The sequence below is a fragment of the Corvus cornix genome, chromosome 1A, assembly GCF_000738735.6.
Source record: "Corvus cornix cornix isolate S_Up_H32 chromosome 1A, ASM73873v5, whole genome shotgun sequence".
Taxonomy (NCBI): domain Eukaryota; kingdom Metazoa; phylum Chordata; class Aves; order Passeriformes; family Corvidae; genus Corvus; species Corvus cornix.
In genome coordinates, this window is record NC_047057.1 from 56947226 (window position 1) to 57091404 (window position 144179).

Sequence of the window (144179 nt, forward strand, 5' to 3'; positions counted from 1 at the left end):
GGTGCAAAATCACTTTCCAATTTCTCAAAGAAATAACTCAAGAACTTTGCAGTCTAAATAAAGAGCATTTCAAATGCTCTTTAAATGCATCTATAAACTTCTTTCTTCATGGACCTTATGCTAAATACACGTAAAATCCATGTGGGAATAAATGAGAATTTAAGAGCACTAAGTAGAAGCCATAGCATATAACTACCTCAAATGAAGTAAGAGTATTATACGTGTATTTTCTCTTGCTGTCAGACAAGATGGGAACTCACCTAGCTCAATTTCACCCTGGAGTTCACAGCCTTATTTTATCTGATTACAGTACCTGCTCAAGGATCATAAAATAATTTGTTGGGGAAAAAAACCCAATCCCCTTACACATGTTGCTGGTGCACGATATCAATAACAAGAACATTTCCAGCTCTCCATGCTGACCCCTCAGAGGCTGCTCTCCAGATTCCCTGCCATACCCAAAGTCATCAGTGTGCAAATCACACCCTGTCCTGCTATGGTCCACCATAGCCTTATGTCTCAACATGGCAGGAGGCAATTGCTAACCTCTAAATTTTATTTCTGCAGTTAGTTAAAGGGAGTCTGTTTTAGAGCTGGTACAACTAGCATGGGCTCAAATATGGCATTGATGTGGAGGTGGATAAAGCAAGACAACAGTGAGAGTGTTTTCATTGACATATGGACATTTCCATATGTCCTTTTCCCAGGATAAGACTATCTTTCAGATGCTCAGAGATTTGGGGATGACCATTGCCATGCTGTAGAAGCAGCAAATATAAAGATAAGGCCATAATTATATATATAAACTGTAGTGCACTGCTCCATGGAAACTGTCAGTAGGTTTCCAAGGCAGCCAAATCAAGAAAAAAACAAGGTTTTAACAGAGTGAAGTACAAAGAACAGCAGCTAACAGCTTGATGCACTAGGAGGTAAATTCTGGGAAGTGCTTAAGCCCCATTGGAAGTCAATGGCAGTTGTACTCTTAAATCACTGAGGACTTTCTGAAAAGCCCAGCCAGAAGCACTGGGCCTTGATGTGTGTGTCTGATTATTCATTGTCCAGCACAGGTCTCCTGTAGCTGCACTTTCATTCTACCCTGTGCTCCGCTCTCCAGCTGCTTCCCTGTCTTCTCTCTCCACAGATGCTGTGCTTCAGGGGACTGTTATTCCTCCTCATCCTCCTCTTCCTCTCCCCAGCCTTCATATCCATCTCCCCAGCTTTATATCCACCAAACAGCCCAACAACTGTATGGCCTTTCTAACAGCTGGGAGTGCGATGCCAAAGCAGTGCCTGCCCTAAGGGCCAATCACCAAAGAAGGTTTGGGCTGGCAGGGAACAGCAGCTTTGATCCACTCCTATCTCACAGATATTTCTGCATATCAGCCTGAGTTGGCAGCAAGAGGAGGGAGAGCCATGCTGATAAGCTCAGCTAATGTGGTGCCTAACAAGGGCTCTGAGGAAGTCAAGATGCAGAACTCTTTTTTTTCCTGAAAGAAACAATTCAAGTTTGGTAGCTGGTCCTACCAAACTGAACTGACCTTGAGCACTGCATTGCTTTCCAAGCTTTCAGCCTTTCCATTTACATTAGTAGAAAAGAAAACACTCCAGTGTGCCAGGGTACATGACATCTCAGTAGAAGCCGCAAGCAGCCTGAAGGCGCTGGTATTTTTTGGCAAAACAATTGGAAAATGCCAAAGCAATAAGAAGTCTTCTTGAAAAAAGTACAAACCAAGATATAAGTTTAATATGCAGTTAAATCATCTTTGTAACATAAACATGCCCTAGGTGAGATTTATAAGATTATTATACTCTAAAGCAGAAAACAACCCCCAAAATACAACAGTTATTTCATTCATACATGTGGAAGCCTATAAACTATGCAATAGCAATTCTCTTCAAGCCACTTTTTAAGACTTTGGCAATGAAATACAAAAAATAATGCTAAGACAATACATAATCAATTATATGAAGTCTTTTTTACCCACTTTCTGTGTCTGGAAATTTCCAGGCAGTGAAATCTCCTCAGAGATCAAAACGTGATGAGTCCCTTTTGGCAGTTGCCAAAGAAAAGTACAGACCCAACATATTAACTGAAAGTCTTTTGAGCATGGATAGGAAAATTTCCCCTTCCACCTGGAACAGAACTGGAGTTTGGTTTTCAGTGCATTTGCCACTCTAGGTGTAGTCTGAAAACAATGGATATAACCATTTTAAAACTAAATGCTCCCAATAACTATTAAGGAAATAAACATGTCATGTGTTCCTTTAATTTAAAGTATAACTAAGATTTAGAACTAGTGATTTATGTAGTTGATTTATAGTGAAGTCTTCCAGCTATGAAGAGACTTTTTTTTACTGAGAAAGATAAATATATATTTATGTTCTGTGCTTCAGCTGAAAATTGATCTCTCTCTTCACAAAGTTCGTGTGAAGAGAGAATCCTCCTTCAGGACACTGACCCAGTGAAATCCCCAAGAGAGGCTTTAACTACAGAGACACCATGCAGATTATCTTTCTGTTCTCAGATACGAAGTTCTAAGAATTTAATTAAAATTAATGCAGAAAGTAGCTAAAATTAAGAGGCTTGACTGGGTATCAGTGAGGAACAGTGGCTTCTCTTGTTGCTTTTAGTAGTGAGATTTGCCCTTAACTCTTATTTCAAAAGGATTCAGCCTATTTCCACAGCAGTATTTTCTGAAGCTTTTCTGGGGGAGGGGCTATGCTTCACACACTTATTTCACTGTTACTGAGAGGTTTCTGAGGCAAGTTTTTAGAAAAAAGTCAACAGATACTATTTGGATTTTTATTAATGTTAAAATAATAATGAAACAAGCAGCATCATAAAAACTTGTAGTTAAATCCCATATCTCTAACCCAGGATGATTGTGGCAATGGCTTGTACATCTTTGCAACCTGCTGCACTTTCAGGTCAAGATGATCTGACAAACACATCCACAGTACCAGTGTGTGGAATTCAGCATGCCTGAAAACTCCCTGCACTCTACAGGATCAATGAAACAATCATTTATGTCATAAACTCAGATCATTCCTATCTTTCACAAGGCAGAAATTTTCAGAAGCTGTGTATCCACCACAGCTTTTGTTGCATGGGTGTCAGATTTTCTGGGGACAGAAGGAGGAGGGAAGGGCAGAGACATGGAGGAAGGTGAATCCCCCGTGAGGAAATAGTGGAGCTCCTTGGGACATGCCAAGGGCTGCTGATCCCAGATAGCGGGCAGCAAAGTCCACAGTATTGGAAACCAACAGAATCCTATCCCCCATTTTAGATACGCAACATTGCCCTCCTGTACCTGTCTGAATGAAAAAGTGTTACCAGACCAAGGGCAGGAAAGCATCCAGACAGCAATGAATGGGAAAAATGGCACTGAGACTACAAGGATGATTTTTCTCCAAAGATGTTGAATGAGATCTCTGTTTATATGATGATTGACCACTGGGCTCCAAGGAAGAAAGGCTTGGACCACCGGAAAGACCAGGCTATGGGTCACCATCCCAGGGGGCCATCCAAGTGAGGCAAAGGAGGTGCAGTCCTGAGGGAGTGGGCCAAAGGAGCCTGGTAAAATATGGGCTCCTTTATCACTTCTAAGTCACTCTGGAACAGGCTGTACTTTTCATACCTCTATGTTTCTTTAGGGACTTGACTAATGACATCCTAAAGGTCTTAACACGTGAATAATCCCCAGTCTGGCTTTCTGTGAAGGTCATACTCCCTGTTTTCACACGTTACCCTTGAAGTCTGATAAACTGCAGTGATCAAGTAAAAGTTATTTATGAATCTACTTATTATTTAAAGTTGTAACTCCCACCAGGCTTTAGCTCACTTTTTATTTTCAATTCCTTGACCATCTTCAGACATTATCTTTGAGATGTGATGAATTTGCCTGGCAAAGAAAATAGTTTTGTCTAAATTTTTAATACAGTTATTCTGACCTTTTTCTTCAAGCACAGATAAGGCACTTAGAGTTATCTCTTCTGTCATACATTATCATCTTTTCAGAGAAGTAGTTTTGAGAAGCTGTGATAGATGTTTTAGTTTGCATTTTCTTTAATCTATTGAGTATGAGGTGAGGGAATTAGGCCCACTGTAAATGTATACTGAACTATGTAGAAGCTTCATACAGAAAACAAAAATTTGAAAATAGAAGACTATCAGCCATTATAAAAGAGTCACAAAAGCCAGAAAAAATTGTTGATTTCCAATGTCTCATTAATTTCAGCTCCCTGGCACCTTAGGATAATTTTCAATGGAAATTACAGCTTTTAAAGTGGATTTCTTTTCTATTAATTTTAAAAGAAATAACTAGGGAGGATTTTTAGATTTGTTGAGAACATAATCCACTCCTTTTTCTTCTCAAACTATTTCAACCATTTATCATCTGACTTTTCTCCATGTGCATTGAATTAATTATTTTTTTCACTGCTTTCAGTACATCTGAAAGTCCTGCATCATATTTGTTCTCCTTCATTAAATTCCTCCAAGTGTTGTTGGTTCCTCACTCCTTTCACTCTCACTGTGATCAAAGAAATATCTACATTTGAAACAATATATACACAATATATATTGAATATATATTGACTACAATATACACCACAATAAAATCTCTGATTTTTTTTCCCAACACACAACATTTTCATGTGTTGCTCTCCCTCTTTGGAAACATCCAAAGCAGACTGAGTGCACGCAAGAGAGCAGAAATAGGAATAATATATCCATAAGAAAGCAAAGGGAATCCAGGGAGGCAATCACTTAAATTTACCTTGGTTGTGGTGGCAAAGAAAAAACTACATTTGAAATATACACTGAATAAAGAGGCAAACCCTGTTTACTTGGTATAATACAAAATCATGTTGTGTCACTATATTAGGAGTAGGTTGGAGCAGGACTCTGTTCCTGTGGCACTTGTGGGTCCCCCAGGATATCTTTGCTTCTGCCTGCCAGCCTGATCTGACCCTGCTTATTCCCTGGCCCTTCCCCACTGGCAGTGTGCCTGCAAGCAGGATGCTCTGAAAAATTAATTACCTGCTGAAAGAATCAGCTTTGGAAACATGACAGATATAATTCACTTGGAAAACAGGTGGACTGCTACAGCAGGGTTCAGGTCCTTGCTCAGGCAGGGAAGGATCTCAGTTTCATTGCCTACCATCATCATTATGAGGTGGATACCAGGTACTCTGGCTAAGGAGTGTATTGGAAATCTAAAAATAAAAAGTATTTATTTTTTGTAAATTTAAATGGGCAACAGAATATATTTTGTAATTTTGGAGGTATTTGATCTATCAGTGTACAAAGTCTATGACAACCAGATAAATATGCTGGGCGGTGCAACATAAAAATAGATGCTTAAACATATGAATGGATGGATTTTTCCAAAGATTGCATACATTATAATAAAATCAAATATTTCAGCTGTTTAATTTAAAGTTGGATCATTTACATTCTCAGAGGAATAATTAATTTGGAAAATACCCAAATATTCCACCATCAAATGAAGGCTAATATTTTTTCCATAATTGTCATAATGACAGCTGACTTGAAGTATTTTACTTATTTCCCTATATATAACTTTAAGCTGTGGAAGAAATACACTGCATGTAATGTGTCTTGGTTTATAAAATAATTACACCATATTGGAATCAGGACTGAATCTGCTGCAACAGCTTGCAAAGCCTCATTTGGTGTGCAGGGTCTTCTTTGGCTCCTAAAACCTCACCACATTCTTGGGATAAATCCCCGTGGTTTCCAATGCACCACCTAACTCAAGGGCTATATTGCATCATGACTGAAGCATTATTCTCAGGTGGACAGAATCTGATGGACCCATTACAGCACCAGACTTCTCCCAACACAGCTCATGACCTTTTTCTCAGAAGTTGCCACCTCAAATGTGCTGTATATATGGAGGGACATGGGGAGAGTAAAAAGTTACGAAACAGACACAACAAGCTGCAACGTCCATGTGCTGCAGCAGAAGCAGAAAGCTCATATCTTGCAGAGTGCAACTTCCTGCCAGATGAGCCCACTCACAGTAGGGCCCAGATAATCTGACACCTGAAGAGACCCCTTACTTAAGGTCTTTCAAGTTACCAGATGAGCCACAAGAACTGAAGGCTCAGCACAGAAGGACCCAGTTCATGGAAACCTTCATGGGCTTCCTGAGAGGAACACAATTTCCCTCATGGAATCACAGTGCTGACTGCATGGTTGACAACTACTGTGACCCAGGACGCCCTCAGCACACATAAATGTAGCTACTAATATTGGTAATTTCCACTATTATTACAGAATATTCTGTTCCATATTTGTCACCCATGGCACCTAGTAAGAGTCTGAGACAAGTGGTTGGGCAGGATGGGCAGTTACAATTTACTGTGGGGCACTAAGGGGAAGTTCCAGCCTCTTGAGAGAACTTGATATAAATTGTCTTAGTATTTCAAAAATGCCTTCAAACCTCCTCAGCAACAGACTCATCCAAAATTCCCGTTTGCTACTGATTATTGCAGCCTGCTGGCTGGAAAAAGCTATAGACCCTCAATTACCATATTGTAAAAGGAAAAGGAAGAAACCCAAGAACAGGCATCACTGTCACGAGCAGCTGCTACTTTGCATGAATATTTCCTCCTCTATGTGATGAATAATAAAAATAATGAAAAAATGTGACTCATAAGGGTAAGTCAAAAATGTGTGACATGGCATGTCTGTAATGGCCGTGCTGGCCCAGGAAAGACTGGTCTTCTGGCTTGTACTTGCATTGAAACCAAACACACCCCAGTCCTAGAAATTCTGGACTTGAAACAAATTAATATATCCAAATATTAAGACATGTTAAAATATATACATATTTTTTTTACTTTGGAGAGAAATGGCTAGAGGGAAAAAATCTTACTGAGTGACTGAAGGAAGACAGCCAAAGGTTGTACTGAAAAGCAATGTCATAGTCATGTAATGTTTTGCTGAAATTTCAGTTCTGACTTCATTTATTGCTTTTCTAAAATGAGAGTAGGAAAATACTTTTGTTTGCTATGTTGATTATCAACTTTTCCATATCTTCTGATTCTGTTCATTGAAACATTTTGCTCCTCTCCATCACTTTTCCCTATCTTGTACAGATCTATCCTTACCTTACCCCCAGCCTGAGCTTAGGAAGGAAAGAAATATTTTTCCTAAGTATAAGTAATCCTGGCAAAAGTAGGTAAGGTGACTAGCATACCATAAAATAAGTTTATTGTGCTTAGTAAAATGACCATCCTCCACTCATATTCTTATTTCCATTCCTGCAATGTGTTACCTTGAGCACAGACCAATTGAATTTCAGAGTATTTTGGTTCTGAAGCTCATGGGACAATTTGTTCTGAATTTTTACAGACTGACTCAGCATACAGCTCAGCAGAGTAAGGACAAAAACTTGTGGTGTTGAATTCATTCAACAAGTTAATTAGGTGAAAAAGAGGGATGCTGACTGTTATTCCAGCAGCCTAGAGATAACTATTACGTTTTAAAAAAGCTACCTGCTGTGGTCAATGGTACTGCATTTACCAGCAGAAATTTGGTCTACCCAAGAAATATTCTAGCACATTTTAGTTCAGTCACCTATTTCAAATCTGCATTAGTGCCACTTGCTGAACACTGAATCCCTGCTGCTCCCACCATAGACAGAGGAGGTAAATACAGGCCACAAGTTAAACAAGAAAGGACATAATTTATATTGGCCCAAGGACAGCTACAGTGGCCATGAAATTAGGGAAAGTGCTCTGTTCATATGCAATGCATAAAAACATTTCCTATTTTCCGTGGACACTTGAGGGAGTCAAAGATTTTCATATGGACTTCATATAGACTTTTGTTGTTTGAATAGCAAAGATTTTTTAAAAATTACTTTTACTTTTCAGTTCATTCCCTCAAGGTTCAGCTGCATCATTGCTGGGACTGCTATCCACTGTGTTAATGAGAATTTCTATTAGCATTGGACAGCAGTGCTCAGCAGTGCTGTCTGTCTGCCATTGGCATTGTTCTTGCTTGGATACCCACTGCCTGGAACTTACACCTGTCTGATCTCACTAGTTCAACACAGCAGCCACCCAGTTTGGGCTAAAACTTTAATGCATTCAGCTTAGAGCATCTCCAGGGCAGGGCTTGTCTCATTACTTGTTAATTGAGTCTCCTTTGCCGTAATATACGACCTAACAGCAACAGCAAATCTCAAACCTCAGCTTGGTTAATGAATACAGAGTAAACTAAATTGCTTTTTTGTGTTTAATCACCATCAGGAAGTTTTTGGTCCTGTGATATGAAGGCAGCTTCCCTGTTGACTTAACTCCCGGTTGGTTGTGAGGTACCTCACCCTTTTACTTAACCTTGCTAATTATGAAAGCCCTAATGTGCCTCTTTTTCCCCCCTGCAGAGTAGAAGTTCCTTTGAACTTGAGCATACTGTTGCAGGAAACAAGTTCTTTTATGGTACCTCTACTCTTTCCCCTGACATCTCATGTTGGAATCACATCTGGAGGTCAAGATGAAGAAAGTCTTAGAGGAGACTCAATTAGCTAGTGCCAAATGGTTTCTCATGATACCAAAGCCTCCACTCTCAATTAGTAATTTAAAGAACCTGCTTTTCACTCTGTCCAAAGTTATAACTCTAAAACCAGTTGACTTTAATGATATTCCTGCAGCTTTGTTAGCAAGTTGTAAGATTTCTGTTTATTTTTGTTCTGGAAGTTTTGAAAACAGGAAAAAATTTTGTATGATATACTCAAATAGAAGTATAATCTATATTTTTTGCTGTGATTTGAAACATTCAGAATGACAGACCACTCTGTCCACCTTTAAACAGGTTGTGTTCTACTTTGTGCTACTCTTCCTCCTCCCTCCTTGAATCTCATACATGGATGAGGAAGAATTTACTAAATTAACATTTCATAGGCTGGGGTAAATGCTAGCTTGGGTTTTAGGAGAGATTGATAAAGAGGATAGATTTAAAAATCTTCTCGGTATAAATAGAGAATATTTTTAGTTTCAGAGCATACACCAGGGGGATTAATTTCATCTTGTGCTACTATATTTTCAGCAAAAATTTAGTATTGTGGTGCATCAGGTGCTGACATTAAATTTACAGAATCTATATTCAGCCAGTGAAAGCCATCTCGAGCTGATAAATATTTACAACCACTTACTCAAAAACTAAGTACAAGAAGTTATATTGTCTTCAACTTTAATTTCAAAGATTTGATCTGGATAAGAACACTCCCTGTGTGTACTTCTCCTTACAAAAGTACATGCAGTATTACATGCAAAAACCCCGAAATGAATTATAGGAAAAATGAGTATTTTTACTCAGTCTGGCAGCTATCTGTGGTGATAAGAGGAGTGAAAAGAGCTTCCTCCTTCCCTGGGAACCTCACCTGGGATGTAGCTCCTGGTCAGTGATGGTCCATGACCAAGTGGCTACCCTTCGTCAGGAAGCTCATCTACTCAGTTTAGCAGAATGCAGGGCAAGGAGCCTAATTCAGTAGCCTTTGTACAGAGGTGTGAAGTTGAGGCAAAAAGACACACTGATACTTTCCACCTTACCCAGAGTAAAAGGTAGATGCAGGTAAATGATGTTATTCCTTTTCTTGTTCGGGCAATGACTCCCTGTGAGTGGTGACATGTTGGCCATTTACAAAACAAAGAGCAATAATGTGTTTCCCTAGTTTGACCATACTCCTTTTCCCAACAGCAATTCAAGTGCCATCTGCCAGCTTCTGTTGCCACAAAGTTGTACAAGTCCAAGATACAGGACTAGGGGAAAGAAAACAGAAACTAGAACGCCACCTCCTACCTCCATGTCTGCTCAGCCTGAACTGTCAGCAGTGGACTTTACAAAGGAAAGAGCTAGCTCAATAAGAGATTAAAAGGTTAAACGATCAGCTTAAATAAAGAGAATGAAACAATCTTTTTTTTTTGTTAATTGAAAAAGCATTGAGTTTCAAGTGTTGCAACTCACTTACAGAAACTCTAGTATTTTAAATGAAATAAGTGAAAATTTAGCAAGCACACTTGTCCTTGGCTTTTTTCCAAGACATCTTAGCTGTTGCAGTGAATTTAAAATGTGAAATGAATCACAAATATGAGAATAGATCTTTCATAAGTTATTATTTTCTTCTTTAAATAATGAACAAAACTCCAACTTATCCTGGGAAAATGTTCCATTTTTTCATACAACTTTTAGGAGCCAGCTGTGTCTCCCAGCACAAAAGCCTCCAGCTTTCCAGGTTCAAGTACTCAGCTTTAATTTAGAAATATCTGGACCATGAATGTTCTAGGTGTAAAGGAACAAAATAGGAAGGCTCGAGAAAATGAGGCACTTGAACAAGCTACCTTCATTTGCAGGCTTGTCTGGGATATTCTCCGCATTAGGCACTGACTGTTGCTGTTTTTGCATGGATACAAAAAATATGTGTTTGGAAAAGTAGACTACATGCATTTGGATCTTTCATTGATGAGGTGATCAATTAATGAAGTATGAAGAGCAATTATTTAGTTTCTTCATTAATTTTTTCACTCCATGTTTTTCAAAGGATGAAGTGAGCACCACAGTGATCAAGAAACCTTTTCCACTACGGTAAACTCAAGCAACAATTGCTGTGCAAAATCAAAAGTTAAATCAGAAGAGGATAAAAACCACAAGGATAAAAAAAGAGATTCTATATGTACTGCCAGACAAATGCTCTCCAAATGAGATAACACAGCATTAAAAATACTTAGTTTTTAGTATGCCCAGGGTTCAGGCTATGTGCATTGTCCAGCATGAAAGTTTATTGAAAACAAATCTTGTTTAAGTCATGGAAATGCTCTGAAACTTCTCTGTGAAGGGATAATAAAAATTGCGCGTATATTGTACCCTAGGGGCAGTTTCAAACTTCATCCCCAGCTTTTGTTGTAGAAAATGTCCTTCCTGCTTTACTAAACTAATTTCAACAAGCCCAAAAGGTATTTAGATATGAGGTCATGAGGGCTGGGAGCCTCAGTAGAGAAAATGATAGATCATGAGGTTGATTTTAAATCAATTGAAAAAACCCAAAACCAAAGCTTACCAACCAACAACAAAAAAAAAAAAGGACATGTTCTTTAGAGCATCTTCAGAAATTAAATTTTACAATGTGAAAAATATGTAATTTTTTGTTGAACTAAGAAAAGCTTAATTCCAAGATAATTTGTGCTCTACAATCTCATTTGTGTCCTTGTTATTATATTTATTAAAGCAGACTGCATCCCATTTTTATATATATACACACAAAACACTAAACACTAATAGGAATTTAACTGATTACAGTAATATTCCTACTCTCTTGTATCTTGGCAAAACTATTTTTCTCTTTCATTGCCTCAGCGTCTCTTCACAGTTGCTGCAGTAACAAAGTAATTTTCTGATAAATTCATCAGGAAAAGTGCACTACAGAGAACATGTACAACTCTAAACCTGTCAGACCATCACAATTGTAAGGCAGTTATTCTCCTGGGGAAAAAAGGAAAATTACATCATGTAATTGCTCAGAGTGAAAGATAAGTTATCATAATTTTGTGCTACCAAACCCAACCTTTTAGACGTGCTCAGCTTGGGGAGATGCTCCCGTATGGACAATATCGATCATCTCAAGCAATATCAACCACAGTGTCAACTAGGCTGACAAATTAAGATTTCTGGAGCACTTGAACCACTAAAGATTATGGATGAAGGAAAAGTTTTACAATAATGTTCATCTTCCAAGTTGTAGTGAACATTTTGCTGGGCAAAATTAAATACCACAATTTCCTTAACTCAATTATTTCAGGGATACTCAAAATCTATAGTGTAATTGAAAGTGTAATCACTGTAGTTAAGCTTGATTTATCCTGTCAAACATGAAATCTATAAAACATGAAATTTATAGCAAATCCTGGATAATGGGAATAAGAAAGTGCATTTTAAACATTTTATATGAACCTTCCTTTACTTGTTTAAGGAAATACAGAACATGTTGAAGAATTCTGCAAATACTGATTTCTAGACTGCCTTTCATTGCATCCTCTTCTTCCCCCAATACCATGAGAGGTTCCTAAAATGTCTTTTGGAGTAAATATAGAATAAGTAGTTTTGATTTTCTAAACAAAGAAATACCCACAGGATCTCATATTTTCTGTAAAAAACCAGCATTATCCCTTATTTTGGCATTACATTCTACACAGCTTAGCTGTGTATAAATCTGATCTTTGTGATTTTTTTTACATTTGACTGTTTGGTTTACAATTTTTAATTATGATCCAAGACTTTTAAAACAAATTATTTGTTTAGGATCTCCTGTTCTTAAATAAAAAAGGCCTTCTGTATAGTTCAAGACAAGAACTATTTCTCTCAACAGAGAAATCTATTGATGTACTGAAAGTAGATAATTGCACTGAATATTTTATCTGCCAAAGAAAGAAGGTGGCATAAGATATGAGTTTTTCACAATACTAAAGGGGCACTGATTTCATAACATGAAAAAAAAAAGAGAGAAATTGAGATAGCTGTAGTCAGGTCAGAAGTCCTCTCCCAAGTGTACAAGGATCTTTCTGGCAGTCGTTTGCATGAGACTGAAAGTTTATAATGAATCTGCCTGTGTGGAAGATTGGCACCACATCTGATCTGATGAACCAGCTTTTGACAGTCTTTAACACAGTGTGATGGAAAGTGCCTTAAATTAGGAAAAGCCGTGAGGTGCCTCATAGATTTACTCAACACAAATAGAATTTTCCAGTCAGAGGGGAAAAAAATGGTTGTCCCAAATGTTTATTCTGATTTGATAATTTCACAAGGTCTTCTATCCATATTTCATACTGGTTTTGTGTTTATCCCCAAAGGCATATTTTTTCCATACAAACTGAGACAGAAGGCTTGTCAACAGTGCATGTCTTAGTGGAAAAGCATATATTAAAAATTTTGACATGACTTCCTTTACGTCAGTGTCACATTAGTTCTAGATTTCTTCTCTCTGTGTATTGGTTTGTATAGATTCAACAAAATATTAGTTGGAGGAACAAAGACACTTCGGTATTAAATTGTGATTTAATACCAAGTCCTTGCCTCACAAAGATTACTACTACATTTTAACTTCCTCATTTAAAAAGTTGTCAAATAATCACAACTAAAATTGTTGCATATTCCTGAATTCCCATCTGTATGGTCAATTTCCATAATTTACTTCAGTTTGTTTTAGAAAATACTGTGCTGCAGTGTTAGGCTTTAGATGGAAATCGTATCAAAGTGCTGTTCACTAGTCAATGACCATCTGGAATTTCCAGTACATTGAGAACTGGTGGGGCTTCTGTCTTGCATCAATTGCATCTTCAGGATTTGGATTCTGGCAAAGATTTTGCTTTCTCTTTGGGAGATGTTCAATGCAGTAGAAGTGTAGATGCATCATGTCCATCTATATGGACATGCTTTCATGGACAAACAACATGAAATACCAGTGTGGCAATTGGTCTTCATTCCAAGGATATATTGACACTAGGCAGCTAACTCAATGATGCAAACCTTTCTAACAATCATCCTCAAATAATAGATGCAGGCATTCATACCAGGAATAGGTCTGGGGTTATGCATGCAGTATCTTGTGGTTGACATGTGTTAGCTTCAGTAGGACCTCATCACTTCACATTAGCTGCTCTTCGTTAGAAACAACATTCCTGGAAGACGATAAAGGGGAATGAGTCATGGAATAGTAATTTCAAGATATATACACCTGTCAGTGTTTGAGGAAGGTTTTGGATGCAAGTATGAATATTTGACTTGCAATTCAGATTTGGACTGATTCATTAACAACTTCTGCATATTCTGATGTACTATTTTGACACTTGTGCTGAGCTCTTCACTCACTCACCTCTTCCATCAGTGTCTATGAGACACAATGTTCCAAATGTATCTTATAAATAAAGTATCATCTAAGTGCTGTTCCAATTTGCAAGTCATTAAATGCTTTTCGAGCTCTTCAACTTAGAGGCATCAGCTTCTCACCTGCGGGAGAGTTTAGTGGGAGATGAGCTACCAGCTGTGTCCTGCTCATCTGATTTGAGGAAAGGAAAAGGAGGAATGTAATCAAGAAATGCTCTTGTCACTCCTGCCTGCTCCAGTAGGCTGACTTACTCCAGCCTTGGAGAGGATTAGCCCTTTTGCAAGCCACATCTTATCAACCTCTAAAATTAGGAGACTGAGTGGGAATCTTGAGTTTTAGCAGAAAGTCTCTAGACATCATGTTTGTGGAGTAAAGCTCAAAACTGTGAAGCAAAAACCTCCTAAAAGCTCACAGACCAAAGGCAGCTTACCTCAATAAATAGCTTTTCACTGCCTGAGATTAGCAATACGTGTTAGAAACTAGTGATAAAAGATACTGGCTGTGTTATTAGGGAGCACTCCTCTATGAGAAACATTTTTATTTCAGTCAGTCGTGCTTCTGCTCATATCTCTCAGTTTCTGTTAATGTCATTTTGAGAAACACCATTTTTAGAGAGACTGTTTCTGTGGCTGATAACTGTGTGTGGCAAATATCAGATCCTGACCCATATTTAGGTCAGTTTTGGAAATACCACTGGTCTGTAAGGGCTACTGCACTCCAGTGATGAACAAAATGACTTCTCTCTTATTAAAGGAATAATTATCCAAATATGTCAAGGAAGAGGCTGGGTGATAAAAACTTTTCGGAATTCTCCTACAAGCTACAAGACTATGATTCTGAGATATGCTCTAACTTTCTGTTATTAAAGGTAGGATTCATTTGAGTGTTGCTTTTCAGATAACAGTGACATGCTCAGTGAAAACCTATATTTAAAGTAAAAGGAATGTAAGAGAAATGCAAGCATCCTTTTCCAATACCCGTAAGTTCTGATCATACTTGTGCCAGCATAAACACAACTTCAAATATCAACCACAGGCTCTGTTGCTTCTCTGTTACAGACTCAGTAGAAACTACAGCAAATGGTCCCAGAAAATACCTCTGGGTAGCATATGAATTTTTGCTTAATCTTGAACAGAACCTTGGCTTATTTTGTATTATAAACTGCCATAAACTGCACTCAGTTTAGCTAAACTGAAAGTACAATTTGCCATCCAAATTTCGAAAAAGGGATATTAAGGTTAAGAAAGTTAATGAAGTTAGAAATTTGGCAAAATAGAAATACCTGTGCAATGTAATCAATGTTGTTGAGCATTCATGTTTTGAGCTGCTTCATATCCCCCATTAAGAGTGACTGTAGAGAAATGTTAGCACATCTGTATAGATGGATACTGAGTGACATCACTAAAAGTTAATAATGCCTAGGTGTATTTCCACCATTAAGTTCTGATCCATCAGCTATGCTTCAGCTTGACTCCTTCCACCACATAAGGAATTGAGTATTTAATTAGTATTTAGTTTTGATCATCTGTGATAACTTTACTCAAGATGGAATCACTCTATATCTAAAACAGTGTCCTGGAAATCCCAAGAAATAGGAAAAACAGTGTCATGTCAAGCCTTTCCACGACAAGCAGAAGTATTGGGATGAACATCTGAAGGAACAGAGAAAGGAAAATATGAACAGTACATGGTTATGTCAGCACTCCTAACAGTTCAGAACAGATTGAGAAGAAACAAAGGAGAAATTACTGTAGCACATCTTGCAACCTATTTTGCTCTCTGTGCATGTTCATGCAGAGCATTTGTTCACTGTGGTAGAGATCTAGATGATACATCTTCAGAATGACAAACTATTCCACTGTTATTCTGTAAAAAAGTGATGCTTCCTTCACTTCCTTTCTCTTCTCTCTTCTTGGATGTCTTTAGAAGTAAAAGTGTTCCAAAGCAGAGTCTGGAACATTCAGGTTTCTGCAGGAAGTTTGTTTAAAAATATTGCAATATGTTTTTCAGTGCTTGAATATTGACAAGCTCAGGTTTCTAACATATAGCTATTTCTGCACAACTTCTTTTGTGATTGAGAAGTCCCATATACTTTAAAAAATGAACACGTGTAGCACATCACAGTATGATTTGCAGTAACCTCAAATAAAGAGTGGGATGTACACATTGCAGCTACAGAGTGGGAGTAATGAGGAGGGAAAAGAAAAATAATTGTGTTTGTAGCCTCTTCTTTTCCTTGTATTTATTATTATCACAGTTTTATGTTTTGCACTGATTTAATGCAAGTTCCTTGTCCCTCTGCAACCAAATTCAGGCTATTTAATGTTTATTAAATAGACCATATCAAAGAAATACACAGATTCTGCAGTACTTTAGTATCTTTTATCAAATCTCTTAATTCTGACTATCAGGATGAATAGTCCCGGGTCCAGGACTGTTTTTTTAAAGTCTTGTCTTCTACCCTCTATTCTTGGTGATTGTGGGAGATTGAGGACGTGAGACATGCAGAGAATTAATTCTATTCACCTTGTCCTGTGAGCTAAGGAAAAATGTCTTGATCCTTTTTAATCCTTGAAAATGACATTTCCATAAAAGCCAATTCATACAAATCCCAGTAACCGAGTTTACTAATTACAGCCATAGGATATTCACACTTTCAAGAACGTAACTGAAAACCAGGAGAATGTCTGTTTGTTTTTTGTTTAAACAAACTAAACAACCCCCTCTCAGCCTCAGTTGTCTCTAAGGTTTCAGAGAATCAGAGCAGAAAACCAGCAGCACACCAAGTTTTGTTTCCTAGGTGGCTAATTTTCATTCAGCTTGAGAAGTAGCCTGGATATGGAATACAGGTATTTTAGTCAATAAAATACTGACAAGAATCTCAAGAGAAAGCTGAGAAAGAATTACTCCCTATTGCCAAGCAATAAAATCAAATGTGTGTTGTGCTCTTTTTTTGAAGTTGCAAGTGGTATCTCAAAAGATAACATCCTGTCTCTCAAAGAAAGACGTTTCCTTCATGTTTCCAGAATTTGCTCATATCTTCTCTCTTCAAATTAAATTGCTGTCTTTGAACATCCAACGCAAGAGATTGAATGTTGTGCTACTAGAAGACTATGCCTTTAAGTCTTCTAAAGCTACACTAGAATGTCAAAACAACATTTATGAAAAATATGTACAAGTTTTATTTTTGATTGTAGTTAACTTTTGGCCTTCTGATGCTTAAAAGAAATCTAGCAGAAAACACAGAAACCACTATAATATAAAAAACCTGCCAATGAGCCTAATTTCTCCTTCCAGCCCTTCTCCTTCACTCAGGAAAACAAGTAGAAAGTGAAACTTTTGTATGTACTTCCCTGAGCATGCTCTGTTGCTGGTTTGATTCACCTGTTTCAGCATTCTCAGGCTGGGGTGATCAGGCCACTTGTTGAGGTCTGGCAGGAGCCATTTTGGTTTTGAAAGCCATAATGCACACTTATTATGAAAACCATAATTCATCCAAAAAATATGACCGGAGGCATTTAACATTACATTTTTTGTTCAGATGTTTCAATCACATGTCCCAGACATCTTTAGTTACTGTGCTTCTGGTAGCATCACGGAGCAGTTTTAGAGCAGGAGAACTGGGTGATTTTTGGATGACACTAAACCAGGAAATCTGCCTCAAGTTTGCAATTTTCTGCAAACTTCTACTCAGTGCCTGGGAACAGACTGGAGCTAATCTGAAGTAATACCCCTAAGCCCATACAGCATGGGACACTGTGTTTTCAGCTTCAGATTTTCTCCTAATGCACCCTGCTGGCTGTTAACACACACTTGGTCATTGTGGGGCTCTTGCTCAGTTGCCATGTTGCTCCCACAGAAATCTGGAATCACATCATAATTTCTCGCTGGGCACCCAACAGCTCTCTTTCAGCTCAGCAGGTGGTTGTGGCACCACCTGTTTTCCTTGGCAAACTGAGCTACAGTGCACAGAGAACAGTGATAGTCAGGAAAGTTCAGGATATATGACTTGTGAAGAAAGACTGAAAAAGTGTGCTGCTGAGCCTAGAGCAAAGGAAAGTAAACCAGGGAAACTGTGACAGTCTTAAATACCTGAAAAGAAGACTGCTGAGAATATCTAATACAGAGAAAAACTTTTACTCTGTGTCCATTTTGAATTCGACAAAAAGAATCTCCCAATTTCTGGAAGGAGAGATTTAGGATAAACATTAGAATGACTTTATAATTTTAAGAATAGGGAAGCTTTGGAGAAAGTTGTTTGAAGAAATCATGAAATCCTACCCCAAAGTCTTTTAAAAGTAGGTCAGACAGATATCTGACAGGTATGGTTAGTCACATTGTGGGGAAAGGTGCTGGGCAAGAAAACCTTTGAAGCTGCTGTCATCCTCTCTGACAAATCAGAAAGACTTCATTTTATAAGAGTGAGTAACTTGGTACCCACTGAGCTTTCTGAGGTCATGGAGAAGTAGAAAATGGATATTGAATGGATAAGGTGTGGCCATAAGTGTGATAAATCTTTAGGAGCTCTTCACTTAGGATGAAGTCAGTGGGAGGCTTACTGGTTAATGAGAGCAAGAAGGGCTCTTTGGTTCAGTATGAATATATTTGTGTGTATGGTCAAAACTTGATGAAACTGGCAAGTCCCAAAAGCAGTGATTGAAAAAGGAGAGGTACAAGTGATACCCTTCACAGGTAACTCTGGGGAACTGAGAAGCTAAAGGCAACATTCCTGACAGCCCAGTGGAAGACATGGCAGGGGCAGAACGTGGGCTTGGTTTGGTGTGTTCATTCTGCCAGATTATGCAGAATTTCCACTTCATGGCATTAATTTTTTACTCATGCTTTCCTGTTATATAACTGCACTTTGTGCATCCGAGACCCAAAGTTGATAACTCTTAAACAATCTCCACATGAACATTGCTGGGTATTTATTTATTTATGCTGTTGCTGGTCTCCTGTAGAGGCACAAACTACTTTAGTACATACAGAAGAGAATATTCCAAGTAGGAGGTGGTGGAAGCAGAAAAAGAGGCTGCATTTATGAATGAATTAAGCACTCTAAATTATTTACTGCAATATATTACCTGAATTCCTCTATCGTGCTATTCATGACTATCTGTAATTCTTATCTTGTCTGTGACAGAGGTCTCAATCTTCAAACATGAACTTCTGCAGCTCAAGAAGAAAGCAAAGCCTGAAAACAGCATCTAAGGACAAGCAATTTTCATGGATTGGGGGCAGAAGGCATAACTGCATAATTGATGAGTAACTGGAACTCAGAAAATGATGGATGTCTCAGTGACTCAACAAAAAACCAGAAGGGCGTTATACTGACTACTATTAGAAGAGTGAAACCTTCCCTAAAATTACATTTTGCAGGGATGTGGATAGATTCTTTTTTTTAAAAAAATCTGAAACAGAATGTTTGGATGTATTTCAGATGTTCAGTTCTTTTTTATATAACATTGTTTAACTGTAGTATACTGTTTTAAAGTGAAGAAATGTTTAATTGCCTTAATGTCAGAATGACAAAAATGAAATTGAAATTATACACTATTTTCATACAATTTCACTGACATTATTCAGGAGTAAATAATTTCTGATCTATTTTAAAAATGATCCAAACCGTCATATCTAATTGCACATCATTTATCATTGCCTAAAATGCCTAGTCATCTGCTTATTTCTTTCCTAATCCACCGAATCTTTAATGTTATATTCTAATATTTATTGCTGCTTATTTATTTTATGTCTCAGAGCAGCAGGGTAATATGGCCAAAGTCAGATTGTCTCTAGTCCTTCCAGAAGTCATTATATCATTCTGTGTAGAAGACATTACACACAGCTTTAGCATACCTAAATACTGCTCACCCAAAGATGATCACAGCAAGAGAAAACAAGATAAAAATGTGGGATTTTCTCAGAGTGTGAATATAGAAAGAACTAAAAAGGAGATAAAAGAAAGTAAAACAGTCTGAAGGAGCTTTGAAAATATCCCAGGTAGCCAGTCATGGAAGAAGCACAGAGCTGGACACATTTTCATGACAAATCTTCACCCATAGTCCTTGGATATCAAGCCAATACGTAATCTTGATTGTTCCTCAAAGGATCTATAAGTACTAATACAGAATAGCATTTCTTTATGGGAGTTTTCCCTGGCTTCCAGTAGATCTCAGTGAACTTTGGGGTGCTGGCTACTAGTGAAGACAGAATTCAATTCAACTGCTTGCGTATAAGAAAGTTCTCACTTCCAGATCAAGCAAAACAAAAATTATACATATTTATTCCAGAAATAATTGAATAATAGACTCCAAAAATACATGCCATTTAGGAAACATAGGGAAATTGCAAATATTATAGAAATTGTAGCTATTACAGAGTTATATTAAAGCTGTTGAAATTGTTAATACTTATCAAGAGACAATGGAAGAATACATAGTCACATTAAAGGAAAAACTAATGTCTGTAGTAAAATTGCTCATCTGTACGTGTATATGAAATGCAAACACAAAGATGATAAAAAGCCTTTAAAATATTTTATTTTTAGGCAAGAAGGAAGGCAAAATAGAACATTTTTTTTCTGCAGATATTAGAATAATCTCCAAAATAAAGCAGTGAAATGTTCTAGTTCTGCCTGTGTAACTCTAGCTGGTGACTTGAAAAGATGTATTTAGAGTTACTCAGGAATTTGTCCTGATGCACTGAGGACAATTGTCTTAGCAGGGTTATAAGATGGGACCAGGCAGCTAGGACAAAAAATCTTGTGCCAGAGCTCTCCTCTGCTACTAATTAGCTCTCTTACTATCAACAAGACACTCCTGACATGACAAATCCATAACCATCAGAAAATTCTCTACTTTTTCAGTTGTACATACACATACACATGTGTAAATAAAATGATATAAATTTGCATATATGGAGACAGATCTGTACTTATGTATAATTCATGCAGCTGTGGAGAGACCTCATCCATCATATGCAGAGCTTAACAAAACACAGGATGCAGTATCAGAGGCAAGCAGCTGGCATTGATCCCACTGAAGAGGTTATCAGAGAAAAGCAAATATATTTTCCTGCGGTGCCAGGGCAGGGTAAGACTCTCACATGCTGTTTCTCATTGACTGCATCTAACAGACCTCATTTATAGACTTGGGACTTCTCTTGACTGGATTACTGAAGTGAAGTAACATGAATATAAAAATGTCCTGCTGAGAGAAGAAAAGATGTATATCAAAGGCTGGTCTCTAAAAAAATGTCTGATTAGTGCTAAAGAAATCAATTTGACTCAAGGAAACTTCATAAAAGCCTATTGACTCTGCAGAAAAGAAGTGTGTTATTCCATGGGGAAGTAAATGAAAGAAGAAAGTATCTATCCAGACAGCTTCTACAAGATTTTCATTCCCTAAAGGGTCCTTCTGTGTGTAAATTAAACCACTCTACTTGAAAGTGGTTGACTCAAAGAGAGAGTTCTTTGTTTAAAAAAGTGACTTGCTATTATGCACATACCTTTGGGTTCTGTGTTTGAAAGGTTTATTTTATATAAGATGCATATAATATTTATTTCATATATTACACAAATAGTCAAGGAACCTACTGCAATATTGCTGTCTGACTTAAAGAAAAAAAATTAGGGATCTCTTGAAGAAAGTTTGAAACTTTAAATGGGAAACAACAGAAAAGAACTGACAAATCTTGAAAGAACATCAAAATGCCATACATAATAAACAAAAAAATGGATAGAATTTGTATATATAAATACTTTATAAATGCCTAAACACTTGGACACAGATTTTTTTTTTTTGTGTGTGTGTGTGATTTTGTATTTTATCATTTTTTGCTTCTATCTTAGAAAAGCTGCTGGTTTGTTCAAGGGGAAATATAGATACTTCATGGCATCATATATCCACTATTCCTTGATTTTCAGGTTTTTTGGAAAACATAGGCAATCAAGAACAGCTTTATTGCTGGCAGTAAGTTTTTCTTGGCCTTACCCTGCATAGTATCACTGACTTCAGCTGTGTTTGCATATTTGTTCTGCCAGAGAATCTGGTCAAATAATTGCCAAATGCAGGTCTAAGAAAGCAAGGTTAGTATCCACATTTGCACAGTCCAGATCTAGAAATCACTGCCTAATAAAATTTAGACTTTGGTGTTGAGGTCCCTATTTTTCAAAATTTCTTCCCCGTTGCGAGGAAAGCAAAAGAGCAACTCAGGACGTGTTTACCATAAACTTTATCAACTATTTAAGAAAATGACTGTTTCTCATAAAATCTCTACCACACAGCAATCAAAATTTGAAAAAAAAAGTAGAACAGATACCAAAGCAATGGAAGAATGTTTCAGTCTGGCAAGTCAAATTGTAACAGCCATGTCTCCGTGTTTTGAAGGTTGAAACTTTGGGTTCTCGTGTGTTAAACTCCAGCTTCTGTCACTCTTTTTTTCAGTGTTTAGTCTTGTTTAGTCTTTATGCAAGCTTTTTGGTTTAGTGATTGATAGCCTAATGAAATAATGTAAAGCATCCTGGAACTATAATTTTTATATATATTCCTTTGAGGTTCAAATTCTCCTTAGGCTTTGCAGAGAAAGCTGAAAACATTCTGGGATGAGTCTGGGGCCTTCTTTTGTCTTTCTCCAAAGATGAGATAAATTTTTATTTTTTACACTTATGTGAGATGGGAAATTGACTTTAAAGACATAAATAAAGGATTAAGGTAAGAAAGGTAAGTCTGTTGGCTTAAATCTTCTGTGTAAAGATGTCCACCTCCAGTGGAAGCCTTTTAGCGCCTGCACCCTGGAACTAAGTAACTGAGAGGATACTTAGAGATACCAGTAGCTAAGAGGACTTAGAGGTGACTGTAAAAAGACAGAAAATTAATGGAGTCCATGTCTGGTAGTTCCCAGACTGGCAAAGTGGATGTTTGTGTGACCATAATGATTAGCACTCTCAAGATGTTAATAAATAAAACAACATTGATAAATATTTTTTCCTTAGATTTTCTGCCCTTCCCTCTCAGTCACTTGTCAGTTTCCAGTCTGGTCAGAGGATTATGTAAAATTCATGTCAATTAAAGCTATTTTTGTCTGAAATCAAACATTATTTATAATGCACCCAAACTGCTAATCATGCAGTTAATTTTCAGATCAGTTGTTTAGTAAATGAATTGTTTGCCCTCTAGCAAAGACATTTTCTGCAGAAGCTGTCAAATGAAAACATTTTAGCTAAGATACATAGTATGTGGTCTTCAACTTTGTGAATTAGATTCTGCCATGACTTCTGGCCAAATGTTCACTGTAGTCAGTGGATTTGAGTTGGCTATGGAACGTAGCTCAGTTTCATGACATTGTTTATAAGTGAAAATGAAAAGCCCAACCCCAAACTCCAGGATTATTTGTAGTCTCACAACAATCTAACAGTAAAACTGACAACACAGAAACCAGAAGAAACTGAAGTCATAAAACTGGTGCTGAGTTTTTATTGTTGCATTGCCATTACCATTTCATTTGAAAGCAAAATAGTAATAAACAGAAAATAAAGGAATTGACAGCAAACCAGCAGGGAAGGATGTTAAAATGTTCCTCATCAATCTGCTAGAGGGGCAAGACTGGACTGGAACTGCTACAATTCAAAATTTTATTAAAAAATTATTACTGGAATTTTTCTCTAGAGAAGAGGAGATGTAGAAACAACTTACTTATGACAGATGTAGAACAACACTGACTTCAAATTATAATTTTAGGGAGGGTCCTCTTGAGGGTCGTCCACTGTCCATGATAAACCTGACTTGCTCATAAGCAAGTCCCCTCTTCCCTGTCAAATTTTGTTTTGGAAAGTTAGCCATGCTGTTCATTAAACCACTCAGGTTGCTGCTGAACTTGGGACAGTGTTGTAGAGTCCCACGAGTGGAGAGGACTCTTCTGTGTCATGAGGTCTGGCAGGGAGATAAATGCTGAGGAGAGGTAGAAAGGACCTCCTTTGACCAAAGAATTTGGTTAATCTGATTTGGGCACTTCTTTCACATCATGAAAGCCTTCCTATACTACATAGTTGCATTTTACCTATCCATTCTTCTAGGCTCTTTATTTTCCCCCTAATCTCAGTGTTGATTCATATAATTTTTCCTTACAGCTTTCTTGATCTCTTCATTCCTCATTTATTATCATAATTTTTCCTCTCAGTCAAGTCTATACCATGTTTTCGTGGTACACAAAAGAGACTCAGGTATAGGTTGACCTTTTATTTATAAGGATAGGAACAAATCTATGGAAAAGTCAAACACCTCTTCCACTTGAAGGAGGATCAGGAAACATATGGTAGGACAGTTTCTGCATGCTATGCTAAGTGTTTACAGTGGAGATAGGAAAGACAGACAGGATCTCAGTGCTAACACACTCCCTTTGTACCATTTAGAGACAGCAAGGGCCCAGATTTGCCTGCTAACCAGAACTGCTTTAATTAAACAGAAGTTTATCACAGATAAAACGTTGTAGCTCCTTGCCACTCAGTCTCCATCTTCCAAATACACACCAGGGAGTCAGACACTCAAGAACAGGCCAGAGTTTGAGAGGAAAACATGCCTTATCTGCCCCAGTGCTTCTGGCTGCTTTAACATCACTGTGGAGCAAACAAAGATGAGCAGAATTGACTCCCAGAATTTTACACTTGAGCAGCACTTGGATGCAATGAAGGACTTTTTTTGACACATATGGCAATGCATTGGTCCCAAATTCACACAGTGCTGGCTTAGCTCACCACTGACTCACTGGTGCAGTGACTGGCTTTTTCTGAGACATTAGCCTTCATGTAAACACAAAACTTCAGTTCTGCACCGATCAGCCCTCTGCAGAACTTTAGAAGTTATATTCATGCAAGTTTATTTCTTACCTTTTCCAGTGAATTATAGTCAAGCCAACTATTTGGCTGTGAACAGTCAATTAGCTGGAGCTTATTCTTTCTTTTTCTGTATCTGACAATCACCTTTTTGAAAGTACAAAATGGGAAACTTGCCAGGATGACACTGTAATAAATGAAAGTGCCAAATGTGCCTCTAATGAATTACACCTCTGACGCTGAATGCATGGGACTCACACTTCAAGTTTTCTTGGAACAAGTTAACAATGGCAGAAGTAGAAATAACAACCTTCTCTTATTCTGATTGACAACTGTTCATTTACAGGACAAAATACATCAGGGCAATCACACTACAATACCTTTTCTCTCTTTATTCCTTGTTTTTGTGCCTATTAACCCAGCATTTTATTTTTGGAATTCGGGAGCATGAGACAGACACGCAGAAATCTGAAGTCTAATTAATTTCAAGTGAACAAGGAACACATCCTATAATATTTTGGAGGCTTTTTGAATCTTTTCTTTCTCCTTTTTAGCTCTTCTACCATTTTACATTAAAATAAAGATTCCAGGTGAAACAGGAAGGTTTTAAAATGTGGGCTCCTGGGCTGGGCACAGGTTTCATTTACTGAGTTTTTGCTGCGCGTCTGTGTGGTCGTAACTACCCTGAACTACTGCAGTGGCCTCACTGGCCACTGCTCATGTGGTTTGTAAGGCATGGCAGCTGAATTTGTGACAAAAAAGCAGTGACAAAAGCCATCTTCCACCATTCTTCCCCTCTCCCCCTTGAACCTTAGCATTATGTAGTGCCTTCACTTTTGTGGAGTTTTTCTGGCTATGCTAGACTGCTAGAGCACTGTTAAGCTGTTGGCTACCTGAAGGCAACTCCATGTGCCCAAGGCAAGATGTGCACTATCAACCTATCAGCATGCAGGGTGTGTGGAAGTCACACAAACTTCAAAGAAACACTTCAGAAGACATCTACAGGCTGGTACAGAGGATCTGAGCAACATCAGAGGGGAGTCTGGCTGCAGAGGTGCTACTATTATTAAGAAACAAAGTGCAAAGGTCCTTCCTATCTCAGCATAGAAGCAGAATGAAATGAAGAAAATGATGGAATTTAAAGTAGTACTTTTCTTATGGATAAATATTAAGGCCTTTCTTGGTATGCATGAACAAGACAGAGATGATGTCGGGTCTATGCTAACATTACATCTAAGATAGCTGTCCTTCAAAGCTATTTCAACACCCAGCATACTCCAGATATCTGGTATCTCATGTCCCTGTTGACCTTATTGGCAACAGATTCTCGGTTGGAATTTCAAAGGAATACAGATCCAATTATCTTTTCATCCCTCACCACCATTTTTTTCCAGCAGGAAAGCATGACAGATTGTCTTGTCCACCTGGAGTAGGTCACGGGACATCAGCACACAGACAGAGTTGAGATGGAGGCTGTTGGGTTAGACAAAGAGTAAAAATCTTTTTGGATATTTTCTACAATGGAGAGTGTTTTCATGTGGACAAGGGGTACCCCTGGGGGTAGATAAAGTGGATAAAAAATTTGGCCTTGGTAGTTTTCTAAAGCAGAAACCTTAAGTAAAGATTGAGCTCTGAGAACTCCGTATTTTTACCTGGAGAAGCAAGGGAGATAGGGAGGAGAGGAAAAACTGTTTTTCAAAGCACAACTAATTTTAGAATCATGGAAGTGCATTGTTTGGAGACAAAAATCTTACCCTGAGCATCTAAAATGATAAACACTAGATATTTCTAGCTAGTTTAGACACAGGAATCTATATTTTATAGTACTTATAAAAAGTAGGAACTTTTAGGATGACTGTCCCCTGCCGCTGTTTGACATTTGTCCATGTCCTTCCCTGATGCACCTTGCTGCTCCAGCCTTTGGGATGTTTCTTGGTGACACTTGAGCAGTCAGCCATTCACTTCACCTTCATCCCTACTCACTTGCAAAGTAGTTCTTCAGTTCTCTGAAAGGCCTTCACACAGGTGGACGCAACCTGATGTAGGCAGATCAAGCACTCCCTCTGTTGTGTAAACATTCCCTTTTATGTCAATGGCCTTTGTAAACTCCATAGCATGGACATACCAAAAATGCTTCCAGAAACTGGGCTTATTCTAAATGATTTCTCATTTCTTTATTTCTCTTGAAGACTGTGTTACTCAACTATATTTATACTTATTTAGTCCACATCCATGGCTATATAAGCTGTAAAGGTTTTTCCATTTTTTTGGGGTTTTTTTTGGCTTGTTTGGTTGGTTTTTTTTACCTACTTAGCAATTGCAAGCACACTGCAAGAAGACAGACCAAGGCATGAAAGATGAGGAAAGAAAAGATGTTTGCTCTGATCCAACTGACAGTTGTGCAATTAAACTGCCAGGAAAGAAAACCAACGTGCTTTACTTGTCTAAAGAATGGTTTCAAGCCAAGCACATTTTGTACTGCACATTCAAGGAAGTAATTAGCATATCTGGCATTGTAATAGCCCAGCTGATGGGCAACAAGATATTAGTCACTGCAAATAGCTGCAGTTTGTGACTAAAGTAAATTACACGGATGCTTGTTTGACACCGTTTATTTGATGAGAAAAAGCACACAAATGCATCCAAATAAATTAGGATGCAAAATTACATTCCTGACTTCCTTTTGAGAACAGGCTTAAATTTATTGAAATGAATTTTACACACTTGCCTCACATTGGCTTGTGGGTTTTTTAGGAATAAATGGGCCAGAGACAGTGGGCAATCAGAGATCCTCTAGCCTGTGAATTAACATATTGGCTCTAAGAGCAGCAGAAGTGGGAATTGTCCTATCTGACTCCATGATTTGCAGTAATGATATGGAAAAATCTAGTAACATCCCATATAATTTTCTTTGTGCAGGACTCTATGTTCCTCAGGTGAGTCAAGAAACAATTGTTTCAAGAAACAATTCAAACAATGTCTGAATCAGGTAATCCTGAAAATGCAGGTATAATACAAGACCGAGTGCAGAGTAATGGTGAGGAAGGAAATTGTTGCAAGGAACTAAACTTGGGTCCAAAATGTCAGAGTCGGATGGGAAGCAAGTCAGCCTCTGTACTCACACTGGACAGCCTAAGATCAAGGACAGCCACACTATTTCTTCTGATAGAAGCAAAACAAAACAACAAAAGCCAAACGGTAGAAAAGAAATTTAGTCTTCTTTCCAGGTGTTGCCTCCCATAAAATTTCCACTGAGGGGAGTTATTTGAGTCTTCAAAAAGTCTCTGTGTCCCTGCACACTTGAGGATATCACATGCTCAGCAGACACAATACGAATGGCAGATCTGATACAAGAAGTATGTGTCAGCTCACATGTGACAGCAAGTTTAGAATTAAATTATCCATAACCACTCACTAGAGGAGTCTTTGCAAAAGTAAGGTCACAACTGCACAGCAGATCTCTGTGCATTGGGGATCCTAACAAAAGCCCTTTGCTAAACCAGACTGCTGGTACAGAGGCCTTGTCATTGCTCCATGGCTGTAAAACCAGCACACCACCTTTTACAAGATGCTAATCTTAGATAAAGCTCTCCATGCACTAAGTGACAGAAAAGACCAATCAAACAATCCGACATATGGAAAGGCAGGGAATATTTTTTTCACCTAGAAAAACATCTGATTTTAGGTACACGGTGAAATGTCAGCTGTGATTATCAAGATTACTACTGTAGGCAGGTATCCATAGGCGAATTGTGGAAAAGAGATAAAGCAGCATATCACCTGCATCTATTATTGATTACATGAGAAACTCTGGGTATATAAGGGGCTCTGAAGAAGGCATCCAAGAGGGATATGTTTACTTCTCTTGAATGCCTCAAAAGGCATCAAATCAGTTTGTTTGTCAGAGGACTCATTTTCATTTTATTGACCAAATCAAATTGAACTTCAATAGTGTTAGATATAGTGTTATTGGAGGAGTCATCTATTGGGAATCTCTCTGTATAGCCCTTGCTGGCACAAATGTTATCATCTTTGGTGGAGAAACACAGACACAGAACTGCAGACTTGCAGGTGGAATTGCAGTTTATATGTAAGGAGGAACCACAGGGGAAATTTAATACTCTTCAGGGGAAAAATTCTCTTCAGAAAGGATTGCATTCTCTTTTACTTCTCAAGAACTTTTTTCCTTCTGCTGCTTTTATTTTGACTCTTTTTTGGCTCTTGGCTGCAGTTTATGCTTTTATAAATTGGCAGTGGGAATACTGCATGCTTCCAAATTCTCACTACTGCAAATGTTCTCATTGTACATTCAAGAATTAATCCTGCATCTGGAATACAGTTATACTCCTATTCCTAGCCCAGGTAGCCACTGTAAACTGAATTATTCAGCTTTTTATTAGTGACATATACAAAAGTAAGATTATGACCTGATCTGAATGTTAGGAAATGCACAGCTATATATAGTGCTTGTGTCTGAGGTCTCCTGAAAGAAGTGATTCAACCTGCTTTCCCTGCTGCCTTGTTCCAGGCCCTCTCTGCAACATCCTCTCTGGGTTGACAAAAGATCTTTTTTACTGCAGAGAAGAGTGGACATTTGGAACATGTATAAATGTCTAATACAAGAGCGAGGCAGGCTCAAGGAGTATTTTGCTTTCCCTATTTATATATATATATTTTGAGCCTTTAGAATTACTTTAAAACATTTTAAAGTAAGAAAGGAGTAAATCTCTTTTATTTTTTTTGTGGTTTAGATGTCATGTTACCAAAACGTGTGTTACGTATGGCTAGTATTAATTTGTGCTGCTTTAAGGTTTTTGGGTTTGTTGTGGGCTTATTTTGAGGTTGCTTTTTTTCTGGTTGGGGTGCCTAAGAAGAGGATCTTATAATTTGTAATTTACACTACTTCTCCACATAGTTTTGGTGCAACTTACCAGGTGAAATTGGTCAGTGCTTTTTGAGTTGTTGGAGGTATCACCAGATATACTACCTAGCAACTAGTTCTATACCATGTGCTGTCCACAGGATCGTATGTTTTAGATAGTTTGAATCAATTTTTTTTCAGGACGCATATACGGTGAGAAAATTTAGCAAAAGGCAAGATATTGTAAGAAGAAAGGCAGTGAGGAAAAAATATTAATTACTTATGGTGATAATTTGATTTTACAAAAAAATTCTCACAAAAAGAAGGAGTGATTTCTTCATCCTAATTACAGCATGACACAAATTACCTTTACCTACATATGCTTGTTCAGGAGACTGCAGTGCAGGAGGAAATGTACCAGAAAGACATTGTAGTGTTTCAAAGGAAGATGCAGCAAAGGAAAAGGGAAAATCTTCCATTAGCTGTGACAAAAAGGGAAGATAGGAAATTTAATTTTAAAATAAATAGGTGTGCAGCAGGTTGAGGTACATGAAGCTGATGCAGCTGAGGGAGGCAGAGGGGGACTGAGGAGGTTTGAAGGCTACCACTATAAGAAATAATTTCACATTCTCAGGGATGAGCAGAACAGGAACTATTTGTCCATGCAGATGGGTAGGACAGGGAATGAATACATAAACGTTGGGTCTGCTCATACTCTCTACAGCTCAGGGATCTTAACAGTGCCATTCATAAAGAAGGAGCTATCCTGCAAATTCTTGTCCGTCTTCACTCCACTAATCCACCCAGGAAATCCTTAGCTTTGGTTGTCAAATGACTTCAAAAGTGAAGGAAACTACAGACTTTTCACAAGTGTAAGTGCCATGCTCCCAGTTCCAATACTCCCAAGTTCACAGGACTATCTAAAACCCTATGTGGTGCTTACTTATGGGTGGTTTATGTCAACATTTACATGTATCTGAATTTGTAGCCTTCCACATGTGCTTCAGTTGCACTTTTCAAATGTTCGAATTTCAAATTCAGTTACATATATTTCAATTTTTTTTAACTTAACTCCTAGTACCTTCTTGTGGGGGCAAAGGCTGAAGTTTTGAGAAACAAAAACTCCCAAATCCCTCAGAACAAATACTGTAGGATTCCTAAGGAACCTGAGATACCTGGCAACTCCCTGGTCAAAAGGACCACATCTGTGTTTGCATTTGTTCCTTATACAGACAAAAGCCCTTTACCAAGATTAAAACCAAGGCTGAAGTAATCTTGAAAGGCAAAAATTAAATCTGTCAATTTGAAAACCCTTTACAGATTGTATACAGCAGCCAGTGTGCCAGTGTTCCTCAGAAACAAGAACTGATCAGCATTACCTTGGCCTTAATTTTCAGAGAGGGCAAAGGGATTGTTCCAAAAACAGGACTGTGAACTGCAATGAATCCACCTGAATATTCAGAAACTCTGCTTTGGATGCAGGGAGTAAGAACCCTCTTTTTCCTGGGAAAAATACACCTTTCTATGCAGAGACATGCTCTATCCATCTATATATCTCATTTGTTCCTCTGGAATGCATAGTTATATTTGAATTGAAACTTGCAATTTGAATGTATGTTCCAAAGTAAGATTCTTTATTGATGCATTAAATCTAAATAATACAAAGTGACACTGAACACTCAGAGTGATTTGTCTGACTGCTGTCACCAAGCATTGCTTCTGAAGATAGATGATAAAACTCATTGAGTTTTTCTGCTTCCTAGGTAAACAGCTGAAGGAAATGTGTCTGTGCTCCTCTAATCTTGCCCTAGGGCATTTGGATTAATATTGACATCACCAAGCCCTGTGCCAGTGGACCAAAAGAAGAATAGCACATTCTGGTGACTAATTCAATACCAACAGGAGCAAGCAGCATGAATTCAACACAGAAAAACATTTTAAGTGGATCTCTCATGAGCCTAGGGCTGAAGTCAGCCCTTGGGAAGTGTCATCACTCAGCAGACAATCACCCGGAACTTTGAAAGCTTTTGAAGACATGGAACAATATATTCTTACCCTTTAGCATCTCACCTTGCACAAGGAGTTTAAAGATAGCTCCATTTTTTAATTCAACTTCTTTGGACAAAGCAGTTATTTAGATATATCTGGCAAATCTGCAGCGTTGAGCACACTGGGTTGTATAAACAAAACCAAGCCACACCAGACCTGGTACACTTACAGAATCAAAACCACATGACTTTCACTAGAATTTAGTGTGTTCCATTTCCTTCCCTTTCCTATTTTTTGTCAACTCACCAATCTAGTTAGGTTGGAAGTGTTTAACAAGAGCAGCTACTGATGGGCAAGGCAGAGAGTCACCCTTGCAATGAAAATTGTGTTGGTAGGAAACAAGCTGTGCTGGTGGGACTCTGCTTTTGCAGGGAGCAGAGGAGCTGGGTGCAGCCAGTTGCTTTGAGGACAGGACATGCTCTTCCTTACACAGTGGAGAAAGATAGAGCAGCATCCCACATTATCTCCTACAACTGCTCTACGTCATGTCTGTAGTCATTAAGAGGAGAATGGGGTGGTTTTTGTGTCAAATTCTTCCTCTTCATGAAGGTGGGGAAGTAGAGAAGGTAGGAAAAGGGCTAAGCTTGGCTTTTTCAAAGTATCATTTCAAATGGAAATGACCTGGATTGAAGAGATAACTTGTTCTCAGAAGAGTCACATGTGCTTTCCTTCCTGAAGCAAAAAAGAGACCCCATCAAGACAGAGAAATGTCACAGATTGCACTGCCCCAGGCTGATCCTGGATTTTGCAAATTCTCTGGGAAGAGAAGTGAGGCTCAATCCAGTCACCTAAAAATCATCCATGAAGGGTAAAGGACAGGAGCTGATTGGTGCAAGGGGGTTTTGGGTGACATGCCTGCAAGGGAACAATACAATTGTTCCTTTCAATCCCACAGCTTGCTGAGGTAGGGTCTCCAGCTGGAACAAAATAGACACTTATATTCATCGGAAAATGGGAAAGAATCTAGATGTGAGTGTCCTAGGCACATATATGGCTCTTGAGCTGGAGAAAAAAAAATAGACTCTTTAAAAGATTTTAATTTCTTAGTATGCTGACTCAGTTATTCATACAGCACACACTTTTAAAACATTACTTGCAGATGTTCAATTAGTTTTCTCAAAGCTCTGCTTGGTATCATTTTACTTGAGTATGCAGCCTGCATTTGTCTGCATAATAGAACTTAAATATCCAAATTCAATAAGAATTCAATGTAAATATTTAAATCTAATTATTACTAGCCGGCAAGCACACAGATAAATATTACCAGACTACAATGTCAGTCAAAATTACACATAATTCAGTGCACTTGCAAAACAATCAGAGTTTATATGAGCTTGTGAGTGCTTTATGCAATTAAATGGATAACAAAATTAGCTTGCATTACCATGCTGCAGGCAGTTATCACAATCCTCTAGCTAAGACCCCATGTGGTGCCATGGCTGGGCAGTGTCTGACAGCTTTCCTTCTCTCATTTGAAAGAATTAGAAACGAAGCTCTACTGCTGTTCAGATAAATGGTTCTATATGCCTGACTGACATTTGTTTTTCTGCTGGAGATATTTATGTAAAATCACTTTAAAATCAGGCCAAGGGAACAATGGGAGCAGCTGAAAGCAACCAAACATTGTGTAGTTTGACAATATATTTTGTTTTCTTTTTCTTATCTACCCTGGATTTCTTCCTTCTGTCTCACCTCAAAAGCTGCTTCTCTGAAACCCCCTGAATAGTGGTTGAATTTATGGTTATGCTGATCTCATTAAGAGCCTTTGTGCCACAGCTAGAGCATGTGACTCAGTTTCTGCTGCCAGTGAAAATACTTGTGAGACAACGAGAATGATCCCTTGTGTTATTGCAGAGGATGGTCGTTTTGAATACAAAAGTGATTTCATGGAGCTTGGGAAGAAGATAAGCAAATGTTTCCTCTGATGCTTGCCACTATTGCACACTTGTGTGATGGGTTCAATTCCCAGCCTTTAACCTTAGTGGATTGATTTTATCGGGTTTCAGGAATAAAGGACTGATCAACACTTTTAGGAATGAAATTTTATACATAAAAAAGATACATACATTTCCAGCAACATCTACTTTCAGTTTTTAGCCAGTAGACACGACTTCTAACCAAAGTATTGCTTCAACTTTTTCCTGTGAAGAGCTGATTGATTCCCTATCCTAGTGTGCTGCCTGGAGGTGGTGCTCTCCAGCCAGGTGTTTCCCATGCCCACCTTAGCAGTTAGAAAATCTGGCATTGTCTAAACCTCAGCACATTTAAGCCAGAGGCACAAGCTACAGAAGCAAAGGAAGGAATTGCTTGGTGCTGTCCCTCTGGATGCCTTCCAGGTTTGCAAGGTTGGCTGCTGTGCTGGTCAGGGCCTTGGCCTTAAGAACCTGGGCACAGGTACTTCTTTGTTTGGCTGTAGTTTGTGAATGATGAGGAAGGTGCTGGGTGACTAGGACGGTTATCCAGCTTGCTTCAGACTTGGTATCACAGGGATTTTGGGTAGGATGTTTCCTTAACAAAAACTATTTAATGATTATATGATTCAGGGGTGTCCAAAACCAATAGTTACGACTTGAATTTAACTAGGTGGATTTGACAAATGCATCCTAAAGAACAAGGTTAAAGGCAAGAGAAACTTATTAGGCAGGTTCTTTGTAGGCTTAATGGGCTCAGACCTCGGAAATGAAGGGATGAAAAGTCAAGAATTCCCAAATAGAAATTCTAAGTTAAATAAAATCTGAGTGTAAGTGAGCCATACTTCCATTCTGTTAGTTTCATCTATAATTAAGTACAAAACTATTATTATATTTCAATATTTTTGGGGATTTTTTTTTTTGGTACTACTAACAAAATTAATATTCAATGAGTGAAACACTATAAATTCTGCATAAAACATGTTTGCACAGTCCCACTATTATTAAGATTTTACAAATAATTTATTTTTATATAACATCACATATAGCACTTAATATGTAAAGTCTCAGATATTGACTTGGTTCCTGAATCTCAGTGAGCACATCATAACAGCCAACCTCACAGAAAGTCTTCTGCAGTCACTCCAAAGAAAATTTTGATCCTCAAATGCGCTGGGTTTGAAATTATGTTGGGACATGTAACAAACTCTCATCAGTCTCACTCTTTGGAGGAAGGCAATTGTGTTCACCATTTTTCTTGAGAGACAGCACTAGAGCAAAGAGAATATATACTGAAAAGCTATGAAAGAAATTAAAATGGGAAACTGTGGCTGGTCACCTTAACTGGAAAAGCACTACTCTATTGGATGTATAACACACACAAAAAGAGAATTGCTGTTTTTTGAAGATGTGTAAGGTGAAGGCTGAGGACATAAAATATATTCTGGAGAAGGCAAAAAAAGCACCTGAGTGTGAGTGAGCATGCTCATCACGTCAGCAGAAGAGCTTAGGCTGTGATTGCTGCATTTTAAAATTCCAAAGGGGAGAGTAATAGATCAACTTAAGCACAGTGGGCACGTTAAGAAAAATCAATGCATGTGCAAATCAGAGCACTTGCATTGCTCCCAAAATGCCACTTTTCAGAATGTGACGAGTGATAAAGATTTCTGTCTTTATTCTGCCATAGACTTAAAGCTTTTAAAATAATGTTTTGTGTTACTGTAACCAGCATTGTGATCAACTGAGCTGCATCCAAGCAGCACAGAGAAGGGAGTTCATTCAGGACCTTTTGTTCTGAAAATACCTGTGTCTGTCTTTCGAGTTGAAAAACAGGTTCTGTTATCTACAGCAGAAGCAGCAGGAGGGCTTTTATTCAACTTTCAGAATGATATAGTAAACAATATTGTGAGAAAATCATATTTCTGTCTCCTTATCTGAACCAATGTGTTTTAGCAGGATAAGAGGTTACTATATATATTTTATAAATCATTTGCTACCTCCTTATGCATCACAGCTTTTCCTTTGGGAGACTCCCACATATTCCATGCCAAGTACAAATCCATGTAGAGGAGTGGGAGTTTTGTGGTCTAGAAGATGGGAGATCTGGATTCACTTCTGATCCCTGATTTTCTCTGCATCCCTTTTAAAGGTGTGGTAGTAATGTGCAGTGACTGAAAGATAGTGCTTTTCTCTGAGTGCAAGCATACTCAATGACTTGCAAAATTTTATCATGTATGTTTTTTTCTGGGCTTCGTTTGCCTTTCTTTCTTCTCCTCTTTTCCTGACAAATCTTCTACCTTCTGGTTCTTGCACCATTTTAAGATGCACATCCTCCAGCTTCTCTGCAGGCTAGGAAATTTGATTATTGTAAGGAATGAAGATATATTCGGGAGTGACTGAAGCAGAAGGATTAGGACTTCATGCAGAAATTATATTTCACAGACTGCAGTGAAATCTTAGAGATGGTTGTGTTGCTTCTATGCAAATTGCAGACAAGTTTTCAAAATAAACTACAATATTCATAACCCTGAGAACCCATCACTCTAATGAAAATTAGCATTTTATATGTGAAAGAGAGAATATTAAGATTAAAGGCAGTGGCAAACTGGAATGATATTACCCTTGCTAGAGAAGGACAAGCAGTTTTTCAAAGGAAACAGAATCTTTCAATCAGAGATGTGAACCAAGTCCCTGAATTGAAGCAGAGAACTGAATTGCATTTGATATCTTAAACCTGACTTAGGATAGGTTAATTTTCAGCCAGCAGAGATCAGAAACAGGATGGGAACCTCAAATATATATATCTAATTTCACTTCAGGAGAATTACATAACTCTGCCAAAGGGCAACTGCTTGTATGCTTTTTCTTACCTCAGGGTTTGTAGTATGGAACTTAAGCATCAGGTAGAATGGAAATAGATCACATCCAGATGATACTGAGCACTTACAGCCTCATTTTCCTCTTTAAACAGTCCTTGTAAGTGTCAGCAAAGATCTGACGTGCTTGAACCTGCCTAGCGTGGATCATTGTTGCTTCAGAAGTTGTTGTCATTAACACCAATTCAGTTTAAACATAAGTCCTATTCAAATCTGGATATTTTTTCCATTTAATGGTGTTAAAGTTCTTGTCTGTTTATCTACATGATTGTGCAACTAGAAGAAAGGAAGATGGAAATTAAGCTTGTGTCTCTTTAGTGAAATACTTCAATATTCTTAAATACTGTAATAATATTAAATTGAATAGTTAATCCATTATTTAAAACATGGTCTAATGACTTTGGAGATTACGGTAAACAATATCATAGCAGGAAATGGAAGATAATGTGAAAAGAATTGCACAAAGTAATAATGGAACTGCTTGATTTAATTGTTTTCACTCAAAGGCACTCTGTCTTGAACCTTGCAAATCTGGTGGCAAAAATATCCTTTGCTTCTTCATAGTATAGAATTTTAAAGTAACAGTTTCATGAGAAGAAAACACCTTGGATATAAACAGGGCTGCTAAACTGGAGGCCATTGTAATCCACTGATCTTTATTTACTTTGGAAAGTTTGGTTTTGTAAGAATGACAGAAAAAGGTGAGTAATTTTAATCACTTTATTTCTTGTTCAAAATACATATGAAACAATTAGAATAAAATTATTTCAAATGAATTATTTTATTTTTCTTGTCTTTTTTAAATATAAAATTATCACAAACTGTACACTTCATAACATCTTTTGAGGTTTCATTGTTACATATTTTTTTCAGAACTGACAAATAGATTCACACTTTCTAGAGGATACATTGTAAAAATACTGAAATGTGTTACAGCTCTCAAAGGCTAGTGCAAAAAAAACCCCATTTACTATCAGTAGTACAATTTATGTTGTCAAGTTTCACAAATGGCCATTTAGCGCATACAAAAAGCCAGTAACACAAGTTCCAAAAGTTTTGTTTTCTTGTCTCTATAACGCAGAAGCCAAGGATATTGACTTGAACAATGTCTAGGTATCAAATCACAGACTTCATTTAAAAAGTCACATCATGAACACTGAATAAAGGGTACTAGAACAGTCAGGTATTTAATATTAGATCTTGGTCAGCCAACACCACATAGCAAGAAGAGACAAAATCTTAGAAGAACTTGCAGTTCTTTGTAAGCTACATAGACTTGGCAACACTTCTGATCTAATCATAAAGATTATTTTAAAGGTAGGGAGTTCTGTTAGAGTTTGGCCAGTTTGGGCCTAATCCAGAACCCTCATTGTCAGAGCAAAGATGCTTATCCTGACAGTGTGCTGGGTGCTTTCTTTTAAGATTTCAAGATACTAAATATTTAAATATGAGTAGGTTTTTTTAGCTGTCAATATTTCTTATGGCCAGGAACTCCATTTTAACTTCCTACCTTTTGAAGCATACACTCTGGAGAATGCCTTCCCCACAACAAGCATACACTAGGAAAACATGATGTTCTGTGGCTAATTTCTGTTCTCCTCCCCCTGCTTCAGTTTTCATGAGCATTGCACTGAAGCCAGTCAGCTTGAATGCAGCATGGACTACAAGCTTGTGGAAAGGAAGGAGAAGCTTTTGGGACTCCCCTTGTGGTGGCTGGAGGAGCATCTGGCCGGCTCAGAGGAATCAGTGCTGCAGTCCTGCTGCCTGAGGTGGTGGGGACTGGGCAGAGCTGGGCAAGGAAGAGATGCCGTCTGGCTTTGCCTGCTCCCATCCCAGCCATCAGGGCTATACTGGCATGGAGGGAACTGAGATTAACAGGTCAAAATTTAAAAAATATTTCACATGGTTTGCTGAACAAACACCCTTGTGATGTCCCTCAGAAAGTGGAGAAAGCACAAGTCAGAAGTGCCTCTCCAAATCAGGACGCCAGCAGTGCCTACTTCTAGGATAGAAAGCTAGCCATATCCCATCCTTAGACACGTGCATTTAAGTCCAACATATCCTACAAAAACCTAAACAGAGAAGAATAGAAAGAATTTAGACCTACACTTGGAAGAAAGAGAAACAAGGAGCAATACTAAATATATATATATACTTTTTTGTTCTATTGAGAAACAGTTTTCTATTTATTTAACAAAATTAAATTTTGTTCAATATATTCTCCATAGAAATATAGACTGAGAAGAAGTGCTTTATATCTGATGTGCAACAGGACTATCTAAAAGTTCCATATGAAAGGTTTAGTCTATACACACACCCTCTGAGCTTCAAAAAAAAATGGCATTTTGTGGAAAACTGCAGGCCACCGTTAAAAAGGAAAAATCTGTAAAAATACATCACCTCCATGTCTGACTACATAGACCAGACATTTTTATTTACCAAGTCAGGCAGCTGAGGCTCATCTTTCCTACTAGTGTTAGTAAAATCAGCATTTGCAATAATAGCTCATACCCTAGAGATGCACTGAAGTCTTCTAATATAGTCTGAGTTGTCAGAAAGTGACAAAAATTCATGGTGCATGTAAAAGAAATCATTCTGCTTGCCTTGGGCCTGGGTTCATTTCACGAGAGGCTATGAGACATCATCACGCCCAACCTGATGCGGAGTGAACTGAAATCAAGAGCAGTGGTCCTGCTGGATCTCAGCACTGGGCTGTGCTTTGAGAGGAAAGGCCATATTAAAAAGACCTACAGAATGATTTTGCTGGATACATTTAATGGTCTATTGTCATGATATTAAGAAAATATTTTCATTTTAATTAATACAAGAACAATAGGCATATAAAGTAGCAAGTGATTAGCTTGAAAAGAAAGCTTCTTTTGAAAGCGTGCTAGAATTCTTGTATATTTGAAATAAGGTGATGAATAGATTTTTTTAGCAATGCAAAATATATAAATAAATGTGTATTGTTAATACTACACCTTAAGAGGCTGAACTGAATCACTTTTATTGTGCTATATTGTTTCAATAACTATTAAATCTACATTAGATACATTTACCATTTTGTGTTTTTCTTGAGATAGCCCAAAAAGGGAGGTGGAATATTCTAATTCTAGTCAGAAAAAGTCACATAAAAAAGCAAAATGCCTTTTGACAGCACCTTTATATTTTGCTGCCACAGATATTTTTTGCTGAAAGGCTTTTTTACTTTTTTTTTTTGCATCAATATTAGTTCCAGTGCATGAGTATATTGGTACTTTAGTACCACTTTTTGCCCCACTAGAGATGAAATTATAAAATATGGTCTTAAGAAAAAGTCAATTTTTAACAACAGTATGTGAAAAAAGGCAAAAAAACTCTAAAAGCCATGTTGGTATAATTTGAATGAAATCTCTTTTCTCAGCACAGATTTCTCAGCCCTCTTTGGGTAGGACTGCTCTTCAACTTCATAGACTGCCCTGTGCCTGGAGGGCAGGCAGAATCAGAGCCAGGATTTTAGGGGCTAATCCTCAGAGCTTCTCTGAAACCTGGCTATGACCTACAATTGTTTGTCTGCTACTGGCAAGAAGCTAAAGTGCAATAGTGCCAGGCTCCCTTTCTGAGGAACACAGAAAAGGTCCAGCTGTGCAGATTTCAGTTGCTGGCTAAAATAAAGCTATACTTTCTCATTAGTGATTTTGATTCCCTAGCCCAAAGTTACCTTTGGGGACTAAGAACTGAAAAGGTCGTAGGTTTAAATAAATGAATCAGGTTCTTGTGCTAAAATTAAGATCATTAAACACTTATAATACATAAAGCTTGAAAGGAATAAATGTAAGGGTGTGAAGTTCTCTTTGGAGAACTCCTTTTCAATTTTCTGTGGTAGCCAAATCTCCATTTACATGAAGAAGAAAGGTACACCCATCCACACACCTATTTGACAAAAATAATAACAGCTGGCAATTCTCTGTCTTGTTCAGCTATGCAGTTATTTCCCTCATAACTATTATTACACAATTAAGCCTCAGAAAACCACGGTGAGGGAAGTAATGGTCCTCTATTGATCACTCTGATTTTTAATAAGAGGCAGCCACTCCCAGGGTGAAACATTCACAGTACACCCCCTCCTATGGGACAATTTAGGACAAAGGAATAAGAATTCATTATTCAGCCAAACCTCCATGAATATGAAGAACAGGAGGAGAAGGGATTTGGCTGGAACCTCAGGACTCTATTCATACACAAAGACCTGTGGTATATGCAGTGAGAAATACACCATAACTATGACTTCAGATTTTTGAGTCATCAGAGAATTAGTGCCTGCAGCAAACTAATGACTTGTCCACCATTGTGAGGTGTTAGCTGAGGCTTGACTTGAATAGAAAACCAGTACCTTGTGTACCACACCAGCATTTCCAGAGGTGCTTCCTATTGGTGATTCAAGCACTCTTTGTCAGAAGCTTTGATAATGTGAAGAGGTGATATTATATAAAAATGCTTTTTCAACTATTAGAAATTTTCCAACCTATGTCAGGTGCAAATAAGTAGGAGGCCATTACAGCATCTAGAGAGGAATGTGTCGGAGTACGTGCAGGAAATGCCCTTTTTTTGCCTCAGCTGTGCTGCGAGAAAAAGATAGGGGGGAAGGACATGCCATGAGCAACTACCAGTGTCCTTTGCACTGTGAATCCACTGAGAGCAAGATCTGTGGGAGGTGAGAGTTTTTTTTCTTTTAAGAACAGACTCAGGTTCTAAAATTGGCTCCCACTACCCTCGTGAGCTTGCAAATGGCCCCACAAGATATGAGGTAGGAGAGTCACATCAAAAATCCCTGTCTATTTGGAAGTATTTGTTACACATATATTTTTCTCTATTGAAAAGACTATTCAACCCCCTTTTATACTCTCCACTTTTCCTCTTAACAGTTTTGTTTTGTTTTTTAATTTTTTTTCTTTCTAGAGGGCTCTTTTCATACTCTATAGGCTTTCCTCCTGTTCTCTTGTCTCCTGTTCATGGCTCAGATGTCACAAGAGATTTTAAACGTCTTCTTGTTCAGTCCTTTTCACTTCTGATCCTATTATCAGTCTCAACTCATAGCACATCAAAAAAAGCAACTCGACCCTTTTTGCTCTCTCCTCTTGCAGACTGTTTTTATGGGAATGTATCTGCTTCACAAAAACATCCAACAGCCTGCAATTTCTTCTGAAATTAACCTAGAAAGTGTCCCAAAAAAGCAGATTCTTTTTTGTCAGTGCTAATTTAAGTGCCTAAAATTCTTGTCTGTGATGTTGACAAGCATTTGTTGGAACATTTCTGATATTTGAAATTACACAAGGCCAGACAACTGGGAATTCTATACCTGCAGGAAAATATTACTTTTTTAATCAGAAGCACAGTATTTTCTTTTTAACCTAAGAGGTCTGAGGATATCAGGTCTTAAATCTATACCATTATTCTACACAGAAAAGCAACTTGAAGCATGTTCTAGAGCTTTATTTATTGTACAGAAAGTTTTTATTCCCTGCTCTTTTTAAAATTTTATTTTCCTCATGGGTAGATGCATGGATAGATTTACTTTACTTCAGCAGTTTGAATTTTTAAGGTATGAAAATATTCCAAAATGTTTAAAAGCCGTCCCTCAAAAACATATATATGCTTGTGTTTTGAGGGAGAAGAAAATTGAATAAAAGGTATGTTGCTGCCATGAAAACATGTTTCTGGCACTCTTGTCTAATCAATGACTTTGTGAGCCCTGAAGTTGTGATGAAATAGCTGTGGCCTCATCCTTTCCTTGGTCTGTCTTCAGTTCTCTTTTTGTGTCAGGCTTCCCAACTTCATCTCTCCAGGGGAGAGGCAGGATATCACATTTCTTTAATTTTTGCTGGGTGTTGGGACACTGTGTCTGTTGTAACTGTGCCAACCCAGGCAGTCTGAATGGATTTGCAACTTTTCTTTTAGGGAGTCTGTGAATACACCACTTCATTAAAAATAGAATGGTATTTAAATATTTAATCTTAAATATGCAAACTTAAATATTTCAAATAAATGGAATTGAAAATAACAGTCTATATGCATATTTGTGCTGCCCCAGGCTTTTTCATCCATTAATGGGAGAGCAACCAAGCCTATTTTCCCTCTGAACTACAGTACCAGCTTGCATCCCCAGCCTGCTCAAACTTAAATCTTGTCTGCTCTGAGTCAGAGCTCTTGATCTTTCCTGTGCCTTTTTTCCTATGCCTGTTTGATTTCACCATTTTAGATGAGATGCATTTTTCAGACTGGCTATAGCATCAGTAGAGTCTCCCAGGCCACCAAGATGGACATTAACATTTTATAAAACTCACTTGCTGCTGAGAGACACTCCCCTGCCAGACATTTTCTGCCCATTTTTTCCCTTAAGTAGACTTACAGAACTCACCTAATTCAAGACCAATAGTCAACTCAACATATTGTATTCATAAATTATTACAGAGCAGCTCCACTTTCATCACAGCAGCTCTGTGACTTCCTGCAGATCCAACTTCCAGAACACACTGCCTTGATTTATATTTCAGGGAGTCATCATTTCTTTTCCACAGGAGGGAGCTTTGGTATTCTGGCAACCTGTATAACCTGTATTTATATGTATCAGTTATATTTTGACAATGTTGACACTGAGGATCTTCAGTAGCATTGACGTGGATCAGCAACACAGGCTTAGCCACAGAGTGCTGTAAGAAATGTCCTCCCTTGGATCAGCAGGGCACAAACACTTGTCCTTAGTACCAACAAAGTGAATAGTCCCCATGGTGGCACAGTACCAAATTGATTTTTCCTGTCCTGCAAATTTAACATGCTTTGTGCCCTTCCAGATGACTGAGTCCCATGTAACACGAGTCATGGTCTACACTTGGCTGGAAAAAAATTCACATGGCAATACCAGAGGCATTCTCCTCTCTGAGCCTGTAAAGAGGTTTCCCAGCAACAGCAACATTGTAGAGGTACTATCAGATAAAACATAAAATTACAGCCCTGAGCACCTGCTATCATCAAGCATCCCTTACCACTCAGCACAAGATTGAAGGTGTTAGTTCCATTCTCCTGACCAGATTCCCCTGTGAAATTTAAATCCCACCTGCAGCTTCACTTTCTCTTAGATTTCTAGCTCTTGGTTTCCTGTGCACTGTTAAAAAACTGCCAGTTTCCAGGGTTAAGGAAAAGGGAAAGCGTGCAGGAGATATTATTCACCTGGATGAGTAAACAAAAGACACTTTTTGAAGTTAAGGTTTTATTTGCCTTGGAAAAGGCAAATGGCTGTGATCAGCACCTCAATTAACTCCTATGCCTAATGCTTATGCTTTTTCAGGAATGTGCTCCTTTTGTGCTGTTTTACAGCAGAGAAAAAAAGGACAAGTGATAAAACTACTGAAATTATTATCAGTTTCAGGAGGAAGGTTTCCATTTCAGAGCACTTGCAGTTGCAGTGAACAACTTTGTGTCTACTGCCACAATTTCCTTGGTCTTTCCTAATTCTGTGGTCATCTCTGTGCCATGATTTAGCTGTTTTCAGAGAGCTCAGTTTAGACTGGCAAGCCTCAGAAGCTAAATGAAAGTGAATCTTGAGTTAAACTGAGTCTCTGCTGTGGTGTGAATGAGAGAGAAAATGTCCCATCAAATCATGCATTTGTATTTCTGATATATATGGTATATTTTATCCATATTTTGGATGGTCCAATACATATTGCATGAACTTTGTCCAAAAGTCTCCTCCCTGTCTGACTAACATACACGTCATATTTTAACGCTTACAGAATTTTCAAGCATGTTCATTTGTATGAAATAACATCATGGGAACCTTTCAGGTCAAGGAACTGTCACTCAGTACAGATTTGTGTTTATCATGAACTGAAATGTATTTCTGATTAGGTGTGGGTGTGCTGTTGTAACAGAAGTGCTAAATAATAGCGATTGTACATCCAGCCAGTGCAAGTACTTGTATGTGCAAACCTGGGTTTTTGCGTGGTTGAATAAGGTGATCTTCAAATTTTGCAGGCACATTTATGGATCTCTGAAAAATTTTACATTTTCAGCAGAAGAAGAACTCTATTACTGAGTTCTGAAATACTCTTCTTTTAAATGTTTGCTCACTCAAAAATTACAGTCAAATGATTTCGGGTGTATAAAGCCTATTAAATTAATGGAGTATAATAAAAAGTTAATACATATAAAAGTTTATAAAAAAGAGATAGCAAAATAATCTTGGAACTAGACTGTCATGTATATGTTGTACATCATCATGTTAAAAATTTTTAAAAAGATTACATTGAATCCAATTAAAAAACCGAGAAAGAGGAGAAAAGGATGGGTTAAATGAGCCTTTTAACTAAATTTTTTCTTAATATTGCTCCAAAAATGCATCCACAGAAAGAAATTAGGTAAGTAATTGCTTTTCCCCTTAAAAAAAATCAACCCAATGAAAACAGTTATTGTTAGTTCAATATTTTCTTCAAAAATATTGAATGTGGTGCTGATTCTTTAAGAAAAATATATAGTTTTTTTACTTAAACATAAGAAGTCAAAGGAATTCCATTTATAGAAGAGGAAATTTTGCAGGGGAAGTTCCTGGCCACTTTGTCTTTGGCCAATATTCATATTCCTAAGCCCAGCATAGAAAAAAGATGGTGGGGAAAGAGCTCATTGCTTGCTGGGAGGGCGAGGAGAAGAGCCATGTCAGCAGAACTGTATGGTTCTGGGATGCAAAGCTGAGGCCATGGAGTGCTGCACATGACTTAAATCTTCTTGAGCTTGTGCTCACCTGTGCAGTGTGAAAGTATTAAAAAAAGCTAGGCTGTGCAAAATACAATTCTTGTTAAGTACTGGTGTTGTTTCCAGTAAACTGCTTCAAGAAAAATAACTCAGGCCTTTAGGAAATGAAACTTTTTTAACTGTTGTAGAAGTACTACAATATATTTTACACCAGCCTTTTGCCACATTTGTTTCTTCCCAAATTATGCTAATGTATGAGATATGGGAGAAATGTAGATAAGCAGGAAAAAAAATCAGGATGGAAGCAGGGAACTTGCAACTTCTTCAAATTAAAATATCTAAAATTCCTAAATAAAGATATACATTGAGCAACCTATTCCTTGACTTAAACTGTGCTAAGCTCTTCCTTGGTGCTTCTGTGATGTCACTGAGAGTAACTTGTGAGCCAGGCCCTAGAGCTGATGGATGGGTTATATACTAAGTACATATCCTGTCCCTTGAGATGGCTAAGGAAACAAAGGGGAAAAAAAATATTTTTTGCTAATTCTATTAATCACTGCTAAGGGAATAAGTATAATTAATTAGGGGATCATTTTTGAAGTTAGACATCCTGATGATTTTGCAGCCTGATTTCTCCTAGATGCAGAGCACCCATCCATCAAGTTTAGACACTGAAGTCATTCACTATTGTTACTAACAATACCAAAAATAACACAACAAGGGGGCATAAACTGAGCCTTTGGTATTTGACAACAATTAAAATTTAAGAAAATGAATCTCAAAATACCTTACTACCTATGATGAAACATACAGGATACTCATAGAGAACAATAAAATAGGTAAAAATACATTGCTCATTGCTGAACACCTATGCTACATTTGATCGTGAATTTGTTCGCTTTTTGGATATTAGGTGCAAAAAAGTGCAAAGAATATTTAGTTAACTGTTACAGTACCACATTACAAAAAGTATTTTCTAGGCCACAAAGGCCACTGCAGATATAATTTATATTAAGATAAATGTATACATAAAATAGTTTTTCAATCTCCACATATATATACATATACATCTGTTTCTATATCAGCCTTGCGGAATCATGTTGAAAATGATCTAGGCCACAGAATTTTGTTAGGATAATAATGATGGGAGGAAAAAAAACCTCACAGAGGAGAGTTTGTTCTCCTATTAAAAAAATTACTCATCCAGAGCAAATGGAGGAATGAAATTCTGCAAGGCTGCTCTGTATTTATGGTGATGAAAATACAATCTTAAGCAGGGAGGATCAGTGTTCAGCATTACCAATCCTCTCTGGGAGAAGCCATTTCTGCCTAGAGGCTATGAATTACAACCTGAAACAGACATTCAGAAACTTGGGCTGGAGCAAAGGCTTTCTTTTTTCCCCTTTTCCCCTTTTTTCTTTCTTTCTTTTTTTTTTAACTTTTAATTTTTAAACACTGTCTGAAAGATTGATTTTTATATTTATTTGCTTGCTTGCTGTGTTCATAGGCACAGGAGCCAAGGTATAAAATCTACCCCCTTTTTTGACTTAGATACACCTGTAGTGTTAGGACCAGCCCTGCTAGCTTTCCTGGAGCAGTTAAGACACTTCCAGGCATGTTTGACTGTTTTAGAGATTAGTCAGTGGCAAGGAGGGACTGGATCTTCAGGAACATATTCTGTGCCAACCAGGCTAAACCAACCCAAAATGGTTCTTCAGAAGTTTGCGAAAATGACCTTTTGCCTTCATATCTAGATTAATTCTCAAAATTTCTTTCATTATCCTAAATCAATCTTCCACTGATATTTTTCTCCTGCATGATACTTCTGCAAAAATGCTGTCTTGGAAAAAACATGGTCTCCTAATTTTTCTTTATATATATTGTAAAGATACAAAAAGTGCCACCACCACAACTTTTTTGTGATTGCAGTCCAGGTTTCAAAACGTCAGACCCAATCATGCAGTCTTTGCTACACTCTTCACAGAAAGAAAGAAAAAGAAAAAAAGGAAAAGAGAAAGTAATTATCTTATTTATCTGATTGAGGTAAACTGCAGTGTTTAGAGACAAATCCATGAAATATTTTGTAGTTCTCTTCTAGTTTTTAAATCATCTGACAACAACCAATAGTTTTTTGCATTTGCTGTCACTGTGTATTCTAATAGATGAGTTAACTTGCTTGTAAAATAGCCACATTTCAATTTCTTTCTTCATGAACTGACAGAAAACACATCTCAAATTCATATTTAGCATATATGTCTAGAGGCATCCAGCCAGCAACCAGAAACTAAATTCCATGTGTGCTGTGCACTCAGTCAAAATAACTTCAAAGAAATCTAAGTCTGTCACATTAAATCAAGAATCATAAAAATGTTGTAGGTAACTGCAATATTTGGTCAATTTTCTGAAGAGATAAATCACATAAAATAAATTCCTTTACTTCTGAGCATTGTCTCCTCTGCAGTTTGACTTGTGGAGAGACGCAGCTGTCATCATGGGTGCTGGAAGGTTATAACTGCATAGATCCAGTTCTCATACCTGTTCCATAAGGGCTGGACTAAAACCTATTGAAGTCAGTAGATCCTTCTCATTGCCTTCAGTGGACTTTAAATCAGCATTTCCTCCCTGCCCAAGGAATGAACTGATTTTCCAGATACTCAAAACATGACAACAGTTGGTTTTTTTTCATGCAACATTCAGTTTGAAGTGCTATCTTGCAAAGTCATAGAGGATTTAGTGCAATTTAGAAGAAATTGACTACATGAGCTGTATATGACTATTTGCTCTCCCTCAAAAGAATTAGGTGTTAAAAGCTGCAGTAGTTTTGAATTGCTTAAGGGATCTTTTTGTTTGATTTCTTTGCCTATGAAAAGATATAGGTCCCGTCAAAACACTGCTTGAATATGACACTGGATATATGCCAGAGATAAAACAGGTGAATGAATTTGCACGAGGCAGGGTTGTATTTGATTCGAGTCAACTTCATTCATACATTAACAAATTATTATAAACTGTCATATAAGACTTGGAATAGGAAAAATGTATTTTGATAAAAAAATATGGATACAGTTCATCTGCAGAAGCCAAACCTTCTGTTTATGTAGATGTGAACTATGAGGGAGCTTTGGCCACTGACCATGATGAATCCTCTCCTGCTCCCTAGGGTGTAAGCGGTGGTTTGGGTGAGGAACAGGATCCCTGGCTATCAAAACTCGTTGCTCGGCCAGGTAGCTGCAAGAAAAGTGTTATTTTTACAAATGTCATCATACCTGACTGTGCATCATGCTCTTTGCAGAGGATGAGAGACTCCCTCAAAAAAGAATCCAAACCACATCTAGACCCTTTCTAGTCTCTGGATCAAAGTCTCTGGTATCAAAGTCTCCAGCAGAACTAATAATGGAAAGAAAACCTCCTAAGTGACCTTCTTAAAATGCCTCTGGGTTGTTTCACAGGACTGGGTTTATTTCACCAACAGTGACGTTACCTCTGTCTCCAAACTTACGTAAACCAGACAGAGCCATGAATCTCTAAAAGACACTTCTCTGCTGCCTTGACTCAGTTTCCTTGCCCCCACACTCTTGGTGTTTTACCGAAACCTTGATGTTATGCTTTTTCTACCTGCCACAGGACATGTTGTGCAGCCATGTGCTACAGAATTGGGAAATCAAATGCCTCAGGCAGCAACTCATTTTTCTCCAGAGGTTGCTTTTGTGATGGGCTAAACAGTGCCTCTGTGTCCCTGCTGCATCCTAAGCCTTCAATATGTATCTTTCTGAGGCCAAAGCTGTGAGGATTTTGTGTACAGAACACCAACAATATGTGGCCACAGCAGATCGAAGAGGGAGTCCAGCCCTGGGAACTTGTAGATATAATCACCCCAACATCTGAATAAGCTTCCCGTAAGCGTTTGTTGAATAACTCTGGAGGGAGCTGCTGGTATGTTGCCACAATTTAGCCTAATTTGCAGGCCAGTTCCAGATTAATGTTTTAGCAACAGCAGTTTATGCCAAAGATTTTTGAATAGGAAATGATTGCTTTTGAAATTTTTGCAAATGATCTCTTCTAAGTAGCTGTAAGCTCTTTATCATAATATCTGGAAACGTTAAATGTCTAAAAGTACTCTTACAATGCTGTCAGAGCATCATGGAAACTGCTGAAAAGGCTCTTTTAAGTGATTCATAAACCCATGCAACTAGATTTAGGTTGTGCTAATGATCTTGTACCTGATCTATAGGTGCTGCACTTATTTTTGTGATTCTCAGAAGCCCATAAATGTGAGGGACAAAACATTCAAAGTAAAGGAGAAAATTTTGCTACTTCTTACCTCTACTAGAGGATGCCAGTGAGTTATTGGTTTACGTGGGTAAGCCAGCATTTCATTCCAGTGATCTCTTCCAAGCCCTTCAGCATCAATTCCTGTCCGACATACTCCAATGACTTCATTGTGCCCTACTCTGAGAATTGTAGAGAGACAGAATTTATTTTTAATAAAAAATAGTTTCAATAACCTCTGATATACAGTCCTGTTTACCGGTTTAGCGTGGCACAGAATACATGACCAAAGTTTTCATATCATTTATTGCAGATATTAGTTTTAATGGTAGTATCGTAATATTCAATTCTGTAATGGTAACATCAAAAACCTCCAGCCACTACCAGAGTGCTTCTAGCAACTATAAAAATAGCAATGAAAACACAACCCTTGCCATTAAAAGGTTACAACCCATAAGACACAAGGACAGAAAAGGACCATAATACACAAAGTTATCTGAAGGAGGACATGCTTGAATTTTGTGGGAGAAGAAGGCGAAGGAAAGTGCTGGGGAATACATTTCCTGCTGCAAATCCTTTAGATATCATTTCATAAACTATTTCTCAGCTCTAGCTGTTGTTATCTTTGGAAGTTCAGTCAAAAATGTGAAAGGTAAGAGTCATAGATGTAATATGCTATACCTTAATACTTCATGTATGTGTGCCATAAACTTGTTGAGGGACCCCAAAAAGTAATTTTCTGTACCTTGAATCTATGTACCTTATAATAATGCTATCCAATTTTCCCTAGTGTGTGCTGAGAAAGGAAGAGCTGAGGAGGACTGAAAGTGTGCAAGTTGCTGTGCTCCTTCCCTGCTAATGGCACCACAGTGCCATTTCATGTCTGACTGAGAAAGCCTTCCTGGCAGAACTTGGAGAACAGCCAGAAATCTGATGGCAAGGGAAAACAATCTGAAGGGTGATGTTACTTAGTTGGACTTTCACTGTTTATTTGCCCTGGAATCTCAAGAGCTCATTATTAATAGCATTTGAATGAGGCAAACTTGGCTCGAGCAGGATTCTGTCAGTCACTGTCTTGTTCAACCGGCAGTCCTTGAGCCACTCTAGGCAGACTCTCTTCTTGTCAATTCTCCATGAAGCCATAGATAATTGGGACTTAGACACGTTATCAGTGAGGGCTGAACCCAAAGGTTACATGTTGAAGGTTACATATTGAAAGGTTATTTTACTGAATCAACCGAAGAATTAATTACAAACTAATTCAATGAGGTAATTAGCATCTAATTCCTTTTCAGTCATTCAAATTTTCTTTAGTTTCAAATACCTGCTATTTAAATAAAAATTTATGGTGTGAGGGGCTTTTTTAAGCTGGAGGACATACCTGATTTATAAAGCTTTTACGCAGTCCAGCCACCAGATATTGACAAGAATGTATGCCAGTGCTAGTGGCCCAAAAGAAGATTGAGCCATATTCTTCCTCATTCCAGTTATGTACGATGCAGGTAAGTTGCCATGTGCTCTAAAAGGTGTGGGAACTTTAAACCTCTTCAGGAAGAGGTCCCAAGGCTTTATGTTTTGTGACACTGAAGCTGCTTGTAAGCTCAAGGAGGCAGAAAGCAGTCACTTGCAATGATCAGGAATTGTCTCAATGGTCAGAAAGCAAACTGTGCTTACCGGTCATAATCCATCACTGCAATGGAGAGGCTGACCTGGTCCACATTCTCTGGAGGGATATCAAAGATGATGGCCTCGTTATAAATGGGATTCAGCGTGTTCTTCTTCGTGGTCGTTTTCCGCTTTTTCAGTCTCCGTCCCTCGCACATCAGCGACACTTTGACATAGGGATCTGAGTTACAGAGAATCAGTTCGTGCATTAGGACTCAAAGCCATTCACATGTGTAGCATAAGAACAGTATTTGTGGTAGGGATGTTATATTGCTAAGGTAAAAAAAAGCAAAGATTTGAGTGACCCTGGCAAACAATGCTTTTATCATGCTGTAAATGCAAAGGAAAGTTACGGGCATTCCGAACAGACACACTGGCTGCCAGACCAAAGATAGGCAGTCCAGCTAAACAGGGTCTGTGTCCATTCTCCTGCTGCTTCCATCCCAGAGCCAAGTTAAACACACAAAACCCAAGGAGCTCTTATTCATCCCCTTCCTGAATAGACTCCGCCTTGTTATTTAGAAGCAGCAGATTCACCTGATGCACCAGTTATATCCATTGCTTTGAGATTCCGACATTTGATGACTGTCAATGTCATTCTCCCAGCAGTAGGCAGATAACAAAGAGAAAACATGATCTCACCCAAATCTACGCTTTCCTGAAACAGAAAAGCAATTATTAGAAACCTGATCATACTGCCAAAATTCAGTTCAGATCATGCAAAACAGTAGTAATTTTTTTAACATGGAGAGAGGCTTCTATTGCAGCCTCAGATGCTTTTGAAGAGGACACAAGTGACTTTCAAAAATTATTTCCATAAAGTACAGGAGGAATAACAACAAGATAATATTTTAGGGACAGGATCTTCAATTACAAAACTGAGAAATTAAAAAAAAAATCAGACACAAAACTTTCTGGATTCCTGGTATGTTTGTGTTGAATTCACACAAATGAAAAGGTGCTGAAAGTAGAATGTCAAGTTCTGCTCTTGAAAACACAGCCCCAGTAGAAAGAAACCTGGTGGAATATTTAGACCATACACTTTTATACGCCCTTTAGACACTGGAATTTATGTAGGAGAATAATTTCTGCACATGTATGTACATAAAATGCTAATACTGTGTAAGGGTTTCAAAAAGAAGAACATGCTTGTAAAAGTTGCTCTCTTCACTGCTCTTAATGTGCTTTGAGAGGTTGTTCTGTTTTAGAAGAAAAGCAAAGTAAAGAAGTAGCACCTACAGCCTTCCTGGCTCAGCAGCCACTTTTTGGAGGATAATATATTCAGAAGGATGGATAGGGTCCATATGAATATTAATAATCCTCACAAAGAGACAGGTTCTGTATTGAGACCATGTGCTACATACTCGTGCAACATGACGTTGCCACAGTTTAGATGCCACAATACTTGAGATGTGTAACCTAAGGAAGAGAGTTCCTACCAGTTCTTATTTTTTCCCTTTTCTCACAGTTATACAATTATCCTAACATTGCAAAATTTTAGGTTTTGAGATGTTATGTTCTAAATTGTTCTGTTCTAAATTTTAAACACACCTTTGCTACTTCCCCACCCCCAAAAATTTGCTTATTAAGAACTTATCAAATGAGTTTGTAAGCGGCATGTAAGGCAGTCACTCTCAAGCATGTGATCTCAAAGGCCTTTTTTTTTGACTAATACTAAAAAGTTTATTTTTAACATCTCAGCTTCAATATTTTATCTGTCAAACCTACACTTACCCTGAGAGTACAAATTCGCTTGAGAGCTGCTGGATTTAGTGTACAGCTGTTCTAGCATCAAAAGGCAAGCATAATACATTTTTAAGTGAAACATATGAAAATAATGGTTGCTGGGTAGATGACAAATATGTTGTTTACAGTTATAAGGCTAGACTGGGCTTCTTGTTCACATTCTTCAGCTGCTTATGTGAACAGTTTTATTGCCTTCCTTCAGGCTAATACTCTGTCTAAATTGAAACAAGTACTTCACATCTTTCTTGAGTAAAGATGGACTTAATCTCATGTTTCAGGGTTTGGGTTTTTTTTTTATTTTGTTTTTTTTTATTGGCTTTTTCCCCCTGCATTGCAGACTGGATTGAAAAATACAGTTTTGGAATATCTTTAAAGTTTATGTTGCGGTGGTAATAAAACATTGACTTTTGTGTAGGTTGGTCAGTTAATAAGTTCAGTCATTTTACTAGGAGTTTGTTTTGACAATTACTGGTTTGATAAGCAGGTGAACATGCACTGTGGGAAAATTCCATGCTTGTCAGAATTTCAGATTTCTCAGAATTTCAAAATTATTTAGCTCATTCAGTCCACACAGAACAAATACATCTGTTTGACCTCTCCCTTTCCTTGCCACGAAGAGTGCAGAATTTCATGCCACAGAGTGAATGACCAAACTCACTTTCCTGTATCAGAAAACACAAATAAAACTGGAACAAATGAAGTGTAATTCTTTCCACTCATTTGTTAAAGTGGCAAGTGGTCTCCTATATTTTACAGTTCTTGACATATCTGAACACTGTTTCAAGCAGAGCTTCTGTTACTGGCATTACTTTATGAATTCAGAGTGTGATGGTTGTTTCTTATATCCATGTATCAAACAGATCTCACTCTTTTGTATAAAAGAAAATAGAGTTCCCCGAGTTTCAGTGCTTCAAAGTTATCTAAGGTCTGTGTTGAGAAAGGTGATGAAAATGGGTTGTATCATGAAACACCATGGGTAGCTCATAAAAAGACCTAATTTTTCCTTCTTCAGAGAGATGACTTGTGTAAGTGAATAGAGAAAAAATAATTTTTGAAGGTGGGAGTATGTACTTACATGTTCTATTATTTCTTTTTGAAGAGAAATTGGGTAGACACTCTAAGGTTTGTGTGAGCTCAGCTGATAAAGCAGAATACAGACAGGACTATGTACTATGACTTAAATGCTTTAAAAGAAGCATAGCTCAAAATGCTTGCAAAACTCACTTTGTTGTTACTGTACAGTACATTTTTAAGAAGCAGAGAGAAGCAGTTTCTGCTCTGGATATCTGCCAAGATTGGTGGTCTTTCTTCATACAGGAGTGTGAATGTGTGAAGTTCTAAATGTTCTTTTGAAGAATGAAGATTAAAATTATAAATATAGTATCAGAGACTGGGTATTGGATAAAATGTCTGCGATATCTCCATTTCTACACACACATTTTAGTGTTAATTTGAGCACTAGAGGTTCATAAATTTGGACCTGAAAACACAGATTCAGACCTAGATAATAAACATAGTAACGCTTTGGTTTTTTGATTATTTTTAAACTTCTCATGACAGTCTCAATCCCACTGATTAACATGAGTAATGTTTTTAAATTCCCTGGATCCCTAAGCATTATTGATTTTAATTGAGATTTAAATATAGGATTCAATCTACTTTAGAATCTCAGTGGTATAGAAAATTCATCTTTTTCTTACCTTGTAATACACTAGATAATTAAGTTGACACAAGTAATCTGACAGGAACCCTTCAATACAAGCAAATCTGAAGAAACCAAGACACAGACTGCCCTCAACAGTCACATCTGCATTACAGTGCACCTCAAACAAAACACAACTCAGAAGACACAATCCAGTGGCTGCCATTTGTGCATATTTTTAAGTAGTCCTCAGATTGCCTTACATGTGTCACACATTTACCGAAAATTGCATGACTTAGTTAACTCCCATGACACATCATCTCTTTCATAGACCTATTTTGAGTTTTTCTCTTTCTTCTTGAACTAAATTTGGATTTCAATTAACAGCTAGCTTCACAGATGCTTGTAATGATTGCCTCCCACTGGCTTCCAATAACAGGTACAGAAAAACCAGCATCAAGCGCAGCTGCACTTATACAAATGGAAGCATTTGTTGACACTTCATGTTTCTTCTTCACTTATTTCCCTTCTGTATCCACAAACCATCACACAGTACTAAGGACCTGAAACAGTGGCTAGCACTATACCAGCTTCAGTTATTTTGATAGCTGCCATTATACCTCTATCCCATCCATTTTCTGGTATGGTGGGTCTAGAACAAAATAAAACAAAGAAAACAATGACCTCATGTGCACATATCAGTTATTCTGATGAACTTTGTGGGTTTTGAGCTACAGAATGCAGATTTTTTTAAATAGCGTAATTCTTATCCCACACTAGCAAGCATGTGAATGAATGTGCTAATATTTTTTTTCCATTAGTTCCATTCTCTGCTTTGTGGGCTCTTGGGAAATTAGTCCCAGAGTTGGCACAGTCACAAATAAAAAGTTCCTTTTTCTATTCTATTTGTTATCATACCAAATGGACACCAGTCCTCTCATTTTCACACTTATGCCTGGAGAAATAGCAGCACTTCTACAGAGGCTGGGCTCCCCACTCACAATATGGATAAAAGGGGAGGGATGTGAGGACAAGTTTGGAGAACTTGTAGGGGAACATCAATTAAACTGATTGAGTTTTTTGAACTGCTATTGCTGGAAAAAGCCTTGCTGTCACTTGCTCCAATTAATTTTCTCAGTTGTTTCCACTAAATTCAATAAAAGAGACAACTTTTAATTAGGAACCTCCATAAGTTTAGTGGGGAAGGAAACTATAAATCTTTCCATGTTCAGGGTGGTTTCTACTCATGTATCAATCCCCGTAACCCCGAAACTGAACCGGAAAACTGTTTCTTGACTGTACTGACAGTCTAATAACTTTCGTAGTCTCCCTCCTCTGTGCCAGCATCTCAACTGGTTTCTTATGGCAGCAGGAGTAAAAAGCTTATAAGTTGCAGTGAACTGTTGCACTTACAGGGACCTGATATGTGAAAAAGGTGTCATTTTTGAGTCACAAGCTGACTTTTGACCATTTTTTTCACCAATGGTTGTTTCCACTAGACTTTCAAGTTTTGAAATTCAAGCAAAGTCCTAAAAGAGCTACTTGCTGTGTATTCTTACAATGAACTATGTAGATGCTACTGGAACTGGAAAATCGATATGCTTTTATTGTTACTTGTGTGTAATTAATTTTCATGGTTAAAGTAACAAGTATCTTTATAATAGTGCAGTAGAAATTCGATTCCCTCAAAAACTTACTTGTTGCTACTTTATTTATCATTCAGATTATCATAATTCACAGTAATAATGTCCATTCTTAATCTCAAATTTAATATCTGGAACTAGTTCCCTATTAATTGTAATTGGAATGCTGTTTTAAACACTGTGTGAAAGAGTAGCATAGCAAAAATACTAAGGGCAGCATGAATTTCTTTTGTACTTGATTCCTAAACAAATTATTTGCAAATTTCGTTCTCAGCTTTCCTGCTATATTATGGGCAAGAATCTGTAATAAATAATAATAGTAATTTTCTAGCTACCTAAGAAGGTATTCAGGCATTTAATTTTATAGACTTTTAGCTGGTTTTACCTTTAATAGCACTGAAACCAGTTTTTCTATATAGTATGCAAATTTAAAGAAAATTGAGTTGGCAGAGCTAGACCTTTGGATTACTCGAATATTACAGGAAGATAATTCCTTCATAGGACAGATTTCTCTTTCCCTGTTTAGAAATATATTATATATATTTCTGCTTTCCAGTAAAAGCTACTGATGTAAAGCTTCAAGAATCAGGGATAAAATATAACGATGAATGTTGGGAATTGGATGGAAAGAGAAAGGAAACCTGTCCCCCCAGACAGTTAGCTAAGAATGTGTTAAGGTATTTCTGGTTTTGAGGTATAGATAAAAGGAGTGGTAGTAAAGAACAGAGCAGAAATCTACCAGTCTTTTTTCTCATTTATGCATTTAGAATCTGATGGTATCCTTGCTATCACAGAAATTATTAAAAGTTCTGAGAGGCTCAAACTGCAGAGCTAATTCTACCACCTCTCAAGGGGATTTTCCTTTGGAAACCTTGTCCCCACTGCTAATATTTATTTTTGTCTTCCGTTATTCTTTGCATATCAAACCCAGCCCTTTCCTTCCTCTCAGCACTGGTTACTGATTGAGCTGTTGCCCTGGGAAATGAATCAATTAAGTTTGTGTTTGTTCTTGCCTCTGTGGAAGACAGCATGGAAGCAGTGGGGCCTGTTGCTCTGTAATGACTGTGTCTTCTGCTTGTGGAGGGCTAATGCTTGCCTGAGCCTCACACCCTGATTGCTCTGGGTAAGCACTGCTGCTGATTGCAGGCCTGATTGCAGAGGGAGGACTCCCTGAGATTGCAGAATGCCCTCAGTAGCACCCTGGAAGCCTCCTGGGTGCTCCTTGTGTTGCTCCCTCTGTAGGGAACCATCTGTCTTGTGTACCGGGGGATTGTTACATCTTGCCAGGCAGCAAGGAAGCCCATTCCTGCCTCAGAGCAGCTGAGAACAGAGGCACTTCTGTGAACTAATTGTGGCATGAGAATGAACCAAAATGTATATAGCCTCCCACATGAGGATGCTTTTCTGAAGCTGCAGTGCATTGTCTGCAAAGAGACTGTTTGCAGTGGGATACTCAGAGACCTCTCAGGGCACAGCAGGTCAGACAAGCCATGGACCTTAGCAGAGCTGCCACAGCACTGTCTGGATGCAGAGATACTAAAACCCCTTGTGGAAACCATGCCCTTCATTCACCTAATATTTATAATTTTTAAGGTAGATTGAAAGTAGCAGTTTGTCCCTAGCAAATCAAAATATTCAAATAATTTGTCGTTTCAAATGAAAAGAAACATTAAATATAATACTAGAAACCTTCCCTGCCTTCAGTAACTGGACAGAAACCCACCCTTTCTCCATCATCTTTTCTAGTTATCAACCAGACCTAAAGCAGTTCCAAACACAAATGAAGGTCTCCAAAATGTGCCCTCTAAAGACTGATCCAGAGTATTCTCTCACCTGCTCAGCAACAAAAGTGGTCACATGGGTTCTTTTCAGCAATGGCCCTGAGCAGAAGTGACAGGTGCCAGAAATTTTTGGCTTAGAAGGGGCTGTTCCCATGAGAGAGATGATAAATGTTCCTACACTGACAAGCCCTTAGTCTTTCACACCTGTTTAAGACTGTTAGAGCTTTCAGGTACATTTCCAGGAACATTCATAAGTCTAAGTGCATTTTGATGAAGATGGGTTGCTATAGAGCTTAGCCCACTACAGTGCTGGTGAGAAAACATTTCCTCATAGTGTTCCTCTTTGAACACTGAGGAACAGGACAATCCTTAAAACGTGGCCTCAGGGCATGACTGCAAAAGACATCTCTGTCAGCTCTCTGCCACAATTGCCTTACTCAGGGAAAGGTCTTATGCTCTGTCCACTTACAAAACAGGGGATGTGGAGAAAACTAAGCAAAGATAATGCTCTGGGTGGACTTCACAGGTGGGTTTCATTCTTGTTTGATGAGGAAATCAGAAGAATCTCTTTCCATAGCAGAGGCCAGCAGCCAGCAGAATTACCTGTGTGATATCCTACTCTGGCAAGTGTTTGAAATAAATGAACTGAGACAAATGTTACTTTCCTACTTATTTAAAAAAAAAATATGTGTTTAAGCACTTCTGTCTTTCCCAGTGATGCTATTCAACTATATTCCAATTGCTTTAAAAGCAGCAATCATGCACCATGGACATCACAGGAGGACTATGTCCTTACAAAACCTGCTTTGACATTCTACTTCACAAATGAGCAAACTGCAGCACTGGAAAGCCTGGTGTTGGAGAACTAAACAACAATCAAGTTCCATCTGTCTGCATGAGATAATTCAAGAGGCTACAAGTTCATGACAATTGGATGACTAAGATCCCCAAGAGACTACCACTGCTGGAAATGGAACTGTCTTACCTCTAAATTCTGTGCATTAATTTTTTTCCCAATTGCATGGTTTCCTATAATTAGTTACTCTAAAAGACTTCACAGGATACCTTCAGAAAAACAATCTTCCTGACAGTTACTTGCCAATTTTTTTAGGCAACAGCATTAGAGGAAGTTTCCAAAGCAGAAGATCGTTTTTAAAAGTATTATAGGAAGTTAATAAATGTTTACATTCAGAAATTGTTGGAGTCAGTGGACTTTTTCCTAGAAAATTTTAAAACACTGAATATTAGAAGTGCTTGTTAGCAATTCAAATAAATGAGTTTTCCTCTTTTAAAGTATGCAGTATATTTTGATAGTAACAAAACCTCAGAAATGTATGCAAAAATTACAAGCACTTGACAAAAACAGAAGCCTCACATTTTGATTAAGGTCAACAGAAGCAAATGATGAATTATTTATTGAAAATTCAATCACCCATGTATAAGCAAAATTTGGGGATATATCAGATATCTGAGTTACTTTTTCTACTGATTTTGCACTAAATTTATCTTAATAATCTAACATTAAGAAATAGATATACTTTAGCACTTTAAACAGGTACATGTTACATATTATAAAATGTGGTATGTTTTCAACACAATATATAACAGAGAAACAATAATATAAGTGAAAAGTAAAGGTAAAAATCCAAACTACAAGATGTGAATAAATATCAGCATCTGAAAACAATGAGAATAAAAATGAGTGTGTGTGTGTGAGCCAATCCTGTGCTTCCATAGAACAATTTCAAATGATTATTAGGAGCAAAGAAAGTGTATTAAAACTGTAGATTCACACAGAATCAGTGGGTTTACAGCCAAAATTACTCAGTGCAACTATCCAGTCTGATCTTTCTCAGATTGTATTTCCTGTACCAAATAAAAACTCTTTATGGTTGTGCAAGCAAATCTTTTAAAAATTATGTTAGCTACTGACAAAGGGTTGTTGCATAACAAAGCATCTCCTGATCTCCTGTGGCAATTTCTTTCACAGGCAAAATGTTGCAATCCATTTTCATGGTAAATCTCTCTAATAGTGTTTAAGACTGCAGAGTTTTGTGTCATAAGAATAGATTCTTTTCACACAGGTAATAGGAATTGTTTTTACCCTAATTTTAACTTCTGACTAGAAAATTCTTGACTGTGGAAGAGAGGTAAAAGATTCATGGCTGAGGAGAGGCTGCTTCCACTGATTTTTTAAAGTTTTGGACTAATTCTTTGATCTATTACTTCTATTATTTTCCACCATCTATCATTTAGCGACAGCATGAGCAGACCACTGGGTGTAGGAATCATGTCTGAACAAAGAGATGAGAAACTTCTCAGAACATACAACAAAACAGAGCAAAGGTGAAGAAGAAAAAAGCATGAGAGAAATATATTTGCAGAATGGCATCTGGGTTCCTGGGCTCTACTGGGTGGGTGTGGCCTTTTCCTTTCACACAGCCTTCTTGATTTTCAAAGATTCTTTATGAAGACCAAAGCATATTGACCTGGACTAGAATTATTTTCCACCAATTGTAGAACAAGCTGGATCTTTCTTTTTCAAGTCTTATCAAAGTTCAGTTGACTCTGGCCAACATTAGTCATTTAACTGCTAGTTAGTGACTTTGGTAAACATTAGATCTGGTGTTTAAGACTGTAAGTACCCATTGATTTACATCTCACACAGTGTTTATTTCTGTGCAGGTTTGGCTCTCTCAACTTACAGTTTCTGAACTGCCAAAACTAGAAGCCTGTGCTAGTATTCCATAAAACATCTCAAGTAAAACACAAGGAAGCCCATTGCGCATAGAATTACTGGACATCTTCTAGGCGGGTTTCATTTTTTCAAAAAAAAAATCAATTTTCAGTTTCTTACATAATTTTCTGAGAATAGGGTAAGGCTTGTGAAAGCTGATGAGGTTACCCAACACTAGAAGATATCACAATCTTATGCACCTATTGTTGATGGTTTAAGTGGAGACGACCTTTTCATACACATGCGGTGCTCTAAACTGTAATGACAGAAAGGCTGAAAGCCAAAAACCTCATGCTTTCTCTTAAGCTTCACACAGACCAAAACATCAACACAGTGAACTAGGCATTATAACTGCATGCACTAACCTTTAGTGAGGAAGAAACTTGGATTAAGATCCAGTGCCAAGTTTAACAACCATCTTCATCCAGAGGTGTACTAGTACCTACTCCAACTGAATAATCTGGTATGACATTTCAATCTGCTCAAACCAGTGATGAACAGTCCAGAGATTCATATTTGCTGAAACCATTCTAGTTATCAGCTAAAAGTCTCACAGACACACCCGCTGCAATTGACCAGTGAGCTTTTAAGTAATTACTACAGTATTAAACACAATATAAATGCTAGAAGAAATTTTTAGAAATGGTTACTTGGACTGTTATTCCAAGACCTTAAACACAGATTCAGTTTTAAGCGTGAGAACGCAGTTCTTAAATGTACCTGAAATCTGAGCTTGGTCAAACTAAGCATACACAGATTCAGACTTCTGGAGGTGTGCTGAAGGCTGTGCAGAGCAGTTTGGTAGGCACAGCAGTCGAAGTAAATTGCTGCTGTTGTGAATTCATATTTGAAAAATGCCCCCACTATTCTACACTCTCCGGTATTTCTCCTTTCTCAGGAATCACAGTGCTCATGCTCAACTTGGTGAGGACATATGAGCACCCCTTGTCCTTCTAGTCATGCAGACCCAGACCTCTCTGTCTAACAGGTATGAACATCCTGAAAGCCTTTGGTGGAAAAGGCATGGGAAGTCTCTGGCTGTAGAGCAGGGATGGTGTGAAGCTCCTGTCACTTTTCCCTAGTTCTGCTTTGTCCTCTGTTCATCCCCGCGTGGAAATCTGGCCCATGCCGAAACCCTGGGATGAGTCACACAGATTGGATACACCCACAGAACAAGCAATGGGAAGACTTCTCTATAAATAGCATGCTAGTTAAAAAGAAACTGAAACCAAATCCAAAAGCAAAACAAACACTCTACACCTCACAATTTTAACTGCTTGTTTTCCCCCTTCAAATCCCAGCCAGGGAGGATGAGTTTGGAATGTAAGGTTAATGAAACAATATCTGGAGACTGATCTTCTCTGGTAGCCTGTCATTCATCCTGTCATCCATGCACACACCTCCTTTTCTTGCATGCAACAATAAACAAATTAATTTCTATTTCCTAATTCTACTTGCTTGTGTCTCTTGAGTTTTGCTAGGAACCAGCAGCAATGCAGATACAGCTACTGGGGACCCTTATGCACAGTGCAGCCAGCAAAGAACACCTTAGACTTCAAGCACTTTCAGCCTCTTTTCCTTCCCAAGATTTCTAACATACGAAAATTTCCTAACAAGAGCAGGATAGGACAGGCCCTTTTTCTTAATAGACGGTCATTTTGCAGGACAAGGTGTTTTGCTAACAGGAAAATGTTATTAGTTCTGGCTAAGCAGTGACTTTCATGATGTAGCATTTAATTAATAAATGTAATTTATATACACACAGTGAGCCATAAAGATGACAGTTTGCTCCCAGAAGATTTTTTGGTAATTAAATTTTATATCTTCCCAAGCATTATTTTCTGTTTTCAAAGCAAATATTGGCAGCTCCTTCTTTTTATTTTTTTTTTATTTATTTTTTTTTTTAAATTTCAGACTCTGCTGATAAACAGGGTACCCTGCCAAAATCTACAAAAGAGAAATGAAAATATCATGTTAATGCTTTTGGAATACATTACTTACTGTGGTGGCACAGTGGATGTCTTTCCATACATTGGCTTCCCTGGAGAGATCTGAGACTTCAAAAAGGTTATCAAGAATAACTTCCCCAATCATGTCATGTCTAGAAAATCTGTCAAAATCATAAACACTGAAATGCAATTTCCTGTTGCTGAGCTGATCATAGGCTACAGGAAACTGAAAGGTTTCATCAAAGACAGGATTTAATGTCTTTCTGTGAACTCGTGTCTGAAACTTCTTTTTCCTATCTGGAAGCAGATAAATCTTAACGTAGGGGTCGGATGTTCCTGTGAAGTCTTTAGCAGGCAGATCTAAGGCTTTGACAATTGTGACAGCCAGAAGTTCATTCTCATAATCATACCGGAGAGTGAAGTTAAGTTTTCCACATGTTTTCACATCTTCTTGTTGCCCATCAGAATCCACAGACTTCTGTTTGTAGAGTTCTGGTTTTATTCTCCCAATGCTGGTTGTTGTCTCTCCCCTCTGCAAAACCGGGTCTGTCCCCATGTTAAAATCAACACTGGACACTTGCATCTGCCTTGGCAAGTGCCTCCTGAAAGAATTGTGCCTGCACACACAGACACACAGACACAAAGACACACAAAACAAGCCATGGTTATCTCTGGGAAAAGACCATCACTCAATAGAAAATATAAGAACAAATTAGTGAGGGCTCCTCTCTTTAAATTAATTAAAAAATAATCTTCTCCACACCCCCTTCAGTGTTTTGCAAGTGTTAAAGCATCCTTGAGAGGAAAAGATAATTCAGAATTAATTTCTTGGCCCAGGAGACACCCAGTGTCCTGGAAATAAATATATTTATAACTTTGCTTTCAGACTACGTGGCTGAAACTGAACTCATGTTCTTTCACAGAACAAGTTGACAGTTCCAACATTGCATGATCCCACTGTGTTAAGGCCTGAGTAAAGTACAGTCAAACAGAAAAAAAAAAGCACTTGCAGAATTTTCATCAGTACTCCCTGGTTTTTGGAGGCATTCCATGGTGGTTTTCTAATTAAATATTTACCAGCCTTCACACTGATGACTGTAAAAGGCACCTGAAAGGGAAATGTAGAGCTGTGTCTGGAGGTTTTTAGCACAGTGCTTTGCCATCCTACAGCATTTTATATACACCTCCTTGGTATCTGCTACACTGAGGTACAGGTTGCCTTCTCCAAAAGCACTGGGAACATTTTGTTCTGCCTGCAATGCATTTCAGAGTTTTGGTCAACATTTTTCTGCCATTGTTTTGTTATTCCTTTTGTCCTCATGGTCTGCTGTGCAGTGTGTTAGAAAGCTGATTCCTGTACCACTAGAAAGAAACAATATGTTAAATTCCTTGTAATTCTGAATACAATGTTGTATAAACATATGTATTTATGGGTTTATCTTGGCTCATGAACCCAAAAGGAAAGTTGTCCCGTTACTACTCAGAGTGAAATCAAACCCCTGGTGTGCCATACAGCCCTACAGCAGTATGAAAACACTGGTCAAAAAGCTTCCCAGCATTTATCAGCAGCAGATGCCATTATGACTGCACTATCCAGATCAGATTTTAGGCATTTTCACATTTCCTTGGTGCTTCCCTACCCCAACAATCTGTGCTTCAGAAGCTTACCACCTCCTCCTGTGAGCACACTTAGTTGCCATTAAAGAACAATCCAATTGTCAGAATTTCCTCTGCTTTTTGCAATCAATTGCTTATTAGTGCCACATGTAGCCTTGCCTTATTGCTTGGTTTCCCTGTGGTGTTGTGTTCTGAAAACAAGAGGTGTCACAGCTGCATGTTTCTTTCTTAAAATCAGAAATGCAAATTGTCCATTTGAAAACAACCAGGACTCATTTCATAGATATTATTTGTATTTTTGCTGTAAGTGAAGAGGTTGCAAAAGGCAAGAAGCACAAAACTGCTGCAGTTCAGCTGAGCAGAGATACAAGAGGGTAATCTGCAGCTATTGAATAATAGACAAGAATGTTTCCCCTTTTCAGCTCTTTCAGTCCTGCTCGGTGCAGGGAGCAGTCTTAGCTCAACAAAAGAACAGGGGAGGGAGAGCTTCATAGCCTAGACTTGAAGCAGCTCAACAAAATCCAAGTGTTTTGATCTCAAATGTAAATGAACAATACACCCCTCTTGTAACACACTTTGCCTTTCTTTACAGATAGACAAGTTGAAAGATTTTCTTCTCTCTTAAACGTTAAACCTCCCTGAATTCATAGTGTATAATGCCCACACTGGAATGGAGTGAGGAATGAAAAGGCCCTGACTGGTCAGAAAAGTAGAATATTGTCCTCGGGGAGTTTCACAGCTGTTCTTGTGCCTTCCAAGAAGTGCAACCTCATAGGTGTGCCAAACATAGGGAAGGAGCTGAGCTCCACCCAAAATGTAGTACAATAAATGTCTGGGCAGGCAGCAGTTTAGGGACTATCTTTTTAGTATCTTTGACTTGTAATGAGGTCCAGGAAGACCTGTGATACTGCTACTTCTGTCAGTGCTAAGGAAACCTGTGCTCCTCACACCTGCACCTGCACTACTGAGATGCCCAGATGATCACAGAATCATAGAATAGTTTGAGTTGGAAAGACCTTAAAGATCATCCAGTTCCAATCCCCCTGCCATGGGGGTATCATGTTCCAACCCTGTTGTACATAAGCAGTGGCTAAAACTGCCTTTGCAAGGAAACAGTAGAGCTCATTGTACGACATCAGTTTGAGTGAAAACAGGTCCACAACAAATTGTCTTTGCTTCAACCTCTCTTGCATTTTTGACAGTGTGGGTTAATGCATGCAAAAGCAATGTATAAAACCTGAAATCTATGATTTCTAAGATACCAGCTTGCTTTTAAATTTTTGGACTTTATGCATTTCAGATCTTCTACTGAATTGTTGCGAGATGTTCCTAAGTAAAAGAATGCATCTGTCTGGCTGTTCCCTGTGGGAATCAGCAGCACTTTTGCTCTAGTAAGCCAGAGTCCTAATTACACAGTGCCTAGTATCTGTTCTGAGTCACAGCATTTCACCAAGATAGCTAATTGGTCTGATAATAATTAAGATGTTTCATTGTTGTCATGGCAACATATTTATCTTCCTTTGTTCTGCAGTAACAAAGGGATTAATGGCTGGGATAATGAAGTACAAGGATGTCAGAAAACCAGGTTGTGAAAATGTGGCAGAGCTACCAACGTGCAAATCCAGGTACTTCGGCCTCTACTGACTCTTACACACAGCACTCCTAGAGCAGACTGGCCTTCCCTAACAGAACAAATGCATTTGGAGTGATAGCAAATCTGTATGTAAAGCTAATATAAAACTGTGTTTTCTTGGGCATCATGACAGTATGAAGCTGATTTCTAACTCAGTAAGGCTGCCACGTCTGTGACAAAAGGGAGGAATAGGATGCTTGTTTATGATATAACTTGAGATTAATGAGGGGTGACTCTGGTCTAGCTTTCCTAGATGGCATTAGGCCAATCTTTTGGACCAAATCCAGAAAAGTGCATGATCACTGGTGGGATTTAGACAGAACAAAAGCTTCTCTCTTCTTGCAAACACTAAAATCAACAGATATGTTTGTTTTTCTTTAACCTTAACAACCCAAGCCCCTCACTTTTGCCTTTGAGCCTCGTGGGAACTGACTGGCTCAACACATTCCTCTCCAATTAACTCTAAAGAGCAAAACACATGTTCTTGGAAAATACAGGTGAATGTTTGAAGAATGGGTTTTCATAGAAGCAATAAAATATATTGCAAAATACTTTCACAAAGTGTGGGAAAGGGTGGTTCTCAATAATGCAGAGCAAAAATATTTGCAAATGAGCACCACTGCTGCAGTTCTTCTGCAGTGTTCTGGTTAATTGGTATCAAGGACTAAAGAGCTTTTAACAAACAGGTCTTTTCATATTATCAGGGACTATGAGAATGATATAGTTCTAACCAAGCAGAAATGCATTATTTCCCCGTACTAACATGTCTCTTTGTTAAATGTACAGTCTAAAAATTGTGATCAGGCACATTTTATTGTTTCTCTCATTGGCTTATTAAAATTCTTATGCTTCAATTACAATGACTTAGTATGATTTAATTTCTTTTGTTAAGAGCTGATGGCTGCATGAACCCATCACAAAACTGGTTACAACCCTTTAATTTGCCCCAGCTCAGGTGAGATCAGTGTACAGGAGACAATCCAGACAGCAAACATTTCTCTTAGATCCTCTGTCAATGGAATACATTTAAGAGATGGTGCACCTGAATCCCTCAGGACTCCTGAGGACAACAAAGCAGTGCTGCATTGAAGATGGTGCAAGAGAAGTTGTGCTACCTTTGTTTGGAGGCCCCCAATTACAGACACCAGAATCAGGTTTCAGTCATTTTTCTGGTACATAGTTGCCAGCTGGGGTTAATACACAATAAGGAATAATTCAGAGAGCTGGTCTAAATGTCCAGCCTTCTGCTTATACATTGTATTATTGCCAGCAACAATTAGTATAGGTTGTTACATTAGAACTCCCTTAAGGCAGGCAGGGGTGTAGATAAAATGCATTTACAAACACAAAGATTACCATTTATGGGTAAGTTTTAAGACAAATGTAATTATAAACATGTTTTGTAAAAGGATGCAGAATTTTTCACCAAACTCTAAAAGAAGGTGATGTTTCCAAGCACCCTGCTACTGATTGGCTGTGGTGGGACAATCACTGTTACTCAAAGCAAAGGAACTGTCCCTTTCGGAGGAGATTTAACCCTGATAATCTTGAGAAGATAAAAAGAAAACTCCCTTACAAGGTTGCCAACATCTGCAGAAAGAGTAGGATTGATAGCAGGTTTTACTTTTGTAAAACTGTCTTTGGCTTCACAGATACTTCATATGCGTTTAGATCCCAGTCCAAACCACTCTAGAGGCCTGTGAGAATATTTTCACCACCTGAAGTAGATCTGGAGCATATCCCTGGAACTTGTTTCTTCCCCTATAGTACCACTGGGACTATTCAAGTTCATTTTCCAGCCAGCTATTTCTTCTGTCTATTCTGGAGGTCAGACAGTCTGAATACTTGGATTTGATGGATAAAACTCTTTCACTTAATATCCTTTTAGTTAGTAGTGAGCTGGGTAATAGTCTTGTCATGTTAAACTGAACCAATTTTTGTTCCTCTGTGTTTAGTGTAAGAGTTATAAGTTCAGAATTATCATCTGAGTGTCGTGGAAATGTTCCTTGGTGTGGTTTGGATACTGCACTCCTGCTCTGAGCAGACAGATACAGTAGCAGGAAGCAGGCACAGCCAGGGCAGTGTGGCTTCGAGCCAGCTGGACAGTCTCATAATTCAGGAGATGTTTCGGCTGCTAAAGTCAGTCAGACCTCCTCTGGCTGGAGTGCTCTGATTTTGGGAGCCTTCTGTGGCTTACTGTTGGCTGTTCCATGAGGTTGGAATAGCTGAGAAAAAGCACTTGAGCACTCACTGCCCCAACAAGTGCACTGAGCTGGCAAAATATTGTCTTTAGGGCTCCCAGAAGGCCAGCAAAGTATGTGCACACTGAGAGTAAAGCACGTGTCTTCTCCTCCTTGTGCCTCTTATTGTGAATGTGAGACTTTTTGGTTGGTTGGTTGGGTTTGGTTTGGGGGTTTTTTTGTTGGGTAGTTGGTTTTGGGGTTTTTGCCTGTTTGTTTTCTGGTAGCATGTGCTTCTTTAGCAAATGGCATTTTAAGAAAAAAGCTACTTCCCACACAGTATTTATACTGTAACTTATGCCATTACACAATATCCTTAATTTTCCCACTCTTTGTTTATAAAACACTCCCCTTTTTAATGTAGGATTTGAGCTTTGCAGTTCATTGTTTGTTTCCATGCATTAAATTTGCTGACAGTATTTGAAGAAAATCCTATTTGAATCTATAGGTCCTGGCATGTCTTCACGGCTTTTCAATATAAAGTGGTACCTAAGGCAAAACTAAAGTTTGTGTCCTCCACTTTAATACAAAAGAAACCACCAAGGAATGCTGGGTGCTTGTCATTTATTTATAGACCTATAGGGAATCTGTACAGCTTTAAGATCAGTCCATAAGGATCTGTATTTTTAGATTGGAATTTTAATTCCTTTGTAATCAGCAAACCATCTCTTAAGGAAATGTGCCATCAACAATGAGTCTATCATTTATTTGGTTGAGAGGGAAACTTTCATCTGCAAAAACAACTGATTTATCTATCTCTGTGAAAAGCTAAACTTGCAGTTCTTTTAAAAACAACACTGAAAAATGTTTTCCTGTAATCAAAACCTGAAAGGGAAACACTTAAAGTAGCAACATGTATCTTTACAAAGTAATAGAAGATGTAGATTTCACTTTCATATGTTAAAACGATTACGTAACTGAAGGAACACAAAATGTTTCAGAATATTCTGTTCCAAGAACACTGTGGCTTCGCCTTCACATGACTGATGTTTCCCCCTTAACTGCTAAGAAACCTGTGAATAATCCAGGATCCTGGAAATTTCAACATTCCTGCTCTACCTATTCCTGGGAACAGTGCCCCAAGTGCGAGTGCCTCTGACTTACCTTGATGAGGATGTGGGCTCAGTGATCTGCCTCTGCATTCGAGCATGTCTGATCAGGTGCTCCTTCAGCGCGTTCTGGACCTCTGCTGGAATATCAGGTGAAGTGTGGCTAATTTTCAGTGCAGCTTCAAGTACCTTGGTTGTAGGTTTCCCATTTTCTTTAACTTCCTTTTTCTCACTGTTCTCCAAAACCTCTGTAGGAGCGCTGGAGGTGCTCTGTGGGACATTGCTGGCACTGGAGGTGAGAGGTTTGCTCCTCCAGCAAGGCCAACACAACTTCCAAAAGACAAAAAGTGAGACCACCAGCAAGGCGAGCCCACAGAAGCTGACGACAACTGCTAAGAGACTGACTGAGACATCTGCAAGGAGTTAGAAACAAAAATCATCATGACAGACAAACATGCAGAGAAAAAAAATCATTAAAAATGACACCAGCAAGGAGATAGAAGCATTTTTATGACTATTTTTGTGTAGAGGTTTAAAGTCTTATTTAAGGTTGTGAGTTTTTCTTCTTTTTTTTTGATATCTAAGCCTGTATCTTTAAGATGTTATTATTTTCTAATATCTGCTTCACAAACGCTCCTTTAATTGTTCAGGCCAAGGGCCAGTAGGTGTACCACCCACCACATACTCAGACACCCTTCTCAGGAAGTAAGAGACTAAGGAAATGATCCCAAAATCTCCCAGCCATTGTTGGCTAAGGACTTTGAGATCAGTAGGTGAAAGAAATATTGACCTACTTTGCTGAAGCAAAGTTATTATAAACAAACAACCAATATCCTCACAGAGATTTAAAGCAAAACAGATGGGAATTCTGTTCCCAAATCTAGAGTTCCAAGTTTGATAACCAGCACCTATGTTGTGGGGAGAGACAGCCTTTTGCTTATAGGTAATGTACACATCCCTTTGCTTACTGGCTTCAGGGGGAGGACACACCTGAAAGCATCAACAACCTTCATTTCAGTGAGAGGCTGTTGATGCTTAGTTCTTTAGAACATATAATTAGAACATCAAGAACATGTCTTGATGAAAAAGTTAAGCCACAGCCAACATTTTCTACCAGTGCACATAAAGACAGATCAGATCTAAACTTCCAGGCTAATGCACAGATTTCTTCAAGATTTGCCAAACTTCTGACTCTGTATGCCAACTGCTTCAGAAACATTTTAAACCCTAACATTTAGGCGTAAATAGGAACTTTATCTTTATTCCTTATCATAAATAAGAAATTTCTGTGGTTAAATCATCAGCTCTGGACCAAGTCTGTGTCAGACCAAGACAGCACAGATAGATAGCAGTATCTAAATAGCGGTATCTAAAATTCTGCTATGAAAATGCAGCCAGCTTCAGAGAACACAGTGAAATGTCCAGAGCTGTTCGGAGATCATGCTGTACACTGAGGTACCCCTGCTGCCCTGTATTTGACTTTTGCTGCCAAAACTGCTTAACATGTCCAATAGTCTGGCCAAAGATAGAAGACAGTAGAACAGATTTCATACCAACAAAATTCCTTGGACACGCTTGTATTTTAGGAGATGGTGGATCACCAGGACTGCCATTTGAGTCCTAATTAGGAGTCCAGTATCCTGTAACATTATAACCAAGAAATCCCTTTCCTTTTCAAAAGAGACTTTTATATGCCTTAAAATTACTCACTAAACCCTGCTTAAATATCCCTCAGTAATGGCTGCTGCTGCTTGTTACAAGTTTTAACAGTTTAACAGCTAATAGTTTGTATCCATAACTGCAGGCTACAGGCTACTGAACTGAATCACCAGAGAAATGCAAAGAGAGTTTGAGCATATTTTTATAGATTTTCACAGGAGGAAAAATGTATGGATTAGCTCCATGAAACAGTATGTACCTCACCAGCCCTTATGAGAATGAAGATAGAAAGATGAAGCAGAATGATGAGGATAGAAAGCTGAAGATGAAAATTTGGGGAGGTTTTCTTTATTAATATATAGTATCCAGGTGCAATTCTCAGTAACAAACACTGAACTTATGGACCACTCATCACGAAAATGCATGAGAAAAGCAAAAATGTAAAGAAAATGTTGTAGTCTGGAGATTTGATACATATAGTTCTGTTTGCATCACATATGTCCTGGCCAGGGTCATTTGTCATGGGCAAATTGGCAGATGTGCTTCTGGATTTAAGGAGTTTGGCACAAGCTGCTGTTCTGCCCTGAACAGAAGTATGTCTCCTTGGCCATTTCCTGAGAGACCTGAAAAAAATCTTCCTTTTCTACTCATAGGTAAATGTCAAAATGTAGCCCTTGGAATAAGCATGTCAGTTATTGAGACATTTGTATGGCAAATTTTGGATGGAAGATGCCTCTGCAAAATGAATGGGTGCAGTTATATCTAATAATAATGCAACAAAAGAAGCAAATGATACTTTTACTAATGATTTTTCTAGATAATTTCTCCCCAGAAGGGATTATTAGGCTGTTTGTTTTAATCTATTATTTACCCAAATATCCTTCCAAGCCCACTAATTTTTGTTTGTCTTGTCTGTTCTGCAGCAGACTGTCCTGCCTTGGCAAGGGAAGACATTGAGAGATGCTGAGTTTACAGCCTCTTTCAATGGTTAGTCACTCTGTTGCAAATTTGTATTTCTGTAGCTGTAATTTACAGTCATTGCTTCTTTCGTATTTCTGCATGATGGACTAGAAGATATGCTATGCTTCATAAGACACCCTATACAAAATGCAAATAAACTCTGCCAGGAAACAAACCCAGGACTCAAAACTAAGTTGCTTTTACCACTCTCTTGAATGGTTTTAAACTGGGCTAGTTCATACCCTCCCAGTCAATTCCTAGCCATGGATCAGGAATTAGAATAGGACATTGTTAGTGGGTGGTTTGGATGTGGTCCCTCTGTTTCAGCAGACAACAGACATTAATAGCAAGGAGAGAGGCTCTTGCATGACCTCAGTGACAAGAAATGGTCTATAGTGGGTTGATTGACAGATCCCAGAGGCTCATCAAAGCTGCTCTATCACTCCCCTCCTCAGATGGACAGGGAAAAAAAATATAACAAAAAAAACCTTGTGGATCAAGATAAGGACAGGGAGAGATCACTCAGCAATTATTGCTATGGGCAAAACAGATTTAACTTGGGGAAATAAATTTATTACCAAATCAGAGCAGAATGATGGCAAATAAAACCAAATCATAAAACACCTTTCCCCACTCCTCCCTTCTTCTGGGGCTGAACTTCATTCTTGCTTCCTCTACCTCCCCCCTCCAGTGGCACAGGGGGATGGGCAATGAGGCTGCATCAGTTCATCACACATTGTCTCTGCTGCTTCGTCCTCTTCAGGGCAGGACTCCTCACACTCTTCCCTGGTCCTCTTCTCCAGTGTGTGGTCCCTCCCACAGGAGACAGTTCTGACAAACTCCAGTGTGAGTCCTTCTCAGGCACCTCTCCAGTGTGTGTCCCTTCCACAGGGTGCAGACCTTTGGGAGCAGACTGCTCCAGCAGAGTCTACCATGGGGTCATGAGCCCTGCCAGCAAACCTGCTCCAGCAAGGGATCCTCCCTCTTTCCACAGGTCCACAGATCCTTCCAGGAGCCTTCTGCAGGGTCGGCTCCTCACAGGGTCACGGCCTGCTTTGGGAATTCACCTGCTTTGGGGTTGGGATGTTCCATGGGCTGCAGTAGTGAAGACCTGCAGTGGGAGGCAAATCACTGTGGCACCTGGAGCTCCTCTTCCCCTCCTTCACTGACCTCAGCATTGCAGAGTGGGGCCTCACATATTGGGACTCCCCTCTTCCAGCTGCTGATGCATTGCAGATTTTTTTCTCCCTTCTTAAAAATATTTTCCTGCAACCATTTTGTGGTGGGCTCAGCCTAGGCCAGGGTGGGTCCATCCTGGAGCCAGCTGGCCTTGGCTCTGTTGGACATGGGGAAAGCCTTCAGCAGCTTCTCACAGAAACCCCACCGAAGCTCCTCCTGCTACCAAAACCTGGCCAGGCAAACCCAATACACAGTCAAAAGTGAATTTAATATATTCATACAGAGGTATGCCTCAATGAAGGACTAGTTTTGATAGATTGAACCAGATGAACTGGCAGGCAACCTGGCCAAATTTTTTCCCGCTCTTAAAGCCTGATGAAAAGAAGAACTCTTGAAAATGTTGATGGTTTACCAGAAATAAATGAATTAAAAAATAAAAAAAAAAAGAAATAAAAAAGAGAAAAACAAAAAGAAATTCAATTTTGGGTGATCTACAATATTTCCAGCTCAGTTTAGGGATGGTTGGCATAATTAGGTTATATTTTGAGAGGAAGACTTTTAGAGCTGAAAATTGTAGGGTTTTTTTCATTTGGAAAATGTTGAAGGAGAATGTTTTAACAACTTTGAAACTGCTGGAAATATTTCAAAACCAGAAATATGAAAATTGATCCCTTCCAGCAGGGCTTCAATTTGATGAATAGATATTATCAGCTGAAAAACATTGCATCAAAGCATTTCTAGCCAATTCTAATTTAAGTTTTTCACTGCAAGACATTTTTCAAGCCTTCAAATAACTTGTTGTCTCCTTTCAACACCTACTCCTATACTTCAACTTTCTCTAAGCTCTTTTTCTGTATTTCCATTAAACTACTTCAAAGTTGAAAAAGCTTCCAAAATCTTTACAGAAAATATATGCTTTATAGTCATAAAACGATCCCATGAAACATTTAAAGTGTCAAGAGCAGAGATAAGGAACTAATTCTGCAAACAGGTGCAGTCTCAATTTTTGCTATTTTATTAATGAATTAAGCAACTTCACATACTGAATTTCATAATGCAGAAAATACATGAAATATTTGAATTGCAAAAAAATTGACCAAAAATAGTTCACAACAAAAACCTATTTAGTTACATTTATTGCCACAATTACTAAAAAGCAATTAATATGCCATAAAAATAGACATAGAAAGCAAATTGTTTCATGTCCTTCCTTCTGCCAGTCACTCAGTGGAGCAATTATGAGAGATTTGTTGTTATGTGAAGACTGAAATCATCTGAAAAGCAGTCAAACCCTTCGTGTGTTAGGCTGGATATGTCTCTTATATTAACTTTTTATAGAAAGTTTGGTTAAAGACTGTAAAATGTTAACATTAAGAGACAGTTGTGCAGACTTGGAACTTCTTCACACCCTTGCCAAGGAAACCTGGTTGGGAAGAAAAATGGGTACTGAAGGATGGATTTGTCATCAGACCAGGGCTGCACTTCACATACATAAGTATTATTTAAAGATATAGGACTGCTGACAAATTCAAAGACTGCCTAAGTTTTTAGGGGCAAAAGGAGAAATAGACACTCTGCTAGGACAGCATTAATTGTCAGCATTGTGAACAATGTTCTCACTGGTCTCTGGTCCAAAAGAAAACAAAAACCATCTCAAACTACTCTCTGAACTGGTAACTGCAGCTTGTCTGCAATGATTTAGATTTGCACAGAACGGGACACCCTTCTGAATGTTCAGGGATATTACAGAATTATGCATTTCCCACTCTTGTTCTCACGCTTGGTACACCCAGGAATACCAAGATCTTTTTTCTCACACCATCCCCTTCTGGTCAGTGGGAGATCTCCCTATGACTTCAGTGAAATTACCACTTCACTCCTGGTGAACTCCCTTTACTGACTTCTGTCCTTATTGTCATATTCCTAGTCTTGATAAAATTTAATAAAAAAAAGCATCCTGTTTCCTCATGGCCTTATATTTAAAACAACTCTTTCAAGATATGGAATTCTGGACAATTTTTTATTTCTCATTTGAGAAAGGCATGTCTATTGAGAAGCCTCAAAAATTCTCCGTATTTTTGTAAATATCCTCTGATACATTTCTACCATAAAAGTCTGCTTGATAGCAAGTCTTTTGTATCAGGCAAGTACTTCAGAAAAATCCCCATGTGTTGGGGTTTTTTTTGTTTTATTTTTTTTTTCTTGTCTGGATTCTGGGTAATGTCTTGAGCAATAGTTTCTGTACTATGGTTTCCAAAATTTTTTTGTTTGGAACTTGCCTCAGAAAAGTTCTGCCCATGAATCCGTTTGCAAACATGCACATTGGTAGACTTCCATTTCAAAACCAAATTAGGGTCGCTTACATTTTAGACAACATATGCCTCTTGAGGCTGAACTTTGGAAAAACATGCTCCACAAACCCATGATCTTGACTGGAGACAGAAACACCCCATAGTGCTGTGATGTAGATGCCCAGGTGTATGAGGGTCAGGCACATCTGATGTGAACCACACTAAAGAGAATGGATTCTTGCCAGAAAAGGAGCAGGGATGAAAGGAACACCTGGGGAAAGGGGAGGGGGGAGTGGTTCTAGTTTCTTTTGACACATTTCTTTGTCTATATCTGGTCTTGGTTCTCTTAAATATTTAATGCTCAATGTCTGTAACCTGTCTTCAAATATTTTTTTCTTTAACTTTGAATTTGTTTGCTTGTTCATCAAGACATAAAAAACTTCACCCTTTCCATAATAAAGGAAATCTTGTGTATGTAATACCAGGATTCAGCTCAATCAGATAAATTAATGTCTCTGATTTTCTAGGATTTGAAAGGAAGCAGGGCCCTTATAAATTATAAAAGGTCTAGGGCAAATAAATCTCTCTTATCCCCATGTAGATGAACTAGTTGGTACAACGCATCATTTCTGCTGTTCTGTTTCCCTTGGGGAAATTTTAAGCACATAAAATGTTGCTGGTATTAACTTTTACTCTGCATTAGCAGATCTTCCACAATTACCTCTGTCTCATCCAAATCCCTTCAGATGGGGACATGATGCTCTAGCGTGCCTCAGAAAGTGGCAGGTGCAGGGTCTTGTATTTTCTCTCTTAATGTGAACCTGTCAAAACACCTGACTTAGATATCAAATGGCATAAAAAACCTTTCACTTGAAAGAGTAGGTGTGACCTCCTCTCCTGTTCTCATGGAGCAGCATCCTTTGAGGATCTTCCTCAAACCTTTACTCTGGCCCTATTGTCAGTGTGTTCCCTCCCTGTTAATTCATTCTGGTGTCTGAGTTTGTCCCACACCCACCACCATCTTCTGGCTGGCAGATAATTTCTTAATGTTAGCAGAGCTCTATGGTAGCTTGTTTCCTGACAGGAAGGGAACCACATGAAGTCAGGTATCACTGTGATTTACACAAAGAATTATTAATCTCTTGTCAAAATCAATTTATCTAAGCTATATTAGAGATGACGGCTCTCACTTTTGTCTGGCTGGGTTTGTTTTTTTTTTTTTTTTTTTTTTTTTGGCTAAGTGTAGGAAGAAAAAGATGTTGCACATTGTCCTCTCAGCTGTAACACACCACATGTAAATTATTGGTCTTCATTTCCAAGGCTTTCTCTGGCTGACATGCTTTTCTGCTTGTTGACCCTCACTTAATCTCAACAGGAGAGACTCTCCGCTTGACCCACACCTGCCCATTTAGCTTTTCATTAAACAAAAAACTCCCAGCCTTAGGCTTGGTCCCACACAGTTCTCACACTTGAGAGGATTTCTTTGTGTCTACAAGAAGCCCTCACTATCCTCTTTCAGCTGAGACAAGAAAATGAGAACTGATCTTAAGATCACTGGACTGCTGTTCACTGTAAGCCTACCGTAAGCTGTAAGGAGGTTCATGCAGCCCAAGTGTCATCTTTCAATTGTCATGGTTATGTTTATTCTTACCCAGCATTATATAACAAACACCTCACACATATGACAGGACCCAGGAAAACACTATGTCTCTTTGTCATTACAGATTTGTCCTCCAGATGGTATAAATCTTTCTGTATTCCCCCCCTGTATTTCTTTGTGGAATGTGTATAGAGGAAGATTCTTTTGTAAACCTCTTGTTCTTACTGTGTATTGCTGCTGTCTGCATTGTTGTGACTGCCTTCACATTTGCTGTAAATAAATCTGGTCTCAGTAGTACGTTTACCCCTCTGTTTTGCCTTTACACTGCTAAATCAGATTAATTTCTGAGTTTCACAGCTTGCTAACACTGATTTTATAAGTTATGTTTTTCTGTAACCCTGCTCTTTTTACCCACCAAGCCTTATTTCTCTGGTAGCAACATTGATCTAACCAGGTGATGAACCGTATGCTAAATAATTTGGTCGGTCTGTTAACTGCTAAAATGTTTCTTTTAGCAGAAATACTCAGTTTCATTTCTCTGTAACAGAATGCTCACTTGTTTCACACAGCAGTTACTTTATCGGGAAGAAAAATGCCCCTTTCTTATCCTACACGGATCGCAGTAGCCTTCGCATTTGTTCATGCCATTTCTTGTGCCCTTCTTTACTTACTTTGGCACTGCTGAGAAGAATTTACAAGCACTCTATGGGGTAAATCTGTTCTTCCCCCTCCCCAAAATATATCCAGGCAGTGTAAGCATAGCCACAGCTTACCCTGTTTGTGGGCGTGGATGTGTGTGCACTGTGTGCATGAACACAGGCGTGTTCAAAGGAACCAGGACTAAATGTAAACCATCAGCTGCCATCCAGCAGGTTGGGAGCTGTCAGGGAAGCTTCTGACAGCCAACAGGAGGCTCATGCCAGCTACAGCAGGAGGACACAAGACATTGCTCTTGGTGGAAGAGTGGTTACAGTGATTACAGCCTGTGTTACAGACTGGCCATGTGCAGGATGCTCCAGTGTGTTCCTACTCCCTCTATACTTCCATAGCAAATTGTCAGTCAGGGGTAGGGTTAAAAACTTGGTAGGTTAAACTGTTATGTTAATAAAATAACTGTGAGTAGAATATTTAGATTAATAACAAATGATCCCCTAGAAGCTGATGTTCTTTGCATGGTCAACTTTCAAAAATCAATTGTTTGACAAGTAAAGGAGCAAGAGTAAACATAACTCTCAAGATATTCTCTACTCACTCTAGTGGGCTAAAATATGCCCTCCTGCCAGGGAAGCAGCTGGGTTTCCAGCTCTGTAATAAACATTTGTCACCCATGGGAACTGATAATGAGAGAGGAAAGTTTTGCATGACCAGCAGGCCTAAAAAAGGCAAAGACAGCACAAAGTACCCACCATTTGCAGAGGACATAAAATGAATTTTAAACACGTGCCCCTAGAGCAGAATGTCCCAACTCCTCTCATTATGCTGTATGCAATTGGCTTAATCTTCAGAAATGCTCACAACTGGGACCTTTGATGTGCTTGGTTCCATTGAAAATGAGGAGGGATGCTTAGCTGGAAAAAATTAATTAGAGTCCTTTATTAATGAGATAACCTGAGACAAGATAGCAGTATAACCACACTGCATATATGAGTTTGGGACAGTTATAGAAAATTAATAATTTACTAAGTTTAGAGATAAATTTTATTATGTAAAATGCTGCACATCCAGCTCCCATTTATTTTCCACTTGAACTCTTATAATTGACATCATAATTATTTTGCCCAAATGTACTGGAGGTGTAAAATAAAAACAAAACATCTGCACATATAATTGAGCATTTTGCCAAAATGCTGTAAGTTTCAGAAGAAAGCTCACAGCTATCTAATCATCCAAAGGTACCATAAACGTAAACAGCTTCCTAATCTTTTCACTTGAGCATTCCCCTGAGATGAGCAAATTAATAGTTCTTGTAATTACTGGGGCAGAATATATAACAACAGATGTCTATATTCACTTGTCTAAAGTTCTTAGAAATTTAAAAAATTATCTGTCTCATGAAGGTTATTTGCATGACTTCTGTAGATTAATTATTCATTACACTGAATATGATTACCCCTTCTTGATCCAAGTAGTGAGCAGTAATTGAGGGTCCTAAGGCGTTGGTGGTGTCACTGAGAGGAAAAATTGTAGAATAATCAGTCATTTCTTTGATCTAATCCTGTCTGTTCTCTCATTGGCAGGAAACCTGAATATCTCCCCTTTCTACTTTGTTGCTTTATTTTGTTATACTCTGCCTTCCCAGAGCCATACTCACCATTTTTTGTTCTGCGTCTCCGGCTCCCTCTTCTTTGTGTTTGTGTTATCTTTTTTATGCTTCTTTCTCCAATCTAGGCATCTACATTAAAAAAAAATCACTGCCCAGCCTCTCTGCTTCCCTCTGAAAGTTCTTGTGTCATGGGGTCAATATCATCTCATATTTTGCTTTGAGCCTGTGATAGGGTGATGCATCTTCTGCCTCAAGTAGCTGATTCCTCTGAGAAGCTTGGCTGCTTTTCATGGTCTAGCTGAACAGAAAGCTATTATCACACTCACTAACATAACATATCAATGCAGTTCTAGTTGCTTTTCACAGTGTTTTCAACTTCCAGAACATGTTTTTATTCTTGTATTAAATAGAAATGGTTTGCTTTCCTTTTTATCATCTACTCTTCTACTTTCTGAAAGGTTGCTTGCACCGCTCTTTCCTTTCCAAATATGTGTCTCCTCATGGTTTACAGAATCACAGCATATTATGAGTTGAAGGTATCCACAAGGATCATCAAATCCAACTCCTGGTCCTGCACAGGATCATCCCCAAGAATCCCACCATGTGCCTGAGAGCATTGTCCAAACGCTTCTTGAGCTCTGTCAGGCTTGGTACTGTTTAGACTTCTTTCCTTTAGTGACATCTTGTTAGTGATTTTTGCCTATGCTAGCTTTGTGACACTTTTAGGCATCTTTTTGGGATGAGGAAAACTGAATGAACTTAACATTTCTACCTCTAATGAGGAGGATCTATGGTTGTTCAAGGCTCTGGGCAACATTATCCATAGAAATGACAAGGAACTCTATGTCCATTTGAAGAGGAGATATGGTGTGGCTTGCTTTTCAGTGACACCACTTCTCTCAACCTAAACCATATTTAGAATCTTTCTGCTCATAAAGCTGATGCAAGTTATGTTTACATCTTGTCTACCCAAGTGTTTACATATTAAAATATTGTCAATTATCAACAATGACAGCACGTCTGTTCCTTCTCTGGAGACAGAATATTAATATACGTTCATTAGCAGTGTTATTAATGACACAATGCTCAATATACTGTGCATCTCAATAAAGTTGACACCCATCATCTAATATTGGTTTCTTTTTAAGGAAGAAAAAGTGAGATTCAGGAATTCAGCTGAGATGAACCCAGTGGTCTGTTAACTATATTTTTTTCCTAATCCAACAACTGTAAGGTAGTTAGGGTTTGCCAGTGAAAACCTAAGAAGATCGTTGGCTTTCAAGGAATGTTTAAAAAGCAGCTCCTCTTATTATACACAATGCAAAATCCCACCTGTTTATACAACAACTCTGCAGAGCCCAATTTTCCAGGCTCCATAGGGCAATGCTATTTTCATTCAACCTTCTACCATTCAGACCATGAAGACTAACACAGTGCATGATCAGAATATTCATGACCCGTGCTGGGGGAGAGGCTGAAGCCCCCTCGCCCCCCTCACCTTGCTGCCCTGCCCCGGCGGCTGTGTAGGGCTGGGCTGAGTAGGGCAGGGTCAGACAACAGCGATTTTGATCTGAGATACTACAAATAACCCGAGATTTGTGGTAAAATCTGTGGGTATTAAAAGAAAAGAAAACAACAACAAAAAGCCCATCAGCTGCGGTGGCAGCAACAGCGCAGCTGGGGCACACACTGAGAACCTGCTGCTTTACATGACCCGGTGTTAATTTATTTAATTTGCACTGTTACACTTGGCGTTTTCTGGCCATAATGCAAGCTGTTCATCTGCATTCATGGACAGACAGTGGAGGCTATCAATCCCTTCTGGCAGAAGTTAAACACAGAACTTCGACTGGTTTTCAAGCCCCATCCTAAAAATAAGTGCCAAGGAAAGAAAGGTGTCCACAGAGCACTGCACAGGATAGTGCAAAAGTGCAGAGTCGGTTCCAAAAGCTGCAGAAAATCCAGAAGACCAAAGACACCACTGTTACGACTCAAAATCTTAGTTTCAGTATGACAATTTTTCTAGTGACGGGATGTTTAAATTAACCCGGATTTTCTCCTTCCACCCTACTCAAATTTTCCTAGGCAAGTGTCCTGGGCCGGTGCGAAGTTCTGCCCTGACTCCACAGGTTCCCACCGGCTCTCAGACAGCTCTCCTGTCGCCCCCAGCGATGAGCGGAGAGGATGCAAAACACTCAAACCCCACTCAGAAAGGGGAGACTGCGAGCCGGGGCTTGGCGACCTGCGCCCCGATCCCCGGCTACGCTCCCCGGCTGCCCGCACTCCCCTCAGCCCAACCTGTTGCCCGGGCCCCCAGCGCCACACGCCAAACCCAGAGGGACGGCCGGGGACCCGAGAGAGCGAGCGAGCGAGCGCATCCCACGCGTGCCGCGCCTGGAGCACGGAACCGCTGCCCACCCGTGACAAGAGCATCGAACGCAGCCCTCTGCCCCGCTCCCAGCCCGCACGGCCCCGCAAACACATGCAGCAGCAGCCCGGGACAGAGCTTTCCATACAGAGAAACTCCCGTCGTGGGGAAAACCTTGCCGGAGCGGAGCTGCGGGCGGCAAACGAGCGAGCTGCGGGGGTACGGGACCGTCTCCGGCGGCGGGGCTCCAGCCGGCGGCGATGTCCGTCCCCTCGGCACCTGTCCGTGCTCCCCGTCCCCACGCCCGCACCCTCGCCCGCTGCCCCACATTTCCCCGCAGCGCTGGTCCCCGCCCCAGCGCTCCCGGCGCTCCGCTCAGCGCTCCTCAGCAGCCTCGGCGGGCTGCGAGAGGGAGCGGATTTTAAAGCGGGCTGCGTGCCTGCCCCCCCCCCTCCGCCCCCTCCGTACGCAGGGAAAGCAAAGGAAAAAAGTTGCGCTCTCCGGCCGCCCACGCCTCGCTGTCCGCCCCGCGGCGGCGGCAGGACGAGCCCGGCGGCGGCGGGGCGGGGGTCGGTACCTGCGCCGCCGATGCCCTGCCGGGCGCTCTCCAAGGGGAAGATGCCGGCGCACTTCTCCCGCTCCACCTGCCCGCCCAGGCACAGCTCCGAGATGATCTGCAGCGCCTTGTGGCAGAGGCTGCCCACGCCGTTCTCCGCCGGGAAACTCATCTTGCGCTCCGGCCGCCGCCGCTAGGCCATGGCCGGCGCGGGACGGCTCCGCTCCCGACCCGCGCTGCTTCCCGCGGGGAGCGGAGCGGGGCGGAGCGGCGGCGGCGGCGGGAGCGGCGCGAGTGAACCGAAGAAGTAGTGAAGGAGCGGGGGGAGGCAAAAAAAAAAAAAAGGGGGGGGGGGAGGGAAAAAAAATAAAAAGAGGGGAAAAAATAAACATCCACTTAGCAACGCCTTTTGTGGCTCCGGGCTCCGGCAGGCGGCTCGGCCAATGGCAGCCCGGCGCGGGGGGCGGGGGGCCCTCGCATCCCCCGGGAAACTTTTCCTTCCCCCGCCCCGCGGCCCCGCTCGGGCGCGGTGCGGTGCGGTGGGCGGCGCGGGGGGCGGCGGGCGGAGCGCTGTCCCCTCCCCGCCGCAGGACCCCCGGCCCCGCGGGGCAGCGGCGGCTGCGGGGCGCTCCGGGCCGAGCATCCGCGGCCGCTCATCGCGCTGCGAGCACGGAGCGGAGCTGGCTCCCCGCCGCTCCGCTCGTTCTTCCCCCGGCGTTAATTCCGAGGTGACCTCGGCAGGGTGATGTTCAGCACGGGCTACCGAGCCGCGTCAAATAACTTCACTGACCAAATCATCGTCTCCACTCCGCTTCTCTGCAGCGGAAGGAGGGGGACGAGTTGACTTTGCCTATTTCTTTAACTTCTAAAGGCGTTAGAGGAACCTTACGGTTGTCTGGTCTGTTTCCCCAACAAATTCTGTAAAGTTGGGTTATTTTATAGGTAAAAAAGTTGCAGGTACGGCGTGTGTTTGAACATACTTCTAGAAATCAGCAGAGCATATAACACTAGTGGTTGTTTCAGTTACTGACTGTGGAGCTGAAGAAGATTTTAGCTGTTAATTTGTTCATCTACTTACTGAAATTCTGATACAATTTTATATTTGTGAGGGAAAAATCCTCTAGTTCGATGGCATGCATGTATTGAAATACTTAATTCTGACTAGGCACAGCTAGAAGGATGTCTGCTAGCGGTTTACTTAGCAGCAGTACATGTAGTCTGCTGCTTGGGTGTCTTTCATAGGCAAGAAAGTGAAGTTAACTTCTGTGCTGCTGTGCTTTTTTCCCCTCTGGATTTTGATTTTTTTTTTTTATATGTCACCTGTAAAACAATATCTCTAACAAACTGTAAAGTTTAGCAGTTGAAAACTTTATAACTATCCTTCAATAACTGAATTATGGAATGATAAAATGAATGATTATTCCAGTTTTAATTCTGAGGTTCTGTACTTTATATAGCATAGATACCTGTTAAAAACACAGGACAATACTTCTGAACCCCAGCCTTTTGGTGTTTTGAAGGATCATGCATTTATACAGATCAATTCATACACATGCACTTTTCAAGATCTTGGGAAAGTAATAGACCGAGTTGTACACAAACTGTAACATCAACACAAAATCTGTTCCACAGAGCTTTTTTTCACAGATATAACACATATTTCAGAAATATCAGATGCTACTAAAGAAATTGTTCTCCATTCAACGCCTTTCCAGAGACCAGCTTTGTCAAAACCCTGTGTTAATGCTGCAAAATGTTCTGTCAAATCTTAGAATGTTTAGACTGTAACTAGTCAGGGCACAGAACTGTATGGGTCTATTTGAAGACTCCTTTCACCCTCATAGGGACCTAAATTTGTATAATTATTAAAATAGGCTTGCTAGCAATAAAAAAGTATGTAGATATTTTCATTACAGTGAAGGCAACTGCTGCCTACTTACAAACTTCAAAATATGAACATATTTACTGTCTGTGTGACATTTACAGTCCTGTTCCCAAAATTCTGTCATGCATCACCAACTAATAATTAAGCAGTCTGTTTATCTTTCAGACATACCCAGAACTCTAGCAAAAGCTAACAGGAGACACATATACTTCCTAATTAAGAAAGGATCTTAATCAGAAATTGGTTTTCATGAGAGTAAGGACTGCATTGAAAGGCTGAGACCAAAGCTCCTCCACGTCTGAACTTTTCTACAGACTGTGCCTATGGATGTGCCACACAGTCCATGAATGAAATTTTCTGTCTCTGAAGTGAATTGCCACTGATTGCAGTAATGTTTCACACATAGACCAGTTTGTTATCCTGCTTGTTTATTTAGCTAGTGAGACTTTGGTGCATTTCTATATTGCTCGTCTTCACACACAAGAACTTCATTTCAGTGAAGATCACACTACCTTGTTGTTACTGATAGTACTGATATATACATAGATGCAGAAATCACAAACAGGTAGATTCTACATCAGTAAATTAAAAAAAAAACCAACACCCCACCATTTGAAGATTTTCAGGTAGGTATCTGGAAGTGGATACCCAACTCACCTCTCTTAACTGTCCTAAATATTTTAAAAGATCCTTTTAGGCATACAGAAAACACCAGCCACACTAGCTAGTGTTACTGTACCTTTATCAGAGGCATCTAAAGGATCTAAATCCTGTTCTTCACTAAGTAGCATGGATATAAACTTAAATTAATCAATAGAATAATTTTTCTCAATCTAAGTACTATGAGATTAGTTTCACTCAGAGATGCATGATTCTTCTGGTGAGATATGCTGACTGACTTGTCCTAAACCAGTTCCAGAAGCAACTTTTGTTGCTGGAGTTAAGTTATTGATGGGGAAATGCTTCACTTTTCTATTGAGGATTTTAATCTTAAATGTAAATTCAGATTACCAATCATGGCATTTTTCTCCAATATGTTCTTTCAGTGGAAAACTACTTTTTCTGCATATGAAAGGACATAACAGCTTGTTTTCTAGCTACAACTCCCACTGCTTTGATTTTCAATAGCCTGGCAGTTTTTAAATTAATATGCAGCTGCATTGTGTGCCCTTGGATCCACAAAAACCATTAATTTCCCCTTTGGAAGTGTTCTCACATGGTGTTTTAGGACACAATAACCTCTTGCCTCATGGGTTCCAGTCAGTGAGATCAGACCAGACCAGACCATATCAACTTTTGCTGTACTGGCTGCTGGTCATTACCAGGTTCATACTGGCTCAAGCTTCCTGTTGACTAATGGAGAAAATTTCTCTTTTTTCAAATAAATTGCACATATTCACATCTTCATGTTGTCCATGAACTATCCAATCAGTGGTTAGGGTATTAAGTTCTGGACAGGAAAAACATGGCAGAACTGCTCAGTTTTGTAAGATGTATCCTTTAATGAAGATAGTGTTGGGAGTTTTGAAGTTTAGGCAATATAGGTAGCCTACATATAAAGGCAGATAAAAATTTTGGCCTTGGTCTCTTGATTTGGAATCCAACAAGGATGCCAAAAAAGCATTGGGACTGGGGGAAAAGAAACATTTCAACATTTTCTTCTACTAGAAAAGATTGAAACCATAGGTTACAAACACAGTTACAAATACATTTTTTTCCCTGATAGCATCTCGGTAACTTTAAAATTCCTTGTAAACACCAAAATAAACCCTGAAACATTAAAGATTGCTTTACTCTATCTACTTATTTTTAACCTTCTACTTTTGAGTAAGAAGTGAAGAAAAAAAAAAGGCATACAGCAGTCCAGGAGACAGTCAAAGCTGAATGTTCCTTACCTGTGAATTAGAAAGGAAGGGTGCCGTGAGCGCATATGAACAGGGACCCTATGTTAGGTTTAGCAATAATACAAAAAAAATTTTTTTTTTCTACCCTTCTTGTCAATTTGTTCTTCTTGCTTCCACACTTTCATAATATCTGGCACTACAACCCCTCCTCTGGGCTGCTTTTTCCAACTTCTAGTTCACTGTGAATAAAAGCCATAATCATGAAGAGACCTTCCCATGTTTTCTTCAAACAGATGCTTCTTCAATTTTCAAAATGCTGAGCAACTGTTACTTTATTTCTTTTCCACTTGATTTGGTGCAGTTGGTACTTGAGACTACAAATATGAGCAAAGTCCTCAGGACCTGCACAAAGAGATGAAGCCACTTCTGAGAGCCAGCAGCTAACAATGTTGGCAGTTTTGTGAACACATTTTTTACAAGATATGTGGCGTGGAATAATTTATGAAGATTTAAGATAAGTCCTGCAGAATAATTGGTCAGAGGGCAAGGGGAAAAAGTGGTTATTACCCTACTTTATTTCAAATCATGCTTTGTAAGTGATACATGGCATAGACAAGTTTTTGGTGTCTTGGAGCCCTGCATCCACTGCGAGTTGTTTGCTTTTTACCTTCTGGCAAGTAATTACATAAAATCCTTTTTTTTACTGCTATGTCCTAAGCATGGGGAATGGTGTTTTTTATGGCTATGTGCACAGGAGGAAGAGCAGAGCAAGTAACTGGGAAGCCAGCAGATTGCTAGAGCTCATCCTCGCTGAGGGGGAGAATGGATGCAGTTGGTCCTCACTTGGTGGACAGACCGTTGGAAGAGGTAAGAAGGGCAGACTGAAGGCAGTTTCCTTCTCTGATTGTTTTGCTTTTTGTTTTTAAACAAATGAAGTATTTCTGGCTCTAATTAAACTTTTATGTTTGCCATTTCTCAGTGGAAGGGCTTCCTTGTGTCCTCTCTGTGGCTCTGTCACCTGCACCACACAAGCTCTCATTTCTATCATTTTCACCTTATTTTTGAAGAAGAAGAAAAGCAAGGTCACACAGAAGCAACGTGTTTGAGCACGTATGGGTGACATGGTGCCTTAAAAGGACATATTCCATTGAATCATAGCATTTTAACAATCTCTGTTGCCTTGTTTCTTCCTGTTGCCTTCCCTTCTTTCTGAGTTGCACTTACTGAGGAAAGAGGTTGTGACTGCCATTAGTAAGCTTTCTTCAGCTGTGGACAAGATATCATACTAAAATAATATTCTCATGATTTGCAAAGTTGTTTGGTTTGAAGAACTCATAGAATAATAGAAAAAAATATTTTTCTTCTCTCAGCGTACTTTTCAAAGGTTCTCCTGAAAACCAACTTTCTTAAAATACTGTCTTTTAATACAAGCCAACCATAAACTTTGGTGAAATAAGGTATTTTTTGCTACTGGAATTGTTCAGTGCAGCCAGGTTTTGCTGATTAATTTGGGCTATTCTTCTGTACCTAACGAATTTCTGTCTCTGTGTGCCTTCTAGTGAGATGGCTGTGAGCATGCTCCTTAATGATTTTCAAGCTCTATTATCAACCTGAACCCAGACACAAGGAGTTTGTTGGGTGAATATAATTTTTGTTCCGGTTTTGTTCCTCTGTACTTGATTTTCATGGTAGAGTGCCTCCTATAACAGCTCCACATTTATTTTGCTTAAAAAATATTTAATTAAAAGTCCTGATAAATTAAGGATATTGTAGCCTATTTTGTTGCATCCTGCTCTCACAGCAACACTATTTAGTGAATGTATGATTAGGTCCAAATGAAACAGCACAAACCTCACTGAAATAATTTGTGGTAGTGCAGATACAGCAAAAACCTTTGCTGTGAAGGACAGCACTTTTGCTGCAATACATTTAATTCATATCCTAAAGTAACTAAAATAAAATAGATCAGCTCTTATGAAATAAACACCTATTCACCTACACTATCAATAGTCACTGTAGAGATAATAAATTTATTACATCTATAGATATATAGATAATAAAATTATTACATCTATATAAATCATTTAGCTCCACATAAATAATTACTACTCAGCATCATCAAAAGAGTAAAGCTCCATGCTTTTAGAAGATAGCAGCTCTGCCTCGACATTCATTCATGATAAATGAACCTCATTTCAGCATTTGTTGAGTGCAGGAGACCTTTATCCTGTGACATTGTTCTATTCCACTGTCATTATTTCTTAATTAGCTCTGTCATAACTAGTTTGGAGTTTGGTATATGTTACTGGCCAAATTCAGCTCTGACTTAAGTGGGTACAGTGTCATTTACTCATAGCAGAAATTATGTTCATTTGTGTCAGGACTTTGCTTAATTCTCAGCTCTTAACCAGTGGCTCGTGATTCACTTTCCTTGTTCACAAGAGATGCTGGAAAATAAACAGAGCAAACTAACTTTTAGAATGAGAAGATGCCATTCACATATCTGTGGATGAGTGTCACCCTGCTCTCTTCCTCCCATCCTTGTCACATTCTGCTGGGGGACAGGCAGAGCTGCCTGACAGGGTTTCTGACATGTCCTGCAAGCCAGGTCTGCCATTTGCACAGTGAGAGGTGTTCTTGGAAGGTCTGATAGTGGCAGCAAAGAATGCAGTTCTCCTTGACCATCCTCAGCCAGAGCAGTTCTCTTAGGTAATTGAGAACTAATCAGATTCTCCCAGCTGTGCCTTTTTTAACTTAAAACTCCTGTTGCTTTATACTTTGGCTGGACCCTGGTCCCTTAGCAATGTGCCCAGACATAAAGTGATATCTCATGTTCTGGTTCTCAGAGAGCCTGTTTCCCATCTGAATTATGGTAAATAAATTCTGTTAGGTTTAAAGTGATGTTTTCCATTCTCTTATAATTTGTAATTTAATTTTTTTTCAGTGAGAGAGAGGAACTAATCCCTGGTAATTGTGATTAACACAACTCCAATTTTGCATAATCATTCATTTCAGGGATTTCTTCCTAGCCCTGAATCACTGCTCTCTCTTTTGTTTGTAGTCAGGGGAATAAGTCAGACACAATACCCAAAGACAATGCATGAGTACTATGCAGAGAACTGTTTATGGGGTCTTCCATCAGCAGAGTGTGGCTGCTGCTGACTGGGTCTTGGGAAGGGGTGGGGACTCCAGTGTACAAAGCTTCCCAGAAGGGACAGGAAGGGAGCACAAGGCCATGGCACCAGTTTTTTTTTCCAGCACAGGCTGACAAAATGAGCAAGTCTGGCTCGCTGGAAAAAGTGTGCTGCAAGTATTTGCACTCAGCCTGAAGAGAGCAAGATTTCCTGGTGGAGAGCTGCAACTCTGGTTTTGCAAATGGCACAAATAAATGGTGGGAATGTTGATGCCTTCCACGCCACCTCAAGTCTGGTTACCCATCTTGAATTAGTTATCACATCACAAAGTACAACAATTACAAATTTCTTGATCTGGTGTGTGAACACTGGGGAGACTGACAGCAGCAGAACCTGCCTAAAGGTCACAGCAATTAGTGACTGTGAAGGCTGTACCAGGGCTATTTATTTTATGCACAATTTTTTTTTTTTTTTTTTTGTGTTTATGGAAAGAAAATATTTTTTCAGCTTGTTTGAATATGCTGTCAGATTGCCCCACCACATTGATAAGAGTCCTGGGATGGATATGCAGATGTCAGAAAGGATAAGGATATAGGGAAGTACACCCACAGGAACAACTCACACATGTAAAAATCATGTCTCAAATGCGGCTGAATCATGACTGTTTTCATAAAGATTTCATATCATGGTCTCTAACTTGTCATTCAATCATGATTTATATATGTGAACAATATCTAAATGAATAAATTCTGGTGACACACAAAGTGAAAGGTGTGGAAGCGGCTTCAATCATTCTTGGTAGGACAACTGAGTCTCTAAAACATGTAGTTCACTAAATTGCACAGGCAGCTTGTCCTGATATCTGGTCTCTGTGTCCTTACAGGGAGGTGTTACAGTGTTTATTTAATTCCAGAAATACCTATCTGAGAAGGAACATGATAGCATTGTAGTGGGTACTTTACCATTTCAAAAGAAAATCTATACCTGCAGAATGGCACTGCTACATTTGTTTTTCAGAATTAGTACTTTTTCTATTAAAAGATGTTTTTCCTGAATGGTTTACAATGCACATAGTCAAAAGCAAAAAATATAATAATAAAATAATATAGTGATGCTTTGAATTAACCATATATTACCTGACTGAGCAAACTTCCAGAGCACTGAAATTACAGCATCTTCCATTTAGTGTAAAATTCAGAAATCAAGAGACAGTTTTAGGGGACAATCACTGCCAAATAACTGTGAACATGGAGTGTTTCATATTCCTAACTGTGAATGATACACTTAAGGAGAAAACTTGGAGAGGAACTTTAAAAATGCAGGTTTTAAAGCAAAAGTGAAAAAAAAATAAAAGCAAGCTTTTTGTGTAAACTTAAAAGCTTTTGCATAAATTCTGAGTCAGGCACTGCAGACAGCAGCTTCATCTGTGCAAAAAGGATAAATATATGGCTGCACTCTTCTCCATCTCATGTTGTCATTTGATTTAATGGAAAGTAGCTCACAGAGAAGGCCACTTGTAGGTCTAGCTGTGAGACTGGTACTATATTCATGTTTTGATGAAGATTTGATATTTTGCTCTATTTCAGAGCAGCCTAAAAGCTTTTTTTAATATATATTAATAGATAGTGAATCCATTGTGCCTATCCATCAGCTTAAAATCATTTAGCAATCAGAGCTCATGAGTGCTGAAGGCCTTAGCCTCTAACAGAAGAGTGCACAAGGATTTATTTGTCTTCCCCTATGTTTAGCTATCTGCAGTGCAGATGTGTTATCTGTCACCTGTTCTTAGCTTATGGACAGAAGTGGGTACTGTACTGTGCATTATCTGAGCCCTCTTGTTACCTTAAGATGAGACAAATTTTTATTTTAGTATACCTATTCTCCATCAACTTTGGAGGAATGGCCAGCTCTAACAGACGCACGAATCACAGTGCAGGACAATAAATCCAACTCTCAGATCTAGAATTTCAGTCTTCTAAGGCAGTGCCATCAAGAAAGCATCAAGATGTTGCAATATTCCACACAACTAAGGAAGTGAGAGGTTCTAGGGAAAGTGATTTCCCTTTCACTAGCCTTCCAGTGCTCACACAGACTGATCTCATGGGAGTTTTTGGATTTTTTTCCATAATGAACATCATCTGTGACGGAAGACACAGACCAAAACAGTTTTGGAGTCTCCTTGCACAGATTTCTCCTTCAGCTACTCATCTTCTGGGAAGCCAGAACCCTTCCACTGACCTTGTGCACATGGTGGCTGCTTTGGCAGCCTGCTACAGAGAGCCAGAGGGACAGCTGCTAGTGGTAGGGCTGGAAAAGGGGTGGGAATGGGACTGATTCGGGAGGGAGAACTGAAAATTTTATGTTTGCCCTGCCTAACTTCCCTTCCCTTGGAGTAACCAGTGCTGGGGAGTGTCACTGGAACTTGAAGGAACACGCAGAGCCTACACTGATTGTTATAAATATATATAAATATAAATATCATAAGATTGTTACAAAACATTTAGAAAAACTTGCAGTGCACAATATTTATATGGTATTTGGTGAACATATCTAAAGTAAATAAAGTGTGAAATAGAAAAAAGACTGACATGATATGAGTAGTATATGTCAGTATGTGAGCTACTTGAGTGGTGAGAATTAGCAACAAAAAGAAATTCTTCAGAGGAACTAAGGAAACACACTGGAGAAGGTAAAATCAAAGAAAATACTAGTAAACTGGGGAAATAAAAGATAAGTGAATTTATAAAATTATGCCTGCTCTGACTAGGAAAAGAAAAAAAAAGACCAAATAAGCAGAAAACTTTGTTTAAACGGTAAGAGAGGAGATGAAGAAGAAAAGCAGGCTGGAACAGGAGGTGAGATTGACACCAAAATATCAGTGAACAGTGCATTGTGTCCGGAGAGAATTGGTGAAGGTGGCCAATAAAGTTCAGAGGCACTTAGCTGTGATTCAAGAGCAGGTGACACATCCTATTTATTACACTGTGCTGGAGACAGCTCTATTGGCAGAGGATCTCTAGCTCATACATTTTGGTTGGCAGTACCAGATAGCAATCCCTTACCCACAGTTAATGAACAGTATGCTGAGGAAGCATCATTTGCTGGTTTTATCAACCAGAAAATTATACTTTTTTTTTTTTTTTTTTTTTAATTTCAATCAAAAATCTGTTTGGCTGGGAGTAATCAGAGATGACTTTGTTTTTTAAAAATATATGCCAATATGCCAACCCCTTCCCCCCCCAAAAGATATAATAATGCAGCTCTTTAAAGTATGAATTCTGTCCAATCTCTATTGAGTAAAACCATGAGGGTTCACAGTGGATGGGAAGCTTGTTGAACAGTAGGAATTCAATTAGCATTCAAGATGAACATTTCATTTAGCTGTTTAGAAAGAGATTTGGATATTTATATAGATGTATATGCATAACATACATCTAAAGCTGGTTTCTTGGTGTCCAAATTTCAGCCACCTGCTGCTTTTGCTTCCTCTAATTTATTATTGTCCTACAGTAGCACAACAGTCCTGAAGTTGTCTGTGTAACTGATTAATATCATACAATACCTACTCAGGGCCAATCCAGAGCCACTTGAACTAATGAGCAGATTCTTGTTGAGTTCCAGGGGTTTTGGAGCAAGCTCTCAAGAGATGCCTGTTACTCAACAAATGCACTGGATTTCTGCTGTTATACAATCTTAGACAATAATAAGAAAACATGCTCAGAGAGTTGGAAGCAGAAGGCACAAATACAGCATATTTTAATATATATATAAACACATTTATCTCCGAAGCAGTAAATTTGCTCTAAAGGCTTTCGTGTATCAATACATATGTCTTTTAAGAATGTACGGCTCTCTACTGTTTCTTGTTAGCATTATATCTTTGGGTACTAAATAATTAATCACTTCATCTTACTTTTCAGTAGAGGGCACTCAGAACAAATCATAGATCAAAATAATGTATAAAAGACACTAAACATAATGCAAAGTATTCATTAAAAAATTTCCTGTGGCTTAAACAAGGCTACTATATATTTACATCTGTTTCATATGATAAGCAGCTCTATGAAAAGATAAAACTTTTCAAAACTTGAGCTGTCTCTTGTGCACATTCTTACGTGTTTCACAGCGTGATGTAAGCAAGCTATTAAACTTTGAGAAAAAGCAGTTTGTTCCATTTAATGGATTAACTAGCCAGGGTCTAATAAAAAATTTAACAGCTTTGTAATGAACTAAGCCTGTCCTCTCTTTCCAGATATAATGAATGGTGTGTATGGGTCTTGGAAATAGACATCATTCCCTTTTTTGGTACAGATAATTTAAAATATGCAAAGTTGAAAACATGCAGGTTTTGTTTCCAGCAGAAACCGATCTGTAGGTGAGAAGAAAAGGGTCCTGATTCCTTACTAGCTTTATCTAGCTTTTATACCAGTATAATCCTAATGAATGCACCTATCACACCATTATAAAAAGAGCAGTGCTGTGTAAATCTAGATAAGTAATTTGATTATGTTGACTTATAAAGAGAAACTGCCGATTCAAAAGAACTTTATTTTAAATAAAATTCAAGAAAAGAATCAACCTGTGTCACTTAGAAGACTTTTATGAGGCGATGTAAGAAGTCAAGGTAAAAAATTTAAGGCGTGAAATCTTGCGATATTTTTCATAGTTATGTAAGAGCTCTGCTTTGCTCAATAAATGGAAAGAAACTATATTTCTTGGGTTTGGGGTTATTGTTTTTCCCATACAAGTGTCTAAACTTAGATTATGTATCTGTAGTTTATAAAATGGGTGCTTTTTGAGTTAATACTTAGTAACATGAGCCCACAAATTTTGTACACACAAAAGTGTTCCATGAACACTTAGCTTTTGTTCGTGAAAGGGCTTCTAGGCCTACTTGGAAATGTGCGTCCATCATCTATTACGTCTGGATTAAAGCCAGAAAATGAAAGTGTGTTCATCTGTATCTCATTGAAAGAAACATCAGTCACAGACTTTCACTTATTTTTTCCAAAGATAATTTTATACCTTTTCATACACTTTTAAACAATTTTTTTTAATCCTTGTGAAATGTTAAAACTGCTGTTTATCTACAGATTATGTACACCAAGACAGCAAATTTTCTTATAGCTTTCCCAGTGGGTGATTCAAATTTGATCTGCTGGAGAAGAAGGAAATTTCATCTGCTTGCTAATTCTTCACTGGGCATAACTTATTGAAAACTGGCCATGCTGAAGTTAATCTCCAGCACACTGTTTGTGAGGCCAAGGGACGAGGAGCACTGATATTTGGTGTGTCACTAATATGGCACTCCCCCTGCTCTGCTAGTGATAAGGTTCTTTAAAACTAGCACTGGTAATCATCTGGAACCAGGCACCAGTTCTCTGGAACTAACCACTGGGTATAAGCAGGCAAACTGCAAGCTTATTTCTGAGCTAAATTGGCACCAGGATGTGAGGCTGCTTTTGAAGAGGTGAAAAGCCAGAAAACTAATCTACCAAACTGCTAACTCTAAAGGTTTAGCCAGTCCTGTATCACTGTGTGACATAATTCAAGGCTTTTATTTTTTGAAATATATAACCCTGGTGGTTTAGGTATTGACTTTAAAGATCACCGTAGAAGAAAGTTTATTATATTATCTCTCCTCCATGTCAGACAAGTACATACTGTGAAATTAAAGTAACACACCATTTCTCATAAAAGGAAGCTAGTCTGTGCTCTGGATTGATTAGGGGGAAAAAAAATCTTTATCACAAAGTCATTTAAATGTGTTTCATAAAATTATGTGTTATGTTTGAGGACTGTGACCCAAAAAGGAATACATACACATGCTTATGCTCTTTGAAGCATCCATGTGTGTATAGTATTTTATGTTCATGTGCAAGTATTTTAGACTCCTACAATAATACTTGGGACTGCTTCAGAAATAGAAACGCTGAATAGAAACATTGAGTGATTTTTTCCATATTGCATGGAAGTACCTTGCAGTATAAATTCTGACTCAAAGAACTGTACACACAGGGCACACCTACAGCCCTGGTTCTGTTTCAGATCACGTGTGCAATTCCAGCTCTTCCCTTGTTCCGTGCTTTGCTTTGCATCTTGGGGTGGGCTCAGAGTTAGGAACTGAATTCCTTTCTTAGGGAAAGAACCTTGAAGAAGAGATCCAGAGATGTTATGTGCCTAACATCCCATATCCACTATTGAGTTTTCATTAGTCATTCATTCATTCATTCATTCATCAGGGGACCACCTTAAACTTCATTAAATGTGTGACAGGGGTATTGGGCTCTCAGCACCAATGGTTTCATCCTGCACAACTCTTCTTTTGTGCTCTACTGCTTGTAACACAGGCAATGCTGAAACAACCCAAAATAGATATGCTTTAGATATCTTAACAATTCTCATTAGTATTTCTTGGTCCATAAACCACGCAGAGGCAGCTTATCACATACATTCAAAAGCTGAAATCTGCACTGTGTTGGTTGATTTAAAATGTGTATTCAGATCAGATGGGAAGCTTCATATCCTGATTAACTGAAGATGGGAATGGAATATTTATGTTTATAAATTCAGTTTGTTTTCTGCAAATATTCTCCAGTGATCACTTAAAGTTTAATGCTTTATATATTTCTGCCAAAAGGAATTTTGCTGTAAAAGTCAAACACAAAAAGGTTCATGATTATAAGCATTGTAAGAGCAAATTAATCTTCTTAGAAATGGTTTTACACTCTTTGCCCAGGATTAATTTGTTCTGCATCTCTTTCAACAATAGACAACATAGTTTTTGATTGTTTTAATACACATTTATAATGTTAAAATATTAATAACTACAGGGAACTTAATTATCATCCCTTGAAAAATAAAATGTTAATGATGGCTGGAGGAATCATTGTTGTTTTACATAATAACATCTACTGTAGCCACACAATAAAATACCAAAAGAGAAGACTATTATCCATTTTTTACTAACACAACACGTTTTACATTATTGAAAACATGATTTTTTGCAATGTGTATCCCTATTTAAATATCTAAGTCATTGCCCTCATCCAAACACAGCTGTAAACTCTCTCATGTGGATTTTTATACCAAGATGCCACACCTGCTTAAATAAATGACAAAGCGGGAATGCAGAAGAAACTGTACCTGACAGCTACATTAAAACAAGTTTCTGAATGTGCACAAGCTTTGATAGATGCCTCAACAGCACGGGCTTTTTAGGCTTCACAAGGAATTATAAGCAAACAACACTCTATTTTATTTTAACCTTAATTCTTAAACAAAATATGTTAGTGAAAGAGCAAAAATTTTACCCTGCAAATTTTTCTATATGATCTCTGTTGCTGGGTCTCCGTGTAGGTACAGAAGATTCTCAGCACAAAGCCACCTGCAGAACTGTGGTCTTTGCACTGTTTTATCTGATCTCTATTCAGGACATTTAGAGATTTAATGGCTCAGTTTTTATGGTAAGCATAAAGCAGAACAATTACCAAGCTATGGTAAATTAGCCGTGTGTTGTTTGGCATGAAACTTTTGTAACACCAACTCTGTGCTCACATTTACCTCAAGAAAATACATGCCTTAAGTTCTTGAGTAATGAATGAGCATGTTCATTACCCATTCACACATTTTTTTTTATCTTCTCTTTTATAATTCTATTTAGAGCTTACTTTGAAAAAAACACTTTATGGAAGAAACATTTTTAGGACATTTTCACTTGTTAGAAACATTAGATTTCAAATCAGATGTATCCCAATAAACAGTTTATTTTCAATTTTATCTGACAGTTACATGGGAAAGCAGTTTTCCCATTTCCTAATTTCTAGAAGAGTATTAAAGGAACATTGGTCCTAAAAAATCTTATGCTTTTTCCTGGCTTTGGAGAAGAGAGAATGAATTCTTTACTGTGAGGGTGGTGAGGCACTGGAACAGGTTGCCCAGAAAGGTTTGGATGTTCCATCCTTGGAAGGTTTCAAGGCCAGGCTGGATGGGCTCTGAGCAACCTATGGAAGAAGTCCCTGCCCATGCCAGGGGATTGGAACAACAAGGCCTTTAAAGCTTCCAACCCAAACCATTCAATGATTCAATGGTTTTGAGCTCACTAAGGGTTTTTATGCCTCCAGAGTAGCTATTAGGCATTTGTAATCTTTGCTCTGCTTGAATTAGATTTGGCTATGGTGTAACATTGCATGTCTTCACTGCCACAGATCACTGCAAATATCTCAGCAGAAAAAAAGCCCCAAACCCCACATTCTTTTGTGCATATTCATATTAGCCTAATGATGCCAGCACAGGCATGATAAGGATAACAAAAGAGTGCAGTCACAGTGCAGTCAAACTGTTTAATGCCAGTGTCTGTCTAGCTCCTTGTCTACTTTCAGACAGCAGCCAGTATTTGGTGCTTTTGGAAAGAATGCAAGAAACATGGTGAGATCTTTGCACTTTCTTCAGGAAAAGACTGCAAGATCCTTCTCCATCCACCACCTTCTAATGACCTTCCTGGTTTACAGCCAATTAATTGTGTTAATACCTGCCAAAGGACCTCTCTCTCCTGAACTTTTCTTTCCTGATCTAGAGCCAGGATTCTTCAGACCGGTAGGACCATACCTCTAATAAAAAAAAAAAAAAAAAAAAAAATCAAGACCTTATTCTCCAGAAGATCATATTTTAGGCCAAGAATCAGAATCTATAATATATACATATTTTTATGCGTTTCCTAAATAAAACTTTAAATCACAGCACCAAACAATGTGCTGCAGCCTTTTGCAGGTGCAGAGCAAGATCACCCTGCTCTTGTATGTTCACAGCCTGGCCCCTTTGTTTCACAGTCTGGTGGCACAGAGCAAGCCCACTCTCAGTGCTGATGCTAAACAATGACTGGAAGAATATGAATCATGGCCAGCCCCCTGCCATTTTTTCTGGAGGGCTAGAAAGCAGTAACTTTGAGAGAAGAGACTGAAAGAAATATTTAGGCATTGTCATTCCTTAAACTAGTGCAGCAAGTTCTTCCAAAGCTCACCCATCCTTTCTGCTGCTGAGAATTGTAGTCAAATGCCTGCTACTGGCTCTGGGTTGATGAGGCAACAACATTATTATGCACACAGGCAAGATAGAATGAGATTTTCCTTTTAAAGGAAACAGCAAGATTTTCTACATGAGTTCCAGAATTTGTTTGTCTGTTTGAGACAGGAGCAAAGCACTCTGCTTAAAAGAATGAAAAATGGAATGTGCCCTTCTAGGTGAGGTACTTGTTATTCCTAATGATCAGGTGGATGCCACCCTGATCATGCTGTGGAAAAGAAGAGAGAAGAATGGTGTGCACCTGCATAGGTAAATCCCTGTTATAGATGCAAGGGCACATTCTGAGCCAGGCACTGCTAGTAGGAGGTTAATTTTTCCCAAAGCCCGGACAAAAAATTTTTCAGGGCTTCTGCTCTTGAAACTTCTTTTTACTTTATCTGGAGGCTTCCAGCTCTATTAATATTGCATTCCTCCAATATCTTCAGAAGTGTGGGCATATACAGGAGTCTAGTGTTTCTAGTTCAGAAACATGAAGAAAGCAAAACTGTCCTAGAAATGTAGCACTTTAAAATTTAAATTTCTTTTAGTTCCCGCTCTTTCACAGAAGATTTTATTCCTATGAAACAGGCCTATTGCGGGTGCTGGGTGGGTCGGATGGTCGGGACGGACGGAGACGAGAGATCTCTGAAGTCAGATCTTGGAACATGCGGTTTATTGCAAAGGGCGTGGGTACAGGGGCACTGCTTAGAGCTGCCAGATGCAGCTCGGAGCAGGCCCAAGAGAGCAAGAGTGTAAAAGTAAGAGCAAGTAGGTAAGAGTGGAGTAAGAATGAGTGAAGAGGAGGTAAGTAAGAGAGTAAGCGGGTAAGGGAGTAAGTAGAGTGGTTGTGTAGAAGTCCTCGTTACAATACAGTAAATCATCTTCTGTACTGAATATTCTAATTGTCACTAACCAATCTAATACAAGATACAAATCCTATAGCATTTACATACAGCCTATAAGAATTGTTATATTACCATAGAGTGTTACATCTTAACTCCTAAAAACTACTCTTTGGACCCCTTCTGCTGAGCTAGTAGGGTCTGCTCTGACCCTTGGACCTGCCTGCAAGCAGAGGGTATTGTTCAATCAAGAGGGGATTACCTTCAGTCGGCCATACCATTGTTTTCCAGTTGTTCAGTAACTAAGACTTGGTATTTCAAAAGTGCCTTTCATTTTGATGTCGCCTGTAGTTTTCATATTCCCAAAATCTTTTGTCAGGCAATCATATTTATAAGGCTTTCCTGTTTCATCTTCCCCAACAGCCTATAATATAAATGTGTCACAAAAACGAAAATTAAGATTTTCCTTACATACATTGTAAAAGTATCATTTTTATGATTTAAATTTGAGTTATTACGGTTGATTCCCTTTTTCTGTTAAAGTTGAACTCAGGGGCATAAGTAAAGATTGTTGATCCTTCGCTGTAGACCAAGTCCCCAAATAATGAGAGTATTGAGCCTTGCAATGATCAGGACTCTTTGTAGCTCTGTCTCCTTTTGCAAAGGGTTATTAACAAGGAGAGGACAATGACTGATAGAAAGGGAGTAGCTTTCAAGGGCTTCTTAACCTCCAGTTAAACCAATTTCTTAATTTTGGTGTTGCAGCAAATTATTTCCTTGCCCATTTTTGGCACAAAGAAGAAATCATGTAAGGGATTTTGCAGCTGAAATACTGGAGGGGACTGGCAACATGGTGATTTCATGAGCTCTCCACCTATCCTAACAGCAGTTTAGCAAAACAATTAAACCAGCAATCATTGGTGGCTAGAAAAGAGAACATTGTTACAATACTTCAGTTAGGGAACAGAGAGTGTATTGAAGTGAATAAATCAGTTAAAAATATGTAATACCAATCAAGTAAGGTAGTAAAAATCTAAGCCTGTCATCACCTTTTTGAAAGGCAGTTGCGTGCCCTAATGCCGGGAGCAGGGACTGCAATGAGCTTTGAGACCAGCTCCAGGGAGCCCAGCAGAGACCTTGGTGCCCTGTTATTTCTGATTTGGGACTAGGATTGCCTTTCCCAGGGCAGTGATATAAATCCTTGTACAAATTCTGGACAAATGTACAAATTTTGCCACAAACTTAGGTCCATCCTGATGCAATGTCTGCTAAATAACACTACTAAATCAATCATGAATCTATTAAGCAGCATCAGCTTTCCACTGCTGATCTTCCACACCAATGTTTTGTTCCAGACCGGAGGAATAAAATTATTCCATTCTGCAGGATTTCTACAAAACCTATTTCTGATCACTCTTATGAAGCACTACATTCTGTAGCACCTTAAGCACAGATTTGGCCATGAGGAAATAGATGTGGCCATTTTAAGAGTAATGACATATTCTAGTGAAAATGAGGTTGCCAAAATCTGCCAACACTTGCAGCATTTGGAAGGAAATTACAGGACAACATACACCAAACAAATGGGAGAAAATGCAGGGTAAACTTGGATATTTCTCTCTCCTGTCCTGAGCAGAGGAAGGGAAGTGATAGAGTGACTCCAGTGGGCAACTGGTATCCAGTCAGGATCAACCCATCACACCATGTTGCTTGTGACTAGCAGTGGGAAAAGGAACTATTACAGACAGGACATGCTGGTAGATTGAGAGCATCAGTAAGAAGTATTTGGAAACAAAATTAGAATTGGCAAAGGTGGATTTAACTTGTTCCTATAATTTCTGTACGAAGACCTGGTGTGGCTACATTTTTCTTCAGACATTTTGGCAACTTCAGGATGAAATTGCATATCTGGGCTAAATCCCTTTGACTGGAAATAGCAAATAATTATGCTCAGTCTATGCATGATGACAGGAAAAAGAGGAGTTGGGATCTTTTCTGCATCTAAGGCTTTCTACAAGTGACGAGTGGTCAGCACAGATTTGCCCAAAATCCCAGGTGCAGGTATTACATAATCTGTTATATGGTATCACTTTATTTGAAGTTGCTGTGATATTGCTGATGAAAAGATTATACATAAATGGTAATTCATAATGTCTGTCACAATCAACTGAAACAAAAAATATTCTCTCTGTTGCTATAGATTCTACAAAATGATTACTAAAGTGACAGCTTTACAAAATGTTCCTGTTAGATTTGTAATGAAAGAACTGCAGTGTAATCTGTATTTTGCTGTACAGGAAAGAATAGAATATAATGTATTATCCGAGATGGGAAAAGAAGACCTAAGAGGTTGTGTAGGGCATTAAACACAGGAATTAAATGAATTTTGGATGGTGTTAAGCCGTCCTAACAGTCCAGGCATAACATGTCAGACTGCCTTTTAATAAAGAAATGATGCTTCTACTATTTAATTTCTTCAAAGCTGGAAAATTTTAAATATTAAAATATAAATAGATTTGATAAACAACCAAATAATTTTCATTGAACTAAAGAGAATACTTTCTAAAATTTTAGAAAAAACGGTGAAGAAGCAAAGTTTGAATGCAAAAAACCACAGAGAGCAGCAATATTAGGTGGTCAGGGACCTGATCTTTGACTTTGCTGGGAATGATTGTGGTGAATCAAAGAACCAGGGAAGTCAGGGTAACTACTCATCTGGAGATTTCCCAGAAGATGCCTAAATGCTGGAGATTTCGAAGTTCATCACAGAAAGATGATCTTTGGGGCAGAAAAATTGCTCACACTGAGGCAATCTGCAGGATCTGAAGGAGAGTTCTTAGCAAGCAAGAGTAGTCAACAATTTCCAACAGCCAGCCCAGCAAGCAAGGGCACTTCTTCAGGGTCCTGATTGGCTTTGAGAGCCTCCTGCAGGGATCCAAAGAAATTCTGGGGTAAGTTTGTGCCTTAGTTACTGTCTTTTCAGTCTGTGCTGAGTGACACAGAAGGTCAGGGTCATCACCTTGGAAAGCTGGTTACCAATCTACCCAGTAATGGAGAGCACTTTGCAGACTTGTTTTATGTGTCTACACATAAAACTCTTCACCTGACAGCTCCAAGTTGAAGAAAGGAAGGCATCTTTAGGCTGCCATTTGCTCTTGTGTGATTTCTTTTCCTGAGAACCACAGGCAGCTGAGTTGTATGTTATCTGCTAATTGTCACACTTATCAGAAGAGTTCGCATTGATCTGCCACTGCTTTTTATGTACAGTGGTATATAGGTGATGTCCCAAAATTCAGGTAATACACAATGGGTTAAATTTGGGTGCAAGTGTAGGCTACAGAAGGTTACAAACCCAACCATTATCTGAATAATTTCAATTTTTTTAAAAAATGGCTGCTTTTAGTGTATTTTGAAGGTGAAGAAAATGGGGAGGGGAGAGGAGCAGCCACTCTTCAGAAGCAGCACCTTTTTTGGGTTTTTACTGGTTTTGCATTGTGCAAAAACTCAGTTGGTTGTTCTGAAATGACAGCTTTTTTATACTTTAAGAAGTATGCACTAAAACAGAGGTAAATTTTCAATTTAGAAATTAAAATTTTCAAAATTAAGTTTATTAATGTGTTTCCTGACCTTCAGAGTCTACCTGCTTTCCTAGATCTGTTCAGTACCATGCCCTGTTTTGGTTGGACTGGGATTTATTTCCTTTTATCTCCTTTTGTTCACAGAGGTCTTTGATTTCATGGTTTTTTTTCATTTGAAGCAAAGATGTTGTCAGTGTGTAGTGGTCTTTTTTATGTTCTGGACAGTTCAGCACTTTTAAATGTTTGTTGACATAGGTTGTTTTTGTTTTGTTTTGTTTCTGGATCTGTTGCCCACTCATTTATGTTTTCTTCAAGAAGGTCCACAGGTCGTTGTAGTTTGCTGTGTGTTCATGAGGGTGTAGCTCTGAATGCTATGTTAGGTTGCCTTTGATATACTGGGTCAGTTTTTAATTTTGTGTCTTTATAAATTTAAAATTATTCCTTTCACTCAATATTTCAGTTTATGACACTTTTAGCGAGATTAGAATTTGAGAAATGCATCTTCCATGATTAGCATTTAGAGCCATTTGAACAAGGGAGAGGACTAAAGAAGCAATCACATCATTAATAATAAATAGGCTTGATCACAGTGAGGACTATTCCATTAAGGAACTCCATAGAAATGAGAATCGTAGAGTAGTCAAGGAAATAATAAAAACCTGGAGCGTATCCTTGTTGGGTATGAACAGTGCTCCCTGCACCTCTTTCCACTATGACTGGTTATTAATAAGTAAATGTGGGGGTTTGTTAGATTTCCTGATTCCCTGTTGAATAGTTAAGGCCATAATGAGTTAAGGCTCAGTCAATTTGATTCAATGCACATCTTCCTATTAAGATCATGTAAGTCTAAGGGTTTAACTCGTCTCTTAGGAAATCATTATTTTCTCCCCTTCTGTTATCTGTTATCAGTATGGAAATGTTCATAAGCACCTGCACTAACATGCTGAATAGCATAGCTTCACAGACAACTGTTCTAAGTGAAAGAGCTGTCAAATTTTCCTTTTCATTCCTGATTTCTCCATTACAAGCTCAGAAATATCACACTGATTTTCTAAACAGAAGGATCAAAGCACAACTTTCAGGAATTCGGCGACAGATTTGTTTGGCATAACCAAAGAGTGAGACCATTCTGGAGGGTAAATGCTCTGAAAACTGTTGAGTTGGACCTTTGATTTGTGTTCTGTGTTCAGTCCTGGCACATTATTTGAGGAATTGCTTGTGTGCTGCTTTGCTAGCCCAGTGGAAAACAGTTTTAAATCCCATTAATGATAGAATCTAAATTAAGTCTGGGTTTTGGCTAGATTCCTCTAGGTACTCTGCTAAAAACCAAGTCTTTGCAATCCTATGGTGAGCATTTGGGTATTCAAGGTTATGATTCACCAGGTTCAGCAAATAGAGTGCAATCTGAGAAATAACTGGCACTTTAGAGGTAAAGACAAGAAAACTTCACTCCTCCAATTTTCTTGCCTTTTATCCACTGAATGCCATTTTAGAGATGTAAGTGCTTTTCAGAATTTAAGCAGATAGAAGTTTAAATAAGGTGAACTTGTTCAGCTTTCCCCCTTAAAATCCTAGCAACACTTTATACTGCTAGAAGCACAAAGAAGGGCCTTATTTTTCCCTTGACAGGTAATTTTCATGCAGAGAAATAGAAATTATGAGTTTGAACTAATGATGGTTTATCTTACTACTCCACTGGAGAATTTTCCTCCTATTAAATAGGCTCGGAATTCAGCATTCTCTATACACATTGTCATGATCTGGAGAGGTCAAGGTCATGAGCAGAGCATAAGGTCCCATTCAAACCTCAACCCACCTCCACTACTTCGTTTATTTGATACCTTTTGTGGTGGCTGCAATAATGCTATTCCTAAAGGCCACTACAGAGAGGGAAAAACAGGAGTGATGTTCCATACTACTGCACAGAAAAGATGAGGGAATCTCTAGAACACTTAACTCCCCAACATGTTTAGGAAATACTTCTCATTTGCTCAGGCAAGTAGAGCTGCAGCTCCTTCCTGAGCATGTGGGCTCTTCAGGAGTTTACATCAGGCTAAGCTGACTGTTCTTTCCTTAGCTTCTTCAGTGGGTTGGGACACTGCATCAACCTACATATCCTCGTGGTGACCCTGTGTGTTTTTATTGCCTTAAATAAAACAAATTATTTAGATACTATTTATGTCATGGTTGATATGCAGGGACTGTTCTTTGACAAAAGTATGTTTAAAATCAGCATGTGGGCTGCAGATACATCTGAGTTATCATTTGCATTTTCACATTTACACTAATTTTTCATGAGCTTCTTCTTCAACTGCAAATGTCAGACTGTCATGTAGGAATGATGTTGTAGATACGTATGTTAGGACTTCATCAAATATAAAGAAAATATTAATTCTGTAATGCTGTTATTTAGACTGTGTTTTTCAATTCATTGTGCTTGCAGTAGAAGCAATGTGTTACACTTAGCTTCAATATAAAATTAGCCAATATTTAAATTCCTTAAAACATGTACTTCTGTAGAATTACTCAGAGTCAGTACGTAATTTCTCAGTAGCCATGCTAAATAAATTAAGCACTCAAGGAATATTTTAAAACTCTTAAAACCTATCCTGAAAATGCTTTTGAGGAAAATGTGTTTTGCAAAATTCTCTCAGCTCATAGTTACACTTTAGACATCCTGGAAATAAAAATTCCAGTTACATAATTGTGGAAAGACAAGGATTAAGAAGACTTTACAGACAGATATATCACCAAATGAGGCAAAGGAATGCTTTAGAGCTGTTAATGATCTGGCCTTGGCATTCACTGTAATTGTGCATTCACTGTAAATGCTGACTGAACCTATCTGGAAAACTGAATGGAAGAGCAAGGAGAATATAAACTGCTGCTCCCAGTCTCACAGATTATCCAAAGGCAAATATTACCTTCCCTAACAGCGGTGAGAAACTGCAATGTTGTGTTTAGTGCTTGCTGTGTGTTTGTAGGGAAAGCAGCTGCCCTTAATTTCTAAAATAGTTTAAATACTTCTGTGCTTTTAAAAACTGTAACAATTTAATTCACTTGAAAAAAAGAAGTGTTCCTAAAATTGCCATAATTTTACAGTTAGATGTTCCATGAGTATTCCCATGAGTGTGCACATGCACAGGTTCCGGAGCATTATCAGCAGGCTGGGCTACAATATACCAGAACCTGTGTCCCTCTAAGCAGACATTTTTCCTACTGTCTTGCCATCAGTTTTCTGGAGGCAATGCAGGCTCATTAAACCACGGAGAATGAAACAAGTAAATAAATAAGTAAAAGTGTAATACAGCAACCCTCCTTTGACAGCAACCCTACAGGTACAGTGCCAAAACCCAAATGGAATCAATCATTAATTGCAAGTTTTGCTGGACTTAATGAAATCTGAAAACAATCTAAAGTGCACAGGGCATGGTAAACAGTGATGAATGTCAGGATAATGGGAAAAATTTAGCTTTCAGACATATCTACTGCACATGAACTCTGATTTGTCTTTAGATCAAACAAAGAGGACAATTTTGGGGACTACAGGCCATGCCCAACTCACATAAATGGATATACTGCCTATTGAGCTATTGGAGCATTGCTGGTATAAAGAACAGATAATATTCCCATATTATCTGTTCATCCTTAAGAGCAAAGTTTTGCCAAGAAAGAGAGGGAGCTATAACTTTCTAAAAACACACAAAGTGCATATAAATCAGTTGAGCAGGACATGAGGCTAGAGTCATTCAAAGTGTTCACAGACCAGAGAGCTGTTCTGAAGGAAGATCTTGCAGGCAGTATTGATGTACATTTAATTTCTGGGTAGAGATTAATATCACTGTATTTATCTCATAAAGCCGTAAATGATTTTTAGTTCTGGCTGTATTAAAAAACCAGTCAATTTTCACTTTTCTAGTACAAACCTATTTGAAATGGTAATGGGAAGAATTTCTCCAATCAGTGGTCTTTGGATCAAAAGGTGAGACAAGATAAGGACACATACAAATTACTAATTGCTGGTATGCAGAATGGTGTTGTAAATAGTATTTTTAAAGGCAGAACCAGAACATCATAGATTCATTTTTAGACTGACATGTTCATCATGATTTCTAACAGCTTCAAATACACTTCCTTTTAACCCATAATTGAAATTTTTTCCCGAAGAAATTGCTATGACACTCTTACTTAAATTAGTTAGAGAATGGAATCAGTATTATGCAATCATAGATTTACAGAATATTTTGGGCTGGAAGGGACCTTTAAAGGCCACCTAATCCAAGACCTGCAATGAGCAGGGACATCTTCTACTGAATTGGTTTGCTCAGATCCCTGTCCAACCTGCCCCTGAATGTTCAGGATGTATTTATTCAGGTCCTCACCCTCTTCCATATGCTGGTGAAGGAATGTTCACCCACTTGTGGGATTTTACATTTCTAGGGGAAATAATGCTTTTTCAGCATTATATGTTCTCAGGAGAGAAAAAATGAGGTTGGGAAAGAAAGAGTCACAGTTTAATCTTTTACATTGAAGTCCTTGGTGTAATCACTTAGGAAAATATTAGTTTAAGCCAGCAGTGTTGAGGGGGTATGTTGTGCAAGGGTCTTCATGCATTATTCTGCCATTTCTTAAAAGCTTGACTAAAAAGCTTGGCTACCTCAGCCCTTGTGAATGGCACAGAGATGCTATCAGGTATACCTTCTATCTTCATGTAAGTGGAGCAATTGGAGATAAACCCTGATGAGATTTACCAATAACTCATTCAGGATTGTGGAGGTTAAAATTCATTGAACTTCTGCCTGAGCTGGGTTACAGGCAAAGAAGGAATTCTGTATGGTGGCCCGTGGAATGGTCTATTTGGAGGTCTGAAACACACAGATATGTATGAATATGTATGAATTCATTCAGTAACAGCAAATTATGTATACTAATCTCTGTTTATTTCATCTGGACGCCTCCATGATTCTATGTAGAAACCAATTTTCCAAATGAATATAAAACTTGGGTTGTTAGCCAGATTCTGTATCCCTGTGGAATTGATTTTGATGATGCTTACGAATGGAATTTTTAACTTTAGAAAAAAGACCCTTTAAAAGTGACTTTAAATGAATGCAATTGCCTAAAAAGAAACTGTTCCTCCCTTGTTTCTTAATGGAGGACAGTATTGTTTCAAGCCTCCATAACTAACTAAAGGCTTGAGTACCTGTGTTGTCTGTTAAAGAAAGAATAATGATGCCAATTTCTTTCTGTAGAGATTCTTAAAAATTGCTATTTAGCAATTTATTATTTAGAAAGCTAAACAGAAATTTTATGAATTTAGAATATTCTCACAGAGAACTGCTAGTCCTAAATTACTTTGTTTTTCTCTAGGTAAAGGTGCTTGTATTGTCATTAGTTTCATCTTCCTTTGTCAGGGAAAGAAAATGTGTTTTCTAACTTTATAGTTGCTTAAACTGAATATTTCCATCTTTATGTTCTGTGGTTCTCAGCTACAATTGCAGGGAGTTGCTGAGACGGAAAGTAATAAATAATTTAATGCTATTCTTTTTTTCCTCATTGTCTAAGCTTAAAAACTAGAGGGTGATTCTGGCTAATGGCAACTAACAAGGCTCCTATTGATGCCAGACTGCCTATCAACCTCCTCTCACTTACCACAAACTGGTTTCCAGAGGCTGGATGGGGGAAGAGATACCCAAAATTGTGCATATATATTGCATGATTTTCCCAGTTGGAGTGTGGAATGCTGCTGCATTTCCCCCCCTCCACCCCCTCTTTTCCTTTTCCTTATAAAAATAGCACCACTTGGTATTTAAAATCTGCATTTTAGGACATTGAAAACAATGCTTAGGACTCATTACTTTATATTCCTCAAAAGAGTATTTTAGTTTTTTCTTCAGTTTTGCTGAAAGGGATCTGAATGATATGCTGAACATCAGAAATTATGAGCTGTTTATGGCGTGTCCTTGTTCCTTTCTTATGGGCTAGAGAAGGTGGTTCCCATCTGCTTTGAACTGTGGCATTATGAGAACATATGAATTTCTCCACAAATGAGAGAAAATGTGAGTTGTTAGTGTGAAAATTTTGTTTAAATTCCTAGTGTACAGGTGGAGCTCAAATTCCTGACAAGTACAAATAGGTCTAGACTGGTTTATACACAAACAAAAGGCTATAAATATGAAAAATGGAAAGAGCAGAAGAGAAGGAAGACTGATAGGAATTTCTTAATTCAGATTTTTGTAACAGGAACCAAAAGTTAAAGGGAGATTCAAAACATTTGCAAGCTACAGGGGAAAGGAAAGTTTTAACAAGAGAGTGAACTTTTATGTTACATTAATTGACCAAATTCTAGCATAAATTAAAAGGAATAGTTTAGTGGCTTTCTTGTCCCTTCTGGTGTGGGATCTGCTGTTGAAAAGACAGACTGTTGGGTTAGACAGACCTCAAAACTACCCTGAGGACAAGTCTTAATTCGTTAAGAATGTTCTTGAAATAAACAGATTAGGATGGGGGAAAAAATGAAAATAAAAAGTAAAAAAACTTTGCAAAGAAATCAGATGTGGGAAAACCTGCCTCTCTTAGCGCTGGAATCTTTTTATGTCAGTCTGAGACAGTGTAGCTTTAGCTTCACATACAAGTTCCAAAGCCCCAGAGGAATCTGAACCTGCTGGAAAACTTGATCCTTGAAGATGGTCTCTAAAAAAATTGCTAATAAATGCAGATAGAGACAATCAGAAAAACAGAACAATATTCTGGCTTTAATAGGTGGCTTCCCAGAATTTCTTTGTTGCTGTCTCACAGCTCTCCATGGTATCTGAGTCCTGTGGTTTGGCCTGAGGCTCTTTGAGGAGGAAGAAGTCTAACCCAATCTCTTGTTATATTAGTCTTTGAACAAACTTAAATTTCGTGTGTATCTATTTTAACAACATTTACCTGTCATGAGGACAAGAAACATGCCTGGGTAGTTGTGCCTGTGTTCTGATCACTAAAGAGCTTTCTAAAAGGAAAGGTACTAAGAAGGAAAAGCTTGGTTTGTGATTAAAGTCTGAGAGTAGGATAGTGGGTCTTGAATCTGTCCATGGTTCTGTAACACTTTTCCTCCATGGATTTAGAAAAACCGTTATGTTTTCTGAGCATCTCTACCCCAAAAGATATATGCATACACACACAAAAGGCTCAGGGGAGGAAATTATTTATTTCTATCTATTCTTTTATCCATCTTTGATAAATAGTTTGAGTTAGGATCTGTTCCTTTCAAGTTCTACCCACTACCTTTCAAACAGCCCCAGTTTCAAAGCAGTACATGGAAATATTATCAACTCTAAATACTAAAAATAAATAAAAATAGGAGTGGGTGGGGGAGAAAAAGCAGACAATACTGTTAAGAACTCTTTTGCTTGTCAGCCTGACCTTAAATAGAAATAATACAAATGGGATGATGAAAGAAGTAAAAGGGAACCTCAACTTTATTATTCTGTAAGAACCTGTGAAAACACCAGTCAGTTTTCACAGTATTTCATCCAGCTCTCAGCTGTCCAGGGCAAAGCCTCTTTTGGGGGAGCTTTGCTGGATTTTGCCATATGGTTTGCTGGGTGGAAAATTCCATCTATTGACAATGTAGTTTATTGTCTTTGCTAGTTTATCCAACTAAAACCAAAACAAGGAAAAACACAGCCTTGGTTAATACAACTTTTTTCTACTCTTTCTGTTGGAAAGAGTAAGTAATTATGTGAGACAAGTGTGCATTTTTGGGCAACTTGTTTTCATGTAGGACACAGCAAAAAGCCAGAGGCTCCTCCCCACCAGGCAGCTGATGCAGGTACAGCCACGAAACACTGCTGGGGTTTGTAATGTTCTATACCAGCCTTGGCCTGTGTTAGCCCTGGGCCTCTGCCTCAGTGAACAGCATGGACTCATCTGCTCTTGGCTGTCAGCAGCTCTGCTACTGTCAGCTCAGCTCTGCTAAACCAAGAACTCTACCCTTGAAACAAGGTCGGATTACTTCATAAATGTTGCAAGACAAAATACCGAAAAATACACAAAAAAGAAGTGAGCAATATGATAGTAAGATACATCCAAAATACTGATTAAAAAGTTTATATGTGCAGATGAAAAATATATGCATATTTTATATGTACATACATACATTTAAATAAATTTTTAATACAAACATATCTACCTATATATTTGTCTAAGCAAACATCCAAACAGGAAACCGCTTTCTAATTTCTGGCTTTTTTTTTTAAACCAGGATTCAGAAAATAAAAATCTTAACTTACATAAGGTGTGCATTCAGCAGTCAAGAAATGATAAAAACTTGACATAACTCTCAGAATCAATATCAGTCCTTTAGAGGTTTCTCCTTATGTAGTTAGGCTGAGAAGTGTTGCTGGTAAACTACTAGGCTCAGTACAGGGACAGGAAGAGGAGGCTCTTAAAAACAGTGTTGATATTTCAATTATAATCTAGGGATTTGCAAAGAGGGACAGAGAAATGTACTCCTACTCACGTGAAACTGAAAATATAAATAGTCATTAGCTGGTGTTTGTTTCCCAAAAAAATATTTGCCTACCTGTGGCACTGCATGTGGCTGATTCAGCTGCAGAGAGGCAGACCTTGGCTGCAGGCAGCCCACGATGCAGCTCATCAGAGGGAGCTCGTGGGAGACTTGCCCAGAGAAAGCTCAATGAATTTCCTTAAAAATAATAAACACTGAGGCCAGCAGGCAAAGTCTGAGAGTCTTCAGTGAGTTTTGGAAAGTCACTACTCTTACTCATTCAGCAAACTGTTTTCAAGGTTCCATCATGAGTAGGTGGATGCCATCTGAGTGTCTCAGATTCATCCCAGTGACCTGCTCCCAGCAACAAGCAGTCATAGGTGCTGGGGAGTTTTCTCTCCCAAGAACTGATAGCGGCAGTGTGCTCTGGGGACATGTGGCACAGCTACTACAGCTTGGTGTACAGGCCTGAAGACAGGATGACAGGATGACCACAGATCTGCTCACTGTCTGATACTGAATTTCCCAATTTTAGATCACTGTGGGGTCCCTATTTACTTGTGGATGTTTAGGGGGAAACTCTGTGAAGACTTTTGGCATCTGTTCTTAGCTAGAAGGGTGTAGGTCTTGTATTCAAATAAGAAAGGAATTGGAGAGATTATCATAGTTTCAGCATTATTTGGAAGATGCTAATTTATGAAGAATTCAGGTAGCTGATTTTCTACTTCTTCTATATTAATAATTATTAAAATGGCATGGAATACCATGCTGTGGGTGCTACTGGATATATCTTAGCCTAGAGCATATAAAAGTATAAATATCATGGTCCATAAATATCAATCTGGGGAAAAAATCCTGATGATAGAAGTATTTTTAATCTAGCAGACCCATATCATATTCATGAAAAAATGCAAATACTGTCTTTTAAAAATTATTATTAATAGAAGGGGCAATTAATCATCAGAGTAATTTGTCCAAGGGGTGTTTTAGCTTCTCTGTCACTTGGAGTTTTAAAGTGAAGATTAAAATGTCATCCTGAAAGATTTGCTCTAATCAACCAGCGGTTATTGGACTTGATACCATAATTAACAGACAAACATCTCTGACTGTGATGAACAGGGAGCTTGGCTAGAAGACCCTATCTCTTCCTTTTGACCTTGCCACATCTGGCTTTATGTTATAAGTCAGAGTGAACTTCTGAGGACTCAAGAAATTTTTGAAAAGAGTAAAAGCTATGGACTAGAGTTCCTCTGAGATAAGGACTGGACAATGTGCTGGACACCATGTTCTAGCTGACACTCTGAGAGATGGAATTGGACTAGACAATTGCTGGAGGTCTCTTCCCATCTCAGTTGTTAAGTAGTTCTTTAGCACAACACATTTTCTTCCAGGCTCATGTAATCTTTAACCTTGGGGACCAGCACACCTCTGCCCATCCTCAAAACAAGTAGAACTGGGAATGTTGTAAAGATCTTCACAGATGCTCACTGTTTTCCAAACTGGATTTTGACAGCCCTGGTAATAACCTGTGATGTGATTAGACTGGCAGGCAAAAACACCATTGAGTCTATCTGGGCATTTATGCCACTTATTAGTTGTTTAGCATTTATTAGTTACTAAAGAATTGAACTTTGCTGGCTTGACAAGTGCACAGGCACAGGATTAAACCTACAAGTAACATGGTAGAACAGCTGAGAAGAAAATAACAGAGGTCCCATCCAGCCCTGGCAGAGATTTAACAAGGTCTACCTGTTCAGCAGATACTGCTTCAGTCAGTCTGTGGGTGTTGGCACAGAGAGCTGCGTGGGTCAGGGCTCATGCATGCAGAAACTCCCACCAAGCCCTCAGGCTGCTGTGTGGTGCTGTGTCTGCCCTTGGGAGAGGAGGCTGGTGCAGTGCCTGGTGGTTGTCACAGCTGCAGGCAGCAACATGTGGTCTGGGTTGGAGTTTAAATGCTTTGGAAGGCCTCCTGAGGCCAAAATGTGGAGGACCTTATGCCCAAACTGTTTGCCAAAGCAGCTGGCTGCCTTGCTGGGGAGGGACTCTCAGCAAGCAGCTGGAAGCAGGTTATTTTCCCATGGCAGCTATCTAGAGAGTTCCAATGGAATTTAATTTAATTCTGCAGTGGTTTACTGAAGGCAGCCTCCAATGATATATTGGTTTCAAAGCATTCCCTTTTCAGCTTTGTCTCTCAGGTAGCAATTCTTTTAGATCTGCTAGGCTCCTTCAATAAAATATATCTTCTCTATAATTCTTCCCTGTCCCCTAAAAAGAAGTAGGAACAGGCATATGCCTGACGCAATACTTTTTATGCCACAAGTATTGTTACCAAGCAACCATCCCATGCAGCTTTGGCAGAACACAAACTTCTTCAGTCACTAACCCTTCAAACACCTGAACCAAGATGTGCCAGCAGAAAACATCAGAGAGCTAGGTGAAGAAATGCAGTAGCAAATGATTTTTCTGAATCAACAAATGATTAAGGGCAATTACAGTGCATTAGGACTGTGGTTATCGTGAATGTTTTCCAAAATGTTGCCACAAATGAGTGATGCTTACCTGCATGTGAAGAAAAATAATATCTATTTGTGAGAGAAGGCAACCTCAGTAATCAGTAATTGAAATATTTTTATTATGGCAGGTTCTACGCATTCTATATGAAATTGAATAAAACATTCACAAATTCCACCCTAAACTAGAATAAAGGGAGAGATGAGACACTTGTCAGTTCCAACCAAGTGCTCTCCCATCAAGCACTACAGGTAGTAATTTGTGTCAGGACAAAGCTAGCATAAAATTTATCTTACCTTACAGTGGCATCACTGAAAGGTCTTCCTTTTCACAGCCATTAGAATAAAATTTCTGTACTTTGCTCAGCTTCCAGATTTGTGGCTGCAAGGCTTTTTGGAGTCTATGCAAGTGCATAAGCAAAGGTGAAGGATCAACAGGTCCAAGTTATCACGACTCAGTTGGCTGCAGCCAGCTGAGAGCTGCTGGGGACTGGCGGTAGGGAGTACTTATTTTTGCCCAGTGGGTTAAAGGAGCAGAAAAAGAAGTAGGTGGAGACACAGTCCATGGGTATAGATACAGCAGCATTCCAGCTGGAGGACATGACCATTGCCCAAAGTAGGCCAGCCAGGTAAGAAGTTTCAAAATGGATTCCCACTACCTGGAAAGAGGAAATTTCCATGTAATCAGCCTTCCCTTTGCTTCTCTGCTGGTCAAAGGAGTTGACATTCTACAGCAGCACAGCGTGGTTCCTCACAAGAAAAGGTCTTATAGTCCATCAAATCTCCTCTAGTCCATAAATAGAAACAGAAGTTAGAGACCTTTGAAAATGGGAACATAACTTTGTACAGTGCATTCATCTGGCTAAAAAAGTAGTGGTGGAAAGCCGCGGGTAGATGATGAAATTACTGGTACTCAAGGTCAGGTATTTGCTCAGCACTGGTATCTGCTTTGAAAATGTAAATGTTATGAAGTTCATCTCTAAATTATAGCATGCAGAAACTTGCATAAGGCCAAGTTTGTCCTTTCTCATGCAAATAAGTATCCAAGAGCTAAGAATAACAGTGCCCGAGGTCCATTCGACAGCTCTGTGATTGAATAGGTTTGACAGATCCTGTCCCTCACATGCTGTAGATGCAACATTCAAAAGTGTTTGAAGACTTCACAGGACGTTGAAAAAGCCAGAAGACTGATGCTGGCCAAATGACTGACTCAAAGGCACAAATTTCTCTTTCTCTTTGATTTCTTGGAGGTGATTCCAGGTAAAAAGTTCCTACAAAATAGTGCAAACTTCCAAAATGTATCAGTACTCAGAAAGAAAGACATTTGAGATATCATTATAAATTTTGCCCTTTGTGTTTTGTGAGGAAAAGGAATCAATAAGTAGCTCATTCTATTTTGATCTTTCATGCAGAATTTCTTTGAATGATCTCTCAGTGAATGCAAAAGGGCAGGAAGAAAACAATCTATGTTATTTCCTTCAGCATTTTTGTGGTTCTAGGGCTGCCTCCTGTCATCACAAATCATGTCTTAATGTGTGATTTACACTTGGCTTGCGGACCCTGGTATTTGGAGACTTTTTGTTTTGTATCAATTTTTTTTTTTTTGGTAATAAAAATGTAAAATTTAATCAATGGAACTGTACAAATAACCATGACTAAAATAAGTGCTCTGTTTTTTCAGGATCCTACAAAAGCAGGTTCACATAATACTAAAGGTATTGATGCAGAGGTTTCATGAAACTTCCTGTGCTGTTTTCAATCTATACATGACATATGTGTTCCCATTTTTTATTTAAAATCTTGCAAATTTATGAATCTCTTTTTCTGATTATATGCCAGGGTTCCCTGTTGCCAAGACAAACAAAACAAATGACAAGATTTTCTAATCCTTTTCTATTTCCTTCCAGAACAAAAGAGATCATTACAATCTGGCTTGTTCACATAACATGGCTATAGATATTTTTCTTGAATTCTCCTTTGAATGCATTATTTTAAATATGATTTTTCATGCAGAAATACTTGCTTCTAAGTGCTCTTCCTGTGGCATGAAAATGAATACTAAATGTTCTTTAAAGGTGGACCACTGACAAGTTTAATGTTTCTTTGAAGAATTGCCTTGTTTTAACATAAGTTATGGTAGCACTGATGCCTGCTAATCTGGACACTGTGCTGTTCCTGCTCATTACTGCAAACAGGGCCATAAAACTCATCTAATAAAATGTTCTACTGCAGAGATGAAATATTGCCAAAGTCCAGTCTTTCTTCCTTTTTTTTTCTTTCTTTTTTTTCCCTGTGTGTCTGTCAATCCTAGAACTACATGCTTATCTTTGCTATTTATATTTTTTTTAGGTATCATTTGTCTTCAGAGGAAATAACTTTTTTTTCATGTCCTAGTTTTAACTAATTTCTACTGATATGATATTAAAACATTGTAATACACAATTATTCATTGCATTTAGTAGCTGTATGTAGAAGTAACATTTTGAGACCTAATAAAACCCTTCTGAAAATTAAGGGAACTATTAGAATATCATGCCTCAGTCTCCTGGACAATATACACAGAGGTAATTTTTAATTTTTGAGTTTATTTGGTACCTTCATGACTTTATCTTTTCAAGTTATAGGGTGAATATGCATGGTGATTGCATTTGCAAAATCTGAATTAAACTCTTTCCTGTCAACGAACATCAAAGCCAAAAAAAAAAACCAAACCAAAAAGGGCTAGTCTGCTCAGTAGGTGAAGAAATTTCACAGGTGGCTAAAAGTAACTTTTCATAAATTAAAAAGTAAAGTTTAGTATATAAAAAGTGTAAATATTTTTGTAGAATTCAGAGATCCTAATCAAATCTTTTTTATATGCTTGCATAAACATATGTGCATTACTAATCAGAACTTCTAAAGTTGAAAATATGTTTCCATTTCCATTTCCATATTTTGATGAGTGGATTCCAAATTTTTTTTCACAATTTTTATCCAAAAAAAAGTGCAATAACATGACATATGGATAAAGGTTTTATTCACAGTAACAAGAATTTGCTTATTTTTAGTGAGTTCTTTTCCAGTTCAAGTTGAATAAGCGAGTCCAACAACAGTGTGACAGCTTTTTCTACTGATGAGCACACCACTTCCACCCATCTCCAAGCTTTCCTGTGGAATTGTGTATTTAATATTATTCTGGGAGGTAAATGCAAAACCCCAATGAATCACCATGGAATGCCAGTGTCCACTCAGCACTGTTTTGTCACACGGTATCTCAGTTCTTGTGGATAATGGAAAGGTAATCAGATATTTCACTTTCTGTTTCATTTTGGCATACATGCTTTCCAGCTTGTCAAGTATAATAAAGATATGACATGTGCAATAACCTTTTCTTTCATTGTGAATCAAAATGTGTTATAATAAAATAGGCTGGCAGAGTTCCATCAACCAGAACACTTTAACAAGTAACTTGCTGCAATTAAAAAGTAAGTGGAGGAGGAGAAGAATGTCAGTTTGTCTTTGAAACCAGGAACAGGCAGGGTCTCATGACACAAATTAATTTTTTTATAATTTCAAGCCACAATAAATCAGCTAATAAATTCATTATTTATCTAATTTGCATTTCAGAGATTTTCTTAATTAATTTTTGAGCCTTCTTTGACAATGCATGACTCCATATATCGCATTAACATGTGGTTAATTCTGCTGGTATCAATCAGCTGTCAAGAAAAGCAACGTGAATTTCCTAGAGAACTCCACCTCCAGAGAGTCCATGCTCTGCAGAACTTTCATCTTCCAGCAAAAGTCAGATTTAGATCTGCCTATTGCATGTCTCTCACTTTAATCAAAGAGGACGCTTTCTTTATATATTTTTCAAGCATGCATTTCCCTACTGTCTCGTTTCACCAGAGGTGATTTTATGAACATCTGATGCTTTTGCCCAATTCTGGTTAAATTATAGCAATAATAATTATTAATGCTACTATTAATAACATTTTAGGGGCTTTTTAACCTGCATATATGGTGGGAAAACAACTTCCTCTGTCTTCCTGTGAATTAACTCTTATAATGATGATTATCCTCTCTCGGTCCTCTGAGACAACACTCTGCATTGTATCAAAACACTAATCATGGGAATCCTGTAGCTTGGCTCTTCTATTTATTAATTCAACTGCTTCTTTCTCCGTCTGTCTTGCATTTCTCCACTTGATCTCTTCGTTTTCTTTCTATTGCCACTCTTAATCTTTAGGTACTTGTACAGGAAAATTGCTGAAGAGCAATTAACAGTGACAGAAGTGCCCTGCATTTCTGCAAGCTATCTTCATCTCTGTAAAATATTTTATTTCACGTTCTTGCAAACGGAATTCATGAACATTTTTTAGGCTTGGAACTGGCAAAGATAAGTGCTTGTTTGCTTCTCAAAATATATTTTCAAAAATAATGATTGTTGTTCAGAAAATAAAATTACTTTGATATATAAATATTAAAATGGGGGAAAAATTCAACCTGTGCTGTGCTATACTCTCTAAGAGAAAAACAGGTAACTTCATGGGTGCTTACAACACCCATAATATTACATGAAGTCTCAATGACATCAAGTTGCAAGAGACATCCAAATGGATTTTGCAACAGACTCTTCATCCTTTGTGTGATCATCAAAGAAAACTTTTCATATGAAAACAGGTGACTGTATAATTACAGGAGCCCCTTAAGCACTCTGATTCATTGGTGTCTCAAAGAAGTATGGTTCAGTGGGTGGGACATTACATTGGTTATTCTGAGAACCAGGTAATTTTCTCAGCTTTGATTGCAGTGAATCTTAGACACTTAATGTTTGAGGTTATTAATTTGTAAAATCAGTTTGATAATGCCTGTCCCGACTCATATATCTATGACAGAGAACTTTTAGCTATGGTACCTTCAAATACAGAGGAGGACCACAGATTTTTTTTTTTTTTTTTTGTAGGAAGGATATAAACCAGCAAAAAGAATGAGAGCTGAGAATGTGGAGAGTACTCCCAGGAGTACCCATCAAGAGAGTGCAAGCATGGTGGTCTAAAGCATATAAAGATCATGTTGCCTTAATGTTTTATTATCTGGCTTGAAAGAGGAAGATGGTTTCATTGATGATGATTTTTTTCTTGCCTGTTACAGAATTAAAATTTGTTTTGCTGGGATTCATTTAAATTTCATATTATAAACCAGGATTTATATTACATATTGTAAATCTGGGCCATCACCTACAATCACTTCCACAAACAGGTGGTTGCTGATTGTCAGCTCTAATATTAACGACTCATTTCCTTGTGCAGAAATGTGTCTCTGCAGCCCTATGTACCACACTTCATGCCATTAAAATGCTTAGATCAACCCTCTGCTCCATTGTCCTGTTGAGGAATGAATTGCATTTTTTGTCCTTGTTCAGGGCAGATGGACACAACTTGTCTACTGGGACTTCAACATGGGAGAGAACAACTCCCCTAAACTCTGCACCAATTGTACACATTCACTACAGCAATAAATTTGCCCCTAAAAATAATCTCTGAAGCTCACCAGGGAAGGAAGAGAATTGACTTCATTAACAACAGCCTGTGCCTTATTGCCTGAGACTCAAATTTGTTTGCCAGTTGAGATTTTTCAGTTAGGTGAGTGCTCAGAAGTTATAATGGAAAATAAAATCTGATCTACAATTGTCCCCTTGAAAAGTATCACTGCCTGCTTAGAAACCAATACTCAATTCCTTTAAAGGCAGAAGCAACACACAATCCTCCGTAGCCTTGGTGCAAGTATTGTGTTTGACCAAAGGAGAAGGGATTCAGGGACAGCAGGGATCTGGGAAGGCAAAGGAGGCAGCTAAAACAGACAAGGATTGCATGATAATGAGATATGCCAACACTGGAGGTACCTGGGAAAGATATTAAGGACTTTGATTTTTTTTTTCCCCAAAGATGAAGGAAACAGAAGTTTAATATAACCAATAATTTAGTGTAAATTACTTATCAATTGTTTTAGTTTCACTCAGCTAAGTAAGTTAGTTATTTTCCTCCCCTTCCTGTTGGATGTCTCTGCTATTTTCAGTAGATAAAAGATGTTTCACTCCAAAGAAATGGAAGCCTTTTTATTATTATTTGGAACTGTAGATAAGAGAAGTCCATGAAAATGATTCCAGAGCCAGACTACATTGAAATTTATGTGATAGAACTCATGAAACATCTTTATCAAAGTCTTCATAAATCACAGCCTCTGTCTACTCCTAGACTGAGAAAAAACAGAGATATCAATTAACTTTTTAAGAAGTTGCCTGCTTCCTCACAGTTTTAGGAGTCCTGGGGAAGCATATGGTGAGGCACAGGATTTTAGTTTCACTTATAATCTGGATTTTTGTAGTGCTTCATTTCAGTAGATTGTTCTGTCAATCCTTCTTTAAGGATTGTTGCTGTATTGTTTTTTTTGCCATGTCTGGTAAAACTGCAAAAAGATAAAACTTATCACAAGGAAGATATTTTTAAAAGAAAAAAACAACAAATTCAATAGGTATAATTTTGGAAAGTGACAATTTAATGAAAATCGGGATGCTTTTCAGTTTATATTTACACTGTAACAATACCTGTGCACATATTTTATAGAAGATATGGACACATAAAGAGTGAATTTATGGCTTTGTAGTTTAAAATATGCCGTTCCCAATGACTTACATACTTTTCCTATGAAGTAAAGCAGAAAAATCTAATTAACTACTAAGAAAAAATGTATCTGTGAATTTTTGTCTTCTTTTAAACAAATAAACTTCTACTAATATTTCATGCAAATAAAATGAAACCCATCAGAATCCAAACAGGAAAGACTTCTGTCTGATGTGTTGGTAGCCTTCAAAATATTATATTACTTCTTTTTTAGAAAACTTTTCTGATATTCAAGTTCACTATTTGAGGGTGAAGAAACAGCATCCAGAAGAAAAGAGCAGAAGGATTATGGAGACCCACTAAAGACCAGATATTGGCAGAAACAGTGACTAAAATGCCTCTGTGAGATGAACTAAATCATGTCTTAGCCAGAAAAAGACTTCCTAAACAACATTTAATCAGGTAGATAATGGGATGTGTTTTGTATTAGTACCATACAAGAGCCTTTATGGCAAAAATTGCTATACATATAAAGGGAAGACAAGGATTATATATCCCTTTAAGGGATATAAAGTGAGGAGCATAAAAGAAGTTGAGTATTTATTTTCCTGCATGGGACTAAATTGGAGTTGATGGACTCTACTCAACTTTTTTATAGTTGTAATAAATACTTATGTGGTTAATTCAGATTGTGGACACCTGTAAGGATACCAAACACCAAATATGGAAAACAGAAATAAGTATGAGACCATCCACATCTAGTTATGAGGATGCAAGCAAAACAAAAAAAACATGTTAGGATAAAAAGAAAATATGGCTTTTTTCAAACAGCAAGCAATAATCTGTGCAGAGAGGTTTCCTTAATGCCTGCAACATGCAAACATCTCTTAGCTGATAATGGAGAAGCAATGATCTCCCTGCTCCACACTGTGGTGGGCATGAGCTGAGTCTATCAGTTTAAAGGGAAGATTGAACGTGCCGAGTATTGCAGGAAGAAAACGAAAAACTGGACTTGGCAGAGAAATGGTGAACATAAAGCTAAGTCCCTGTTATGTGTTCAGTGGTGCAGCAAGCAGCCAGGCCTCTGAATTTCAGCTGAATGAACTGTAAAATCAGGGAATTATTCAATGAAGTTCAATTCATTTGGGTGTATTCCCTAGAGCAATTAGAAATGTTATAATTGTGAATAGCATTAAATCATTAAAAGGTTCTAACCAGAAGTGGATCTTTATTTAGTCCCCTAATGAAAAATTACATCAGAAAAGAGACAAGGAGATGGAGTTTCCTGAACTGAACCTGTCCTACACCTGTGAGCAGGAAGCACGAACTGGGCCAGGAAAGCTCCTGAGAGTGAACACAACGTACCCATCCAGCTGTAAAAGGCAGAGAAACCAGGTAATCTTTCTGAACTTCAGAGAATAATGGAGGAAGAAAACAAGGGGGTAAATGATGGCTGCTCTTTGTAAAGACATCAGAGGAATCTCCCCAGAACACTGTAAAAAGCGGAGGGAAACAGAGCTCCTACAGGAGCAGAAGCCTTAAGCACTGCTTGGGGAGCTTGGAGGAAGAGGGTATAACTACATTTCATGAACACCAATCCAGGAATACTCGCTTGAGTACAGGTCATGTGTCACAGCTCAAATGTTGGAACCATAAATGAGGATTTGGCAGCAGACAGGTGTCATGGTTTAACCCCAGCTAGCAACTGAGCCCCCACAGGCACTCACTCCCCTCTAGTGGGGAGAGCACAGGAGGAGTAAAAATGAGAAAATTAATAGGTTGAGGTAAAGACAATTCAACAAATAAAGCAACTTGTACCATTCTGCTTGCAGCTCTCTAAGGAACTGTAAAGACAGTGCAGTTCTGTACCTGCAGGATCTTTTCCTGCTGATCCTCCTGTGACAGCAAAGGAAGACTTGAGAAACAAGGAAAAGCTTTATTGCATATAAGATACTTTATGCACTTTTGAGGCAAACAAAAACCACCCAAAGAATAAATTTTGTTTTACTAGCACAGAAAACTCAAGTTAACTCTGAGAATGACTGTTTTCTGCAGGAATTCAAGTAATAATAACAAAACATTTGTTAGGAAGGCAACTATCAGGATTTTATGGGTAGCATCGAGGTGCAGTAATGAAAGCATGGAAAACCAAGATTTATTTCCTCTGGCCAGCTGGCCACAAAATGCAAGTGTTGGACTTGAGTTATGAAGGAATTATGCCTAAAGAAACACCTGACATCCATACCAAAGTGCTGCAGAGAAAGAAGAAGCAGCAGGAATTCGGCTATGCAGGGAAGAAGTTAAAAATAATAAAGAAAAGCATCAAAAAGACACTAAGTTGTGGCTGAGATCTATTCCCCATAGCCAGAAGTGGTGCATGTAATAACAACCTCTGCTATGAAAACATCTAAAGCCTGGTGAGCCATACATGCTGCACAACTCAGTATAACACTGGAGACGCACTGTCAATCACCCAAACTATTCTAAGCTGGGAGAATGTTTGGGGAAAACATTGGCAGAAGCTCTGGTCAAAACTGAAACAAGACATTGAAATGAAAATATCCCATCTCTGCATAAATTTACTCTGCAAACAGTGGCAGTGGGATTGCCTTTAAAATGCCAGCTGTAGAGTAGATTTAATTGCTAAGATCTGGGTTACCAAGAGTCCTGGAACATGAATAAGTAGGAATTAAAATCTCCAAATACTGAAAAAATGAGGATATATATTTAATACAATTCCTGCATAAGCCAGGCAGTGCTGCCATACCTTGCAAAGAAAGAATAGAGGAAATAACTGTTAGATCACAGTGTTACTTTTAATCTATTAAGCAGAGATCAAAGGCAAAGATACTGGAGAGTTGTGTTACTCAGTTACAATCAGATAGAGATTTGCAGAGGTTATGGGATGAGGTTTCTCTCGCATGTAACAGGGGTTACAACTTTTGTTCACTTAAGGAGGAAGAAAAGGTGGTATCAGAAAATGATTGACAAGAACAAAAAGCCAAAACATTTCTTCTGGGTATTTTTTTCATAGTTGCATTACAGAACCAGAAAACATAACAAACCCTAAAAACTTGGCTTGAATAACACCATCCAAAGAGAAATTTCCAGCTTACATTAAAGCTACATTTTTATTGCAGTTTTTTATCTGGTCTCTTTCAGTCTAGTTTCCTACTCTTGGTGTCTGCAAGCACACGTATTGGTTGTTTATAATAAATTCTGAATTCTTTTGCTAGCTTAATTCAGGTTTGCCAAGGGAATACAAGTTTCATATGTGGTGCATTCCTATGACAGAGTGAAAACAGGCAGCCAACTATGAACACATTAATATGTCCTATGGAAAAGACTGCAGTTGGTGCTCAGTGCTGTTTAGCTAGCCCTGAATCTACATTAGTGTTTGTGCAAGAGTCACAAAGGCAATTAAACTGGACTGCCCTGATTGCTGCCCCCTCAGCTACCTGAGGAAAGATTTTGTTTGAACTGAGGAATATGCACCAGGGGAACAGCCATGCTGCTATTTTTAAGGTGTATATATTTGACTACTCCTGATTGTAAGCTTGAGGGCTCTAAGGAAGCATCTAAGCTCAGATTTTCCCATGTCTAGGTTTAAGCTTCTTGCACCAAAGTAGGTTACAGTCTGATAGTTTTTGCAGTTCTATTTATCTGGTTTCTGCAGAGTTTATTAGCAGCATTTACTGTTTAATATTCTAGCCATATTCCATATTTAGACATATTAATATTTCCTCCATGTTAACAGTTTTCAATTTCACAAAGTGACAGATGCCACTGAAAGTAAATAATATATACCTTGTCTGTGGGGTGTCCTTCAAATATGCCATGCATGGTATTCAGGTACTTAAAACACCCTTTTTCCTCCTTGTTCTCCACTGATGGGTTCAAATACAAATATTTAACCTTTTAAAAACTTATTTAGCCTGCACAATATAAACACTGTATTGAAAGCCATCCTTTTTTTTTTTTTTGTTTTCAAATACTAAGTGTTTTATTGCTGAAATCTGTGCAGAGGAGCAAATGGGGACATTATGTTCATCTTGTGTATCTCATGGCAGATCTGGGCACCTCTATTCCCTTGATTGAGGTGTCCTAATCCTCAGCTAAACCATTTCATTCCTCTTTGATCAGGCAAGCAGAAGCCCAAAAGTTCTCTCCACTTGTCTCAGGTTTCACCTGGATTTCTTTGCTGCCACATTTGATGAAAAGACCGCTGCAACTTTCTCCAGATTTCAGACAAACCTGTTGCTTTTAGCTCAAGACATTATAACCTCCTCAAATTACATTTTTCAGCTTTCTTTTTGCTTCCCTAACATTTTTGGCTTTTTCAGACTTTTTGCTGAAAAGAAAGCAATTGTAAGCCTTCCATGTTCCAACTAGAATAGGAAAACCTCTTGCCTCTTTTTAAAAGGTCAGCTATATGAACATTAGAGTGAAGAAATTATCCTATATTCAATAATTTGGCCAAGGGATAACTGAATTCTGAGAAAGAAAATACTTTTCATAGAGAAATTCTCGAAAATAATTTTCCACTTGCATTTAGCTCCAGTATCTTGTACCTTTCCAGGGTTCTCCCTGCTCCTTTCTATCATACACTGCTGGCACAAACACAATTTCCAAGACTCAGGTTCAGGTTATAGGAAATCAGCTTCCTCTGAAAGGGTCAATTTTCCACCTAATAAAGGGCCATCTTTTACAAATGGCATTTTAAATTTTCTATGATAAAATTGTGGCCATATTGAAAAAACTATGAATTCTTGGCAGCATGAATTTATTGATATCCCTCAAAACATGTTGGTTTGGCTCTTTATTTTTAAGGCCATGTGATGGAAACTGCTTTGAGGAACCCATAAAATCTTTGAAGGTGTTTTTTCAGATTAAATTCCCCAGAATGTTCAACACTTAGGTGCTCAGCATTACCATCATATTACATGATATGAAATTTTCATATGACTTGTGCAGTTCACCCTGGCTGCACCCAAATTAGAAACATCTCATAGATCTCTTGCTAATTTACTACTTTTCCCCTATTGTATTTCAAAAGAACATTCAAAGATACAAATATATTTAAAAATTAAAGCCAATAAAAAACTTAATTAGCTAATACTTCTATATCCCTCCAAGGGTCCAGTCTTGTTAAAGCAAGGGAGAATGTTTCTATTTTAGACTGAAAAATCCCTTCTTCCTTACCCCTAAGTCAATCAAGAGTGAGCTGGTAGACAGACAAAGTCCACTCAGTCAAGACCTAATTAAAATATGTCCTGATGGGTATAGACACCAAGAATACTGAATTTAAAAATTAGGGGAAAAAAAAAGGAGGTTATATTTTGATTAGATCACATTTTTATTAAATCCATCAAAACTCATCATTTCAGTTGTGCAGGAAATAGGGAACTCTTAAAATTATTTCTAATTTAAATTGAATACAAATTAAGTATGTTTGTCCTCCCTGAAAAATGGCTTTCCAAAAACATTTGTACCTAAGTGCCCATTATGTTATTTGGGATTATGAAAATTGTAATTTTACATCATCATTCATTTAATTAAGATTTCATTTATTATTTGATGCGCTTTTCTAGTACTGCAGTAATGGCAAAGTGTCTCCTCAAGAGTTCTCTATTTAGCTAGTGTCAAGCTCCTTAACTAAAGTACCAGTGGAATGATCATAGAATCATTTAGGTTGGAAAAGACCTTCAAGATCATCCATATCAAACACAAACCTAACACAGCCAAGCCCACCACTAAACCGTGTTCCTAAGTGCCACATCTACCTGTCTTTCAAATACCTCCAGGGATAGTGATTCAACCACTTCCCTGGCAAGCCTCTACAGTGTTTGACGACTCTTCTGTGAGGAAATTTTTCTTAATATCCAATCTAAACCCCCCCTGGTGCAACTTGAGACCATTTCCTCTTGTCCCACCATTTGTTGCTTAGGAACAGAGACATACAGAGCAAATTTCCATTGTGATTTTGAAAGTAAAAAACCCTAGTAATATCATATTCCAGTTATTTTACTGGTTATCCATTTCACCATTAAAAATAGCAGTGCATGATGCAAACATTTCATGAGAAGCAATGTAAAATTACTGCGAGACCGTGAATTTTGAATTTAACAGGTTTCAATATTTTACAAAGCAATCTGTTAGAGGAACCCTTTCCATTTAAAAGCGTTTCAAGGAAATCTGTTTTGAGATATATTTGAGAGCTTGAAAACATGGTCAAATAGAAAGTAGTTTGCTGATGAAAAATTCCATCTCCAGGTGAGACAGAACCCAAATTAACACACAGCACTGTCACAATGCCAGATTAGACGAAGTTAAAATTGAGCCCTGTGCATGACTGGCAATGCTGATATGTGAAAAAGAAGGTAATTCACCAGCTGTTCTTTTAAAAAAGTAAAAAAATACCCCTATATCCCTTAAAAACATCCCACTCCAGGAAGAGTGTTGCACTATAGGCCATGCTTTAACAGTATCTGGTTTATGGATCTATCAGAACAAGAACCTTCTTTCCCTGAAGACCAAAGTCAGAAGACAGCACACTGCTAGGTGGATTCCATGTCTTGAAATACTCTCCCAGATTTCTTAACCCCTTTCACTATCATCAATGCAGCTGCCCTTTTTTTTTTTTTTAATAATATTAAACCAATTTTTACTAATATTAAACAGACAATCAAAACCCAAGTAGAAAAAACATCAACCAAATCTTCTCAGAAGAGCAACAGAAACAGAGCTTTTTAAGCCAGGTTTGGGCAACTCCTCTACATTCTCAAATGGCATCTAAAAAGAGAGAAAGGACATCAACCTTCAAATATTAGAGTGGCACTAAAAGTAGCTGCTGAATTATGAACTCATAAGAAATTTTATGACACTATGGTACTATTCTCTGTTATTCCAATTTGAAAGAAAGGATGAAAAGATACCATCCATTTTCAAACCTACATGGAAATATGGCACTAACATTTTTCTTGGCAGACTTAATATATAGATTTAGTCCTGTTTCTTTGAGGGAGTTTAGTGAAGGGTTTGAGGTTTTTTGTGGTGTTTGTTTTTGTTTTTTTTTAATGGGAAGCATTGTTTGCTGGGTTTATTTTTTGTACTTGAAAGTATTGCCTTTAATATATCATTCACAGAAATCTCTTGTTTTTTTTGAATAATAGCTCTGCTTTTCCCTTATATCTGAGCAAATTTTATCTGCTCAGTAAAAAAGTAAAAGGACTCAAAATATTTAATTCATGTCTGCTTTTTCAGGTTTGTATTCAAATGAACTTTTAATTTTAGGGAGCAGACTGGCCATGACAGCGTAGCTAAATAGTGATTGATAAAGGGTGGTTACAACAAAATGTTATTATGTTAGCATTATGCTAAACCCTTAATGAAAATTGCATTGAAAAGATTATTTTCTTTAGAAGAATGTAAAAGAATTATAGTCAGAGATATTATGTGTACCAAAAATAACTAAATGAGCTTGTTATTCCCAAAAACCCCAGTTGCTTAAGCACAATTAACTTCCCTAATTACTTAACAATCCTTTATAAATTCAATTATTCACAAAATTTAAATAGTTGTTGCAATTAACAATACTTTGGCAGTGTGACAAACAGAATGAAATTCTGAATATTTCCTTTTTCTTTCTGCAGGTTTCAGGACATTTATCCTTGTGATTTTTAAATGCACCTAAAATTTGCAAACTTCTGTTGTGGTAACAGGCTCTGACCTTTTGTCACCTATATCTACAGCTTTAGATTTATTGATTCCTATTGATGCCTTTTCCTGGTGTTAAAATCAAGAGTCATACATGGTTAGAAGGGGAAAAGGGATTTTACCTTGGTATTTATTCTTAAGGATCCTTAGGTGCACATGTCCATGTCACATGCATTGAGATGCACCCTGCCAAAAATGCCCCCCAAAAGATCAGGTATAACATTATAGGTTTTACTAATTAGCCTATCTATCAAAAATTCCCCAGTGAGAGGCTCTAGTGAGCCCCCCCTCCCCAAGGAACCTTCCCCTGGATGGTTCTATCTTGGTTTACAGAATGTGTTCTGGAGAGGACCTTGGGGTCTGGGGCACACTGATCCCTAGCTACGAAGCTTCTAAAATGTTTAGTCACTCAGCTTGACAAACAAGTCCAAGAATGTAGGGAAAAAGCACTAGGAATACAGAAGCTGTGAAAAAGGTATAACAAGGGTATAAAAGAAAAGGCAAAAAATCTTCATGGCATCACTATTGACAGCAGCTAACTGTGGTAGCAGAGAGGTCAGCATGGATTACACAGAAGGTTCAAGTTTTGGTTGGTTTTTCTTGTCTGAACTGACCCCCACAGTGCTATGAGAACACTACAGACAATACCCATGCCAATGCAGTGCTTGCTCATTTAAATCTATGCAAACACCAGTCAGAGCAGTGGCTGTTGTGTGCTCCTGTCCTGAAAGGATGGCTCTGTCAACACTTATTCCCTCCTGAAGGATGGTTGGTTTGCTCCTTTGCTTTGAACTAGAGGGAGGAAAGTTTCTCCAGTATTGAGGCCTTACAAGGACAGGATGTTGTTTTGTTTAAAGTTCCACTTGTCATAAAAGTAGTGCTATACTGATCCTCTGCAAGTGATAGGGCTATAGATATATATGAGTATTCCCATTTTCCAGTGATTATAATAATAGGGGAATATACAATTTCTCTGCTGTAATAAGACTATGTGAGATTTTTGGTGCCATGTTCCTGTCTTCTTTATTCCATCTCTACTTTTTATATAATGTCTATTTGTATTACACATCACATTAAACAAAATACTGCATTTGTATTTCACAAAACTAAACAACCTATAAAGAATTCAGTACTTCAAAACCACACCCTCTCTTTATCATTTATTGCTTTCTCCTTTACTGTTACCTTCATCTGGATAGCTCAGTAGGAAAGGAGACAGCCTGAGATTTCTGGGTTTGGGTTCACTGACTCTTCTAAAGCAAATGCTCTGGAGTCCTACACCTTTCAGTCCTGTGCCTTGGCTGCTGGCAGTGCTGGAGCCCTGACTCTTCTCACTCTGTTTTAGTGAGAGCTTTCTCTTTGAATAAAGTACTTTTTTCAGAAGAACAACAAACTAGCCCCGTGTCTTTACCAAGCCTAATCTTAAAGGACAAGTTATCATTAGTTCTGTGTGTGAAATGTGTTATCAATCTCAAATACTCAAAATTACTCAAATTTACTGAAAAGAGGGCAATTGGAATACACTGATTTATGTTCCATGAAAAGAAAATCAATTGAAATCTGAAGCAGTTCAATGTGTAATTTTTCCCAAATGACTGTTATTCTTAGATGAGAATAAATTATATCTAAGTGGGAATTTAGAGCCTAGTCTCTTAAACTCTATTTCAGTCTCGCAGATCTCAAAATATCCTTTAAATTTTTATCTCAGTCACATTACAAATTACCATGACTCAAAAGCAGCAGATCTTAGAGTTGAAACCACTGATGCTGAGGATGCAGTGAACACACCACACATGGTTTTGGGGGGAAGTGCCAGAAGCAGGGCTCTACTCTGGATCCATGTCCTTGACTTATGGCACTCAACCCATGGCCCACTAACATTTGGTCAGCAACTTCCAGTTCAGTTTGATCTGAAACGAATGAGTTCACCTCATGAGACTGTGGGTTCACTTGAAAAGAAACTAGATCATGCACTCCAAAACTCTGTGGTGGGAACCAAAGTGCAGAAAATGGTGATGAGCAGCAGAAGAAATTCAGAAGCAGTCACAGTTGACCTGAAATAAATATCTAATGTAGAATCCCCCTGTCTTGACCTTACACCTGCCACCTTTCAAAGAAAAACAAAAGAGAAACGAGGTTTTTAACTTTTATGGCTACTCAGTAAATGGGCTTCAGTTAAGTCATAATCTATGAAAAGAATCTGTGGGAGTACATGGAAAACATTGAATGTAGAATAAAATATCTAATTTATAAAGAAGAATTTACAGTGATAGAGTGTTTAAAATTATGTTCTGTCTGAAAAAGAAACACTTAAATTGGTGTAACGAAATTTTGAATATTTTGGGATCAAATCTCCAGGTTATAAGAAAACTCTGCCTGAACAGACATCTGGATACCAAATCTAAAAATGCAACTGAGATTTGTCTTCCTTGGGTATGAAAATGACTAATCAAAGCAACAGAGTCTAAACTAGTCCGTAGATAGGACTCTGCACTTTGGTCTCCTTTGAACTCTATCCTCAGTGACAACTGGTACAACCCATCAGGATCACAGAGGTTGTCTAGAAGTCAGAGGTGGGAATTTAACAAGAAATTATTTGTTGTGCATGAAGACTTCAGTCCACATTCACTTCAGCACAGCTGCTCTTAGTCTGTGAGGCTGCCCTTCATTCTGTCCCTGGAGACAGTAAATCCATACCAAAACCCAAGCCTAAAATTACTTTCCAGAACTACTTTAACTCCTGTTTCTTGACTTCTACCTTGTATTTTTTATTCAGTCCTTACTTAGCCATGTGTTTTTCCTGTTGGTCTTCAATGTTTCAGTCTGAACAGTTTCACAAAGGAAAACAGATACACGTGTTTTCTGAATCTGAGCCTTTGGTCTTAGTCCACAGTATTCATTACCATAATATTGCCAAGTACATATATATATATATATATATATATATATATATATATATGTATTTAAGCTACTAAGGAAAACGTAAACTTCAATAATAAATTGTTTCTTCAATGTAAGAAGTATTTCCTACATTGCCTTAAGTAATTTGACAAAATTCTGATTAATGTTTTTTCTTGAGGATAAGTTTGAACTGTTATTTGGCATATAGTTAATGTGTTCAAGTGTTATTATTTTAAAAATTACCTACTTATTTTAAAGTGGTAAAATATCAAAGGCAAGAACAGATTGATAAAAAACTGTTAATGAAAAGAAATTAAACTTTACTTAGAAAGTTAAATTTTCTAGGAATCCTTTTTCCTCAAAAAACCCCCCAAAACAGTTTAGAAAAAAAAGTGGTGTGCTTATTTGACATTTTTCAGCATGAAGGTATTGCCTAACCTACAAAGTTATCTGTATAGTTCTAAGGATGTTGGATGGGGAGGAATTAAATTATGAAATGAAAATTAAATTATGAGACATCTTCCATTAGTACAGAAATATTCCCAGAAATATAATTTATATAAAATATGTCCTTCCTGATAATCACATCATAAACAAGACAGCTACTTACTGCCTTTTTTATTAAGTTAATTTATTATTGCAGACTGAGAGACAAGAGGTGCTGTAAATGTGTGAATAAGATTGTAGAGGTACAGATATATGCTATCTAAAGCAAATTATTGAGGAATTTCTGAATATGATTGTCCATTGGTGCTTGTTGGTACATCCTGCAATAGCACAATGATAGGAGAGGAGATATTTTCTCGCTTCAAATTAAATTCAGACCTTTTTATATCAAGTCCTTAAAAACACCAAGGATTTTAGAGAAAATGGCACTCCTCTCTTCTGAGACTGACCACAGCTCCCTGCAGTGTGTGTCTCTAATCCATGGAGGCTGATTTTGCCCTCAGGAGAGGGAAATAATGAAGTCACACACTCCCTCTGTGGAGCAGTGAGCCCCAAGGGTATGTGGGATGGCTCTTCCCACTGGTCTGTCACAAAGAGTTCTTAACTCCACTGATCTTGTTAAAGATGGGATTTCCAAAGCAGGTGTATTAGCCCTTGCTTCCCTGAGTCCTTTAAAAAACCCCACATCACAATAAAATGAAAGACCTTAAACCACCTCTGTAGTTTGCACAGCTTTTATTAAATCTTCTCATATTATTAATGATGAAGGAAGAGAAACAGTTAAGAAAATTACTTAAAACCTCAAGTTATGAAATGTATATTGACCCAGAATTCATAAATCAGGAATTTTTAATGACTATGTCATGCAGGTAGACATCAAGAAAAAAAAAATCCAGTTTTTGAGCAGATGTGTTGTGGCTTATACCCTAAGTTGTGGCTCATTGCAGTATAAAATGAGCTGTTCAGGAATCAGAAGATTCCTGGAAAGGAATCTGCAAAGGAAAAACAAGAAAATAACTATTTAGTATACATCTATTACAGAAAATTTTAGTGAAATGAGAGATCATGAGGATTATTACATGAGTAGCAAAATGAGCAACAAACAGGCTAAAGGGAAGATATTTATGTTGCCTTGCAGTAGGAGCTAGGAAGTTTTCCTACAATTCTTGAGATTTTTTTTTTTTAATACTTGCAATAAAGTAACTATTAAAAAAACGTATGCTGATGGCATTTGTTCAAGATACAGAGCAGTCAGGGAGAATTACATAATCACAGAATGGACCAGGTTGGAATGGACCAAAGTGGGATCATCTCGTCCAACTTCCCTGCTCAAGCAGGGCGATCCCAGAGCACTTGGCACAGAATTGCACAGCAGTGGCTGACAGATACACAGACCTTAATTTACACAAACCCATTAAAGCTCTCATGGAGCATAAAAATCAGTATTTTTGCAGAGTCCATTCATTTTGTTGATTAGATAACTTAATGACAGTTATTAGAGAAATAGGATGAAATTTTGCACTGTAAAAGGAAAATACCTCCATCGAGAAATTAATAATTAAAACTGAGGAGTTACCAGTTCGAAAATACAAAGGTGCTGAATGATTTGGAGGCACCCATGGATCACATGGTGACTCTGAATTTGCTATCTCTCTGCAACTCTGGCTGTGATGTGGGATTAAGAAAAGAAGGTATTTTTGTGTCAATCTGACAGTAGATATCCTGTCAAGCCTTGACATTCATATGAGGAACTAGCAAATTGTCTTTTTGAGTTCAGATCCTCCAAATAAAACAAAGAAAGAAACAAACCAGATGAATTCATGGTGTGGAGCTCAAAAAAAGACTGCTCAACAATTTGAAGGAACAGAAAGCCTTTAAGTTTTAATAAGATTTAATTTAATTAACCTTTGATTTGATCAGCTGAGTAAATCCCTCAAACTGCATGGACTAAACATGAGAGAGGGAGAAGAAAGACTAATTACTGTTAATTAATAATGGCCTGAGGAAAAGCTAGAGAAATACAAACACAGTTATATTGACAGTTAGTTTACAGGTTCTAGTACTCAGAGGACAGACATTCTGAAATATCCTCCCTACAGTGGAAATCCAACTGTTTTTAAGTGAGAATTTGGTATGCATGTGAAATAGGATTAATATTTTTACCTCTATCAGCAAGAGGTAAAGCAGACCCAATAGGTCTGCTTAAACCTATTCCTTGAAAATTCAGTCATTGCACTGATTGCTCTGAGGCAATTCGGAAGCAGCAAAGTGATGTGTTATATGCACTCAGCAAAATGATTTCATTTCCCTGGTGCCCCGGTGTTCATGCAGCATATTCTCTATGTTTTGGTAATATTTTTCAATAATTGTATTTCTCTAATAGCTGCAAGAATTTATAAAACATCTTAATTTCATTAATTTAGCAACCAGTGTAGAATTTTAAGCAGCGAGAGTTCCCAAACTTTGCAGATGTTGTGATGAGTAGAACTAGTGAATTGAGGCATTTTAGAGTGACATGCAATTAGTCACACCAAATTACATTTGTTTATTTTGATAAAACTGGGAAAAAATCAATTCCAGCAACAAGAAAAGAACTTTAGATGATCTCGTATGCTTTGTAAAGGATCTTGCCTTCCATCCTCTTGGCTCTTACATCTTTGAGAATTTGAATTCTTTTCTAGCTTCTTTTTACCCTCCACTCTAGCTTCCTTTCTTCTGATACCACAAATAAATTCCTGCCAACCCCTTTCAGACCAAAAATGCAACTTTTTTTCTGGCTACAGTGCTTTTTTTGAACCTTCTTTAACTTCTCTACCTGTGACCCTTCCCCCATTGAAACAGCAAGTGGGACTGAGAAGGAAAACATCAACATTGTGTAAACAGGGAGAGCTTTCAGTACACTTCCTCTGAGCCAAGGTTCCCTAAATGTTGCACAATCAGAAAAGGGAGTTTAATGTGCAGTAAACTGGCTTTTTTTTTTTTTTTTTCACGTGGTCCATTTTTTAGTTTATTCCAGAGGCAAGATGCTACCTTTTCCTGCAAATCCCAGCCACTCCTTCATTATACAAGAAAAGTAAAAGCCACATCACAGAAACACAGAATCATTAAGGTTGGAAGAGACCTTCAAGATCATCTAGACCAGTCATCAACCCAGAACCACCATAATCACCCCAGAACCACCATAATCACCCCTAACCCATATCCCCAAATGCCACATCCAGACACCTCTTGAACACTTCCATATCTGTCTATTTGAGAATTTTTTAGTGCAGGCTAATGCACAGAGCATACCAAAATTGTTAATTTAACCTCGTGTGTCACACTTTGATGGTTTCAGGACAGCAGGCAATGGGTATGACTGGAAGGTTTCAAGTTGGGCACAGAAAGGTTACATACACAACACCCTTAAGAAAAAAGAACTGCAGATATGCTAACCAGTGAAAGTGCTCATCTGTGTGCTGTGTGCCTGTGCTTGTGTTTGGACATATGAATATATCCAGGCTTAACCGTAATTAAAACCTGAATTAGTATTTAAATAAAAGTATGTTCTCTTATTCATTAGCCTTGTATATTGGTTTCAGAATTATCCATATTTTTCAATTAATTGAGCATTTCTTACTTGATGTGGAAGGCCAAAGAAGAAAGCCACAGAATAACTGAAACCAACTCTATTTTTAACAAATAACAATACTCATTAACTGGAAGAAGGTCATTATACTGCAATTCCCTGCTGCTTTGTTATTTTCATAATCAGTTTACATAATGAGATTTGAGATATCCTACAAATTGTACACTACTAAAACGAGCATGAAGTGTTTAGTTTAACTCAAATACAAAACTATAATATTTCGTCATAGTAATGAGAGTTATTTTGTAGCATCTGCATATCAGGATCCTGATGTTTCATGTATGCCTAAGACATCATTAAAAGCAAGCACATTATAAACGGGAGATACAAAGACAAATATCATCCTGGAGAACTTCTCGTTTTAAATGTCAGTCAAATGTCAGAGGGACATAAGTCCATATTTATGCTGACAACAGGCTGCTACATTTAAGCTGCACAGGATCACATCTTTACTTACTGCAATGAACTGGAACTGTCCTTTGACAAAGAGCTTGCTTGTCCCTGGGCAACCTCCATGGTCCAAATGTGGCCATTACCTTCTGCCTTATGAAGTCCTTCTCAAGTTGTTCCATGTGGAAAAAATCATACCCAGCTGTACTGGTTAGTTACTGGTTAGTTATTTGTTAGATACACATTTTCATCTAAGGGGTCTGTTGAATGTGCCTCTGATAACACAAATCACAGGAGACACTGCTCCAGCTTAAGGCTTGAGAATCACTGTTGATAATTCAGGGGTATTACCCTCCCTGATGTTTGGCATATTCCTTCTGTGTGGGCTGGTGTCCTCTTCCTGAACAGTGACAAGAATGTCACCGGGGCCCCAAGGAGAAAGGAATGGTTGTGGACCAAGGACTCACCATTGCTAAATTCCTCTCTCCTTCCCCCTGTTCAGAGTGGATGTGTCCACACTGTGCATTATTGGGAGTGATCTTTAGCTTTATGCCCATCCTACTGATTTTCATCAACAAGGATGGGGCCAGGTGAGTTTCCACCTGCCAGAATAATCACAACAGAGCAGGAAAAACTGTTTCCAGGACTCCTGGGATATGCACAAAGATTTAAAACGTGAGAACTGCCCTAGACTTTTGAGTCGTTCCAACTTTGAATTATTATGATCAGGTTAATTTCCTGCAGATAGTGCAGAGATTTCTCGGCAATCACTTAAAACAGAATTTTAATAGCATAATGCATTAAGAATGTATAGGGTACTCTCAGGTATATTTGAGAGCAACAAGGAGCACGTGAGAGCTTTGGGATGGCTGGAATGCTGAATAAATCAAAGTTCCTGTGATTTTATCCGTACAACTGATGGATATCAGTAATATCCATTATTAGCAGGACCCAGAGCAGGTTGCTTCCCAAATGATTTCCAAGTTTCATTTAAGAGAAGGCTAACTTAATGACACCAGAAGAGAATTTGAGAATGCTTTTAAAATTGCACAGTGTTGCTGACCATGCATTTAGTATTTCAGCTTGTTGCCTAGTGCCAATTTATTAAGACATATAGCCATACTGGAAGCCAACAAATATTTAAATTCTCTCTAGAGCCCTCTAAGATTGCTCAGACTCCTGGCAGAGAGCATTACCTACTCTCTATGTCCATGTTAGTCCATTAAAATGTGCAGAGAGAGAAGCAGAGACCTTGTAGTAGAAAGATTTGTCAGTAGGAGTAGCATAAATAAAATCAAGGGGTCCTAACCCAATCTGCCTGCCAGTGTCAAGTGTCCATTCCAAGCTATGGGCTGCCTGCCAATGCTGTATTCATTAATGTTGTATTTATTAATGCTGTCTTTACAAGAAATAATGAGTTTAGCCTACCTCCAAAAATGCAAAACATGACAGAACCAAGAATGAAGAGAAAATGTTCTTCATTTAGCCCTATCTCTACCTTTCCTTGCCCTTCATCTTTTTGATCAAGTGCTTCTATCCCTTTCTTTTCTGCTGACACTTTGACCTCTGGAAAGCATGTCCACTGCAAATGTGCCCAAGTCAGAGGAGTTCCCAGCTGTTCACAGTCAGGATGCCAAATGGTTGCCCACTCTTCTGGCCATGAGCTCTGTGGAGACTGGGACCTCCTGAGTACTTCTGAGTCAGGGACACCTGGATGATATTAACTCCTGGATAACTACTGAGAGTTACTCTTCAGTCTGCTTTCTTACCCTGACTCACAGTCCCACTGAAATCACAGGAGTGCTTGTCAGGAGCTGGAGTGCTCTGTGCCTGGCCAAAATCTTGTATAAGGATGATATTGAGTGTAAAACACAGAACAGAGCTTGGTTTGATTCAGATGAAGTAATCTTTTGTGATACAGCCTAAAACTTGAATCTGAAAAACTCTCAGGTGTTGAAATCTCTAGACCAAGATGCTTCAGAGAGTTCTTGAATTTTCTCATTCCAAACAGTCAGCAAGTATACCAAGTAGAACAAACTTTTCCTCTCAAGGTGGAATCCAAAGGTCTAGATAAAAGCCAAACTCATTAAATACTGTTTTGATGGTTAATGAACATAGATTAGCAGGTTGTTGGATAAAGGTGTGTAAATTTGCTCTTGATGTTTTCCCACAATGAACTACTAAAGAATATTTTCTTCTGACAACTCTTTAATGCCTTAGTTCGACTGCATGCAAATCAAGTGCAGCGAGAATATGATATTTTTTAGTGGATGATTTTCTTCAGCATCTCATTTCTTTACCCATCAGCCTAGTTATTTTGTCTCATAGTGGCAAAAGATTTCCTTTGAATACAGAATCATAGAACCACAGAATTGCAGAACTCCTCTAGTTTGGGAGTTCTCTAGTCCTTCTCTCCTAACTATACAGCTGGGTTTTGAAAATCTCCAACAACGGAGACTTCACAAAGGCTCCAGGCAACTCTGCCCCAGTGTGTGACCACCTTCACAGTAAAAAAAAAAAAAAAAAAAAAGGTAGTTGACATGTTTAAAACAATTCCCTATATTTTAGTTTATGCCCATTCCACCCTGTCCATTTCCTGGCACCAATAAGAAGAGCCCAGCTCTCTCTTCTTTATTTTGCAACGAGGCTGATTGCAGTACCAAAAGTTCAGTGGGTTCCCCCAGGTCACAGAGCCAGGCAGTGACAGGGGCAGAAGGAAACTTAGCCCCTCTTGAGAGGAAATATTTGTCCTTGCCGAAGCTGCAGTTTCAGCCTTTTTACACAATCTAAGGACAGTCTTGAGATTCCTGGGACTGGAAAAATCTTGACCTCTTTCCTTTTGTGCAAGCTGTAAAGTTCACCTCTCATGCCCAAGATCTGTGAACTGTTGGTTTGAAGACTTTGAGGGGCTTTTTGTAACCTTTTCAATGATACAGCTGGTTTGGAAAAATTGATTTACTTCAAGGTGCTTGTAAGTCGCACTACTTCACTGCATGGAACTCGGTCTGGTTTTGCTGAACTTCAATATTTTCAAGGCACCAGGATTTGTCTTAATGTTTATGGTGAAATCCATAAGAAATGTTATTCTTACTATGGCACCCATCACAGATAGCTTATGTCACATGCACCTTATATTGGTCAGAAAACGCCCAGGCATGTCCATTGCAATTACTAAATTCCCTTTTCCAAGCACAAATAAGTCACTCTTTATTCATTAAGAGACACACTTAAACAGTCTGAATTTGCAGCATTCTGACCTGCATGAATAGTCTGCTGATTTCCTTCAGGAGGAAGAAAAAATGGCTGCTAAAACAGCTGCAGGTCAGTCAGCAGTGATCACACTGTAGAGACACTTTCTGCACCAGGGGCTCAGTGAATGCCTGGAAAACCACCTGTTAAGCTTTCATTCCTGTTCATGAAGAGAAGTTGGACTTTTTCCTCTCATTTCTTCCATAGTGATTTAGGAACAGTGAGAGCCTGTAGAGGTTGTCAGTTTTCAATCAAATCAAGTTGAACTAAAACACACAGAGCTTGCATTTTCATTATGAATTTTCAGGCTCTCCTAGAGCCCAGAAGTCCTACAGTTTGATGGAAAAAACCATCTGTAATGGCTAGTATTAAGATTGCTAAGTCCTACTATGATGATGGCACCCAAGTGGCCCAGGCAGGATTGAAACATCTTGTTCCCCTCTCTGCCTTCGGCTTGATGAGACGTAAAATAACTCATAAATGGTGCCTGACATGAAGAACTTGCTGCCTATGCAATATCTGTCTCTTCTTACCTTGCTACTGAGCATGATGTGCAAAACACTATGACTTACTCTTGTACAGTAAGTAAATAATGATGATTTTTTCTCAATGTGTTTGTTTTCTTCATCAGTTTATTTTCTCTTTTATCCAATTTTTGCTTCCTTATTTCAGGGACCTACATCCATTTTGTGCTCACTTGCACCACTGATTTTCAATTCTCCCTCAGCTCCTTTCTCTCCTCATCCTACTCTTGAAGGCTCTTCTGTCTTTCATATTTCTTTCTTTTATGCTTCCTATGCCATGTCCATTGTGTCAGATTGCCAAGGCAATGTTCAGACTAACCAGAAACTGGAATTGCCTATATGACCTTTCTCATGCTGTGTCTGTATAAAAAGACTGGACTAAGAAAGAATGATACCAGGAAATCAAGAAGAGCAATGATCCTGTCTGATCCTGATACCAATTTATTGCTCCATGTTCACTTCCTTCTCCTCATCTGCAGCATCTTGTTATGCCCTGTGGGTAACTTGCAACACATTGCTTAACTTCTCTGCTGGGATCAGAGTGACTGAAAGAAGAGATATTCCATAAAATTTGCACCATATTTATGAATTATACAATTGATATTTCTTTGATGGATATGCCTAAGAGTCAAATGAAGAAGGACTAAAATGGACATAAAAGAGGAAGTCCCTTCCCATTTCAGACAGGGGGTCACCTTTTTCTTTCAGCTCCCAAGTGTCAATTAGATTACTGAATCACAGGGTGGTCTGGGTTGGAAGGGACTTCTACAGGTCATCTTGTCCAAAAGCCCTGCTCAGCCACTGTCTATTCATCCAACCCATAATTCATCATCTTTATAAATATCTTATGGAGCTGGTGTTGAAAGCCTTGCAGACAGCATTCACTGCTCTCCTCTCATCATGGAACCACTAAGATGGATAACATATATGATTCACAAATTTTCTTCTCTTGTCTCCCAGAATTCTGCTGTTGCCCCTCAGTACTTTGGCAACATAGTAGGAGTGTAAACTCTCTACTTTCCTGGCTCAGAATTGCACCCTATCTACAAATGAATGTTGTAGTTCACTTTCTTCTACACTATCATTTCACCAATAAATTCTAATCAGATCTAAACTTTATGGTCTCTATTTTATTGGATTCTGCTGACCTTTGTGCTGTGCCTTTTTCACTGTCTTATTCTTCATTATTCCCCTTACATAATCCTTTTTTATCTGAGATAAACTGGAAAAGAGTTTGGAAGAAAGAACAGAGATTTGCCAATAATAGGACAGACAGATAGAAATCTGACTAATGAAAAATAAGCTTTTATTTTGCACTTAAACTATATTCTAAATACTCCTTCTGTGAGTTGTCATAATGTTCTTTTATTGACTGTCCTGTTGCATATTCATCAAGTGTTACCTCCTGGCTGATCAGGACTTTATTGCTTATAATAGAGATGTCATCTGCCATCAGCTAAAGACCTTGATCCAGGTTTTCTGTGCAGCATTTATAATTGGGAACAGCATCTGACTCTCTCCTGAGATTAGCAGCGCAGTGATCAGTGCCAGACAGTTAATAAGTTCCACAAATCGCCGTTATGAGAAAGTCAGACATTCAACGGAAAACTGAGCTGGGCAAGAATCAGGCAGGCAAGATACTTAAGGACATAGGGAAAAAACACAGATAAACTGCATAGGAGCTGAAATATGATGTAGGAAGTTCAGACTATTTAGTAGTCTAGAAGCTTATTCATATATGATGTTCTCAAGGCAACAGTATGATGGTAAATAGCAATCTGTACTCATTTGAGTCTCTCCTAACTAATTTCAGAAGGACAAAAAATCAGAATTAGGTATAGGTTTAGTCATAGATGTTCCAGAACAAAACCACTTTAAAGAAAACTTATGATGCCTCCTTTTGACAAGGAAAAATTATTCAATGATAATTTTCAACCTGGTAAAAAATATAACACTTTAGTATAAGTATTAGAATGTTAAAAAAAAAGAAACAGAACAATCATAGTATTTAAACAAATTGTTCCAACGATTCTGAGTACAGAAAAAATATCAATATTTACTGAGGCAAACAATTTAATCTTTTATTCAACTGTAGTTCTTATCTCTTTCTAAGGTTTTCTTTGCTGCTGTCTTGTATTGGGTTGACCCTGATTGGATACCAGACACCCTCCAAAACTTCTCTATCACTCCCCTCCACAACTGGACAGGGGAGAGAAAATAAAATGAAGGGTTCATGAGTTGAGATAGACTGGGAGAGATCAATCACCAAATACCATCAGGGGCAAAACAGGCTAGAAATGGACATATTAATTGAATTTATTATTAACAAAATCACAACACAATAGTGAGAAGTAAAACAAGACCTTAAAAATGCCTTCCCTGCAACCCCTCCCTCCTTCTCAGCTCTACCTCTTCCCCCAGCAGCACAGAGTGAGAGGGAGTGGGGGTTATGGTCAGTTCATCACACGTTGTTTCTCCTGCTGCACAGGGAGAGGAGACCTTTCCCTGCTGCAGTGGGGGGTGTCTCCCACGGGAGACATTTCTCCATGAAATTCTCCAGTGTGAGCCCATCCCATGGGCAACACTCCCTGTCAAACTGCTGTGGCGTGGGTCACTCCTCCACAGGGTGCAATCTTCCAAGGACAGGTTGCTCCAGCATGGACTTCTCTCCCCACAGGCCTTCCACAGGTCACAGCCTCCTTTCAGGCATCCCCCTGCTCTGGTGTGGGTCTCCTCCACAGGCTGTGAGTGTATTTCTCCATCCCCATGGATCTCCATGGGCTGCAGAGGCGTTGCCACCATTTCTAATCAGCCCAGCCTTGGCCAGCAGCACATTCATCTTTGGAGACTCCAGATATTGGCTCTGCTGGACACCAAGGAAGCTTCTGGTAGCTTCCCACAGAAGGCACCCCTGTATCCCCTGCTGCCTGCTGCCAAAACTTGGCCATGCAAACCCAAAACACTTCTGTAACTTGTCAGCCTCTGGGTTTGCCCATCAGGTTACAACTTGGCTTCTGTTCATATCAGTATTTCACATTTTAGTGGCTTCAGAAAAAGAAACATTTTGTCCCAGGCAAAACATTTTTAGAACACTAGAAAGGCAGGGGCTGGCTGGTGGGAGAAAGAATAGTAGAAAACAGGGATCCCGGTGTGTGCTTATTTTTTCAAGGATAACTCACTTGAAACAAATACTTGCTGTGGACTTGCACTGAAACCAAATGAGAAGTCATTTCCTTTCCCTAAAAGTAACATCAGCAGCACAAAGCAGCTGGAAGCTGGAGGTAATCCTCATCGTGAGGTCTGCAGTGATCTGAGCCTCCCCCTCAATGTCAGTGGGTTTAAGCCAAACTCTGACAGGTACAAAAACTTGTCAGTGTCTAAGGAGTGCCCTGAGTGACAGAGCTGGAAGGGGCTGGTCTCTATGTGACCACTGACACCTGGATGTCTGGATGCAACTGGGTGTGTATAAATGACATCGTGTAAATTTATTTGCTGGGTGATCAGATGGGATTTCCCCAGCACATAAAGTTCTGAGTCTCTGAGTCTGTTTGAGTTGTTAGACATGGGTCATGGTGTTAAATGACTCTCATGAGAGCAGCCATGGTTAAGGATTTCTTTCCAGCATCATTTCCAAGAAGGCCAAAATCTTATTGTCGAGGACAGTCCTCAACACCAAGTACAGTTGCTGCCTTAGTAATGCTTGAACTGGCCTTTGAAAAGGTGTTCCTGACTCAGGGAACCAGGCAGCTGCATTCCTGGGAAGTGTTAGATTTCTCTGCAACATATCACAACAACCTCTTATTTCTATGTCCAGCATGCAGGCAAAGCAGCAGGTGAACTTTAGCTAAAGGCTTGTACATAAGAGGAAAGCAGAGCACAATCCTCTCCTATCCTCTCAGGGTTTTCATGTAAAGTTTTTTTTCCCCCAGACTTAGCACCACTATGAAGTGCTACAACTTTTACCAGAACGAGTCTTTGAGCCCCCTCTAGCCCCACATATCCTCCTCAGAGGTTAGTACAAAGGAACTTAAAATGCTAGAGGTGGTTCTGCAACTTAGCTGAAAACCATGAAAAAACTCTGGTGTGTTTTACCTCTTTTAAATGGTTTCCTATATCTGTGCTTTTTTGTTCCTTTTTATTGAAGCAGATCCCATCCTTGTGAGGAGTAATCAGATTGTTTTGCTTATTAGTGTAAGAGCTTAAAAATTATTACACTTTAATTATTAAAATGACAGAGACAGAAGCTACATTTTCCCAAAGACAATATAATCACTATAAATGATGAATTTTGTATCAGTTGTTATTTCTCATAAATTCTGTTCAATAAGGGTAATCAAACATTCTGCTAAGTTATTGCTGTTACAGTTTCTGTCTTTCTAAACCATTGCTAGACAAGAATATGACAAAATAATCATAAAGCACAAATGTATTTGCAAATATTTTAAAAGAAAAAGGTATCAAAATCCCATCTGACACTGTAGACCCAATCAAAAAATATTTAACATGTGCAAAATTAACAGTAGATGTCTATGCTTAAATTGAGATTTACAGAACTCTAATGATGCTATCAATTTATTTCAGAACTGTGGGGCTTTACCAGCCTATCAGTAGGTACTAGCAGCCATGGTGAGGCTGTCTTGATTTCCAGTTCATTTCCCAGCATAGTTTTGGATGATTCTTCTAAATCTAAAAGGTTTATACTGTTCATAAAGTATTATGCTGTGTCCTGTCATTGGAGCTCTATTATCCAAGAGATGGGACAGTCACGGTTATCACGATTTATTACTTAAAAATCTGCAAGGCATCAGTATCAAAGGCCATGATTTAGTAACACCTCGCCACAACTGCAGACAGTCACAGGTTTCAGAGTTACATGGCAATTTATAACTTTGTGGTCCAATAAGCAATTAACACAAAACTTTGTTTTGACTCTATAACCTATCACCTTTGGTACTGTACCGGTTTGGCCAAATTTAGAAATATATCCTCTGAGAGAAGGCAAAACCACCCCTCCCCCCAGCAGGTTCGGGAAAAAATAAATTTTCCTCGAAGGAAAGTGAAGATAAAACATTTATTTAACAAACACATGGGAAAGGAAAATAATGTTAAATGGTAAAATCTTTCGCTGTGGAGGAAAAACCTGGGAAAGTGTTCGAGTCCCCCCTTTGGTCTCCTTGGAGCTGGGCTTGGGCCAGGGCCAGGCCCTCTGTGCCCGGTGGAAAGTCCTCCCGATGTGCTCTGATGTTACAGCAATCAAGCAGTCCAGTAGAAAAGGGAGAAAATCCGAAATTCCAGAGAAGGAAAAGTTCAACTCTCAGTCTCTCTCCGGAGAACAAAGCAGCTGAACCACTGGCCAAAAAAACTGTTCTG

At 38.5% G+C, this 144179-nt stretch overlaps 1 protein-coding gene across 1 annotated transcript; it reads right to left on the reverse strand.

The window, feature by feature from the left end:
- Positions 1-37139: 37139 nt before the first annotated feature.
- Positions 37140-82287, reverse strand: SYT10 (synaptotagmin 10). Its single transcript, XM_039571183.1, has 7 exons — positions 82027-82287; positions 69185-69542; positions 62643-63207; positions 51630-51750; positions 51102-51273; positions 49480-49609; positions 37140-48386 (listed from the first exon to the last, which is right to left on the reverse strand). The coding sequence occupies exons 1-7, from the start codon at positions 82175-82177 to the stop codon at positions 48315-48317; spliced, it is 1569 nt and encodes a 522-aa protein (XP_039427117.1). The 5' UTR covers positions 82178-82287; the 3' UTR covers positions 37140-48314.
- Between the last annotated feature and the right edge of the window lie 61892 nt (positions 82288-144179).

Excerpts from the sequence above, each read along its gene's own strand:
- SYT10 (XM_039571183.1), bottom strand. The coding sequence starts at position 82,177 with ATGAGTTTCCCGGCGGAGAACGGCGTGGGCAGCCTCTGCCACAAGGCG. Across the intron at positions 69,543-82,026 it reads GCAGGGCATCGGCGGCGCAG|ATGTCTCAGTCAGTCTCTTA; the intron begins GTACCGACCCCC and ends AACTCCTTGCAG. Across the intron at positions 49,610-51,101 it reads GCAGTGATGGATTATGACCG|AGTAGGGCACAATGAAGTCA; the intron begins GTAAGCACAGTT and ends TACAATTCTCAG.